Source organism: Hyalella azteca, unplaced genomic scaffold, assembly GCF_000764305.2.
Source record: "Hyalella azteca isolate HAZT.00-mixed unplaced genomic scaffold, Hazt_2.0.2 contig12151, whole genome shotgun sequence".
Taxonomy (NCBI): Eukaryota; Metazoa; Arthropoda; class Malacostraca; order Amphipoda; family Hyalellidae; genus Hyalella; species Hyalella azteca.
In genome coordinates this window covers 86,317-230,495 of record NW_025942115.1, presented here as the reverse complement: position 1 = coordinate 230,495, position 144,179 = coordinate 86,317, and the positions used below count along the sequence as shown (strand labels likewise).

General features: G+C 39.0%; 5 protein-coding genes across 5 annotated transcripts; 3 read left to right on the top strand and 2 right to left on the bottom strand.

The window, feature by feature from the left end:
• Positions 1 to 4,574: 4,574 nt before the first annotated feature.
• Positions 4,575 to 22,802, bottom strand: LOC108676637 (growth/differentiation factor 8-like). Its single transcript, XM_018164753.2, has 4 exons — positions 21,769 to 22,802; positions 9,797 to 9,987; positions 7,872 to 8,054; positions 4,575 to 7,521 (listed from the first exon to the last, which is right to left on the bottom strand). The coding sequence occupies exons 1-4, from the start codon at positions 22,427 to 22,429 to the stop codon at positions 7,132 to 7,134; spliced, it is 1,425 nt and encodes a 474-aa protein (XP_018020242.1). The 5' UTR covers positions 22,430 to 22,802; the 3' UTR covers positions 4,575 to 7,131.
• Positions 22,803 to 40,767: 17,965 nt separating this feature from the next.
• LOC108676635 (transmembrane channel-like protein 7) lies at positions 40,768 to 45,807 on the top strand. The gene is made up of 6 exons (XM_018164751.2): positions 40,768 to 41,260; positions 41,523 to 41,638; positions 42,493 to 42,588; positions 42,792 to 42,962; positions 43,328 to 44,601; positions 45,039 to 45,807. The coding sequence occupies exons 1-6, from the start codon at positions 41,014 to 41,016 to the stop codon at positions 45,196 to 45,198; spliced, it is 2,064 nt and encodes a 687-aa protein (XP_018020240.1). The 5' UTR covers positions 40,768 to 41,013; the 3' UTR covers positions 45,199 to 45,807.
• Positions 45,798 to 121,449, bottom strand: LOC108676629 (E3 ubiquitin-protein ligase MYCBP2). The gene is made up of 77 exons (XM_047883149.1): positions 121,103 to 121,449; positions 120,006 to 120,078; positions 117,783 to 117,913; positions 117,471 to 117,606; positions 116,806 to 116,959; positions 116,151 to 116,365; positions 115,301 to 115,436; positions 114,876 to 115,057; positions 114,361 to 114,525; positions 113,920 to 114,012; positions 113,416 to 113,526; positions 112,844 to 113,067; positions 112,300 to 112,448; positions 111,411 to 111,578; positions 110,917 to 111,084; positions 107,520 to 107,669; positions 106,768 to 107,059; positions 106,343 to 106,494; positions 105,639 to 105,815; positions 105,035 to 105,208; positions 104,477 to 104,679; positions 103,795 to 104,032; positions 102,702 to 103,455; positions 102,062 to 102,299; positions 101,149 to 101,293; positions 100,422 to 100,549; positions 99,116 to 99,250; positions 98,474 to 98,565; positions 97,941 to 98,124; positions 95,625 to 95,693; positions 95,008 to 95,146; positions 93,992 to 94,141; positions 93,416 to 93,567; positions 92,773 to 93,000; positions 92,393 to 92,587; positions 91,963 to 92,095; positions 91,531 to 91,650; positions 90,665 to 90,780; positions 89,795 to 89,973; positions 89,003 to 89,240; positions 87,937 to 88,130; positions 87,304 to 87,388; positions 86,464 to 86,767; positions 84,832 to 85,074; positions 84,138 to 84,285; positions 67,475 to 67,697; positions 66,967 to 67,146; positions 66,314 to 66,490; positions 65,527 to 65,733; positions 65,042 to 65,230; positions 63,962 to 64,232; positions 63,671 to 63,799; positions 63,036 to 63,155; positions 62,636 to 62,734; positions 62,412 to 62,461; positions 61,802 to 61,956; positions 61,057 to 61,430; positions 60,576 to 60,674; positions 60,129 to 60,185; positions 59,615 to 59,748; positions 57,724 to 59,175; positions 57,254 to 57,467; positions 56,586 to 56,753; positions 56,033 to 56,173; positions 55,287 to 55,591; positions 54,875 to 55,054; positions 54,270 to 54,433; positions 53,762 to 53,912; positions 53,398 to 53,622; positions 53,161 to 53,272; positions 52,570 to 52,844; positions 52,130 to 52,345; positions 51,543 to 51,887; positions 50,940 to 51,094; positions 49,195 to 50,578; positions 48,542 to 48,815; positions 45,798 to 48,038 (listed from the first exon to the last, which is right to left on the bottom strand). The coding sequence occupies exons 1-77, from the start codon at positions 121,360 to 121,362 to the stop codon at positions 47,923 to 47,925; spliced, it is 16,461 nt and encodes a 5,486-aa protein (XP_047739105.1). The 5' UTR covers positions 121,363 to 121,449; the 3' UTR covers positions 45,798 to 47,922.
• LOC108676634 lies at positions 70,477 to 76,333 on the top strand. The gene is made up of 6 exons (XM_018164750.2): positions 70,477 to 71,254; positions 71,827 to 71,945; positions 72,899 to 73,095; positions 73,401 to 73,556; positions 73,993 to 74,068; positions 74,771 to 76,333. The coding sequence occupies exons 1-6, from the start codon at positions 70,615 to 70,617 to the stop codon at positions 75,710 to 75,712; spliced, it is 2,130 nt and encodes a 709-aa protein (XP_018020239.1). The 5' UTR covers positions 70,477 to 70,614; the 3' UTR covers positions 75,713 to 76,333.
• LOC108676636 lies at positions 76,805 to 81,716 on the top strand. Its single transcript, XM_018164752.2, has 7 exons — positions 76,805 to 77,201; positions 77,707 to 78,274; positions 78,460 to 78,705; positions 79,052 to 79,239; positions 79,462 to 79,548; positions 79,990 to 80,167; positions 81,272 to 81,716. The coding sequence occupies exons 1-7, from the start codon at positions 77,007 to 77,009 to the stop codon at positions 81,688 to 81,690; spliced, it is 1,881 nt and encodes a 626-aa protein (XP_018020241.1). The 5' UTR covers positions 76,805 to 77,006; the 3' UTR covers positions 81,691 to 81,716.
• Positions 121,450 to 144,179: the final 22,730 nt, after the last annotated feature.

Sequence of the window (144,179 nt, the reverse complement as noted above, 5' to 3'; positions counted from 1 at the left end):
ACATTTACCGGCTTAAGTATGAGCTTCTTTCGCTTCTGCTCGTTTCGTTTCAAATTGAATAGTCTTCAAACTTTGATATACCGCGGCTGTGTGTGTTCTACTTTCCATGATATGCATTTGGAATTCGATTTCATTCTTAATATATTTCAGCTTAATGGTTTTCCATCGTGCCTTGTGTATAGTAAAATGAAACGCTTTTCTGAAACTGTGACTGAATGCGACAGAAGAAAATTATTTATTGCAAATTGCCCTATTTTGGTAGTGCGTCTGAAACTATGCCCAGAGAACTAAAGATGTTGTGTTTGAAATATTTCCCGAATATAAATTTGCAGGTTTTGCTGGTAAATAATTAAAAAATTGGTACTTTCTTCAGGTATAAGTACGTTATTCCTGCTCGGATGCGATCAAACCTGGTCTATGAGTTCAGTTGTGCACGCTGTGCATCTGCGTACGTCGGAATGACGTCGCGTAACTTCTACATCCGAGTTTCTGAACACCGTGGCAGGAGCTGTCGTTCTAACTTGCCTCTCGCCAAGCCTCCTCATTCTTCCGTGCGCCACCATGCTGAACAATGTGACGTGGTTGTATCTGAGAGTGATTTCAGGATACTCGGTTCCACAATTCTGGCTGCTCGGATTTAAGAATTTTGGAGTCTCTACATATCTTCAAACGAAAACCGTGTCTCAATAATGCGTTTAGTTAATATAATCTGGAAATAGTGAATCGCTAGGCTTTTATATTCTTGTCGTACCCCTAGGACTAAGTTGTTCCAATCTAGTCCGTTTTATTTCGATATAATGTTAGGTCATGTTTAGGTTTTATGTCTGTCTATTGAATTTTGACTTATAAAATGATTTTATTCATTTTTAGTTTAGTCGAACTGATGATGGAGTTGGACTCCCAAACGTTTTCAATATCGATATGGGGAATTTCCTTGGCATTTTCTTCGCTTTTAAATTCTTTGTGAACTTGCGATATAAGCAGACTGAATATAAGTAGGTATATATTGAGCTATAGGCCCTTTTCGGCCTTTTTTGTCCGGTGACATGGCCATTTTTTAAGCCATCTGACAAACCCGTACCTGCAGTTACAAATTTCGCACCTCTGTTGTTGAATCATGTGCTCAGAAAGCTATGTAGGCTTTACAAATCGGCCTTCTACTAACATTGACTTTTCCTTTATTTTTTCCTTTCATCGCTCCATGTAAATCATCAGTCTGACAACAAAACTGCATGTAAATTGACCAACGTCCCACATCCATTAAAAACATTCATCGCGTATATACCTAACTAGGACTCAGAGTACAAAATAATAGCGTCCATAATTCGAATCATGTGAGATGAACATTCGGCTGGATGCATAAACACACAAGTTAGCCATTGAAAACACATCCGTAATTAAGATGCCAGCTTTTAGTGAACTAAAGCTCTCTCGATAAAATTTCATAGCCTAGTACGTAGAAAAAAATGAAACGCTTATCTTTAGATGAATTCGTGACAATCATAATGATCAATTGGATCGTTAAGATCTAACAATTTAACAAGCTTGTATTAAAATCAAACAACGGTCAAGTAACACTAACTCACGTAAATCTTCTGCTAGGTGATTCTTATACTAAATGTCTCTTTGTGAAAAGTCAAAAAAGGAAGATTTTAATTTCACGCTCTTGAGGTTTGTGACAAGATGAATTCGGTCCCCAAGATCTGTAGACTTTTTGAACGGTTCTGCAAAACTATTCGAAAACGATCGATTCATTGCAACATTTTCACTGTAGCAAGTGAGTTTAGGTACACTGGGAAAGCAAACAAGTTTATTATCAGTATTTCTATTAAGTGATGGAAGTTAGTTATACTCTTCAAATTTATCTAATAACACCCATCTCTTACCTTTCTAAGAAGCCTCTTCGCTTCAGTGCTTACTTTCTTTCAACCCCTACCGTCACATTGACAGTTATGGGTACAATAAAAAATAATTAAAAAAAAACTTTTTAAAAAACTACGTTTTTCTTGTGGACTAAAAAGTAGAAAATAAATTATGGCTCGCCCCAAAAAACGTGTGTCGGGCAGATTTATGATTAAAGCGAAAAGCACACAACACACGAATTTTGGAAATTTGATGGTGAACCTACAGCCCGACCCACGTTTTTTGGGGCGAGCCATAATTTATTTTCTACTTTTCAGTCCACAAGAAAAACATGGCTTTTTAGAAAGTTTTTTTTTTAAGTATTTTATTTTCTCCTTTTTAGTCCGTTGCTACACATGAAAAACGTTGTTGCGAGCCAATTTACTTGACTTGACCTACATAATATTCATTTTATTTTAGTTGGCCAAGCAAATGCACGAAAGAAAATTCTTTTCGAAGTTCTGTAGAAAATTGTATTCGATGGGATACATTGTTGTTCCCGTATTTATCTAGGTGAGTGGCTGTAATAAAGACATTTCATTGAATAAATTCGCCTGGAAACGTGCAACAAATTATTGATTATTGTACATTGTCATCGGGAGCTGAACTTCCTTAAAAGTTTCAGAGCGCTAGCTAGCGGGAAAGTTGGTGAAATATCGATTGCAAGATTTGATCATCACAGACAGACAGACGGGCACGAAAGCGAGCTAAGAAAAACGTGGTATTATTTACAAAGGAATCTGCAACTACCACATTAATTTATACTTTCTCGTACAATATATATCCCATACTACTGAAAACTACTCTAAAACTCATTGTTTCAGAAAATGATCGTATGGAAAACTGAACTATACTCACCTCATGGCGTTCTGCCATGACAGTCGTCAGAATCAATAATAAAAGGAACAGACACATAATAGATCATTTTATGTACTGAAGCATTGATTCTAGCGAATTACTGGAGATATTGACACCTGACTTGTAGTTGTACCTGAACTCTTGTACGAGTATCGCCGTTTCTGTAGCATTTACCCTATCCCTCAATTGACACTTTGTCTCTTTGAGTTGCTAACGTTGACATTTCTTACCAGCTTCGCTATAGCCTGGCACTTGAAACCTCCCGTCCATTGTGGCTGATTAATTTATTTTTTGAGAAATTTTCAATAATTTAGATCTTCCGCTTCGCTGGTGCTGTTCTTGTATGGCGAATTTCATGAATATCCGTTCAGTTTTGAAGGACTTATGAGTTGTTCGTTTGAGCGAAAAGTTAGGTTTTTATATTGAGTCTGCAGGCGAGTTCGCAAGCGAGTTCGGATAAGTGCCGTTTCGGTAATGTTACCAAACTCTGACACAATCGGGAGGAATTTTTAGAGCTCTTTTTCCTGGCATAACTTTTTCAAATCAGAACTGGTCTTGACAGAACTAACAACGGAGTTATTTCACAATGTGCTTATACGGACGTTGTAGAATTTTTCAGCTTTGCTTTTAATTAGTGAGCAAGAAGCCAACTTTTAGCATATGTAGCTAATTGAAAACGAACTGGACGAATAATTAATCTAACAACGCTCGCTTGGACATTTTGCGACTAAAAAGTTTTTTATTTTCAATTAGGTCATAACTGTTTAGGTTACGATCATTCATCTAAACGAAAATCGGCTAAACGACTGAAAAAAAGCTGTAACGACTGAAAAAAAATTTAGAACAGGTTTCAATGTTTAGACAATATTTTAAAACACGTACTCAGAATGTCGAAAAACAAGACGAAGTAGATTTCTTTCCGAAATTCTTGACGAATTTTCTCTTGAAACGATTTGCATGTGAACGATGAATGGACTACAAAACTCGATTCTCGATTTTCATAGACTTTCAGTATTTTCAGTATAAACAAATGCCGAAGAAAGTTAGTTGCGAATCTAAGAAAACTAATTAAGTTAGAATTGTAATAAGCGATAGATATTTTATCGAAGTCTAGGCTGGCTAAGTAAGATGGCACCAAAAATAATCACTGCAGACAGTTGAATGAAATACTGCGACTGATTGAGTTTAGTATTAGAGACGTCGTCGATACTTCAAGTGTTAGGAAGAAAAAATGCATAGTGCGGGATTCATTCCTCGTTAACAACTTTCAATTTACTCACAGTGATGTTTTATGGCTAAATTTCTATAATGTATTATATTTATTAACTTACACGCCTAGTGCTATAGTGTGTAACAAGAAGAGACGGGACCACAGCACGAGCTAGATTTATTTGTCTTGTAGGAAATATGCTTCACATCGATTGCATCGAAATAAGTAATTTACTCAGAGTGATTTTAAATCCATTAAAACTGATTAATTTAACGTGGGACTTCATGAATTTCATTTTTGCTGCACGTACGTAGTTTCTGACCCAACATATTGACCAATGGCTTTTATTAAGCTGCGTCACCGAGAGGAAAGATTTAATATCTACATACAATGAGCCGTCCTATAATTCTAGTTGCAATTAGAATTCAACAAGGAGTTGGAATTCACTATATATCAAGGGCCTTTCAAAGTCATTATTTTCAGATACGATAAATAAAAAAGCGTTGACTCATAGGATACATAACTAAGCGGAATAAAGCGAATTACTTCAGTGTGCCGACATACATGTGCTGATTCTGTTATTCCTAAGCAATTTAATTTTTTGGGTGACTTATTAAAGGTAATTAAAGTATTCAATCTATTGGAATTCTCCCTACCTCTAAAGTGGTGAATTGATACATATGATATCACCTGATTAGACTTTAATTATATAGAATCATACAAAAATCTAGAGTTACATTATTTACATTGAAGTCAATGAAGTTATTACATTTTTCGAAGGAATTCATCATTAGTCATGACTTTAAATGCAAAGTTACGATTATATATTGCCATTTATTCAAATTAAATCGACACGATGATCTAAAGATTTGGTCACGTATAAATAAATTGCCGGAGAAAACTATGAAATTCGACTTTTTATGTTATAAATTTAATGTACAAGTTTTTATGTAGTTAATTTTTTTCAAAAGTCATCAATACCGACTGAACTCTTATTCTAATCGCAAAAGTCTTTATAATTACTCTGATATAATCACTAAGTTGTTAAAGTATGGACTTGAATCTGTGCAAAGATATTCGATAAGTTGAAACCTATTGTACACATGCATAAATGGCTACGTACTTTCATTTCTCCACGCAGGTAAATAGGTGCGAAATGGTAGTGACGACATTATAACGGTGCTCGTGACATCACCAGCATTATAATTCAGCTTTTATAAGCGATCCTTGGTGAATGTCAAACTTTAGGCGCTCTAAATTTCATCACGAAGCGATAAGATCAGTAGTGAGAAGAACGTGCATAGAATAAATTTAATGTTAAAAAATATCACTCGAATGGCAGTTTGGCTTTGATTCATCACAGAGACTTAGCCGATGAACTAATATCCCTCGTTAACTATGATGGATATTAAGCTAGTATTATGGTAATTAACTGCCAACGATTATTTCCTACACCTATATACGATAACAGTAAGTTACACTTCATATTCATGGAAACGAGTTAGGAAGAGAAGGTGGAATAAATTATGTTGATTGAAGTTCTAAGGTTCGTGGTTATAGTCATATATGATAATCCAATTTTGTTATTATGTGCGTATTTTAATAGAACTTTGTTAATTTTACTGTATTACACAGCCTTACAATATGAGACGTACCTTTCTCATTCATGTCATATTAAAAATGTCCAAAGTCTAAAATGTCGGGTTTAGAAAAAAACTAAGTCACACATTTTACCTCATTTCCTTTGCTAACCCTCAAAACTTTGAGTTGCATCAAAACTTCAATCAGTTTCGTTGTCACTTGTCCCGAAAGCTCGTACTCTAACATTGCAAACTCAATGTGTACAAAAGCCGTGGAATATATGTCATAAAATTCATTTAAATATGGTTCCATAGCACAAAGGTGTTTAATGTTCATGAAAAGTACTTATTACGAATTAGAAAATGTAGGAAACAGGTTAATTAGTTTTTTCCAGAGAGGTGACGACCTGAACTGTTCGAGTTTAAATACTACGGATTTTTTATATAGATCTTCTATAACGTGTACAGAAAGTATACTTAAATAACAATCTTGATCAATAAAGTTTTTTTTACGAATTATACAATATTTATTCCCTAAAAAGGACGAATAAATTACAGCTTATCTTTTACCAAACTTACAAAATTTACGTTCTTTGAATCTATCACCAGCCTACAACTGATCTCCTGTACAGTGTCATCTCGATAGAAATCAGCTATTTGTCTTGTCAGACTAAATGTCCCTCTTAGTAAAGAACTCAGCAATGAACAAATTACCAGTCATTCTTGTTCGAACTTCTCACGGATCTACACTAAAATTTAGGTAATATTTGCAATTTATACGTAAAAGATAATATTCAACCGCATCAGTTAACAGGGACAAAGAATGTGCAATACATGACGCATGCTTCATATGTACAATATATTGGTATATTTTGCAATTCATTACTTTTTAACGGCAATGATATATAATAACTGCAAGACCATTCAGTAAATGCTTACGTTTAATTAGTAGTGCATATTTTGTGTGTTTCAACGTCTGCTCTAAGGGTTAATGCATCTCGTTGGAGTGCTTAAATTTCAATTTTGAGCCATCATACTTAGGTTCAAATATAAAACTCGGAACCTTTCACAGTGGGCTGGGTCTCAACGATAGTCGATTCTAATACTCTATTTACTCCTCTTCTAAAAGCTAAATTAACACCAGATTCTAATGGGCAGGTCTCCGTAATCAGCCCAATCACAGTTTTCTTGCACACTTCCAGCCATTATTAGCACATCTCTAGTTCAAAATAGCTCCCAAATCCAATCGATCACAGAATCGTGCATTACTACATTCACTCTTAAAACCTCATCCTGGAGGAGCTTTGCCGATCGTTAAGTGTTCGAACCCTGATGCAGCTTCCACTTCTCGGTGTTGGTACAACAGATTTATACTTTATAATTGCATCTCAATTAACCGCAACAACAGCAGTCAAACCCACAATCCCTTCTTATAATAACAGCAGTCAAACCCACATTCTCTTCTTATAATTACCCCATAATAATAAAGCACGACTCGACAATTACCCCAGATCACAGTATCACACCCTAATTCAACAAAGAGTAACCTCTTTCTTGAAGAGCATATCTCCTCAGTAAATCCTAATCACAACTGCATTTCTCAATGATCATGTCATTGATGGTATCGAAGCGTATTTTTCTGTCATGGTCGTAGTAGAGCATGTTGAGAGGCATGAGTTCCTTTGCACCACAGCACGGACCGTGTGTCGCAGTCCCACTGTGTATTTTCTGCACCATAGCCATGTGTATGTGCTGCTGTGCGTACAGGTAATCACAAGTTCCATTGCAGAAATTAGCCATGTACACCTTGGGAGCAACAATGAAGTCAAAGTTGTGCTCCGTGAAGTTGACAGGAAGGGGGAAGCGACAGCATCTGGTCTCAGTCAGGGAGCATTTGCCGCCGTCTGGGGAGCGGGCGAGTCGGTTCGCTTTGTCGCTCTCGTGGATGAACTGCACTTCCAGCAACGGCGCCTGCAAGCAGCACGTGCTATTAGAAAATATGACAATACTTGAAATGAATAAATTATTCATTTTAGTACTTTCCCATTGAAGCTATGGCGGAGCATGCATCTGTTTAAACTATAAGAAGCATTATCCTATATATAGCAAAAAAATATTCAGATGCAAATAAACTTTTCTTCCTATTATTTTTAATAAATACCAACGGGAATAATTTTGTTTTCATCAATGATACTATAATTATTCGGCATCAAAGCAAAATTAAATAAAAGACAGCGAGTTTTATTATTCTGCTTAACCGAAAACACCTTGATCTCAGTTTTTGCCAATAGTATTAATCCAAAGCATGAGAACTATCTCACTTTCTCAGGTTCCTCCTTGGAGTTAGTGACGGCAATTTGGTTGTCGTCCGGACCCTTCATGATGACGATCATGCCCAGGTTGTTGTCGGGGTTCGTGGCCCAGTCCGCCACCATCGCGAACACTGGGTACCGAATCCACGAGCCTTTGTTGTGCTCCAAGTTCACCGTGTCGACGGACAGCATCTGGAATTATTTCATTTTGTTAGAGATCGTATGAGCATCACTCATTAATAAATGTATCACTTATCTTGAATAGATAGGAATTTTTAAATTTTGGTGTAAAATTAAGTGCTTGAGAGATTATGATGAATGAGTCCTCGTTGGCATTGAAAGAAGGTTTATTATATTGCTTTATATTATTTCGATTTTTGTGTATGTGTTTGAAGCTTAGCTTGTCACATATATCGGCTGTTCGGGCGTTTATCAAGAATACTTATTGTGTCCAAATGTTACCTGGATATATGATATAGGATTGGACTGTGATAGGAAGGAAAAGGAGGAACAGGATGGAGGAAAGAGGTAAGTACCTATGGGATCAAAAGTTGAAATTTGAAATTGAATTGAAAAATAGAAATTTAATTTAAAAGAAAAATATTGTTTCCATTTTCGGAAACATGAGTAAAAATAAGATTCTTATCTTTTATGTGAAACGTATCTTTGAAAGCATCTTATAAAATTAAAATAAATAAGCTATTAAAATAAATAAATTGAATTTACCCGGATTAAAGATTACCGGAATGACTTATTTTGGACAGCGGGATTCCTAATTAAATTGCAGCAATTTTTAAGCCCAGACAAACGCAGGGAATTTTAGTTGGAAATATTTATATCGGTGCCTGCTAGCTGCTTTGCGCACGAAATTCTAATTCCTGGACCAGAGTAGTCGAATATGAAATCCGCTATACCTATCGAGTCGCGTTTTCACTTGGACCCTATATAACTTTATTCTTAATCAAAACAATAGACAAAACGTAAGGTAGAATGGAAAAAACTTTTTTCGAAGCATGTTGAAAATAAAATTAATTCCAAACCATCAAAATAATTTTCTCAGCCTTACAAGTGTAAGTCGAAAAGTAGTTTTGTGTTAGATGGGGTTTTAATTGATTTTTTTCAACTGCGGTGACTTTGATTGAAGATTTATTAACGAGATATGGGAACGGAATTATGTATTACAAACAATGGGTTATCCTGATAGTAACAAGGAAATTTTAAAATGCACCAAAATTTAGTGGTAAAATGCGTCAATTTTTAAAATAAGCTTCTTTTTGCGATTATGCGAATTTGAAAGTATTATATCACATCCGGGTATAACCTGTCTCAGGGGGTATTGCAAATACTAATTCTTATAGACTCAACAGTGTCATACTTCAAACAAAAGAATAAACACTCAAACACGCACATATATCTGTTACGGAATAGTCGGTTTACCAGTCCTTGTTCCATCATCCAGTCGCTTATCGTGCTGCTAGAATACTTTTTTAACAAATAATAATTAAAAACCGTGTTCAGCCCCAGAAATTAACTTAAAGCCCATTTCAACTGAAAATAAATTTTTATGTCATTATCCCTATAGCATTATAGCATTATCCCTATATGAAGAATATCGTGGATACGCACCCCTTAGCAGCCCAATATATTTAATGAGCCAAGCTCCCAAACAACGCCTACAAACTTTGACAAATATCAGAAAAATATGCGACAAATAAAATACGTATAAATTATAATGAAAAAATATTGACAGCGATTTGTATAATTGTTTATCCTCAAACATCATGCGATATGGCAGCAGAAATTACAGTAATCATCGCATTACATTCGATTTGATTTAAAATTATGCAATCTAAGCGTTGAAAAAATTAAGTCAGTTATTATTTTATATCAACGATAGGGCAAAAAATAATTATAAAATGTCAATTGCTGCTCACGTTCATTCTGATGTAGTTGTTCTTGTCGACGGGCGCGCTGACTTTGTAAATTTCTATGACGTGCTTGGAGCCTGGAGCTGATCTCACAGGCTTGATCCACAAGTGGATGAAGGCTTGGCTAATCTCACCGTGACTCATCTTGAAATACATTATGTCACTCGTGTTCGAGTGCTGGAAGTCGAACGGATAACCTGCAAGCAAAAAGATATTTAAATAGAAGGACGTCTTCCTCTGCATGAATATTTATGGTTAATGTGGCAGCCTGTCAATTTGAGAATGCATCTTATGTATTTCAATAATCTTTAGAGCTTTGTGTAATCTGAAAGACTGTTTTCTACTATATTTCGATTGGAAAATCCCAATTGCTCACCAAATTCTCATGTTGGAATTAATGAAAATTGATGTGACAATTACGTGGATTTATGCGTGACCTCGGTCTTTGCAATGACATTAACTGCGGAGATTCTCAACATTTGTGAAATAAATTAATTAACATTTTTTATCGAGGTGATGCGACATCCACTTTATTACCAGTTTTATTCTAGTATACTATAGTATGGAACGGGTGCCTGCAGCGTAGAAGCACGTAAAACAAGATGACATGTTCAATTATTTACAGGGAAGAAAGGTTTCAAAAAATTTCAGCTGTATTTGACTACGCACTCTTCATCTGTTTCAGAAACGTTAGTTGTAGGTGATGGAATATAATGGAATTTACTACGCACTCCTCACCTCTGTCATGAATGTAAGCTATAATTGACGAATTATAACTGCGCACTCACCGCTTTTGTCATGAATGTCAGTTATAGGTGTCGGACTATACTGTGCACTCTTCGTCGCTGACAATTAATGTTTCAGATATTTATGGAGATAATAAGAAGCAGATAACGACGCACTTACGTTACTAACGCATCTAACGCCAACAATGTTCATAGTTAAAAATAATTCAACGAAAACCACGCAACACCAACGTTTACAACACTTCATGGCCAACCGCTTTTCAACGCGTATCAAAGTAACAACTTCAAAAGCGCCATAACGCCTAACTAAAGCATAGTAATTAACGCTCTACGCTTATAGAACGCTCCAGCTTTACCAGCGCTTTAATTCATGCCACCAGTGCTTCTATGTAACAATTTAATGAAAAATATGCGAGTAGAAGAACTATGACCGTGGTTTTAGAATTAAGATTGGAATACGATGCTGCTGCTGTAGTAGCAGTAGCAAAAGCAGCATACGCACAAACATAATAATTGTTTTTGAGTCTAACATTGCTGGATTACATCGTGCGTGTGAATATTACGATTACAAATATTCATATAATGCAGCCAGGCGAATGTCACGCATAAATGAATACTCATTGCATGCAGAAATCTAAATATCCAGCAAACCGAAATATTCACAGTTTTTACGCATACACAATTACACATGTCATACAATTCAAATACAGAGTACGCATGCATGCAAATATCACGTATCTAAAAATATTTATAGCATTTCAACATGAAAAAATAAAGCATGCACAAATATTCGCAGTGTACAGCCACGAAAATATCACACATGTACGAATAATATTCTCGGCATGCATTAATGCAAATATCGCGCATCGAAAAATATGCAAGGTATGTTATTATAAAAATATCACAAATGCACATTCATAATATTCGCAGCATGCAGCCATGCCAATGTCAAAAATATCATCCGTGTCAAGTGGATGGGATGGATATGGACATATCTACTCAATCGGCATGCGATGTAGGCTAGTCTTAATTACAGGCATTGCAACAACAAACTTAGCAGCTCATAAGTATCACTTATTAATCCGTTCTATTAAGGTTTCCGGAAACCGCCAAGGCCGATCACACGAGCTTTGTTGTGGAAGGAAGGCTGCCCTTCTCGTGCATGGGAGCAAGCTTGCTCTGTTTTCAGGGTCATTGTGATGTTTCTGACTAAATTGGAAATTTTTCCAGTGGGAGATAAAAATTCTTTGTCGAAAAGAAGAGGAAGAACGCGAATTTAGAAGATACATTTTTTTACCAGCATATCGTAAACTTGCCATTCGAAGTCTTTAATAGAAGAAATACCATTTAATGCCTTGAAATATCGGTCATTCGTTGGTTGATACAAATTTATTTATACATATAAAGTTCTTCTGGTGGACATCTATTTTGTATAAATTTATTCACTTTAATTATCTTTCTACTTGACTGCGCATCTTAGTGTTCTGTCATTTATTTCTCAAGTGGGATCTAAAATATAGAACATCCTATTTACCGTAGGATCCTCCAACTTCTGTAATTTTTCCTTTTCGCTATTCTCTGAAAATAACGGAAATCAAAGTCGGCAAAGAAATGGTCATTAAGTAACTAACTGACGGCCATGGATTCATGACTTAACGATACATGCAAGCAAAGCAATTTTCATTACGAGATTTCATTCAATCAAGGTGGCAAAAAACTTGACCTCATCATCATTGTCGATCATACAAAGCTACTCAATCGCTGGCAATAGACATTGATTCTGGAAAAATGCTAGCTATACTGAGTCAGCGTTTTCCGACGTGTCTGCATGGCAACAGGCTGACCGAGTAATCGCGGTTTCTTACTCATATTCTTGAATAAATGAGTTTAGTCACAGAAAACTCCACGAAAATTTTTAACTAGTCTTTATTCGCTGAAAAACTCAAATCAGAAGAGCCCAATTTCGCTCCACCTGCTCTATAGAATATTGCCTAAAACTAATATTCTGATCTTACGTATGGTTCTGATCTTAAATAGGTTCTTATATGTCCGATTTCATTGTTTATTTATTAACGATAATTTAACGACAATTTACGACAAATAAACGTCGTAACGCAACGCAAGGTATATTTTCAAAAAGTAGTTTGTAAAATAACATTCAAAAGCAACTAATAACTGTTTATTTTCAAGGCAGAAGATTTTTTGGATCATGCACATATATAATTACCATAATTAGGACCGTGCTCTAATGTGATCAAATTTAGCATCATTGTTTTAATAGGTCCCAGCTCTATTAAACAATTTCTAAAAAATTCGAACACGCGCTCTGGATAAATAAAATGTATTAAAAATGTGCGCGTTAGAAAAATTTTAAACACTCCCCGGTTGTTTACACAACATCGACGAGCAGTGTCAGGTAATTAAGAATATTCCAGAAGTCTCATAGACGCAGTATTCTAGGTATAAATAGTTATCATACGCATGATTGCATATATTTTAACTCGTTTACGTAAAGAATTGATTATCACTATCAGCAGAACAAATATTGCAAGCCTAATATGCTGACTCATCACTTAATTAATTACCCGAAGAAGAATTGCGTCCCAAACCAATCAAAATTTAAAGTCTCAGCAGAATTTCTGTCAAATTTATAAATTATTTTCTTAATTTGTCAGAAATAGATGATAGTATACACGATCAGCCTGAGGAATAGGCACGCTCGAGACATTATCAATAATGTCCAACCCTTGTCTTTTGGGTTCAACAAACTTAACCTGTCTTTATGACTCCACATAGCAGAACCATGCAGCATTCAGTGCTTCATCAGAACGAACCGTCAAAATGTCCCACCACGACTGCTGTAACTTAGTAAGTTGACGCTACGGATAACGTATCATTTTACTCATGTATATTTCCTCGTTACATGTTCATGGATAGTGAAGAAAAATAAATTCAGGGAATATTGAAGTCTTCTTTGCAGGTAATAATATTAACATTAATAAAGGTTATATTTTATCAGGTTGCTCCTATGCTCATATATATTTTACTAAAGTTTTTTTGTTTCGGACTATCTTCAGTCCCTCACTAAACCATGCCCATCTATAGCAACACTTGCGGTGCCTTAACAAAATTACATGTAGAAGTAAGCTAACCTCAATTTATACTCAACACAACGACCAGCAATACCCGTTATGGTCATGAAATGGCATGCCACCAATCCCTGTTGATGGATAACGGTCCGGTAACAAGAGAAGCGTCTGTTGCCAAGCACGCTGAAGTTGACTTCCGCCATTGTTTATCTCCATTGAAGGCTCCTTTTTAAGTCCTAATTATCGTGAGTACCAGAATGATAAGCCCTAACTCTAGGACATCGCAATTAAAATACCTCCGTCTTATCGTTCCGTGTCCTTTACGATTACACCAGAGGTAAATTATCCAGCTTAATTGAGGTCGTAATGACAAGCGGGCATATCGCCATACGCCGAGCGGGACGCACGCTCTGCACGCACGCGCGACCAGCAACGTTTCCACGAGACTTCGCCAAAATTCACCGTTGAAATTCCTTGAGAATTTACGCGCACTTGACTGTTTAAAGGTTATTTTGTGATTTATCACATTTCTAACAAAAAATTAATCCTTAAATTTTATTCTCAAATCCCAGACGTTCGCAGTATTGATGATCTTAAAAACTGCTCACGAACGCCTTTGTTTTACTTAACGAAATATTTGCTGGGCAGGAAAGTTTGCTTGGTATAATGTACGCGGACAAAAAGGAATTCCATGCACAACTTGAAGGCTCGTATATTCAGAAGTATTCAGTAGAATATTTCGTCGGTAAAATAGCGGTGTTGCAATATTATGGTAATTGTGGCGCATATATAGTATATTTTAAAACTCGAATGAAATTTTAAATTGAAAAATTCAGTCACTTATATGATAATAAAGAAAATAAAAAGTTTTCGTGACTAATTTTAAAGTTCCTACTAAAATCCATTACAAAATGTAATGTAATTCAAATTATTCTAATGTAATAATCAATTAAATATATTCCATTACATAAGCAGCGTGCACTAGTCAGATTACCTTCAAGGCAATTGAGGTTAGTTGAGATTGATGGTTAATAATTCAGATTTTTTAATCCAAAACATGAATAAGTTTTTATGTCAATGACGGCATTAGATTTCGACGGCTTCGAATTGGTGATTAATTTGCCTTTTATTTTGATTTAAAATAACTGAACTCGCAATCATAATAGCTCTCAATTAACAGGATTTTATTGGGACATTTCAAACTACTACATAATTCGAAATTCATTGAAACCTGGTTCAAGCGTTTCTTTCTATGAATGAAATTTTTCTATCGCTATGGTTCCTCCACATGGAACATAATGCCAAGATGAAAGAAGTGTTGCTTAAAATTTGTCCATGAAATTCATGGGTTAGTTGTCGCAGTCATGGTTGAATTAATACAGTATTAATTCAACCATGGTTGCAGTAGTTATGCGGATAAACCGTTATTATATAACGCTCACTTCTGGCATTCGCAAAATAAACATCAATCTGCTCCTCGTATTGATGTTGGGCATCAAAATTTTTCCAAGAACATGAAAATTTAGCCTTGGTAAATAACCTTTATTCCCACTGTTTCAGTATTACCATTCAAAAGCACGCATTCAATAAACAATAAAATGAAAACTAACTGTCCAATCAAAAGAGCAGTAATCAAAATTCACTTCGATCATGCCACGATTATTTAGTCCCAGGTATGAGCTCACCAGCTCCCGAGTATGTGTTTCAGTGCTCGGTTTGTTGTCTCGACAAGAGAATTTGATGTGAACGGCTGCTGATAACATCCCACACTAGCTCCTTCATGATATTAATTTCCAATTTATTTCACTCTTTACATGTATAAGCGTGTGCTGGAAGTCTCTTTAAAATCGTTAAACTTAAGTAGCATGAAAACGTTTCTGTCACTTTACTCTGCTGAACTATTTTACCAGCGCTCACCACTAAACGTACCAGTCTCCCGGTCCTCACCAGTAAAAGTACCAGTCTCCCGGTCCTCACCACTAAAAGTACCAGTCTCCCGGTCCTCACCACTAAAAGTACCAGTCTCCCGGCCCTCACCATTAAAAGTACCAGTCTCTCGTGGCGTTCAGCAGGATTGGTTCAAGGCAGCAACAACGGACAACTTCTCAACTCACTTGACCCTGCAACGAGAGAGCGCACAGCTACAGCAGTAACACGTCGCACGACCGCAAGCATGTCAAGCGAGTCGTGGCCGTTTTGCGGTGACAGTAATGGACTATCGTGGTAGTAATGGGCCATCGTTGTAGCAATGGACTATCGTGGTAGTAATGGGCCATCGTTGTAGCAATGGACTATCGTGGTAGTAATGGGCCATCGTTGCAGCAATGGACTGTCGTGGTAGTAATGAGCTATCGTGGCAGTAATGGGCTTTAAGGTTGTAAGTGAGCTTGGTGGTTGTAATGGTCTATAGTAATCACATCGGTAGTTATAATGGTCGCTAGTGAGAGACTGTGCCTAGCTACAGGGCAATCAGCTGCTAGCTCAGTCGTCGGTAAGGCTTGCGGTAAAGTAATAAAGTTTGGTGGGTCAGTGTCACGGAAGGACGCGTGCGAGGAGTTCTTTATAAGATCAATAGTCTACAGGACTCTCCGGCGCCATGCCAGCACCTGCACGGTAGTTGTGAAATGTTATGAGAGTTGTGGTCGCGTCGGCCGCGTTCGGCGAAAATCATGCAAGCACGGAGCACTGCACATATTTCACCTATACCAAGCCATGTCTTGCTTGCCAGACTGGGTGGAGGGAGTGGGTGAAAGATCTTGGTAATATGGAAATCAACCTTATTAAAATGAGGCAAAACTTTTTCTAGCGACGTCCTCTTAACTGTACGCTAGTAATAGGTAGTACGCTACTGAAGTACTGGTACAAAACCTTACAATGAATTTCAGTGCTTTTGACATCAAGCTGACGCATAATACAGAATCAGAAGAATGAAACTATTAAAAAATATATACATAAGACCTGGATTACATTTATGATCAAGAAGTTAAGATTACGTAGAGATCATTTAAATTGTTCAGCGGTGAAACAAGAACACTAGGTAATTTCAATGCGAAAAATTCCACAGTGAAAAGTCCCTATCACGATAATTAGATCCGTTGAGTTTGTACATTTTCAGGTACGCTTGCATAGCTATTTGTGTTCAGGTAATTTAGTACACATTTTTGAAACAGTTAAAAAAATTTTATTGGAATGAAAATGTAGCGACTTATTAAATCGCATGTTCTGATTAAAAAAGTAAAAAAATAAAAAAATTAATAGCGTAAATGAATTGATCATTAATTAAATTATCTGCTAATCGCTGGCAAGTAATGGCAAGAACAGGCACAGGACAATGCTAACAATTCAAGTGGCACAAACACTGCATAAATATATTAATTTAACCTCGATGTAAGATAAAGGAAGACAACCACGGCATTAAATAATAGGCCTCGAGCGCAGCTGAAGAGGACAAGAAGAGAGGCCACTATTTTGTAGGCACTTCAAAGTAAAAGATCTTGAAGGTACTGGCTGAAAATTTTATCCGTTTATCCATTGCCTTAAAACGATCAAAACATGGCCTAACCCTTTCATGATTTCCATCAAGCTGCGCAATGCAGGAGTATATCCCTCGTGAAGTTTGTGCACAATATAGATGGAGGTCAGGCGAATAGGCTTCTACTTCTTTTATACATGGCAGCACATAGCCTACATGTCTCTGACGACCACTAACTCGACAACTCCTGCTCCTCCATATGGCGCCTTCACTACCCCGGTTAAACCCCTCCACACACAACACACCTCCCCTCGCTGTGTGATTTGGCACCACGTGTGTCGTCGTGCTGCTCCACTGAGTGATGGTGGGCTAAACTTGTAGGGTTTCTTCCCTTACACGGTGCCAGAGGATTTTTAATATCTAATCATAATGTTGAAATAGTTGTATAAAAACATATACCATGGTCGGCTTATTTCCAATGCAACCTGGCAAAACTTAGAAAGCAGTATGAACGTAACAAAGAATTAATAGGTAATAGAAACCTAAACAATGCAGAAATTCGTTCTAACTCAGAGTTTGATATGTGTGTGTATTTCAAAACTTACTTCCTCATGCTTTTAGTGTTTTTTAAAGCAATGATAAAAAATAACGCTGCTGCTTAAAATCGTATTTTTACGATTTTTATATACCAAAGCGTTATAGCAAAGCTTTTATACCTCATGCATTGCCAAACCATGCGATAATTTTTTGGAAGACTGTTTTTAACCATCTTTTTGGTTTATCATTCGTTTTGGTTAAAACGAATGACACAATCGCTAAGAATTCCTATCAACTTTTTGCCAAAAATCGTACATTAACTAATATGACCATCCCATCTGCTCTCCAGTCCGCATTATGACTTAGCTCTCCAGTACATATGTCAATAGCTCAAACCATGTGCAGTTTCGTATCTTCCTGCAGCACTTATTGTACGCTTGCAACCCTAATTAAGAAGCCCATCGATCTTGCTGATCATTCTGCCCGCAACTGCAACCCTATAGAGTAGTCGCTAAGTACAGTCACAGCCAATGCGCGTTAGGTAGTATACGAATAATCATTAAATGGTACTTATGAACAATTCTAGTAATCATCTATTGGTGATTGCTCGTAGTCCGATCAATAATGCAAAGGGTAATTGGTGAAGTGTTTGAAATCACCCAAGGTCATTTGGCATACTCCGAGCAATCAAATCTATATTGTTTAGTCTGAAAAAAATGGTAAAGCACTCGCATTGAACAATTCAAACAAACATTCAACAGTTCAAACAATCATTGAACAGTTCAAACATTCATTGAACAGTTCAAACAATCATTGCACAGTTCAAACATTCATTGAACAGTTCAAACAATCATTGAACAGTCATCGCTGCGCTAACGCACTATAGAACTGCGAAGATGTGGCTGTACAGTGTACTGTACCCGTACAATGTACACAGTTCCAGGACATAGCACTCATATCTCGATGCTGCATTAAAAGTTGCTGTAGAAAATAAGAAAAAATTTTCGTCCTGAAACTGGAAATCCAATGACTGAACTGCAGCGCAATGTGATTAAAACAATTGCAGCCAGCAAATAAAATTGCGTAGAATTTATAATGCAAATCGCTCAGCCATGCTTGGATACATAAGAAACCATGATTATATATGTGATGATGGAATGCCCAGTGTAAACACTGAAGTAGAATAGGCTGATTCTAGAGCCCTCAATCATATGATGTTTAGAGCAGCATAATTCACTTCGCCAACTAAGTTGAAGGTAGTTCACCCTGCATATGCAATGGTAGGCCGTATGTATGTAGACGCATTCATCTGACCTTCATCACTAGCAGCTCTATATAGTAACGGGAAGTGTGTGGCCCATATATTGGCTCAGCTTCATGCCTTCATTTTTGCTCGACTTTATTATGATATGCAGTTTTCATAATATTCATCTACCTCCTATACTTGGTCCACAAAATTCAACGAAAATTCAAATCAAAGATCAACTGGCATTAACTTGGGCGCATAACAAAATTAAAACGTTAATTGTTCGCAGATGCATTCATAAAGATGAAGGCTCAAATATTGTACCATGAATAATAATAGTAAGTAAACAATCCGATGTAAAAGTTAGACGGCTGAAGAATATTACTTTTACATTGTCCTCGTTTTTCAATTTTGCATTAAAATTGCTTGATCTGACCTGAAAACATTAATATCTTGATGTAGAACTATGGAATATGCGGAAGATTTTCTAATGTGTCATTATATACGGGCTCGAATTTTTACGAGCGAATTCTACAAACGTGGATTTTAAATTATTTTAAGTAATGATAGCGACATTGCATTCATCTGGAGAATATATGAAGAGCCTGTCAATCGGCGCAGTTTAAATCGAATGTACAAGACTCTGCGAATGCTTATATGTACGGTAGAAAAAAGGTGTTCATCTACGTTAATGAATATAATTATGTCACGGTCATGGGGTATGTTAACACTAACAAGCAAATAATTATCGTGCATTACGGGTGCATAAAAATAATAGATGCTGGTGTGAAGAAAACGTGCTCACAAATAAGCGAGTTGCAAGCCAAGACCTGAATTCGGCAATTCTTTTCTTAGGTTTGGCTGGGAGCAGAGCAAAGCACATGTGCATCCCTCATACACAGTCATATATGCACGATTATTATGCAGGTCACCTGGCAACAATGCACGGTGTTGCCAGTAGGCTCAACGAAGCGAGTGAGCAGTTTGCTTCTGTATCAATTCTGCGCGGTATTCTGCGCGGTATCAATGTTTTTTGTACGAATGCGCAACTATTCGATGTTACGTTGCGCTATTTTTTGATGCAGAGAAATTAAAAAAAATTGCAAAGCTTAGTCAAGAAGAAAATGAAACATTTCATTAAATTTGTAGGAATTTTCAGTAGTTGGGTATAATTCCAAGTTTAACTAAGTAATCCACTTTAGCGAACGATATAGGAAAAATGTCCCCTAAGGATTATTGCAACCTTTACACTCATTTGATAATCGACGAATTTGATTAAAATCGTCATTTCTGCTTTATTGATTCGCAGTTGAAAATATGCCAAGAATAACAAATCCAATCACGCACACGAGCCGTGATTTTCTTCAATCTCTGCTCGAACATTTTGCTACGCAAGTTAGTGAGACAAATTATTCGAATGATGCAATTATTATTAATTTTAATATTTTTATTATTATTGTTATCAATAATATTAACATTATTATTAATTGATATCATTTTTGTTACTATTATTACTTTGGGCTGCCGCAGCAACGTGATGCAACACACAAAGATTGATGAATTTGTCAAAAATTAGCCTAAATATGGAAACAAAGCATTCGAGCACCGACATGGGGATTCAATTGTACCTATGGTTGGTACCGTGGATGGAATGCCACATAAAACTCAATTTAGCGCGCATGGTGAGCTACTTCGCTGCGTAACTCCAAGATTTAAAATCTGTTTTTCCTACGAATTTCTCTACTTATCGTAGAGAAAACAATGAATACCTATATAAAGGTAAGTAGCATCGTCAAATTAGTAACACAAGCTGTATTTAAATAATCATAGAAATTATTGATGAAAGAATGAATATGTTAGTATAATTGTATTTGCCAACTTCCTTCTCTGAATAAATCATACGAATTTTACATAAATAATAAAGTAAAATTTCTAACTTATCCAATTTTATATGCTCCAATTAAGGCAGGACCCATAAATTCACTTACAAGATTTAAATGAAGTTATTAGTATTATAGTATATGACAGTGGTTAACCAATTAAGAGTTAATTTTCTTTCGCAGTTTTTCACAGTTAAATTCGCATGACCAATCCATGGCTTTTTTCTAATTTTTAATTCGATGTTGCTTTGCATAGTCCCACGATATTAACGGAATGAAGTATTACTTCTATGCCAGCAATGTCGTACTTAATAATGATTTTTTTTTACCCTCGCATTGATAGCCGAAATATTCCTACATGGACTATAGTATCCAAAATAAAATTGCGAGACTTTCTGAGAAATATAGGAAATTTTTCTAAAACATGGAAATTAACAAATGGATATGAAATATTTGTTATGGAACTCTTTTGAAGATTTCCTTGACAAAATTTGTCGATATTGGTGAAGACAATTGACTGATTGCATGGAAAAAGTAAATTTGTTTCCGGAAGCATTTCAAGTCTTGGAAAAGGTGAAATGATAATTAGGATAAAAGAAAGCTTAGAAGTGGCTTTGGATTTTTCGAGAAAATTTGCATGTTATTAAGCAGACTTTGTTGACGATTGAAATGTAAAAATGTTATGGTACGTTAGGGTAACTGTGCGTACCACTTGAAAGTGAACGTTTCAAAATGAATGAAATTGTATGCTTAATATTTCATTTAAAATTAGTTCAATTGCACGAGCTTTAATTGATCATGATCAGGTTTAATAAGTGAAAGCATTCAATGCACAAGAGGGAAGTTTAATATAACTACTATACGTAAGGCGATCACAAAATTAGATAAATTTTAGAAAACAGACTGAATTATTCAAGGAATTAGAACTAGAAGACATCTGTAAGAAACAAGGAAATCAAATAAAATATGAATGAGTAGAAAATCCCTAAGCGAATATTTTTGACTTACGATCTTCGACGGGAATGAAGATCTTCTTATCGCTGAACTCTCTCGGCATGTCTCGTTGATAGCTGGTGTCCCGAGTCATATTTTCGTTGCTCTCATCGATGCTTTCTTTTAGTCTCTTGATTTCAGGGTTTGAGCTCTCAATAATGCCAGTGACGTTGGGCGCCGAATCCAGATGTAGCTGCTGCAAAATATGGATCTGAATTTGCTTGATTCGAAACAGTTTCCTTTCTTCAAATTCTTGATCGTATATCGGAATATCAGGCGAGGCAGCCGCGGAAACCGTCTCGGTTTTGGGTGCGTTCGGAGGAACTGCTGGTTGGGTGTTCTGCAGGTTCTGTTTTCCAGCTCCTCCATGGTTCCGATGCGGTCTTGGATTTCTACTCTGATCTGCGCTTGGATGCTGCTGCAGGCGACTTTCGTGATCGTGTCGGTGTTTATTGTGGGGAGTTTGGTTTTGCCCAAAACTGTGACCACTGTCCAAAATTGGTCGGTCATAACTGTACCGACTGGATACCCCATCTCCTGGAAGAACGTATTCATTGTTTAAGGGATTGACTCTACTATTTAATTGTATCACGGTTTTCGCGTTGGACAACGTTACTAAGTCTACAACAGCTAGCGAGACGCCCATGAGAGTGAGAACTCGAAGGCACAGACTCATGACGACTAGAACTATTCTGAGTCTTATCACTGACGAACTTATGATAAAACTGACTTGAACACGTCGCCGTTCAGGGTTTTATGCCAACCGAGTCGCGCACGCTAGAGGGCGCTTATCACGCGCGTTAACAATCTCTTGTTACGCCGAGACCACCAGCTCAACTCAGCAAAGGTTCACCAGTTAACCCGGTGAAGTAGAACCTAGGGGCGTGGAGAACTTGCTCGTGGGCGTGGTCACCTCAACATCACCATCCAATGGTTTAAGTGTAACGCTCCTCATTGAAGACTTGTACACAATGAAAACGGTTTGTAAATCACTAAGTTGCGAATTGACAGGCATCGCTTGATTGAAAATCCCTCGCAGATTATGAAGATTTGAACCTAGATTTTATAGATTTTAGAAAATTATACTGTAGAAGGATCGATTAACAATTATTCATAATGATTATTGTAATTATTCAAAATAAATATAGTTTCATAATGAAAAATTTCGCGGTGTCATCAAGTCTAAACTTTAGTTCTCAATCTCTTAAATTCTGCGATCAAATTTTGATTGAGAAATCAAATTAACAAGCTGTGCGTATGATAGCTTAGTGTTTGATGTCGCTATTATGTACTCCGTACATGTGAGAACATATAATGTGAACAATTGTCTAAACAAAGTTTGCAGCAGTAGTTTTATAGCGATATCTGTGTAGCTTTGCTCCATTGTATAATGTGCGGAGCTTCTTAACATAGAACACCACTTCAAATAAAACCAATATGAATTATAGTGAAAATTTATCGATTGGAGACTATTAATAGCAACTTGTAAAATCATAACTCAACACGACACAAAAAAATTCAGTCCAAAATATTTATCACTCACTGATCTGTTGAAATAAATCATATTTTATAAAAAATATGAAAATAGTATACAAATATAGTTTTTAGAGAATACGAATTAAAATTTGTTCGTTAGTTATGGAAGAAACTCTCAGTGAATATCCCAGATTTTAGTTCGTTCCAGCCCATAGATAATTTCCACCCATAGATAATTTTACCGGTGAACTGACACTTATCATTGTTAGTAAATCCGTTGAGATGAGTGGAGGAACAAAATAATTGAGGAAAAATGTTACACACTTCCATCATGCAACTTACAACAAAATCAAGTAAAGTTGAATGAATATTTTTGACCCTGTAATAATGACGCATAGAATGAATTAGAAACTTTTTTATACATACAATTTTTATATATATACACGTAGATATATATATATATTGTATTTTTAGATATTTAAAGTTGCTGAATTTTATGAGCGCATTGCTCACTATACTTGTCTTGTGATCATGAAATTAAATTTTTGAGCAAAGTTCCACACAACTTCCGTTAATTTAAGAGTTTACTTGGCATTGAGCTATTCAATGAAATTTCTGATTAATAAAATCGCTTAAGCAGCTTTAAAAATATATTTCCTGAAGAAAATTTACCTCATATCTGACGTATAATTGTACGTCAATGTAAGAAATTGGGTCTATTGATTGCCATTACTGACCGACTACAGTTTACACAGGAGAGTTTACACAGGAGAACATTTTCCCTCCGCAGCGTCGCGTCGCAGCTTCGCACAGCGGCGAATCCTTCTTTACGTCACGTGCCTGCCGCGTTGGGGTGATTGCTTGCTTGCTGTCGAAGTGGCCTTACTTTACACGAGGGTAAGTGATAACTATTAAATACAAATCGGCGATCATTGATGTGACTTAATAACAAATTCAAGATAATCAAACTGCATACAGTGCATCATAAAGTAACTTGATTAAATATTTTTGTGTCAAGTTTGTCTGTCTCAATCGTGACCTTAACGTACGCTAGCTGATATTTTGCGTCTGTAATTTTCCCCATGAAAATATATTCAAATAGCTGCATTATTTGACTTCGAGATTGTAGAATAAGAGACACTAAGATGATACCATGTCATCATCAATAATAAATTCATGTCAAATAATACAGTTACCGTGCATCGGTAATATAATGAGTTTTACATTGAGTGGTCTGTGTTTCGGAGGCCATGTTTCACTGTTCACAATGCCGTGCGCAATCGTAAATTAGAGTGACAAGCAAGACGTTCCACTGGTCAGAATTGCTCTTTTTTTGTGACCCTTTTAATTTATTTGACTTTTTTTTATGAACTTATCAGTAAAATAATATAATATGTGTAACTATCCGCTCACGGTATCGTAATTCGTAAGTTGGCGAGAAACTAATCATAAGATCGGCATGAGGGGCTCTAGATTTCATTTATAACCAATTTTCCGATATCACCTCGAGCGCGTTGCGTAAATGGTTTGACACGCCCATGGAATCACACTTTACATACATAAATTCATATATATAACTCAAACAATCAGTGATATAAGTTTTAAAAAGTCGAGCATTTTCCACTTATACAGTAAATTTCTTTTGAATCTAAAACCAACGCATTAGCTAGCATGAACGTATAAAAATTATTCGAGAAAGGTAATTATAAAAACGCCTCATCTATTTCACACAAACATTCTCATTCATCGGCAGCTCTAACGATGACTCAGCTATTCACAATGCCGCAAGAAGTTATGCAAAAAAATAATGAATACGTTCAATGCTCGCTATATACAAAGCAAAACTGATTGTAATTTATTTATTTAATGGAATAGCATTGAGAAGTTGATGGCAGCGTGGGAGAGATGCGACATAAACTACTGACGCTGCTAAACTGTTCCTGAGCTCCAATGAGCCATCGCTGAGTCAGATCAAATGTAAAGATCGATTGTTACAGGTGGCAGAATAGATCGGCGAAAAGAATGCTTGCTTATGCTAGTTCTCCAGAGTTTCTTAATTTAAGAAGAATGTCAAAAATATTTTGGGGCTAATTGATTTCCACAGTAATTTTTAGGGGATGGTTTCGTGCATGCTGCAAGAAAATTTTTTCGAGTAATTTCAGCACAGTTCAGCAAATTGATGACAGGCTATGGCTCATTTGTTACTGACATTTATTAGTCAAAGCCTGCCTGCACCAGATGCTGCCCTTTGTCTCAAACAAAATAAAATACTTATGACGGAGCTCGTGTTAGCATTCCAATGCAATCGATGGTAGTTTCGAGATTGTTATTAATCCAAATAATGATTGCACACGCCGTACGAATATAACTATTTTATATAAGTATGCCAATTCGATCCTGCTTTAGCTGATTTCGCCACGAATACTGCAATGTAATTAAGGTAGGGTTGGAGCTTTCGAGTAACTTCAGCGTTCACCTTCAAAAAGCTATAATAAAATTATGTCATTTAAGCGTTATTCAAAGCTTAGAGAGTTTTACATCACTTCAACTCAACTTAATTTTAACTGTAATTTCAGTGATTTAATTAAAGGGTTTAATTCATGTTTTATTAGTAGTTTATCTATAATATATGGCAAGCAATTTTCTTTTAATTTTTCGATTTTAACGACTTCTCGTGAAACAAATATGAAGAGGTTTGGTTTTCAATCAAACGCCAGCACAAATGAATTAATTGCTAGATGTTGCGATCTATTATAAGGAACGTTTATTACGTCATCAAGATTCTCTTGGCAAGTAATTACGCTGAAAAATGTATAGTCAACAGCATTAAAACTTGATGACGCTTACAAATTCCAAAGATCCATGTTAATGAAAAGAGCCAATCAATTGAAAGTCTTTCGCGATAATGGGATTTCTGATGCCGCATTCACTTATCTTCCGGTGCGGTCTTAACAACACCTGAGATACGCACTTCACCCTGCCTCCTGTATATACGATCGAAAATTAGAAAGCGAGTTTTTATACGTTGAATTTATTATTGAATTGAGAGAATCTTCTTATTGTGCTACTTGAAATTATTTTTGATAAAAGGCCTTAAAATGGAAATGTTTTAATCACCTAAAATCTGTTTTATTTTGCATCTGTTTTTCTGGCCTGCTTCATTCATTTTCATCCTCAATCATTCGTGTCTGTTTTGTGATTGTATAACAATTAGTGCGAAGAAATAAGTAAAATGTACGAATGAAGAATTAATAATAATATCCAATCTCAGTATAAATGAGATGGCTATGTTATTTTTCGTCGCCCTACATTTTTATACGAATTTTCATTTATTGATTATAAATATTCATTAGTGAAATATATTTATAGGAGTACAATAATTATTTGTACGTGTTGACGAGTCTTTGTCTTGCAAACATTTTTGTAAGCAGCATTACGTACGATGTTGCACTGAAACCTACCGAGACAAGAAATTTGAAATGTTCTTTCGTGCTGGTCATCACTTACGTTGCGTTGACTGCAAACGAAAAAATGCGCCATGTGATTGAGGGGGATTTAAACTTACAGAAGGAAATTTTTCGAAAAATACTCTCAAAAATTAGTTCACATGCTGGTCTCAGTTTCTTGAAGAAACTAGAAACACTTATAGAGAAATGTTATATTTTGTGACAAGACGATATTCAGTGAAATTTGTTGAAATTAGAACTCTATTAGAAACTCTAATAGAAAATTGGAAATTTATTTCAAGACAATTTCAAGTTAAATTTGTTGAATATCTCATTTCATGTATTTTGATGCTTGAATTAGATACCAAGTAATTGATGGAAGTAGGATGTGAACGATTAACTTGAAAAGTTAAATCATCTATGTTGTTCAACGCCTCTATGTAATTTTTTACTAGTTCTCAACGGTCATTAAACTCACGACTGTTATGGAAATATTTCAGTAATAGAGAATCATGAGAGAAAAAGCTGCATTAATTTAAACTACAATGAAACAGGAATTGCAACTGTACAAAAGAGTGCACCCGCATGCATATGCAAGCTGTCGTTAATAGCTCATGTGTACAGCACCCAGACTAAATCGGCTCTAAATTTTGTTAGGGAACTGTCGCTCAGTTTAACTATACAATTAATGGAATTAGCGATGAAACTCAAATCGTTATTCACAAGTCTATGTATATTCAGCTGCAGGATAAAACAAGAAAGCAGTTATTAAAAGTTAATATATAATCGTTTATACCACATTTGAAACTCGGATGACCATGACGACTTTCATTTATTTATGAATATTTTAAATTAAATTAAATATGATTGATATAGTCCTGTTTTGAAAAATTTTGGAATAGATATTATTCACTTTCACGATTTTGCGACATCGGATGCACTGTAGCTAGAAAGAATTATTACTATATAGAATTACACATATTACAGAGATTAGATTTTTATTTTGAATTTTTCGCTTTTGAATTTGATGCCTCTCTTTATCTAATACTGTTCACCAACTCCAAAGGTTACTTAACAAAAGTTCAAAGAAAGGATTCTAATATATTTAAAAATTATATATCCTAATATATATAGACACTTCATTATCTTTAAAATAGAAATGCAAATTTGAGATCAATATTTACAAAGTTCGAAACGAAATCTACAATTTTCTGCATACATTAAATGCATGAATTACCAAGAATAAGTGGATCAACTTTAAAACTTCAAATTTTCTTAACAAAATTCGAATTATTTCTTGACGGCTCCCATTCTAAATTATATACATTTAAAAAAGTAAATTTAACGGAAAAGATTACAATTTATACGTAAATTTCAGGTCAGGTTGAACGTACAATGTCTGATTAAGCAGCTCACTCTGGTCAATAAAACTCTAAAAAACTGTAAAATTATAAAGGGATCTTGGGAATGACAAAATGAGAATTGAGCAACGAGCCCGGTTATCATGAAATGACCCCTTGGCAACAGCAGCTCTACTTAATCTCACCCTCATCCAACGGCAGAAACACACAAAAAACGGTACACCCTCATCGGCTCAATGTCCCAATAAGGAATAAACGCGCTTGTGTTGCCCGGCCAGTTGAGTGACGCGTTTCTGGGCGTGTGACAGCTAGAGACCGTATGTTTCACTCGGCAGCTGACTCTGAAATAACGTTGATTAAACGTTGTTACAGTGAAATCGACTCGTAATCAGCGTAGTTTCACCGAAATCGACTCGTAATCCTCTTTGTTTTGATAATACCGACTTGTAATTAAAGTTGTTTTAGCGAAATCAACACGTATTCAACGCTTTTTTTAACGAAATTAACTCGTAATCCACATTGTTTCAGCAAAATCAACTCGTAGTCAACGACATTTGTTTCAAAGTAATTTGCCTGGCTGCTTGATCTACAGCAGAAATTGGCAAGCAATATTAAACTGTCAGTCATTATCCATTCATTTACCGAAGCAAAACTGTTGAAGACGAAGAGTTAAAACAAAATATTTTCCATGTTTCAGAATCATGACATTTTTTATTAACATCCCAATGAAAATTACCCAAATGTTAGGGTATGTTGTTATTAATAAAAATAACTAATTTATTTCTTACTAAAAAAACATGTTAAATTTTGCAATATGATTTTCCTGCACTGCAGATGAAAAACACGAGCACCTAGTTGAGAAAATTTAACCTTTTCGATAACTTGGACTTTTCGATAACATTTTTTGGAATAAATCGTACCCCAAAAATCAAACAGGCTTTTAGAATTAGTGTGTAATAAATAGTAGGCTTACTCATTGACTAAACCAGGTGTTGCATGTAACCTGGTATAGCAGGGTTAACAAGCTTGACAGGTAACCTGGTGTAGCAGGGTTAACAAGCGTGACAGGTAACCTGGTGTAGCAGGGTTAACAAGCGTGACAGGTAACCTGGTGTAGCAGGGTTAACAAGCTTGACAGGTAACCTGGTGTAGTAGGGTAAACGCGTTTTCTACAGACACACCTTAATACGTGAGCTCCAAATGTATTGGTTGAAATGTGCTCGTAGAAGAAACAGACGTAGAAGAAACTTTGATCCTGGTTTGAAACGGAGAAAGCTATAATTGTCAAAAATTATGAGATAAACGCCAGTACTTCAATGACTCACTTATATAGTAAAACGTTGCGGGGCCAACGATGATCTCGATGTTAGATTCCACTTGTCCCAGAGTAATTCGAATAACATCGCACAGTGGCCACAACATATAAAAATATCACTCAATTGCAAAAAAATTTTGAAGCGATGGTACAGTTCTATTATAGTGACATCACGGTTTCACAATATAACTACAATAAAAAAATAATCTGATGAATTATTTTGGATCTCAAAAATATACAAAAATAATCCCTTCAACACCGCTACAAGACGATAATGCTTAAGCCACTTTCTGCATGCACAAGTTATTGATATTTTTGTTAACATTAAGAGCCTAAATAACCCACTCAAGCTCCAAGCACAGAAAATTGGTAATCTATCACTAGTTAAAGCTCCACAGCATTCCTATATTATCAACACTGAGGCCAATAATGGCCCACTAGAGCCCCTATTCGCCCCACCACAGCACATGGGTACACTATTGTGTAGGCTGGTGAAGGCGGCCGAGAAAGTGCAGCGGTAGCGGCGCTGGTGGCACCAAGGCCGTGATGCTACCCAGATAAAAGTAGGGCTACCTTGGCTAGCAACAGCGTATAGTTGCCGCTCTACTCAACACTACTCTCTCTCATTTTCTTTACTTTTATTTTTTCTCCATCTACTTCTCTCTACCTCACTTGCTTTCCCTCCATCCGATATATTTTTTAAGTTTTATTTTAAAATAGCATTTATCTCATTTATCGCACTTATTTTAAATCTTTCAATTCTTTCGACAACAACTTTTTTTTGCTCTCACTGTATTACATTTCTCTCTCAACTATAACGTCGCTTTGCTGCTCTTAGTCTTCGTGTTTTTGCCGTTTCATCGCCATCCTTAATTTTTATTTGCCACCTTTCTTCACATTCATTTAATTCTCTCCTCTTCTCAAGAACGCTCTATTGACATTCTAATTCATATCCTTTCAAACTGTTTCGATTAATTGTGTGCTATTGTTTCACTCAATTTTCAAGACTTTTTAGTTCTGCTGAATCTGTTACTATTTCGATGCGCCCTGCTGCTTTCACTTATATTTATGCCTTTGATTTTCAAAATAATGAAACTTGATTCTGCGCATCAGCTTCCCTAATCATAGCGAAATATTTCGTGTATCATAACATATGGCAATAATCAGCGAGGATTTTTCTCAATCAGCCATTTGCAATAAATTATTGTTAAATTTTTCAAGGATGTGCTCTTGATAGAATAGTTTCTCTTTTCAGACTACGTTACGTGAAGAGGCGTGATAATCGAAATTATTTTGGGTATTAATAAGCTTAGTATGTAATCTCATTACTGTGATACAGAAATGTTTTACTACGCGTTTTACCATCATTTATTGATTAGTTTTAAGAAGATAAGTGCATGTGTAAAGGTCATGAATAATTATCACCAGTCATTGTTGAAATTTAGTTTTGTCTGAAACTATAATATTCGAATCAAAAACAATATTCTGCGCGAGTAGGCATGTATAACATGTGAGCTGATAGTATTTGTTTCTACACTGAAAAGATGTCATGAGATCAATTTGAAATGGTTTGATGACTTATAGGCATACCAGGTTAATAAAACTTGCAACAGGTTAAAGAAATATGTTCTATCTGTCGTATTTAAATAAGTGGTACGCAAATAGCAATATAATATTGAGTGCTTGTCACTGCATTGCAAGCATAGCTTAACTCCATGGTCAATCCTGTGAGTTTTTATAGAAATGACGCGAGTTATTATTTCAATTCATCTATTGATAAGCTATGACAAAACATTCCAGGACATGGATATTTCACTCAAAATGTCGATTAATTTAAAAAACAGATCTAGAGACTTTAATTATCACAGTAGATTTCTCCACGAGTTTCATGTGCGATTTGCTTACGAATGTTTCTTCTCCTTCATGGCTCCTCTTACGGTATCGTCCATGCCAGATTTTGTTCGGGCTCGAGGACGTGAGAGTCATCGGCTTGTGACCGACCGGTTTTGTGATATCAATTTTTTATGTCGATTTATGTGGACTACGGAGAGTCAGCTGGTCGTATCGCCGCTGATATCTAGCGAGCGCCCTCGATCTTTGCGCAACTTCAAAAGTCTTGGAAATTAGTAACTTTTATGCCTAGTCGGGAAAACAGTTCTTAATACCGAAAAATGAAAGAATTGGAGTAAAAATTGTACACTGTACAGTGTTCACGGCAAGCTTCGTGATCCTGCATGCGTCTTTGTTCCGAATCCATGGCATTCACTAAATTCAGAGACATCAGAAAATATATTATGAAGGTTTACGGCGCAACTCAAGCCCGCAGGACTGAAGCAAAAGCCACTTACATCTATACTTCTTTGATTTTAGTTTGACCTTTGTGTCTCAATTACGGTTTGATGAACATTGCACGACTGCTTTCAGGTTTAGGGCTTCTTTTTGATTGACGTTGCAAAAACAAATTCAACAGTAATACCTAATAATCTGCCAGCCATGTTCAAGTTGAACAAGGTTGTGGCAGCAGTTTAGAGTCATGAAGAGTAAAGAGTCTTTAATATAATGAGACAGATCGTCCTTGTTTAGTGCATCATGGCAGCAAAGAAAGCATCAGCGCGTGAAGAACTGACAAATATTAAACTAAATGTGCTGCGATGTAAATATTCTCTTGGCTATTAGGATAATTTTCCTCCACTTATTAGGTAATAATATCTCCACTGTCGGATTTCTTTATAAATTTAAAATTTGTTAGGGAAACAAAACAACTGTAAATATAAAAAGTATCAACAGTCCTGCTGACAAGTGAACTGTCTTTTGAAACGCGAGTCGCATGGCGTCGTGACGATGAAAGTACGATTCCGACTAAAACCAATACAATCATCACCCCGACAATTTTGTTCATTGTAAATAGGCATGGCAAGCACATGTTCGGTTGAGATGAGCCAAGTTCAAGCTGGGCTGGTCTTCCCAATGCATGACTTGCGAAGGCATAATAGCGGTGCGAAGTACGTCGGTCGATTTTTTAGGTATTGTATAGCTTCTGAGACTTTGTTAGCATTGTGCCCATCGTTCAAGGTTTTTCGGCAATGAATTGCGGAATAGTTTTACGAACTTTGCAGTAGCTTTGGCTTCACGGCTTACTTGACAAAGGGCAAACCAAACATGATAAAATTAAATGCACTTGCAGCTGACTTCTTGCAAAATGTTCCTTATCAGCAAGAACAATACTACCGATGAAAGATAAAAGATTACAGTGCAGAAGTAATCATATTAGATTATTCAATGAGTGTAAGCATCGCACAAGCACAAAAACAAGACCCGAGATCAGTCGCAATTGCGCTTGGCATGCATATGGAGTAAGCCGATCTCGAGAGCTCACGATCAAGCATAGGTCTAAAGACAGACCACTCCCACATGCGAGATCGCATAGGCACCGTGTGTATAGAGCTACTTATTAACAGTAAACAAGATGTGTTCACATTAGAGAGGCTGTGCTAAGGCTATTTCCTTATTTGAGATGGTCCATCAAGTGATGACTATTCTGGTTGTCTAAACACGACGTTCATTCGTAATTGCAGCACAGGGGGTCTAGTGAAGGTCGGGAGAGGGTGGTTGCGGCTCCAATGACGAGGGAGACATATGGGTGTGGAAAAAAACTCATCCCATTAAAATTAAGTTGGAATCCTGCTAGGATACTACTGAATTGAATAGCGAGCTAATAATTTTAGATACTTGAATGTAGTCACCTCTAACTGCGTTTAAATCGCGTGGAAGGCCTGAGATTGTTTAAAAATAATCTACAACTAGTTTGCCGTCATGAGCAATGCGAATCTATAAATTAAAAAATAAGGCCAAGTGTTTATTCGATTCGTCTAATCAGTTTAATGCCGACTGCACGATAATGTTCGATTGTATATATTTGCACTCCGAACTAAGAGCATGTATAATTTTATACTCACTCAATTCTAGTTATCACTTAGAAGATAAGAAAATTGTTCAGCTGGAAAAAATTTGCCATTCGACCACATAGATTTAAACCTTGACACTCAAGGATCGGAGCTTCACATATTCTTTCAATGCCTGACTGTCGGATAATAATGCGCACATATCATTATGTTTTTACCATCGACTTAGTCTAAAAATAACCTTACAGCAACCCACACATCCCTCAACACCCCTACTGTCTTGCTTCAATTCCTCCCAAAACAAAACCACCCCCACCTCCCCCTCCTTATAGCCTGATGGTGAACATCGAGTAGTGAACGGCCTGAACAACTTGCTTCTGACTGCAGAACATGTGTCTTTGGATCCCTTGAGGCCTAGGACTTCAAGGGCTTTTTGTTCATAGGCTTCGGTAATTATCTTTACTGCACAGCCTCACGGGCAAATGAGGAGGCTTCAACCATGCATGATCTATGGAAATATTGTGTGTAAACTAGGCCGCTCGCGCCTCATACTCAAGATCATCCTACTTGTCCACTGATTGCTATTCTCCGTACAAATCAGTAGTATAAATGACGAGTCCATACCCAGGCTGTGTTGTTTCTTTCTTAAGTAAATGATAATTGATACATTGGTGTAAATTCTTTATCATGAAACAATGAAAATATCGATCCGAACTGAAACCAAATAAACAACTATAGCGTTTCATTGTCCTTACATTACTTGAAAACAGAGAGATGACAATCAGTCATTTTTGTAGAGAAACAATTTAAAGGTGTAAATATTGCTTATTTTGTTCGGGTAAGATATTCAAATATTTTTGTGGTGACAATTGTAGCAATTCTTCTATATTTACCTGAACTTTGAAGGATACATGTTTACCTAGAAAATTTAACAATTTTTGGGCCAAAGATATTGTTCGAAGATCGATGAAATGGAGCTTTGAAATTATTGGAGCAATTTCAAATCCGCTTAATTAATTATAAGCCAATGTATGGAAGCCCGCGCTAAACTTTACACGCATCTTTCACTGAGATATTCCTTGTTTGTTATTCACTAATTGCTAGTAAGCCTTGCAATTTGCCTTCGAGGTTATTATTGTCATAAAAAAACTTCAATTTCACTATTTATTATTGGTTTGACTAACTCCATTCATCAAGCTGTCAAGTAGCGTGCATGTGAATTGATGAAGAAAATCGAAGACAGTTAAGAAGAAACAATATAACCAGGGGAGTGTACGTATTTTTTACTTCAATCTTATAGTGCAAGTTTAAAAGCTGCTCAGATCAGGTTTTGCGTCAGGATTGCAAGGTGATCGGGAGGTCGTTACCCTTCTTCTTCGTTCAAAATCACTGTTGAATTAAAGGTGGCCGCCGATGATACACCAGTCAGGATCCGGGACTGTAGAGACGTGAAACACAGTCGACTAATTGTAAATGCATCAGTCTTACCATAGCTATAAGCCTATACCCCCTGAGAAGTTTCATTAAGCGATAACCATCATCGAGATTTCGTTTCTAAATTTTGGATGGATATTAAGTCCTAAATAACGTATAAAAATTAAAGGAAAAATACACAAAGTTTGTGCAAATTATTCTGCATTAAATAAATATTAACGAATATTTTATTGTGACAAGCATGACTGAAGCTCATAGGAACTGCTATTATACTAGAATAAATCTAAAATGACAGTAGCCAATCATTTGGACAAATGTATGTTGTTTCTTAAAATTGGGACTACTGTCACTATTTACTTGATAACAATCAGACATATTCTAAAATTATTTTTAATCAATTCTGGAAGCATAACCAGTTTTAACAACATTTTATGCCCGATTTAACTAAGATTCTAAGGCAGGTATTTATTTTACTTTACCAACAGATGCTCGTTATCAATTATATACCATAATATGAGTGAAATCAATGCGCAGCATTGGCACAAAAGAAACAAATGCTTGAGTTGCAAGCAGGCAAGAGCTGAACACCTCGGCCCCCCGCGAGGCTGGCCTTGCCCTGGGCGCCGCCAAGCCCACATGTGCCTGAGTCACAGAACCTGTGGCTCAGTTCCACGATATGCTCGCCAGAGAGTATGATTTTACCCCAGAGAGTTTGATCTTACCTCAGGGAGTATGATTTTTACCCCAGGGATTATGATTTTACCCCAGGAAGAATGATTTTACCCCATGGAGTATGATTTTACCCCAGGGAGAATGATTTTACCCCAGGGAGTATGACCTTACCCTAACCATATATTTAAGCAAATTATTATCAGAAAATTCCTACATTTTCAAAATTTGTAATTACATTTTTGGCTTTTCTGTTTCTTATTTTCTATGATCAGTAATTGCTTGTTCAGTAAAAATGTGTTAAGATCTGAAACCCGGAACTTGCCTGATTCATGCTCTCAATTAAATTGGTGCGGAGGGGACGAAAAAATAAACCCCATTTTTTCAAAGACTTGAGTTCGTTTTCTCGTTTTAAAGAGGAAGATAACATCGTGGACCGGTTGCATGAGAGGTAATTGCTCGGGAGGTATAGTTTCGATGCGGAGAAGCGGTTGGTCAATTGAGTTTTTTTTTAGTTACGTGCAAATTATCAGTTGTGGTATTTTCTAACAGGATCAAGATGTAAATGATTAATCAGTTATTCGGAATATAGCTGTTTGAGTGAGAGATTCTGGTAGAATTGGTAATCAAAACCCCTTCTTTTGTATTTCTTTTGTAGGTTTTTTCTTTTTTACTTTTTTTTGACGTTTACTGTTTTTAAATCCATTCGGTTCGAGAATTTAAAACTTGTGTACCACCATGAGGATGCATTTTTCAAATGTTGAGATTTGATAATATTATGTATTGCTACAGAATGTCAACAGATGCTCGATTCAAATAACTTCCAGTGAAGGGAATTCAGAAGAGTATGCTATAATCAGGAACTTAAGATTAATTTTCAGAATAATGAAGATCTAAATTGTTTAACATTTAAGATGTTTAGGTTGTTTAGTATTAGTGGGGAAATTGTAACGCGGAGTGATCTGCATATTTCTATGTCCTATCGACATGGCAATTCTTGTCAGGAAGAACTGTCACAAATGTAAATGAAATTTTATTAAATTATGTGTTTCCGCTTAAGAAAACCACAAATAATTTGTAATTAAATTCAAATAGCAAAGGAAGATAAAAATTTAGACCTAGAATCCTTTGTCCAGGGACAAAGCTCAAAGTCCGAGCACCGCAGTTGAATAGAGCCAGCCGTTTAGATTGCTATAACGACCGAAAAAATGATCGATTGAGTTGAGGACGAGATCTAAAGATTGCACGCAATAGGGTGCCCACTTAACAAATTATCGAGCTACTGTTTAGGAACTCGCTCGGCCGGTCAGGCTACTTGGACATAAAACGCACGCCCATAATAGACGGGTTATTTTGATAAGAATCATGACGCTTAACATAGGGCACCTTGAAGATTAATTTTAAAAGCTAAGCAGCATTTAAATAAAGTATTAGAGTTGAATGTGATCAGTAAGAGTGCTAAATAACGTGTAGATTATAATTTCTGCTTAAAAAATCGGAAAATTTAAAATTAGTCCGAGTGTCTCCAAAAATTAATACAAAATTACTGTTGTCTTCAGGAATGGAAATATTCGTTTGAACACTTTTTATATCCTTAACACTTACAATTCAAATACTCATCAAAAATAAAAAAATGCAACGTTAAATCTTATATATATCCGTTAAAGTTTGTGTGCCTGAAGTCTGGTAGTGTAAAAATATAGGGACTGTTGAGGCGAATATCATCGATACTAATGATGCCGGGATATCACTTGGACCTGAAACTTTTAATTAATAAAATCAATTCTTTTTTTTTTGTTGGAATGGTGAGTGTGGGAGGCCTTTAAAAAAATTGCTTCATAGTGGGATAATAGTAAAGTAATCAAAATCTAGTTGAATAAAAAAATAGGGATTGACCTCTGCAATGGCATGAGTTTAATTTGATTAAATAGATTGATTAAACTTGATAAAATAAATTGATGGTGATGTATTTCTCATTTCAGAAGATGGAAAGTAAAAATGGATGTTTAATCAAGTTTTGAACATGTCTTTCCTCAATAACCAGTATTTGACTATTTGAGTTCAAAATTTAGAATGAAAAGAAAGGTTGCCGGGATTTTAAAATCTTGTTCAATATAGTAGTTGTGAATGGTAAGTAATTCCACCGAAAATTTACAAATTGAAATTTTTTTCTCGTGCCACAGCAGGGGATAACGCAAAGTTTGTCGTCTTTCAAGTTTAATCGGGGGGGGGGGTGACCACAATGAACATATTTCAGTGTTAATCTTATTAAGGCGGTTTTGGGTGATGGGATACATGTTGACTGGAGTTGAAATAATGAAATTATGGCGATCAGTATTTATAATATTAATAAAGATAATTATAATAATCAGAAAGATAATATCACTAATAATAATAATGAAAATAATATTAATAATAATAATTTTTACAATTTAGCAAATTGTGCCCTCGCGATTTTAAAATGTTCTGTTGTCTGATGAACTTACATACTAACTATTGTATTGTTGTGCACCACAGATGCACTTAGTACTATGTAATAGCTACCATAATTCTTTTTGACACGAGAAAAAATGCTAACTGCTTAATTTTCGCATAATAGTGAATGCTAGAAGTGAGACAAGAAGAAATAAACCCGGCTGGAGGCAAACTGAGAATTTTTCAGTGTAGCATTATAGGAAAAATTGTGATAACTGATGAAAATAAATTAATCTAGTACATAGCGAGCCACAATGTTTATATTTTTTTATTCTGTTCAGAAATAAAAATTTATACTTCGACTTATCAAAAGAGAAATTTCTGTATTCGGTATGACTTTTGCTAATCAAAGGTAAGAATTGAAAGTGCATAGTATAGGTTGTGACGTGGACTGCTCTCCGAATATCATCCCTTCCTTGCTCTTTACTTCCTTGCTCTTTACTTCTTTGCTCTTTACTTCCTTGCTCTTTACTTCCTTGCTCTTTACTTCCTTGCTCTTTACTTCCCTGCTCTTTACTTCCTTGCTCTTTACTTCCTTGCTCTTTACTTCCTTGCTCTTTACTTACTTGATTTTTACTTCTTTGCTCATTACTTCCTTATATCACTTCTTTAATTGCTGCTCTCCGAATATCCTTGCTCTTTACTCCACGTTTGCAATCGCTATTCAAGTCGTAAATCCTAATAACAATTTCTAATGCTAATTCCCTCTGCTTCTGTTATAGCACACGCATAAGAAAAAAGTTTTATAGAGAAAAACATAAACTTTACACAAGTGTGTCAGTGGACCAGCAATTGTCTGTAAAAACAAAGCCATTAAGGCAATTATTCCGTCACTGATGAAAGGTAAGAATGGCCCTACGTGGCTACGAAAATAAACTTATTCTGCCGCAGTCTACTTTCATAGTCAACATTCATATTTACGCCGAGCTTCCTTTGTGTTGCTTGCTTGGCAACAGCGCGGATGATCGAAGCAACTGCATGCCGGCAGCAGACCTCATTTACTTGAAGTTTATATTTCGTGGACATATATTATGTATCACAAATTATTCATGAGGGGTTTTCTATTCTGAAATTTATTCGCCCAAGGTGTTGATCAGTATTGATCAATATCGACAAGACATTCAACAAAATGAACAAAGGTTGTTTTCACTATTTTTCTTACATACGAAACATGACGAATTATGATATTTTTAATCGAGGCAAAAAAATTTGACAAAAACTACAGTAAACCTAATTTTCTATGATACATTCTGTGACGCTTAGTGCTAGGTTGAGGGTCATATATGTGCTAAATTGGCCTGGGTAATAAGCGATGGGTAGGTATATGCGTGGGTAATATGTGACGCTCTGCTCTCACATAATAAGATTTGTGAAAATTTCTTAGTAAGAGATATTCCACTCAAATTATCAATTTATAACAATCCATAAATTTTACTATTTTTATCTGTTTAAATTATCTCACACGGCCGTTTTACTGAAAAAATTTGTTTACTGTAGGAGTCCAATTATCCTGAATATAACATCCGATTCCTGATACTCTAAAAATTTAAAGGCAAAGAAAGGTCACGTAAATTCACGACATCTTCATGAAAACGTTTTGCGGACCAGCTCCATCATCAGTTGATAAACAATTTAGAGAATAAATGTATAATAAGCAGTGAAAACCCAAATATACACAAAAAATCAATACCAAAGTGACAAAAAACGACAGAGGTGAATTTACTTGGCGTTTTCTTAGCTTTTAAATTCTTGGTGAACTCGGGATTTGGACCAACTAATGACGTAAGACTTAGTACTGTTACATATATAGTCCGGCTGGAATTTTGGGAATTGTTCGGGAAAAGCCTCAACTCCTAAAAGTTGGAAGGTCCCACAAATAAGGCGTGACTAACGGAAGAAATTCCTGCACTTTCATGTAACCAAACAAGATTTTCCAATTGACTATAGGGAAAGTTTATGCTGCATAGAGACGACGACAGCAATTAAGGGGTCAGGTGAACAGTTGAACACAGCTCTGGTAGCGGCGAAATGATCAGTGTGCCGGTTGCATGCACGGAGAAAAATGCTCGTGTTTGCACCGTAATTATGGTGATCGGGTTAGTTTGGGGCATTTGAGAAGTTAATAAACTTACTGATATAAAGATTATTGATGTCTCACATAAACGAATTCGAAGGAAGATAAGTCTGTTGCAAGTAAGCCGTCATGCTACTTAATCGTATGATCGGGCTGTCGCAACCAATTCGCTGTTCGTTGCCAAGTGTAGTAAATAATAAAATTTGTCACTATGTAGTTTACAACGTTATTTAGCAGTTCGATGTAATTGTTTATTATTAGCTAATTTTGTGTTTCCTGCTTACCGCATTCAACATGCAGTTTCCACCCTTGTTGCCCGCTTAAAATTCGTCTACATTATTAGTATTTGAGTGAAGGACGAACATGAAAAACAATACACCATATATAACCGTGTATTATAAGAGAGCTGAGAATGATTTAAAGCCAGTCATAATTAATATCATTGGCACAGTATTTTTTGGGCATTCAAAAACAGTGCTTATGGTCTGCTCAGGCTAAGCTCAATATCACGGACGATACTGTGAAAAAACTTTTTATAAATGTTGTATGCTCTGAAATGTTTATTTAGTGTTTTAAATTTTCAAGAAGTGATCTAAATTGCTTGCTCAACCATTGCGTAAATTTATACAGTTATATATAGCTTCTGTGATTGCAATCACTGGCAATGGGCGATTAAGGCCGGTGCCTCTGCAACACAAGAAGCGACGTTATCATTATATGACTTGAGGGTCTTACGCTATAATCTTATCTTGTAGATGATAGGAAATTCTGACAAGTTAATTTCAAGCTGATAAGAACTTTTATAGATCCTCACGGTAGCTAATAAAACAGTTTTCATATTCACACTAAGTTTAGTGTGCCTGGTGTTCAGTCTGGGTCTTTCTTCTCCAGTAAACTGTGTCGTTCAAGACAACGCTCCTGCGTTGTATATATAAACTATCATCAGTACCCATTAACTTATACAGTTTAATCCCAAATATCTGACGATTTATTAGTTTCTAAATAACGAATAAATTAAATGGAGGAATGAAATAACATGATACGAGCTAGTATATAGGCATGTGTAGAATAATATTCAAAAGGCATTGCTAACACTGACGTGAAACTAATGAATTCACACACCAACATCGATCGGGCTGAGAGCCTTCCATTCGGTTCCTCTAGAGTCTATGAGAACGTAAATAATCAAAATGTTCCTTTACTGCATGGGAACAATGGCTATCCTCACGAAAGCCGAACTGTTATCGAGACGCCATTTACTGAAACCGGATATTCGTCTCAACCTAACGATGCCACCCTCACGGAAATGTATCCTTCCCGGACGTCAAGTGATGGTTCCGTTGTGACATTACACGGTATGTAATTTGATTCTCTCAAAAATTCAATTAGAATGTTTACCCTCTTGGACATTCAGTGCCGTAATTTTCCGATTCAGACGCAATTGCATTTTTTGTACTTAACGATATGGAATACTTTAGCCATACAAAACGTTTCTTTCGATTTTAATATTTAGGACCCAAGTGTTGATGCTATGTCTTCCAAGATAGACAATGCAGACTTCAAAACATGAATGAATTGCTGGCTAATATCTAATTAAATATGTGTTTTGCTGCGCAGATAACAAAGTGGAAGATGCGAAGGTTAAACTGTCGAAGCTCAAGCTCAAGAAACAGCCAATAGATCTCAAGAGAGTTGAGCGGCAGCGCCTCCTTCGTAATTCCGATGCCATCAAAGTAATTCCGAGAGAAGTTAGATTAGTGCTTCTTAGGAGTTGATTAAGATCTGTAAGGATACTTTAATAATTATGCATTTTTGGTGTTGTTGAAAAATTTCGTTTCAAACCATCTGCATTTCAACATAATATTATCATTTTAATCCGTATACGAGTAAAAACTCGAATGAAGGATTCATCCTTTTGGCCTTGTATAGAGAATTATATTTTTATATTAACTAGTAGATAATCTTGAATATGTACTTAAAACTCCATTACAAATTTGTGATATAAATTCATTTGAATTTGACTATTGTTAGTTTGTGTGATAATGTGCGCCTATAACATGGACCGAGCTTTTTGTGCGAAAAGTTAATTTCTTTTAAAACGGTAGTTGATATGTTATTCCTAATCGCTCGCTGATTGCAGTTAATTAATAACCTTCTCAGGCCAAGTTACCTACGTAACGCAGTTAGCGTTATGAATAAGAAAACTAACTTTCTCGCATGGACCGGACAAGATTAACGCTGAATCTACTGATATAATATTATTCATGTAATGATAATAATGTTTGATATTATCAATGTTTGATTAATATCAACTGATGTTTGATTGATATCAAACATTGATAATATCAACTGATATTATCAATGTTTGCTCGTGATAATTTGTGACTGGGAGCTATGAACCACACCGGTTGACATACGATGCAGGAATCGTGAGCACAGTACTCAACTGTTACAATAACCACCAAACATTCATAAGTGAGGCATTCACCAGCAGTTTATGAGAACTCTTTCCGAATTTGCTTTAGAGGGTAAAAGGCGAGGGTGAAGAGAACAGCATTAACGTCCAACTTTTGTGGAACTTGTGCAGGGTGACTCGGTGGACGCTGGACCTCAGATGAACTCTTGTGGGAAGATCACCTGGCGATTTAAAGGGTCTATCAAGCATGCATTTTCCCGTATCAACGTAAGACTCGATGCTAGTATGACTTATGTGTTACATGTAATCAATGTCGAGTATCGACTTTTGTTGGGATTATGAATTTGCAAAGCATTTGATTTTTTACTTCAAGTGTCTCCCAGATAATCTTTGCAAATTTATATTGTCTAATAACATTGGCTCAGGGAGGATTTTTCATTGTGATTTAATTTATTTTTCTCGTATATCAGGTTGTACGCGTTCTCAACAAGATGGTACAAGCCCAGGCAGGAGGAGGAGTCACCGCCATTTTTTATCTCATTGAAAAGCTTCTGCTCCTAAATTTTCTGCTGGGTCTTCTCTTGTTGGCTGTATTGTACATGGATCTTAGCGCTGACGATTCGTCAAGCAACAATGCTGAGGCTAGTGCAATGCATGAAGAAATTATTATGTAAAACTACTGCATTTTTCAAGCCTTTTCGTTTTGAAAAGAATCACAGACTTAACATAACATAACATAGTAATGTCGGCGCTGAAGTGTAGGCCTGATGTGGCCTGTCGCCGATTCTTTTCCTTTTCGTGCCTTGTTTATAGATCTAAACTCGTGTCATTTGACCGGATCTTTTCATGACTGGCGATAGTTTGAAGGCACGACTTATTTTTTAAGGCACGACTTTTTGAGATGGAATAAGCAAATTACAATAATTTTTTATATTTTAACCTTATTTTTGTTAAAATAGATCCAGTTTAGAAGTGAATTTGTTCAACTTCCTCTTGTCTTTCACAGGCCTGCATCACAAACTGCACACCGACCATGAACTGCTCTAATGAATCGGTGAATTTATTTCATACCATTTTCGAGGGTAAAGGAATAATCGAAAGTAGCAAATTGTTTGCTGGGACTTACTCTAGCGATGCAGAGTTAGCTTACTTTATCTGCGTTATTGCATCAGGTTCCGTTTCAATTGTCATCGTCGGGGAAGCCTTGGTAAACTGGATACTCATGCAGCAACGTCTAAAATCAACCAATTGTTTCACCATATTCACTCCTCTCGTATTCAAAGGCTGGAACTTCAGCACAGCAAAAAGACTCAACAAGAAGGCTGACGAGCAGCATCTGGCACGAGAACTACAACTCATGATGGAGGCAGAACAATTGCCAGAAATCGATGGTTTTGCAACCGCCAGGAAACGAATCATTGTTCATTTGGCATCGGTGTTTACAACTTTGATTGGCTTGATCATCGTATATTTGTGTGTTCGTTGCACACAAATTCTAGATTATTTTGGCTCTTCTCATCGCGAAGTAGTGTGTCAGCGGTTCTTGGGCAGTTTTGGGACCAGTGTAATAATTGCGATCACGGTCAAGGTAGCAGATATTGTGTTCAAAAAACTGGGACTGATGGAGAAGCGATCCCACCACGACCAGCTATTTTGGCTTATATTAAGAGGCCTTACATTCCACTTGATGACTATCGGAATGATGGCATATTCGGAACTGTACTCTGTAGTAGAAGATGAAACTTGCAGTTGCTGGGAAACTAGCTACGCACAACAGATTTACTCAATGGTGCTCTTGATCGGTGTGGTGCAAGTTATGAAACTCACGATCCTGCCGATGTTGCGGGTTTGCATCGTTAAAGCACCCGCATCATTGGTCAAGTGCATCACACGGCATCGCTTCGACAAAAAAGTAAACAAATTTGTGTCGAAAAGTGCCCCCGAGTTCAAACTGGCATCGAATGTCTACACACTCATCCGTTTACAAACCCTTTGTTGGCTGGCCATTCCTGTGTCGCCCATGATGCCCCTGCTGGTTTGCTTGGTGCTCTTCATTTGCCTTCTCACAAATATGTTCAATGTTTTTGTATTAAAGCTCCGACCAAAACTGTGGTTTGGGCAAGCCCGAGCATCTTCATTTTTTTCAACAGCTCTTTGTTTAAGTTTAGCTGTGAGCTTCTTGCCTATCACGAATGTGATGTTCATGAAGAAGCCCTCAAGCGACTGTACGCCCTACAGAGGCAATGAGAAGCAGTATGATGCAGTCTGGAGCAGCGAAAGGTAATCAGCCTAACTCTGTCATTAAATTAGGCTACAGAAGCTGACGGGCAATTGAAAATAGTAATCGAGTTTGCTTAAAATGATCCACGATTTTTGTGCATATTTTTTACGTTTAATTAAAATTGTAGGAGTATACTATACATGAAACTATGCTATACAACTTCTGTGTAATGGCGTATCCTTCAACGCCAACAAGATACCGACATAATTGAATATGGTACCTAAAATTTTTAGCGCATTTTCTCATTTATGAAAAAAATGCACTATTATGCTCGCCATGTCCGTCTGTCTGTCCGTCCGTGACTTCACGTTTTCGTCGACGAGAAAATGCGCTCTCTGTCACTCACTGCAGTGAGTTCTGAGTTATATATATTTTTTGCAGTAACTTTTTTGATACTGAATGTTTTGAAAAGATTGTGCTAAAATTCTCATTACAGCGGTCCCGACAACGTGATGTTGCTCGTGCTGATGGCTATCATCGTCGAGATCCTGCTCGTCATTCTGCTCACTGCTGTGTTCTGTCCTCGAGTGCTCGTCGTCGAGTCAGTCCATAAACGTCGGCAGCGTAAGCAACAAAGTATGATAGTAACTGGGTAATAGTAATACGATTTCAAAGATAATTAGTAGACTTCCGATTAACTCCGATGATTTCTATGCGCTATAGAAGAAGTTTGATTTCCTTGAGTAAAAAATCGAAAAACATAAGTACCATATAAAAGTTATTTTACTGATTCTTTAATTAGAAATTGAACCACATTGATTAGAAGTTGTTCAGCCATATTTGTTAGGAATAGAATTCATTACTGTTAAATTTAGAAGCAATTAGGAGGAAGACCCGATCCGTTAGTTAGGGTCGATTAATTTTAATAGGTACATGCTTTAATTTTATGGTATTATATTCCCCATGCTTTAATTTTTGTCAGTAGTTATTCGCCTAGAATAGCGGTTAAATTTTTCGGGATATTTGTAAAACGGAGAACGATGCAATATGTAGCAGAAGGCAATGGGCGAGAAAATGGGTTGCGAGTTTCTAGCGATACTCGTTCAGGAAATACATTGCATGAATTTTCAGACGTGAAGCATTTATAAACCAAATTCTTCTCTCATGAACTTCTTGTTTGATAGTTCGATAACTATAAGCATTTAGGAGTATTCTCTGAAATAGTATCTTCTAGTCGAGGATAAAAATACATTGATTTGGTACAACGATGTTTTCATCCTTTACTAAAGATGACAGAGGCACTTGGCATGCTGTCTCTGTTCGTTGAGTTATCAAATCTACAACAGCAAATCGACATTCCTCTCGTGACAATGAACTCCAGCGTTGCGATTGCCATGTACTGCATCCTAGTGGCGGTGACATTGTCGTTATTTCACACGGTATCGTCAGGAGAGCCTGGTCGCACAAGCACCGGATAATTTTGACTAAGTCGGGAAAATCTTAAATACTAAATATGCGGAATCCAAATAAGTATTAGCATTTCGAAAAATTGACATAAACACTAAGAAATATACTGAAAATATCCTTAACTGTGACTTTTTAACCATATAAATGGATGAGGTATCCCATAGTTAAAAAGTCAGGTAATCTTTATGCCATACAATAAAGGTCATACAAATCATGTTTGAAACTATTCACAGGAAATGATAAACAACAGATGACACGTAAAGGATGGAAGATAGCCGATGTCTACATCAAACTCGAAGAATGTTATTGAGTTTATTTTTGAAAATTAGGCTTCAGCTCACTGGAGGCACACATTTGAATTTGCAGATGAATTTGCCACAAGGATCACAAGTTTTATGGTTCCATGTAAAAGACAACGGCTTGGTTGGAAACGTAAATATTTTTCAGCAGAAAACGCTTGCACGTAATGAATTGTCATCATATAATCTAATTTCTAAATAATTTCCTGGCATAACCTTAAATTATAAACACTCGAGTTTGCGACGTTCACCAGAATAATTCCAGTAGGAAAATTGCAAAAGCTGAACTAGAATATCACAAGATATCAAAGTAAAAACTTGTCACCACGACCATGCTAAGAGTGAGATATGTTCTACGGTCTGACGAGGGGACGCTATCGATCGAACAATACATCATCGCACCAATGAATCAATGGCCAAGAAGAAGCTCAAAATATACAACTGAGCCATCTATTGCATTATCTCAACACATCAATTGTTTGGATACTCAACTAACTCCTGAAGAATCTCCACCACGACGATGATGGAGATTCTTCGAAAATAACTCATAAGTAGAAAAGCAGAGCTAAGGTGACTAGAAAGAGACCTCACTCGTCCAGTAAACAAACAAGCGGCCTAGTTGTTGTACAATAATGTAAATAAATAAGCATCTAGAGATGAAAGACTGCAAAAAATATTTTAATGATACATATCATCTACCAATATACACATAATCCTTTTACTAGAACAAGGAGTTTCTCCTACTAAGGGAATGGAACGAAGACACTAAAGGGAGATTCACAGCTCACATCATACTTAATATTAATTAAGTAATCATGAAAAATCGAAATTGTGACCTACAAACGATACGACTTAGATTGAGCAGAGCAAGCGCCCACGTACAAATACAGAAATACATCGAATTAAACTAGTCTCGTGAAGATTCACCATTATACATCAACTCTTTAACTCATCCATCAGTTGTATCATTGCTTCTGGAACCTGTGCACAATAGAAGAACCAAATCAGCTGTAGAAGAATAAAATTCACCTGCGCTTTAAATTAAATCTATAACCGGTGTAAAATTGAATTAAAATAATATAAAATATAAGTCAGGGCAGCGACAGAGCAGTAGTGGTCCAGTCATCCTCACACACTCTGCTTGCACCACTTGTCTCATTGAATAGTCATACTTAAGTAATCACCCTCACGGTCGCCTACACCAAAGTTAATATGACTAGAACTAACACGTCCCAAGTCAGACTCTTTTCAGTTAGATTAGTTAGCGAAATTTTAGTGATCATGCCTACTTATTGACAAAACAACTTATGGTAGGCCAAGGCATTGATAGTCATTATCACGATACGTGGTAAATCATTCTAGCGTCCATTTTGTTCTCATCACGCAGAAAGCAAATACCAGAGGTTACAATGTTGCGTAACCAAAGAAGAAAACGAGGTTAATTTTTCCCAACAAGAAGCATAACCTTACTTTTTCGAGTGCAAAGTTAGGACAGTAGGATAACAATAGAGCGCTAGAGAATAAATCAGGAGCCTAATAAGATACTCATTGAAGTCACTTGTGATAGGCATGTTTTGACACGGTGAATTGGAAGGCTAAAGTAAAAGAAAATTATTAAAAGGTGTGGGCATTGCGACAAACTCCACAGCCCAGCGCAAACTCTTCGCCTGTCGCGGGATGCTGAATGTGGAGAGGACACTCAGGTCCAGCAAGTTGAACACCACGAGGCCCTGCAATAATAAAACAACAACTTAGAGGGAACAAAATGATAACTTGCTACGTATTAAAATTTTTGAAGGTTTAATGTTTCAATTAAGCTAGGTTTATAAACCGTTCAAGGTACGTGTATTAGTTGTACTACGAGCAACATTGCTTCCTTCAGTCAATGCATGGTCAGTGAACACAATAGGATGCATTTTTTTAGCAAACAGCTGGACTACCAAGCTCCTTCAGTGAACACCTCCAAGGGACTGGGCCCACAACCTACACTACGATATGAAGCTCTATAACGTTTCATTAACGTAAACTGCGCGATGAGGTTTACAAATTTGAACTTTCATTTCCATTACTATTACTATATATAACTTTCATTACAAAACCAGTGAACACGCAGTACAATATGATAAACAAAAATCATAAATTTTGAAATATCATTTGTGAACGCTATAAAACTTCTCCAAATAATTTGACCAAACACTGATAACATAAAGCCATTCAATGGTTTATAACTCACCGGCGGGGCAGTGGGGAAGATTGCTCTTGCCGATGTTAGTGACTCTCTGGAAATCGTCGTGGCAAGCGTTGCAGAAATGCGTAGTCCCGAAGCAGAAAAATACGGCCACAGAACAGCAGTAGCGGCATTTGTACTCGAGGAAATCAGTTCCGTGCTTGGGACACATCTGCGCTCTGGACACATCCGAGCAGCCACCGCACACCAGCTCTGTCGGGTCGTAGTCGTCTCCTTGAGCAGCCTCGGCGTCACAACGAGCCTCACCTCCATAATAAGCCTGGTAACACAAAGAGTTTGCTGTTAAAATTACAAAATAAACTATCTAAAAATAATTTGTGATTAACGTAACGTTACATCTTACAACCACGAGGCTTAGAGTCGTTTTTGAATCACTCAACGAATTTCCGGTAGTAAGTGCATTATTGTGCAGTGCTGAACTCATACACTGTGGAAACCATGTTATTCGAAGATGAATTATTGACAAAACGAACTCATTTGAAAACAGTCAAGTGTACGTTAAACCTATCTTCATTCTAAATTATTTGTAAAACAATCATGAAGCAATATGATTTCAAGCCTTTGGCAAAAAATTGTGGAATAAATACAGTAAGTTAAAAATTTAAGGGAACGCAAACCAGGATATACTCAAGGCAAACCTTTTTGCACTTGAAGCAGACGTAGTAGGCGTATCTCTCCATGGCATAAGTGGCTAATTCTTGGGCATTGCTAGCAGCAGCCGAAATCTCAGGCTTGCAAACACCTTCATATTCCATCCGCATGAGAGCCTTGCGCTTCACATCCTCATAGAGAACTCTGATGGGCGCCAAGTCGTCTTCGAGTGCCCAGTGTTTGATGTTAACCTTACAAATAGGACAAAGTGAAAAAGTGAAGGTAATGCGCGGTCCCGGCCAACGCTTGTCAAGAACTGTTCGACAGCAATGAGCATGGAACACATGACCACACTCAAGCTGCAGCGCAGGGGCAGCGGAGAGCGCTTCTGAGAAACAAATCATACACATGTCGTCTGCGTCCTGCCGAAGCATTGGAGCAGACGAACACCCATGTAGGCACGGAAGACACGTCGTTTCTCCTCGGATACCTCCGCAGACGTGTCCGCATTCGTGCATTACAGTGCATGCATCTTTGCTATACTCTTGGCACTCAGAAGCTGAACAAACAGGAGTAGGAGAGAGCAAGCTAGTCTGCGCAGGCGATCCACAGAACCTACACTCCGAATTGTTCTCTTTGTCGTATCGTAAAGCCCCACTATTGCCGTCCGAACGCAGCTCAAGCAGAGCCTTCAGCGTTGTCGAGTCCGCCAAGGCAAGCAGCCAGAAGAGTTTCGTGCGGCCGCATCCCTCATGGAGATCAACTTTGATGGCTTGCTGTTGGTGTCGAAGGATTGTCCTGTGATGCATCCGTCGTCGTCTGTGCAAGTGAAGTACTTTATCACATTCCCCGCACAACTGACCACATTCATCACACTGCACTAAGGCGATAGTTTCTCCATCGTCATGATTCTCGCAGGTGGGGCGCGATACTTCCGAGGATGCAGTAGACACAGTGCCGTCCGCGTTTACATTCTTAGTAGTCTTGGTGACAGGCGCGGAGGTACTTGAGAGCGCATCCACATGGTCGGGATGCACAACGCATAATGAGGCAAGTGCAAGCCATAGGGTAGGTGTACTTAGACAGGCATGAAGAGACGAACGATACTGATCACCGAGTCTTGTCAGATTGATTATGTTCTCAGCTATGGCACTTTTGGTGACTCGGGCCCAGGTCTCAGAAATTTTACCGTGCGTCATATCCCTGATGAGGTTTATGATGAGGTCTGCCAGCTTAGGATTGGCGGTGCCCTGCAGCCACCAGCGTGATGAGTTACGGACAGGAGCTGGCAGGATGGAGGCAAGGGTGGCGCTCGTCATGCACGCCTTCCCAGCTGGGCTGTCATGTGCATGCTTGATCGAGCCTTTTTGTTTCAGCTGCACAGTCAAGGCTTTGGCTATCACCGCCAAGAAGACGTCCAGAATCCCTTGCCTGGAAAAATTTCAAGTTAGAGTTCTTTCTGAGCTGTTAAAGATAATGATGAGATGGTACTAAGTGCAAAAATTTGAAAGAACGAAAAAAAAGCTTACGGGATATTAAATTTAATCTTGTTCTGTTGTTCTTGCGTATTGTATAAGAATAAACAGGGTAATAAACTTGCACACCTAAAATGAAATCACACTTAGAACGAATGTATTTTTAGCTATGCATAAAAAAAATATATGTCATATAAGATCTATAAAATAACGCACAGATATTTATAAGCATCAGGTAAAATAGACAAATCAATTTGGTTATGTTAATCTTGGCAGCGTGAAGCCCTCTGTCAATAAATCTGAATACAAGGACTTACTTGTGCATATCATACTCGGCGTCGGCGTGTGGAGGAGAGGGAGTGGGCGGGTGTAGGACAGGGAAGTTGTGCTCAGGGAGAGTCTCCACGCCGAGCAGTGCAGCGAGTGAGCGCGGCGAAATGTCCGCAAGCATGCGGCGAAATAGAGATACCACCTGCAGATGCAAGTTCTTGCGTATGATAAATATTTGCAATCAATGATAACAAATTTATAAACTTCAGTCAAAGCTAGCCAGTAAATTTTAGTAACAACACCAAGAATCATTTGCAATGTCATCCATTCCTTTATAGTTTATACCAAATGAGACAGTCTTCTAGAGAAGTCCAGATTTACCTACGGTCATATGACTCGATTATGAAGCGATTGCTACTCAACTCGACTTCAAATGACGCACGTATTGTATATGGAGCAGCGAGTAATACAGGTTCGGCGCTAAATTCATCTTAACATGTTATTCGTGATAATTGTAGTAACCTGTAGCACAGCATAAACTTACATATAATGAAACAATATTTATGACAATATTTACCCAGTGTCAGATAATCCACATCTAGCCAATTGCAGCAACCATTCATAAATTGACGAACAAAGTTACGACGCACCTGCCGCTGCACTCTGGCAGATCCCGTGTGCAGGAGAGAGAGCAGGTGGCGCAGGAGGCTGTCCTGGTGCGCCAGGTGGGCTCTGCCTACAGGGGAGCCGCTCAGAGCCAGCACCATGGAGAGCATCTCGAAGCAGTAGGTGTCAGGCAGAGTGTGCTTAACATGAGGTGATGCCAGTCCTGATGCAACGTGCAACGAGGCATTTTCTTCGGAAGGGCTTTTGTTTGTATTGGAATGATTGCTGTTGTTCCAGGACTGTTGTGAGGCGGCCAGCAGCGCTGCTTCCCACTCCTCACGAGCCTTCACGCCTTCCCGCTTGATGGCTTGTACGATGTGCGCACAAACCTGCATTTACAGGGTTCGTTTTTATCACTAGTAGGAGCGTCTTTAATTTTGCTTACGTTCCCTTGATAAAAGGCGTTCTACGTCGTTCGATTCTGATTTCCTCAAGCTGCATTCGTACAGATTCATATAATTTATCATTAATAAATATTTCTTCATATAAGTTATTACCATTATATAATCCAATAGCACCTAAATTACAAAACTACCATCCATAAAGAAATACATTCCAGAGCTTCACATACCTGTTTTTGAAGATGCGTGAGCTTAGATCTAGAAAACAGGATACCAACGACGTGTTCTCGAAGGTCGTTGTTTCTCTCAGAATCTTCAGGGGGATCACTCTGACCGACTCCAGCCGAGGCAGGAGTGGATGATTCAGGTTTAGATGCGCCTTCTGAGACTGGTTTATCTTGAACTCGATCAACACCGTCGCTGCTTCGAATCAGCTTACCAAATACCTAAACAGAATACAAGGAAATAAAAATGTCAGCTAATTTCTGATTATTTTCAGTGTTCAAGAAATAATGAATCTTTTAAACCGAGATGATGCTTGTAGCTGAAGACGAGTTGCACAGCAAATTAGTTTAATGATGATCGGCATTATTTACATATGTGTGGTATTGAAAATGATTTTGTTCAAGACACATAGCGTAGAAGAAATAACTGAAATCAAAATTTATACCTGTCCCGTTATAAGTCTGAAGACTTTGAGCGTTTCCTGTTCACACTCGCGGTGTTGGAGCACCAGCGCTGATTGCTGCTTGATGAGCTTGCCTCTGATGATGCCCGTCGCACTGCTTGTGTCTCCGCCGTCGAGGGCATCAGGTGCCCCCGCAGACGAAGGACCTTCACCGTCATCTGCTACCGTCACTTCGCCACCCAACACACGGACCTGACGAACTCGCACACACGCGTCAGGGCCCTTCATTTCGATGAGCAAACACGAGTTTTCTGAACCTGTAGGTGGAATCAAACGACAACTTGATAGGTTTCTAAACATAAAAAAGGGGTGTGGTTCCTATGTATAAAAGATAACAATTTTGTTATATTTTCAAACTATGTATTGAATGTGGTGTTAATCGGCTATGAAAAAACGTAGAAAAACATTCATTTTATCGATAATAGATAAATCGAATATAATCATTGGGATTAATACAAGTATACCCCATTGTAGAACGCATTCAAATTATCTGAAAGAGTTATACATCTCGCGATTGGAACCCACTAAAGTTAGGAAAATATCACACGGATGAACATAAGAAGCAAAGCCAACCTTCTAGCACCATGTGGAGCCAGCCTGTGAAGCGGGAGTCGAGTTCGACTTGCCGCACCACCGAAGCCTCCTCGCCTTTACATGCGCGGAATAGCACGTTGGTGATCCGTGTCTGTGGGTGTTCAATAATAAATAGAATCGTATAGAATAGCCGAAACGAATACAAAAAATAAGCTTCCTTTCTCGCACATCAAAGAACGGATCTTCATCAAGACCGAAAGTGCTCGGAAAACTCACGCCAAGATCTCTGACGTTGTCGATGTGCACGTAGATGACAGCAGGACGGACTTGCGGCCGCCACGACACGGTTATGGTTTTGGTCTTATTGCGGTCTTCATCTCCAGACTCCCAGAAGGTCTCCGTGGAGTAATCCCTCAGAGATCCAATCATAGCAGGACGAGATGACGTGCGCAGCTCGCATTCACACGTCAAGTCCACAAGACGATCAACGACGCTCGTCACCTGCTGGGTAAATTCAGCATGTTACTGCGAACATATCGTGTCAGTGAGGATTCAGTTCTAACTCGAAATATACAGGAGCAGTATACTCGATTAAATATAAAAATGAAAATAAAATGAAAGTAAATTATAATTATCTTACAGGCACGTGTGCAGTATCGTAGATGGAGGTAGCTTCATCAGTAGCCCCAAGCACTTCTTCCGATAGCGAAAGAATTTTCGAGATGTTTGAGAAAACGTGGCTTTGGTGGAGGAAGTCATGGTCGGCGGGGGTGAAGCGCAGCCCGAAACATCTAGAAGGATTTATCAACTATTGAACTAATTCATGAGAGTAACCTGTTGTAAAACCTACAATTGCATGCAGCAGCTGATCGCGGAAAACTAGGTTACACACGAGAAATAATTCAAACGATTTCATTTTAGCCGATTGGAGAGTATCCATGACCAACCAAAACAAGATAAATTCAGTTATCCAACAAATAATCAGGAACTCTAAAGTTATGTAAAAATATGATATACGGTGGAAGTCGCATTATTTTGACACCATTTTATTTTTAAGATACACTGAATAGCCAGAAAAATTCACTAATTTATCAAAACAACAAATTTATCGACAGGTTCGAGTCTGCAGTAAGATTGAGAATTACTACCTGACAGCCATCATCTGGAGCGGCTGGCCAGGAGGCAGGAGCATCATGAGGTCGGCGATGGTCTGCAGGAGCAGGTGGAAGGTGCTGGGGAGCGGGTGCACAGCATCACCAGCAAGGGTGACGTCACTCAATGGGTGTTCTAGCACAACCATATCTTTCTCGCCCTGCAACAACGTATATATGCTAACGAGTCTCCACTGTATTGGTCTTCGAGCTGATTTTGAAATAGTGTGCAGAAAATAGGAACATTTAATAATTTGTTTGGCTCTAAAACACCAAAAGAAAATGTGTATTTACAAAGATCAATCAGAGTTTGAAGATAATCTAAGGATATTTCCCTGGGAAAAATCAGTAAATATTTGGTCTTAAAAGGCAACATAAATAGTCAATGCAGCCAAAGACAAAACTGCAGATGTCGAAAATGGATTTTAAAGTTTCATGATTCCAAAATAGTGGAAAATTGCAATTAGTCACGGCGATTTATTATTTCTATAGACAGTTTCATAATATATCGAGGAGCAATTGGTCAAAAATAGACACGATTCAACTTGGAGGGCTGTTCCAGGTTTCCAAGTTGTTGCCATGACAGCACGTCAAGGGCTCACCATGTCGATGATGTTGGCGTGCCTGTTGTTCTGATGGTCAGGCTCGTGGGCATCCTCGGGGTTGATCAGTTGCTGTTGGGTTGCGGGTGTGTGACGAGGGGTCAGGGCAGAGGCGAAGCTCCAGAGCAAGTCATGCAGGCACGTCGGCTGAGTCACGCTTCGTAGCAGCCAGTTTAAAGCCTAGAAGAAGTAAGGTCAAATATTTTGTCAAATCTGAATAAGGGATAAATATTATATTTTCCTCGATAGTTTTTTTAGTTACCGCGGATGAGTTTTCAACGATCCGCATAATCATGGACATTAAGAAAGTGCAGTGGAGGTAATAGCTATAAGACATCACTTTGACATGTAAATGGTCTAAATAGTTACTAATGATACTTGCGGGGGAAAAAAACATAGAAAGAGATAAGACCTGCATGCCGTAGACTCTGGCTGCCGACTTGCGCGTGGCATGTCGCATGGCGAAAGCGAGCGTCTCGAGGTCGTGTTGCTGGAAGATGAACGCCATGACAGGTCTTGAGGACACATTACTGCAGCGGCTCGAACTCGACGAGTTGGTGCTTTCACTCAAGTTAGTGTTGGTAACCGCGGTACCGGAGTTACAGCGTTCAATTCCAGCAGCGAGACGTTCTAGCCAAGTTGAGGGATGTGCCAGCAGAGAACTACTTCCCGCAGAGCCGCTACTGCCGACACCACCGATACTGCCGCTGCTACTTACTGCCAGCAGTAAAGCATTTGAGTAAATACCGGAAAACACTTTAATCATTATCACCCTGGCGAGGGAAATGAGACACGTCGAAAACAAGTAAGCAATATTGATCATGTAAAAATGGTATAAAATAAACCAACAACCGAGAAAATGCATATTTGGAAAGGACAGTCAGGATGCTTGCAAATTCCAGTCACGTCCCTTTCAATGATATGAGTAAACTAGTCATAGAAGATGGCTGTTCTAATGTAACTACCGATACCCGATGACTGATAGTCTGGTAATTTAACACTTATAATAAATGAATCAAACATAGAGCTTTATGCTACAATTTTTTAGCAACCCAAACACACGCCTCAGTACATGAAGCATCCTTAGAATATAAATTGAAATGGAGTATAAATTGACTCGGAGGGAAGGTACTAAGGCAGAAAATAAAGCGAACTGACATGTCTGCTTCTCGCCGCTGCTGTTATTCCTCTTCCTGAGGACAACTGTGAAGGGGGAGGAAGGCGCAAGGGAGGGATGTGGGGACGCGCTACTGAGGCTACTGCCTCCACCAGTCCCCACCGACGGGGTCACGTCCATTACTGCAGCAACAAACTTTATTTGAGAGCAAGAACAATCGTCACTCTGAGTTAATTTGTCCAATTCAACATCAAGAACAGATAAGACATCAAGAAGAGATAAGTGCAGAATAAAAAATTATTGAAAAGCAGTTCAAATAAAATTACTGACGCAATACAAGTTTTCATAAGTTATGTAAATTCATTATGAAAGCAAAAGGCCAAGTATAATAGTTTACACAACCCAGCTGTTTACCTAACATGAAAATTCAAACCAAAGTGGAAACCATGCCTCTAACTAGTGGTATATTTTCATACTTATTATAAACTAATGGGATAATATTTTAACCTAAGTACCATAATTATTATTATTCTACGAAGCATTCAGAATGAAAAGCATAAACAATTCACAAGGCCCGAGCAATCTCTATCTCACCCTCCGGGGGTTGAACCGCAGCAGCAGCTGCCGCAGTGGCCACTGAGCCCCAGTCCTGACCAGACGCTGTGCCTACGGTCACTGAAATTGATCTGTTCAACGGACGCGCGTTGGCCGGACGAGGGATGTCCGAGTCGCTGCCGGACGAGTCTTGATGCACACTTGCGTCTGCAAAATTACACATGGTTTTCAGATCTACAAACTTATTAATCGAAAAAGTTTGCATCAAATTTTTCACCAGTTTTCGTCATTGTTTCGCTGGGGCTCAATTTCGACCTCAGCATTTTCATTGAGGCTGCTCAAAAATATCACAAAAAATTAGAGAGATGACATCAATGATGAAGAAATAGAAATAAATGATAAGAAAAACAGCATATTCATCATGTTGTTTTGAGAACGAACTGCATACCAAAACGAATCAAAGAAAAAGGCTCTTCAATTTTAATATTAATCAGCGAGCACAACAGAATGGATAGAAATATTACAATAGTTACTTTTTATCATTCTCAACGCATCAAGTACGAAGCCTAAAATTGTAGGAAGTTTGACGCAAACGAATAAAATCAAATTAATGGATGTTTAACTACAAAATTTAAAATATAATACTTCAGACAAGAAATCAGACAAATGCATGCTTTATTCGCGCATGAGCAATGAATGGAACTCACTAGATGGTGAGTACGAGGAGAGGTCCCTCGGCGCTCCCGCGTCAGACTGCAGGTCGCACATGCTGAGCAAGGCGTTGGCGTTGTGGCGGGAGGGCAAGACATGTCCCGTGCTCCCGCTGCTTTCCTGCAGCGTCTGGTGCAGTAGGAGGTCTTCCCGAAGTTGATTCAGGTGCTGCTGCTGGCAGTTCAGAGTGTGCAGGCACTGAAAAGCCACCTGCACATTGGGAATGAATTTAAATGGCTATCCTAAACAGCACGAGTTACAGAACAATGCAGTGTAAGATACGATCGTTTCGTTGATAATAAAGAAAATATACCGACTATATTAGTCTTAATATCAATATTATCTACAAGCTGGACCTACTTGACATTAAACAATGTAATTAAATTCAGTGGATAATTTTAATCATTCATCAGTACCCTTAGCTGGCTCTATCTTCATTATAAATATAATCCAATCTTGAACTGACCTGAGGAAAGGGAGAATTATCCGGACTGAGTTCGACAGCACCAGCAACAGGGCACGGGGAGCGCTTGTGCAGACGTTGAGGCAGAACAGGGGCTGACGCAGAGCTGGCCAGGTCCAGGAGGAACATTGCGTTGTTGCGCATTATGAGGTGCGTCTCAGCCTGACCGCCAGGAGACATGAGCTTGCTTGGCTTAGCAGCAGCAGCAGCGCTTCGTTTTATTTTGCGACATACCGCGGCGTCTTTATATTCTTTACTGGTAATCTTGATGCCATTCTCAGTCTTGTACTTGTGACGACACGTCCAACAGAGGAGGTAGCAGCCCCTGACGATCATGCCGCAAGGCTGGTCAAAGTGGCCCTTATAAGGGAAAAATTTCCAGCGGCCACCGACGTATCCGCAGCCGTGTGACGGAGCAGCACATCCAGGGTGCTCCATGTACAAGTGGTTATTGCTGCTCTGTGGAGACATGATTCTGTTACAGAGATCGCAGGTCACGGGGGTACACTGCGGTAAGCCTCGGTTCTCCTCTTCGGTGCCATCGTCGTTTATGACCTGAAGAGAAACGGATTTTTTCTTGTGCTTGTGTTTCTTTTCTTTTTGTGAGCGGTCGCGGAAGCGGTCCGTCTTTTTAGCCTTGGAAGGAAGAGTTGGTGAAGGTAACACCATTTGCTGCGCGATAGCACGCAAGCACGTGCTAGCGAGTTCCTCCCACAACAAAACCACGTGCCGCAACACCAGCGGCAACTCGGGAAAGTCAATGCCTCCACAACCTTCCATGACAGTTGCTAACTTCTGTGAAGTTTGGTAGCCAATCCAATTCGACATAACCTCATCTGGTCGTTTTTCGGTTGCACAGTCGCCTTTTTCTGCAGCTCGAGGCACTTCATTCATATTGATACCACTAATTCCTGGGATCAAGAAATCTTCGGTATTCTGAGGCGTAACGTTCAAATAATTACAAGCACTTACTTCTACGGAATGTCTTTGTCGAGCTTTCTGCTCTTTAGTGAGCTTAACTTCAGGCTTCGATCGTTCTCTGGTATCAGGCCTCCACTGAAACGCCGCAAGCTTTGTTAAACTTGGATTGAATTTTAAGAATGAAGCGCATGCCATAGCATCGTGAACAATGCCTTCATGCCACAAGAAAGCTGCGAAAATTGCGCGCATACACTCTGCTACAGAAGGGCTCATGGCTTCCTTTACTTTATCTTTCATGTTTTTTTCCGAAAGAGTTATTGGAACTGAAGAGGGCGACATGATGCGGTCTCTCTTAGACCGTGACTGTTGTTTGACACTTCGCTCTTTGCGTACAGATTTCGGTGACGGACGCACCCCATCGTTGCCCAAGGCTCCGTTGCTGCCAGTGGAACCGACGCTGAACTTGAGGCCATTTTCGGGGCTCGTTTGTGTCGCCATTTGCGTTACTTGGCGAGACAGTGACAGACTCGGCTCCTGAGTGATAACAACGGCAAATTATTATGCGTTTCTTCCCTCGCATGCAGCTGTAACGCAGATAGGAATTTTCACACACTGTATGGAAACATAATACTTATCATTCAAGATAGGAAGGAGATTCCTTTTTAGACAGAGCATTGTTTTCATATTATATACCATTATTTAAAAATCAAAGAAAATTTCATTATTTACTGTGCAAAATGGCATAGATTAAGAATGAATCACTCGTGTCATTTCATAAGAGCAAGTATTCGGCTCAGTACGATGATTTTAAAACCAGAATAGTTCACATTATGCAGTTGATATCTATGCATGAACGAAATAACCTCCACAGTTACCACTTAAAAAACTTTAGTAATTCTTTTACTTGCAAATTTAACATGAACTGAGAGAGAAGAATTAAAATGTATAAATATTGAATGGATTAGTCCGAGACCTTTTTGGGGGTGCTGTCCGCTGACGGGGCAAGCGAGGACAGGGCGCTGCTGGCTGCTGACTGCGACATGTCCTGCGTCAGGCTGGACACGAGGGCGCTCGTGTCGCTAGGGACGTCGCCACTCGCCTCGCCCACTTTGAGAAACACACAAAATATTAACAATTACATTTCTTCAATGAATATTCAATTAATAATTAGTATCAAAAATATAAATTTGAAACATAAGTGATGTTAGGTATTAACAGAATGAGATGAAAAAAGAAACAAATATGGTCAGCATATGCACGAATCATGAATATCATTCCCGTTACAATTTTTTGTTGAAATATTATAAAACTTTTATTATCGAAGAAAATTCGTCTTTCTACCCTGACAATAGAAAGTAATATTTTCGATCAAACCGAGTAACAATGAAAGCATAAGGTCGTTAATCGTTAGATAAATTAAAATACTTAACGAGATGACTGTCATCTTATCAGAAATGGTTTGAATGTTCCCATTTATAGTGAGTTACCGGCAGCCAGAGAGTCAGCAACGGCAACAGAAGAAGGAACACCAATGGAAGGCGTCACTGTAGAATTAAATACAGATAAAATAAAAATCGTAATTACATAGGGAAATCACAAATAATAAATGCAAAGCAAGCATGGATGAAACTGCCGTGGCATGCTTGTAACCCACCACTAGAATGTGAGAAACAGCAGCTTCCTAATAGAGTTGAAAACATTTTTTTCAAATTAATGCATCAAGTTGTTAATAAATCAATAAAGCACTTACTAGCAAATGTTTCATGTAGACTAATCAGTGGAATGTTGAGGCGATTGTTGTAGGAATGTTATTAGAAAAAAAAACTTGGTTCGGCTGCCACGTTGGTATCAGTAATTTGAAAACAATTCACGAACATGTTTATTAACTAAACAAAGGAAATCTGCAGTCTCCCAGAATATTCTGTCCAACTCACCAGCCGCTGAGCAGAGAGGCAAGGCGCTGGTGTCGCCGTTAGTGGCCGCTGAGGGAACAGAAGCGCTGCTGGTGACACTCCTGCTGTCACCGCACCGGCCTGCAATAAAAATGCATTCTTCATTCGGTAAACATAAAGCAAAAATTATTCTATGTAAATATCATGGGTTGCCATGAAGAAGCAACGCGCAACAAAGGGTAACAATACACAAAAAGCAGTATAAACAAACCGCAAACGGTGGTTGACCGTTCGCGCTGTAGCCATCGTTTTCATAACAAAATAACAAGCCCGCAAAACTAATATCTAGCAACTTGATAGTAATATATTTGAAGCTTTTAAGTAGAATAATGAAGGTCATCTGCCCGATTCGGGTGCATAAGCAGATCAATTCTATTCAATATCGTAGTCAATTAGGTATACACAATAAATAGATTAACGAGTCGCTGATAAATCAAAGATAGCATCATTTAAAAATACGAACCTGGAACAGGGCTCGACGATCCAGATTTCCTCCTTAAATTTTCCAATGCTTCAGGTAGGAGAGAGTCGCTCGCAGGGAGTGCAAAAGTGGCGGCCAGGCTACCATTACTTTTGACCGCTGGTAGTGCAGTGGTGGCAGTCAAGTGGTTGCCACTGGCACTGAGCACTGCAGTGCCACCTACTCCGACACTGGCTGCCGTAGCCAATGAAGTGCGCGGGCTGGCTGAGCGCGAGCGCGGAACTTTTCGTGGTGTGGGTGGCGGCGTCCGCGGTGGAGTCGCTCCGTTTCCGTTGGCCCTGGACTCGCCGATTGCCTTCACTAGCTCTCGGACAGACACGCCCTGCAGCTCTTGGGGCAGGTCTCCACGAACACCGCTGATCATGTACAGAGGAAGCGTAACAGTGATTACTCTTACCATGTGTACAATGGACGAATCTGAATTATGCATTACATTGTTACCTGAACAAATTTCGTAGTGCACATTTGAGAGAATACTAATCCTCAGGGGAACAATAAGTAATCAGATGTATATATGGTATATATGTAGATCTCGAGAATTACAAGCTAATAAGTGCAATACAAAAGAAATAAGGCATCGTTGATTGAAACGCTTTGCAATAAGTTGTCTATGAACAATAGACTGATTTTTATAAATAGAAATTACAATTAACAAAATGAACGATCCAAGAATTAGGCTGGTCAGGCAAGAACATAAGCGCCCTGAGCAGATAATCTGATGGTCTACCTCGAAGTGACAGCAAGAGGTGCCATGCTGGACACCTCAGTAGGAGTGACAGTCCCGCCTGCTTTAGGATCCGTGGCAGCAGCTGAGGCAGGCTTCTGTGCCTCTTCTCTAAGCCAGCGGTTGAGGGCAGAAAATTTGCAACTTCCCATTCCATCCTAGAAAAACGAGCAGTTTAGTCTGGATATAAGCGAAGAGTTCCATGCAGATATTTGCACCAAAATTGTAATATACTAGACGAGTCGGACCAGAAATAAATATATCCTCACTTTACTCGGCAGGAAGTATCCGTACGAGGGCTATTTGTTGGGAAAACTGACTGAAAAAATTCCTGCATAATTAATTTCCAAATTGAGAAGTCAAGTTACATGTCATCAATGCCTTCATTATATAAACCGAGTATTAAAAGAGATTTGCAACTATCAACAATCTCATGGAATGATAAACGTGATATATTTCGTATCACGATCATGAGACCACACAAGGGTCCTGAAATTCACACAGTATTTAGCGGAAGTTTCAGGTAAAAAGATAAATTCATTTTCATGCATTATTTTCTATGCACAAAGCTCAGGAAATTCTATCTGAGAAAAGTTTTTCCTGTTGGACAAACCTTGACATCTGACATAATCGGCTTGCAGTCCACAGTAGCATCATCAATGCCTGCAAAGAGAAAAAATATTACAGCCTTAATATTGTTTTCAACAGATATTCCCATAACACAAATACAACTTTGATTGCATACAAAGGTTTATTCAAATGCAAACATACGATTGGTAAGAGAGGGATAAACATTTCACATATCAGTGGAAAAAAAGAACATGGGTCACATCTTACCAGATTTGACATCGAGAGTCTCAGCAGAGTCGCTGGTAGCGGCAGGTTCCGTGTTCTCAGCTGCACTGCCATCGCCGCGACCACGCAGCATAGATGGACCTGTGAACCAACTTGGTCATTAACACAGTTAATAAATATTGAAACCCAAGCTAACGAGAGGTTTTGACGTAAAATTAAAAGAATTTAAAATACAAGCTGTAAATAAATCTTGCCAATTATGTCATAGACTAGCTTTATTTTAGCTTAACAAGATCATCATTTAAAGTCATTCAACCCGAAAAAAAACTTGCTGAAAAAATCAACTGTCATCGAAGCTTCGGCATGCAAAAGTTTCAGTATTAAGAGCTTAAAACAAATGAGAGGAGGGCGCAAAGAAATGAAATTGAAAGGAGCTACGAACCAAGAGCCCCAAAAACGAACGGCTGCGACGGAGGCGACAGGGCGGAGTGGGAGAGAAACGCAGGCAGCGGCGTGCACTTGTTCTCTGCCGAGCCGAAGTTGAACCCTAACCCACTGATGTCTGTTGGTATTAAGATTATATCATAACCTTTTCTCTTACACTTCCTGTGTGCTTGTTAGCGCATCATGCTTTAATAAGCATCATGGAACGTCTGTTGATAAAACTTTTTAAGAAAATGTCATATGCGGTACCCTACACTTCAAGAAAAAACATTATTGATATAAAATTAGTTCAATATTTCGACAGAAATGGCAGACGTCAGGTTCTCTTTTTTCTGGAGGAAGTCGCAATCTTAACATGCATTTAAAAATTTCCGCAGAAGCAAAGACATTTTTGAATCGTAGGCAGTTGAATTGCCAATCAGCCAACCATAACAAAATTTTTATCTTGGCAGATAGATTAAGCTTACTAAGGTACTGAGCAACTAATTAAAAAGCGAGTTAAATCAGTGCGGGAGATAGTGACGCGACGATAATCAGCCGAAACAAAGCAAAATTATCTGTACTGATAGATTAAACCTGCTGAGCGACTATTTATAATGCAAGTTAATTAAGTGGGGAGTCTGAGAGTCTCACTGGATTGGGGACGCGAGCCTTGCCACTGCAGGAAGAGCGTGTGGCCTCGCGACTCGGCGAGCGACCAAGCTTCGCCGTCAGTAAAACAATATTTGCGGGTGCTCTCCGCGTCTAGTCGAACCCAACTCCCTATGGTATAAAAAAATAGTTGAATTGAATATATTGTCAACGCAAAAATTTCTGTAATGAAACATTTCATTCGTTTGATAAATATTTTCATTTGTATTAATAATTTATGCCCTTCAAAATGATGTGTATCCATTTAGTGTATTGATGAAATGATCGACTAACCCTCGCTGTTGTTGATCATGCAGTCGGTGGTGATGGAGTCGCTCTGCACGAGCATACCTACAGGCGGCGCCCGTAAGCTGGCCTGACTCCGGATATTGTGGCCCGACAGGCCGCACTTGACGACCGTGTACACGTCCACACGCCCGTCCAGCTCTGCCAGCTGGGACGGGTTGTCTGGGAGCCAGGAGTTCACCCCTTGACACGCGTCCTCTGCATTTGCTGGACCGCCCAGTACTTCCCGTCGTCTCATTATCGAGTCCTCGGACATGTCCTGAGCAGAGGTGAGAAGTTAGTTGTGTGGAATTAAACAATATGTTAAACACATTCCTGGAAAATACATAACTTTGTTTAAAATTCGCTTTGCCACCTGAAATACAAGTGAGAGGAATTTTTAAATATTAAAGTCTTCATGTTGAAGTATCAAAACTGCAGAAAAAAAACTCGGTAAATGTGGGCTAGCTTTTTTCAAAAGTTTAATTAGAATGCAATTCGATTCATAGAATATCTTGCGTTTGCAACCTAAGCTCGATACTAGAGTATTTTTTGTTCCTGAAGCAAAACTAATTATTCGAGAAGCTGTAATTTATGGAATCGTGATAAATTTGCAAACATTATAATAGAAAAGATACCACAGCTGCGTCATGAGGTTAGCGACGCACAATCTGCCATATCTTGACGGTCAGGATCCTGGCTATTCTTTAATATTTGAGCCTAGAAATATTCTTAGCTGAAAAACTTAGCCTCCTAGTTTGTTTGTGAGTTTGCACTTTTCACATTGATTTGTCATTTTACTAGTCAATTTAGGTTTTAATCTTATCTATGTAAATCTAGTCCTTCTATTGATTGTACTTGTTTTCTTGTATTTTTTGAACTGATAACGCACCAGATCTATTAAAATTGTGGATGAAGGTTATGATGAATTTACCTGGCATTTTCTTTGCATTCAAATTCGTGCCTAATTTGCAAATAAAGCAAGAAAAAATATAAATACTTGAATTTAAATGATATAATTTCTCGAAAACAAAGGTAATTCATCCATAGTTATAACAAAATCATGTACAACGTAGGAGCCAAGCCTACCTGCTTGGAATTGGCAAGGGGATCTTCGTGGGCAACGAGCAGAGTCTTGCCGAGGTGCTGGTTGTACTGCAGCACCCAAGCCTCAGCTGGTCGCTGCTTGTTGCTGCCGCCGGACAGCGCGCTGCTGCTGCACAACTGCTGCATGCACTCCGGCGTCAGCCGCAGCCAAATACCGTCCGTGTTGTGGATCTGCAATTCAAAGCAGGATAAGCCACACGAGTTTAAAACACATTTTGTTTGACTAGAGTCTAATGACCCTTTAGGGAGATTAATAAACAATTAATCAATCTACGAAACAATAGAGCAGCTCGGCGATAAACCAAATATTATGGTCAATCAATATATTAATAATTGTCAATCATTCAGCCTTACGTTTGAGTAACAACTAAGGACATACGAAATTTTACAGTGTTCACCGGTACAATTTTTGAGATAAACAATTTTACTACAAGTGAGTTAATTTAGTAGGGGATGTTGCAAAGAACCTCGTCTGAGAACGACACGGTGGCATTGTAGGAGATAAGGCCAATCTGTTCGCTCTGCAGAGACGGGTGCGTCCTGATCCTGAGCCCTGCGCTCTGTGGCATCACGAACTTGCGTGCCTTGCACGGCGCCTGGGACGCCTTCTTCAGGGCGCTCTGTAGGGGCGGCACCACGCCCTGTGGAGGCTCCTTCACCTCCATCTTATAAGGCTGTCATGTGGAAATGTATCAATGATGTATTATATGGTATCTCAAGCCATATACCATATACCAAATGGTATATGGTATAGAGGATGGTATAGTTACCATATGGTATCTCAAGCTTGAACAGATAAGCACCATGCGCTTAGTCAAAAATACTATCGGCTTGCTTTAATGAAAAAGTACAATTAAGATGCAATATAACAAATTTCTTTCATAGCTGCAATATTTTGAATCTATGCAGCATGTCTCAAAATGCAGGCATTATTACAGGCATCATGGATATGTAGAATAGAAGTTGACGATATTTTTGCACCGCCAATGATAGCCTCCCATAAACTAACTCATCAAGGTAGCGCTCTATGAATGAGTTCAAAGTTATTAATACAGTACAAGAAGCAGCTGAAGTTCTTTATCGAACAGTGCTGCTGCAATGCATTAGAAGCTGCTGCAACAAAAGATACCTACATAAAGAAACAGTTTTAAATAAATTAATTTTAATTAAAAATTAAAGTAGCGCACAACGAATAGACTAAAAGGGGTGTAATTGTCATGGATGTATTTTTTTTCCAGTAAGCATGTGACGTACTTTATCGAGGACGTAGCCATCAATGGTGATGTGGAGGCTGTAGCAGCCAGGGGCGGCAGGGGTCCAGTTGCAGGTATAGCTGCCGTCGCCGTTCGAGCGAACCATCATGTGTTCGGTCGGCCGCTGCAGGGTGGGTGACACGTACCGAAGCTCCTCGAACGAGTATTTCTCATAGGCCTGCAACAATTTATTCTCTGAAGAATTATTGAGGCTAAAAATGATTGAAGACTCATTCCATGAAAGTCAATATTCGTTTAGTGATATTAAATGGTTTTAGCTTCTTATCATTCCAATTTTGAGGACAATTTACAAGTGCATACAAGGAATTAGAGATAGTGGGCCACAGTGGTCAGCGCCAATCCTCCGAGTTAATTACAAAAATAACTTTTATTACTAGTATTGTTCAACAGTATCCAAGATTTCTTCAATAAACATTAAACATCATGCATGTTGAAGTACTACTACATTTGAAAAAAACGTAGCGCAAATAAAATACCCGCTTAAGCATAAATGATGCAAGAGAAAATAATGTTTAAGGATTCGAAAAGATAAAACTCAATCATTCCTTATCCATTTGAAAGTAAATTACAGCGACTACCTATAATAAATTCATACATATTCACAAAAAATTATATGAAAATGGTTATATGAACCTTCATCATAGTTATGGCACAATAGCACATCTTCTCGCGGATGGTGATGGAGTAAGGCGTGTCGAGACAGGGCTGAGGCTGCCCTCCGAAAGTCATGCTGTCGGGGATGTTCTGACTTAGACGACGCGGCAGCTTGTCCTTCTGGCCGCCCTCCAGCACCGGTACGGACATCACCTCGATCTGGACCACACAACAGTCAGGCAACAGTCACTCAGTGACAACAATCAAATAAGTGATAGTCAATCATAAAATAACTCAGTGACAACAATCAGGTAACAGGGCTAGAGAAAAATCTGAAGTGGAAGTAACAAAAGGCCGATTACAGTGACAAAGTATACCCAAGCATGATGAACAATGAAAGGATGGGAAAAAACATCAGCATACATCTTCTATTGGTCTCTAGTTTACACAGCAGAAAAAATACAAATTTGGTCACATAAATACAGATCTATGTAAAGCCAAATATGCCGTGAGCCATTTCAGTTGAAGTGTCAATGATTAAAGCCACCTTGAGAGAAGGTGCGAAGACGACTTCAGAATACTGATCCTTGGTTATGATGGTGACGATGGCAGGCCACCCTGCCCTCAGATCGTCCCTGGAGTAGATAACTTCTGCCTGCCTCACGTCCACGTACGAGTCAGGCTGCAGCCAACGAGCAAGTCTGCCCCCACTCGTGCCTACGCTGCACGAGACAAGGTCTCGCAAGAACAGACGCTCGTTCGAGTGGCAACTGAAGAGAAAAATAAAGGCAACGTCACATCGATTGTAGAACATCCGAATGCAGAATTTCTAACTGCGCAAGATCCGATATAGATTTAAAAGGCCTGAAAATCGACTAATTATATATTTGTCGTACGTAGAAGTACGGAATGAGGCAAAAAAATTGAAGCAGCATATCCTGGGCACAAAGCCAGAGATAAAATGTCGTCGAAGGAGAGCATGGAGTTCCCGAGCCGACCATCACCATTGAGGCTTCCGGTGGCCAAAAAAACCGAGCATGCTGCTGACAACTGAATATGAGGGGCTTAAAGATTTAGAACGAAGCTTCGCCTAAACTGCAAATGCATTTTACGACTAGTAGTAACGAATCGAAAATTAGTAGACAACGATTGATCAACTATAAATAGTAGAATTACAAGCAAGAAAGAAATCCACCACAATGCACAAATCGGACAAATGACAAGTTATTGATAGGAAAGACCAATCCCAGTGAAAATTTAAAAATCAATTCGCAAGACACATATAATTATTTTTCTTGCAATAATTTAAGGGTACAAAAAATTGAACTACAATTTCAAGTTTCACAGTGCAGAAAAATATGAAGGATGAATATGTTTGATGAAACGATCAATATTAAGCATAAAGTACCATACAATATGAGAATTAATGAAGCTAAAAATCCTAAAAATCCTTCACACCCTAAAATCCTTTGTGTGAAGCAGCCAACTGGCTTTCAAGGAACGCGTACCTCGCTTAGCATCCGGCTATAAAATCGGAAGCGTGTGGGGATGGATAGGATAAAACGCGTGACGTGACGTCACAAAATTAGCCTATCACGTCACCGACGATGTGAATCTCGTCATAAGAGCTCAAGGACTCAGTGACATTTAATGTATTTACTTTAACAGCCTTTCTTATTATTTTTTTTTTCAAGCGAATATTAACCATTGATTTTTCCTTGAATAATCTGATCGAACACCACAACAAAATTTAATAGGTATGAATTTTTATTCAACGGGAAACAGTGCGACATGACATTGACGACAGAGTCTACATTGACAATGTTGAATCCCAATTTCCATAGATCATTCGAATATGATATCGGATTCCACTGTCAGCACTTGAGTAGAGTTCTAAGATCTTATGAAAATTTCACAAATATTATTTTTTTGAACAGTCAAAAGAATAAGGATGGAAATCCAGAGATGAAATGTTGACCTATGTTGCGATGGCTAGGTATAGGGTACACCAAGTAACAATAAATTAATAAGTTCTGGTCGCTGCACCGAAGGAAATAGCTAAAACAATGAGCGTCTCGCTAACTAAGATCAAACTAACATTTCACAACTGCACCGCCGCAGGATGTTGCTCAACCTAAGTATTTTTTCCTTCGCTCAACCTTTGTATTTCTCCGTATTTGAAGACTAAGAGACCAAGAGTGAGGCCTCAGTTGTGCAGTAACGTGAAAGAGACAACCAAAACAACTTTCGAAGTGTATTTCAAAGCATTCTATAAGATATTTTCGATATTCCTTCTGCTTCAATACAGTTTCTAGAGTTGGATGTTCTCCGAAGTTCTAGGAATTTCAGTACGAAAACATCTTTATTTTGCAATCACACAAAAGGAGAACGCAACCAGCAAATTTGCACTCAAAAATTGGGCCAAATAACCATCAACGAACAAAATAATTTCTAATTATCCGTATATTCTAATTATTGCCTCGGTAAAAAAAATCGAGTAAGGAAGATAAATCTTACTTCTAATCTCTCTGCCATAAATAGATAGCGTACATTGATAAATCGTTCGCAAGACGTACATGTACTTGGAAATGATGTTTCAGTCAGCTAACTATAAAGAGCTAGATCATTATTACAAAAATAAAGGTAGAGATTTCAGCGCTCAGTGTTTTGGGACTGGTCCCAGTATCCGAGGTGCTGCAGGACAAAAAATGTAGCACGATATGAAATGAAACGCAACACCAAGAATAAAACTTAAAATTCTAAAAAAATATAACTCAGTACTCACTGCAGTGAGTGACAGAGAGCGCACTTTCCCGTCGACGAAAACTTGAGGTCACGGACAGACGGACGGACGGACGGACATGGCGAGCACAATAGTGCATTTTTTCCATAAATGAGAAAATGCGCTAAAAACGTCAGTGAACGTCAAAATAACGGGTCAGTAACGAGAGATTAGTCATAAACAACGCACATCCTGAAGCAGTGACTAGCCAAGGATAAGAAAGCAGCACACCCGTAGGATGGTAGAAAGTGCATGCCCAGGATGTCTTGGGTCAGAATAAGGGGCGCTGTAAAACCCACAAACACCACGACCTCAACAGTAGATGATTGCCGAAAATAAAACTGTGAATTTGGTAAGGAGAAATGTATCCCATACGGCTCATAAATAGAAATCGCGCAAATTAACTGATTAAATATATATCGTTGCATTTCGTACACTTCTCTGAGTGCTCGTTGCCATTAGGATGCTAGAGTCCGCGAAAATTCCTTAAAGTGTTGATTCAATTTCAAGATTCGAGGATGCGAAATGCTAATAAATAGGTTCTTTTTAAATATTTGCACCGGAAGCACTAAACTCTTGGAACATGTGCGAGCCTCACATCTGCTGACTCGAAATATAGAAGGCAGAAGATGGAGGTTTATGCTGAAGGAGTGCTGGCTAGTATCATCACGAAGTAGTGTCGCAAGATTTGCATGACATCATATCCTGGAGAGCAGATAACTGGCGCTTCGCATAGGCTTGAGCGGCTAGTCTTTAGTGGACAGATGGCAAGTGTGTACGCTAAACATACTTGGGGAATCAACGCTTTCTTCAAAACTTGGCGGGTCAAAGAAAACTTGCTGTGCAACACTTATAAAACACACAAGTGAAATATTTATCAAGGTTTCCAATAACTCCTTGCGAAAATGGAGTCTGCAATTACAATAATCGTGTTATTGATGATCTTGGTACTCAATGCTCAAGAATCGGGTACTGAAAATCTAGTGTCCGGAATAAGGACAGCACAAGTTTCTCCCATAAACCACGAAAGGGGACTAGGACATCCTAAGCCCCCAATTCGTATGCCACCACCGAGTCGAGAGTCTAGTCTTCCTACCGCTATACGGCCTCACTTCAACGGTATTTACAATTCGGAGAGCTGGAGAAATGCCAACAGAAATACAGCGACCCACGAACGGCCGAGGGTTGTCATAGATCAACCACCAGCTCCTGTTCATCCAGGTCTCTCTACGCCCAACCCTAATCGGATTGCAGATCTGCCTGAAGGTAATCCAGTTGTTGAGAAAGCCCTTCCTGAAATCAATGGTAGCTCAAATAACACGGATGCCAAAGTGGATGACGGCTCATCATCTCCAGACCGTGGTTTTGGAATTGAGGCTATCAGTGGGACATCGGCAAATACTGATAACGACGGTCACGATCATGACCATGATCACGATCACATGGACAAAGTGTCACCTGACTTAGGTACAAACATTGTACCTTTGCAACCACGTGATATGCACAAACACGACGCACCAGATTCACATGCTTGGGCCACGGCAGGTGAGTCAACTCGAATTATTTTCCATCGTAAAAGAACACTCATAAAATAAAATAATATCATAATTAATAATAATAATAATTATCTACACAGAATATTAAAAGAGCATTTAAGGGACATTATTATATTAGTATTATCAATATCCTAATAACATTGTCGTTATAATTCAAGTCGTAGGTTTCATCGGTATCGAAGTAAATCAATCACAGGATGATTTGGCAGTCGAGATGAAGAGTGATACTGGTTTTAAACTGTTATTTCGCGGTGCTTGTCGAGGCGTACTGAAAATTACGTTAAAACGTCTTATTCTGTGTATCAGTTTTGTCAAATCAGTTTTAGATAAGTTAAAATTTCAAACTTGAAAGAACACATTGGAAAACGAAGGTTTCATGCACCAGAATGCTCGAATTCTATGTTGTAATAAAGAACACGTTGAATAAGAAGGAATAGTTTGACAACCGGACTGCAATTTCATAATTTCAACCTGATGACTTATAGGTTGATAATTATAATTTAATACTTGTTAGCAGATGCCCCTCGAGGAGAATGATTCAAGTATTTGAATGATGTGCAGATAACGACATGAGCAATAACCGGACAGACAAAAGCATCAACGACCACGACTTGTGTGAATACTGCCTATGCAACAAAAATAGGGCCCACGTCTCCTGTAAACGAGGAAACACTTTTCGGGTGAGTTCGGTTCCTGATAATTGATGCTGGTTTCATGTAAAAAAATTCTACTCCACCACCGATGAATAGCTTAGTTAGTGCTAACAAATTTCAACTGTGGATTTAAGCGTGCGAAAGAACTCAAGCCAATGCTTTGCTTCAAACCTTGGGAGCATTGTCACACGGAAAAGGCCAGCGCACGATTAATCATCTCCAGTCCTTCATATGTGGATTTGGTTCACACGCCTCGCTGTTGGCGGGGGTGGTTTAGGACTTTAGGCTACCTTGCAGCATACCCTCTTGCCCCTCTTATTTATTTGTGTTACTGTGTATGTTTCTCTTTTGAAGTGTACAACTATTTTATTAATTTTACAGTAATCATTCTCATTCTTTTTCAGGTCAGGGCTAGATCATTAACCGATTATCTAAATTTGTGTCGAAACCTATTCTAAAGTGTGGAGCTGAATTAATTGCTGTTCCACGCTCCCTAACCTCTTGAGTGAGTTGCTTGAAAGCTCCCTATAACCTCATATCTAACTCAATATTGGAAGCATTTTAGTAATGTGCACTTTACTCATTGGTCCGTGTGCATTTTTACTGGGTGTCATCTTTAGTTCAGCTTCAGGTAATCATTTTTACACATTTTCCTTTATTCTGTCATTTTCCTGTCACTTTTACTGTATGAGATCTCAATAGTTATTAGAACCAGTATTTGCGTTTCATTTTCCTTTTCAACTTTTAGTCATCGTATTAGTTCAACTCATTCTTTCTTACCATGGTTAGATAAAGTAGGCGACGAGCTCGTCTCACCAGCGTTGAGATACCGGTAACAACGCGGCATGTTCACCATGCAATAGACTAGTTCATTAGACAGAACCAAGCCATCATAGGTGTATAGGTGTAACATTCACACAAGACTGCATATCCCTGAGCACGTAGCACTGCTGTGATTTTAACCATTTCCGTTTTTGCAGACGATAACGAACTTGAACCTCACTAGACATCTCATTCCTCCAAGTGCTGTCACCATCGAAGTGAAGGACTTCGACACGGTCATAATCATGCCGGAAACATTTTCGAACCAAGATTCGGTTCTGCAACACATCATCTTTGAGAACATAGCGAGAGTTGAACTGTACGAGAAGTCCCTGCATTTCAGTCCCCATTCACGGTTAGTTCGAAAATTTGTCCTTTAAATCCAACTCTTGTGATTATCGATTCCATATTCAAGATCTAAAAAAGGTCTTAGGAAATCCTTACTTTGTACGATGCATTTTAATTGAATCCATAATGCAGATACACGTGTAAGCCTGCATTAATGGAGGTAATATTAAATGCTTTAATCCGCAAGTGTCCGAATTCAAATCAAATGAGGAAGCCAAACTTTAATGTTAGTAGGAAAAGTGAAATCAAGTATGCATGCTGCAATCAGGAAATGTAATCATATCGGCATTATCAGAAACATTTACTTTTCAGAGAGAACATGAGAGTTCTCATCAGTCTGGTCAACTGCAACATCCCAGTGGTGCCGTCATCTACTCTCACGCAACTCGAAGTTGATTCAGATCACTCACGAGAGGAACATAATTTGGCGCTAGAAAAAACGCGCTTCATCACACTCCGCATGCTTGGGTTCGTTCCTTACTTAGTTCTTCAGCTCAATTTGATACAGCGTCCTGTAACCCCTAGAACAATCCATATCATGGACACATTCCCAGAGATTTATTCTTCGAACCAGAATAAATGTAAATAAACCAGACTTATTCCCAGAGAATGAAATGAGTGACATATATGGTTCAAGGAGTTACATGAGAATATATCTCTGGGAATAATAATTTCGTCCCTGGGAATAAATCTGGTTTACATAGATTTATCCTTCGAACCAGAATAAATCTAAATAAAACAAATTTTATTCCCAGAGACCAACCATTTTGCAGCAGAGATTGCTATAATTTAAGATATGAGGTAATTCTTCTTATGATTCAAACATATTTTAAAGATGCAAATCTTTGTAATATTCAACATTTGTTAATAAAATTGCTTAATGAACTAAAATTGTCCTGAGCAGGGGATCTATCGGAGAAATGGAGAGTCGTGCGTTTAACCGAGCGCGGTTACTGTTCTTTAACTTCACCGACGTTTCGGTAAGATAACAACTTACCACTAACATTTCGATTGAAAATAAAATTTCAAATCACGAGCACACGAGACTTGCTCAAACTTCTATGCAGTCTATGTAACACTAAAATGATTTCAGTCAAGGGTTTCTTTCTTAGTTATTTCGCTGGACAGGGTTTATTTCATTGAATATAGAGTAATATTGCATTGTTAGAAAAACGACCGGTATAACGGTATTACCGGCGTTTCAGTGGCCGGTCGGCACGTGAAAAGAAAAACCGTGTCGCCGTTTGTATTCTAATTTAAGGGTACGCACACAGTGGAAGGAGGTTTGCCCGCGCGGGCAACCTGCTCCAACCTGCCACAAGAATGAACGTAGGATAATAATTTAAGTGTTCACAGTGAAAACCTGTACGAATAGGCTTCTGTATTCTATGGTTTCAGGCGCCAGCCTGAGCAGGTAACCAGCACGCTGGCAACCTGCTTTCACTGTGTGCGTACCCTAACACTAGAAATCCGTATACAACTGATAAAAACGGCGAAACAGTTTATTTTCACGTGGCGACCGGCCACTAGAACGCCAGTGGGACAGTTCTTTCACCGTTTTCTCTAACAGTGTGGAAATACTTATCGTTTACTCACAAATTCTATAAATTGAAACTAAACTTGTGTAAAACTAGCAGCTCACGATATAAATTTGACGCTTGCTAATGTTCTGATCTCCACAGATAAATTCCATGTCCCCGAAAAGTATCGACGTGGACGTGTACGAAGACTTGATCATACAACATTGTAATCTCCCGCACCTGCCTGCCAACGCTGTTTGTCTCCATGCCTCAAAGAGTGTCGTGTTCTCCAGAAATGTGATCCAAGAGCTGGACTCGTATGCATGGGCAATTGAAGCTGGAGGACAAGTTCTTTTCGAGTACAACACGGTCAAAAAAATTCGTGGTAGTGCTTTCCTCAAGATCAAGCCAATGAAAGATTCACGCTCGTCAAACATTGTATTTCTCAATAATACCGTACATTCGGGTGACGCTAACGCCCTCGTGATCAGCGATCTGTACCCGCAGCACGAGAGGAAAGTGCTTAACAACAGATTCCACATCATTTGTGAATGTAATATCTCCATCCACTTCGAACGCATGCTGGATATAAACCCTAACGATTCGTATAGTCGGGTCTTAAACGAAGCCGTTCTTGCAGATTCGTTGTGCTTACCTTTCGAAGGAAGCCATTGGTATGTCAAGATCGGCAGCTTTTTGAAAAACGAATGCTCCCCAATGCCAGTGCTACTGATTATCGCCTCAACCGTGGTGATTGCGATCATTTTGACCAGCGTTACGGTTGCCGTAATATGCGCCAAGAAAGCGAAGAAGGCACAAGAAGAAATCAGCTACCTCGGGGAAACTTCATCGCGTAGCTTTTCAACAATAAACACCCATGCAGCACCGACGCCCTTAGATAGCAAGTACGTGTATTATGATTCACAGGGCAAGCCATCATGGATAATGGCAGTGCCTGAATTGAAAACGTACCAGGAAACAGAAGTGCACGTCACCTACGAAGAGTCACAACCCATAGCATCATCGACACGCAATTCGTGTCAAGAGTACATGCTGGAAATGCAGCGGCGCAATCTTACGCGCCAGTCGTGCCCGTTCAACTAGACACTAGAGAATATTCTAAAAATTGGTGCACCAAAAGCAAACAAGTCTAATGGAACGAGGCTGTAGAGTTTCCGACAGCCTCGAAATATTTCGTTTCTCTTAAATAGACCGAGAAATATTGTTACAATAGAAGCGAAAAGACTGCATGGAGGAATGACTCTTAGCTGTGATTCCAGTAATATAAGCGATTGAAATGACTGTCTGGTGTTAATGAATCAATAATCAAATAGCGAGCCTGTAGAAGCTATTTTACAGCAGGCATCGCTCAACAGTGGGCAATATTCTGTAAATATATCTTACTAGACTAGTAAAAATGTATCATAATGTAAATAGCTGGCAGTCGCATTAAAAGGAAGGCTCCTCTAGCGGAAATTTCTTTATATTTCTGACGCATTCGTCAATATTATGAATGAAAAATTGTACAATGCACACAACTTGAACAGTGTGTTAGCATTAGTATCATACGTTCGATAGGCATCTATTCCCGAACATAGAATAAGTATTCAAATAAAGTAGCTGATAATACAGAATTATACTGGTATTATTAATTTACATTATAATAAGGGTAGATATTGATCATGCGTACACTGGGGAGTAAAATGTCAAAAATATAAATCATCATTATTATCTTTAACATCCCACAATAGCTTAAAGACCAATTTTAAGGAGGGTTTATACAGATAAAATACAATGGCAGTTATATGATTGATTAAACGTTAGGAAACTGCAGTGTTGAAGAAACAAATGAGCTTCAACTTCATAAAAGTTTGTGACAACTTCATAACAGAGACAAACCGTATCATTTTTCAAACCCACAACAAAAGTAATAGAAACTTTGACTCTTCTTTGAAGAAATCGTAGCAAATTTTATGAACAATCCAATGAATACAAGCTATAAAGAAATAAGTGTCAATGTTCAAGAAAAATTCTGACGGATGACTTCAAGGTTAGATGAGCTCGTATATCACCAGTAATGAAATTCGACGCAAGAGTAACGCCTTGAAGGGTTTCCCGATTACTTACTCACTATCTCCCTGACATCCTGCAGCCAGACAGTGGAACGCCGCTCGAGTGTCGCGCGTAGTGCTGCTAGGAATTGAGTACGAGACGTGGCTCTTAAACACGCAATAAACATTTGGTAAAAGCGAGTGGATCGGTTGAATTTAACGCTGAAATTCCAGAGAAGCATACTTTCTGAGTAAAAAAATTTAATGTGAAATATTTAATCTAGAGTTATGAATAAATATATGCTGCATGACTTGCTATCCGCAATTATCAGCACAAAGTAAATTAAATGAGGACTACACGATTTGTGTGTTCAAAAATGGCAGTCGTGGGAATCCTGTCGATAGTTTTGTTGATGTTGCTAGGGCACCAGACAGTGCTGTGCCAAATCAACTTCCCTCTAGCAGCTGGCGGTGGCTGTAATGAAGTGCCACCACAGTGCCGCTGCATAGCAGATGTCTTCGACTGCGACTGTCTAGACCAGGTATGATTATAAGAAGAGAATTGATTGTAGATATCCGAAGTGGGTGATGCTGAACAGTAGCACTAATTATTTAAAGTTTACTCGGTGTGAAATCATAGGTTTATCGTAAAAATATAATCCCCCCCATATACTTTTCGCGTTATTTTGGCGACACGACGTCGGTGCCAGTACGTATGTGCCACTATGTATATCTTATTTTAAAACGTCGGGAGTGCCTGTTTAATGGTTTACTCCGTTATGAAAAAATTATGCCATTTATTTGCTTAAATGACACTGATGATTATTTTTTCCGGCTTCAACTGGTAAATTTGGCCTTAGAGATTAGGTTAACACATATCCATAGAAGACCCTAAATTTTTACGTTGGCAGAAACTGATCAGCCGAAATAGAAGAACTAATAGCTAACAGTTATAACAGATTACATGACCAAATTCAGAAGCCATTATATGTCAAACAAAAGAAATATAGAGATAGCATATTTACCTGCAAAAATTGCATGCCACAGGACGTACAGAGGCTGGTACTAGAGCTGAAGAACATAGAGAGCGGAGGGCTGCAAAAACGCGCGGCCATAAGAAACTGCCGCAACGTGACCATAAGGAGCGGTACTTTCCGGAACTCTAGCATCCACGCCCTTCGACTGGCTAACATAACAGAGCTGACTTTAGAGCCCAGTGCACTCCAGCTTGACCAGGATCATCAGAAGCGTTTCACGCTCATCATGACGGACGTGACCACACGTACTCTGCCACAGCAGATGTTCAGCAGCGACAACTCATCTAGCGACATCACAGGTGCCCCGAGGGCCAATACGCCTAAAGTTAACTTCCAGATGAATAACTCGCATGTCGGCATCGCCTCTAGTGAAGTCTTTGGCAACATCAGAATTCACGACTTAATGATGGAGGGTAATACTATAGGCCAGCTGCAAACTGGATTCCTCAACAACACCGTTGAAGGAGTCATCAGCATTCAACGGAATATCTTCAATGCGGTTCAACGCGATGCCTTCATAGTCAACAATGCATTCAGTCTGCCTAGAAACTTGCTTCTAAGGTACAACAATTTTACTGGTGAGTAAAGCATTGACATAAAAATGAGCACTCTCTTGCGGAAATTGAGATGATGATAGGTCAAAACTACATACAGATTTCAGTTGGCTTTGGATACAAAATTTAGATTTCTCATCTGACATTAAAATGAAACAGGGCATATGAACTATTATTGAAAGAGGAATGCACGTTAATTCGCTGAGCAGAGTCGTTGGCACAGTTCGTGACGGCGGAAGTGGACTCGAACATCAAGGTGAGCAACAACAGCTTCCCAGTGATGCTGGAGGCACCATGGCGCCTGACAGCTCGGGAGGACATCGTGGTAGATGGCAACCACTTCACCAACCTGCCCAGCGGTGCCCTCGCTCTCTCCGCTGGCGCTAGGATCAGCTTCTCCTACAATATCGTCGACTTCGCAAAGCGGCAAGCTTTCATGGCCATCAATACCCAATGTACGTAAAAATTAATCGCAACAAATTTAGGAAAGTTACTCATATTTGGTTTGTTACCTTGTATCAATCCGATGGCTACAATTCTATGATGTAACCGAATTTCTGTATAGAGTATATAAATAGTACACCATTTTCAAACCCTCCAGGAGCTAAGGTATACCTAGCTAAACGGACACAAAATAAACGATTAATTTAAATGTTATGCAAGCTGCTTTGCACCGTCCCTATTTTCGGCAAGAAAATCTATCATTCTAGAATGACTGCAACGATCATTCACTACTACTCCGCTGAATATTTTGCGTCGACGTAGCCTTGCGTTCAGTAAGGGGAAAATAATGTTTTCCAGCGCAGTCAACGCTACTGCAGATCGTTCAGAACCGCTTCAACATAACAGAAGAAGGTTCTCTGCAGCTGCCAGACGACCTCACTTCTGACATCGTCGTCGTCAGGAGCAACGTCTTCGAGGAGTCCTGCAACTGCAACATCTCCAACAGCATCTTGCGCGCCATCGTGGCAGCGGCCAATGTCGATCAGGTACGGTGAAAAATTCGATGTTAAATATTACAATGAGTCGGTAAGAAATTACTCTCAACAGGTAACTTCATGAAACAGGACTAACGCTCTTGTGAAATTAATAAAATATAATATGTACTTGTCTTATTTCCTAATGAGATTTTGAAGACCCCTTCTACAGAGTGAATATTGAACATTTAAACTAGACTGGCCAATCCTAATTGACTACATTATCGTTTTCAGTCAGACAGGAAAGATCACCTACTGAAGCCGTGGGTGCAGAAGAGCTTGTGCAGACAGCAGGGCAACCCAGAGCAACAATATATTCCGGTACTATGACTTGTTAATACCTCCATTTCCTGGAGCGCCAGCTCGTTTCTATCAATATTTTGATGTTTCATATCAACTAAACTCAGAGTTTTCCGAATTGATTTGAATGGCTCATTTCAAACTGTCGGGGGCTCATTTTACTTTCTCCACCCAACAATGCTTCACCTTTCAAGCTTCGGTTCGAGTAAGACAGTTCCTGAATCTTAATAGTAGTAATTACATCATTTAAAATCTAAGCCACGACTAGTTCTACAGTTGAAGCTCGAGGAAATGTGCATCTCATCTCCCATCAGGCATTTGACTTTAAACTATCGTTGCTATAACATAGTTTTAACGAATCAAGCTCGCGATAAACGTTGTTTCAACGTCATTTCCCTGGAAGATGTCAGTGAGAGTAAGTTTTAACTTATCACTTATGAGTAACTCATATCTTGGGGTTAGGTATGGCAGTACTACAGCAGGAACTGCGTGGTAGCGGACACCACGACGACGGTGTTCCTAGCAACCTTCGGAGCTATAATGATCGTGCTCGCCTGCTACGTCATCGTCACGTGGAGGAGGCTCAAGAAGAAGCATCTCGCTGCCACGCACTCTTCTACTATTCAACCGCAGTTTCCGGGTAATTTGAACCTTCATCCTAATAATTAATGATAATTTTTAACCATTATATAAGCGTGAAACCTGGCTTGGCAAGTTGGCAGGCTATAGACGTGAAATTCAACTCGTAATAATATGCGCTTAAAAATTACTTTTTAAAGACAACACTTCTTAAGAATCCAGTATTTCCGATGTTACACATATTCAATGAATTTCTAATTTTATTATCAAATATTACAAAAATTAATTTTGTAATTTTATTTATTTATTCTGTCAATTGATTCATGCATTGCCTTCGACTTTACGCAAGTGTGGAAAATTTTAGATCAATTTGTCAGGTAAAAGTGTGTTGAATATCGATTATAAGATTTGTGGAAGACAAAATTACTTTTTCAATTTTTTAATTAACAAAAATTTTTAATTTTTAAAATTATATATTCTGTAAATTGATTCATGCATTGTCTCCAACTTAACGCAAGTGTACAAAATTTCTAATCGATGGGAAGGTAGAAGTGGGTTAAATATCGATTATAAGATTTGTAGCAGACAAACAAACAAACAAGAAGTGAAGTTAAAGAGAAGTGTAAAAATACGAAGACGTCGAAGAAGAAAGACGTCGAAGTTCACTGACTCCTTAACTGCAAAGGAAGCGGGTGGCTATCATAGACGGTTCAATAAGTTTTATTATTAGAGTTACAATTATAATAATTATTAATCACATTATATTATAATAATATAATTATATTAATATTATATATATTATACTATTATAATAATATAATAGAATAATAATAATTCGTATACATTTCCAAGAGGTTGTCAGTACGCGTACTTTAAGAGGCAAGAATTCGCTAATTTTTGGTATTCGTGAAGGGAATGATTAAGATGCCACATTTCTACATTCTAGTGTCAAGCGGAGGAAGAGCGAGCGCTTAGCGCCCTATCCTATCACTTCACTATCGCAGTGAAGTATAGACAGTCTCTTTATATCGTAATAAATGATCCGTTGAAGGTCGTAAATAAAATTCAAAATCTTTGCTCTTAATTTCAACATGACGTAACTCCTGTTGTTAAATTTGATTCGAAATATGTGTCGAAAAATCAATTTAATGTTTCATTTTTCCAGAAGGGGAGCTGACATGGTCGCGCGTAATACCCAACCAGCAAGCGTACAGAGAGGCAGAGATCCAAGTGTTGTTCGAGAAGGCACGTACGCTGGAGCGCGTCGACAGCGAAGAGCTGCCTTATATGAGGTGTTACAGAAACGAGGCTATCGTGGAGCACGACACTGATCTAATAGGCCAAGGAACTTTAAAACTTTATCAAAAGCACGCAAATTCAGTCTACCAACAAGCGATCAAGAACCAAAAGACGGCCCATACGCAAGTGGGACTTGCTCGACAAGATAAATTAGATGGAACTGCAAACAAATCAATGATGGCCGGCATACCAAACGTTATGAATGTAGCGAACGCCAAACTAGCACCCGTCTTAGAAGAGGCTCCAGTATTGGAAGACAGAGTAATTTTTAAAATAAAAAAGTAGGGAGTACGTATGGCAGAATTATGAAAAATATTCTGAAAAAAATGTTCTGAAGCGAAACAAATTTAATGAAAATGGACGTGCAAGGAAAAGGAATTGCTAAAAAGGCTGATGAGTGAACTGCCTCAAAGATAGCGATGGTTTAAATTTATTGCAGCAAGACAACCTATAGCGAAGCAAGTAGATAACATTCAACCATTACATTACAGGAATTACAAGCCGTTAGAGATTGTAATCATAGACGAATTATCCAGATAAATAATGAGCGGCATCATATAAAATAAGAAAAATGCATTTTTTTGTATCTTGCAAGTGAGGTTGCAGAAAAGGCTTCTCCACTTATTGTGCGCCAAACACTTCTGTATTGGTAATTCTAAATTTCTATGTCCATTTTCCCTCCTTCAAAATAAAATATTGTACGTGTTAATATTTTAATATAATAATATTAGTATATTATAATAATATTAATAATAATAATAATATTAATATAATATTCTTTTCTTTATCATTTCAATTGAAATTCATTTTTACTACATAGCAGTATTACGAAAAAAATATAACTCAGTACTCACTGCAGTGAGTGACAGAGAGCGCATTTTCTCGTCGACGAAAACGTGGAATCACGGACGGACAGACAGACGGACGAACTGACAGACGGACAGACGGACGGACAGACGGGCATGGTGAGCACAATAGTGCATTTCTTCAAGAAATGAGAAAATGCGCTAAAAAGGTGACAATATCGTGCTGCATTGAGGTAGAATTATCATTTAGAACTATCCTTTGCGTTCGCCACTTCTATTAGGATAACTTACAGTGCAGTTAACTTCTGTTAATAAGGCAATGCTAAAGTATGAATGTATAGGTGTGTGTGTGTATGACGGTAGCAGATTTCTGTTGGGTGTGGGGGCGGGGGCACTGGGTGGGAATGGCGGTAAATACTGGGGGGAATTGGGAGATGAAGGGCAAATTTTCTATGTATTTGTGATGAGGGTGTCAAGAAAATTATGTGTCAAGCGCCTGATGTGGGGTGCAATGTGAGGTTCATAATAAAGAAAAACGAGTTATGATTAATGTCTAAATGAGGGGGTGAGCGTTAAAGAACGGGGGGGGGGGATTTGAGAGAGAACATGGGAGGAGTAGACTGCAAAGATCGCAGGTTGGAGTGAGGGAGTTGAAACTCCCTCAAATAAAGTGTCGAGGCTGAGAGAGACGAGGTGACTAGTGGATTAAAGGAAAAATTAAAGTAAATACAGAAAGTAAAATAAGAGTAAATTGAGAAAGTTCTTGTTTCATAATTCAATTTCTTGTGACTTTACCTCTTGGGATGTTATGGATGATAGTGTTATGCGGATTTAGTGTAAGGAAGTTTTGGGAAATACAAACTAAAAATTTAAAATATTTTTGCTGTCTGGGAGGTGTGCGTGCAGTAATTTTTGAATGTATGGTTATAGGCTGCATGACTAACCATTGACCAATACTAAAGTCTGCCCTCAAGTCTAAACGCCCCACGATTTCAACCAATGTAGCGAATTTGAGACATTCTGACTTCATCAGATTTTTTGCTAACTTGCAGTGGGTGACAGTTTTAGTGCAAACGAGCAGGACTTCCAACGGATAACTTCTTCGAAATTTCTTCAATGCTAACTTTGTATTCTTTAGAATGCAGCGCTTGTAGCAACAAGCTTCCAAAATATGAGCACTCGCTAAACAATTACAATATTTACCGTTCATTCGTTTTGCATGTTGCTCCATCTATCACCTTCACCTATTACCATCATTAATATATAATAATCTGATCTTTAATAATTAAAAAATTTAATATAACCTTTATCATCATGGAGAAAATAAGAATTACAAAAAAAGCAGTGAAACCACCAAATGAGAGAAAAATTACGCGGGATGAAGAGGCACTGCGAGAGCAAATGTTCAATTTTCAAATAATTTTTGAAACGATAACCCATAAATATTTGGAATAGAGTAAAGACACGGTTAATATTGTCTTAATTTCGCCGGTATTGGATTTAAAACGGGTTGATTTCTTCATCTGAACGGGTTCTCTATCTTTTTACAAATGGGTTCTTTATGGGTCTATATAATACTAGTAGGGTATATTCTATTCAACAATATAACGTGCATTCCACTATAAAAGGAACAGTAACCACTGTACCCCAGGGGTTACTGTTCAGAGCACCAAGTTAGGAGCAGAGTTCCGGGTTCGATTCCAGCTTCCTGCGACTATTCTGATCAAAATCGGCGAGGAGGCCGGGCGGTTAAGCAAAACAATATTGTAGCAGTCAGTTGCATGTTCGAGACTCGCAGAAAGCTTTGAAAATTCTGTGATATCCAGAATAGGCGACATGAATAATAGCCTAATCTCTATCACTAGGATCGCTTTTGTTCTTCTTAGTAGCAAGCTCGTGTGACAAATGTTATTAGAAATAACCCACCTGAAAGGAATGACACCATCCAGGGTGTGGTGTATGGTGGGTGGGTGTGAGAGAGCAAAGCCCTTAGAGAGGAGGGCTGGGTGGGCACGCAGGACACTCTGACCCACTTCCTCAGCTCCTTCCATGTCGTCTTCAAATTCTTCCCCTCCTGCAAATGAAACACTTGAATGGCTAAACTCTATTGATTAAAATTAATTATAAAGATTCTTCTTAAATAAAAAACAGATTTTTCTTAATGAAACAGATCAATTAAAATAAATTGCAATTAATTAATTTTAATTAATTAATTAAAACAGATTTTAATTAAACAAATAAACATGGAGAACCTAATCATAATTAAAACAGATTTTTGCGATACATGGAGAACTCGGGGCAGTACGTACGACTGGTGAGTGAAGAAATTTTGCAAAATAAATTCTACTTCGTTTATTATGCGGTCTGGTAATTCTGCAAGCTATAATCATTAGACATGTATTACATACTGAAATAATACTATATAAATCAGTGGTGATGCAGGGTGTGAAAGTTCCCTACATCATATTCATCTATGAACATGTATACGAATGACCTAAGACTTAGCCGTCATCAATAAGAAGAAGCTAAGAAAAGCTAAAATAATATTCGCACGGAAATTAAACATGAAAGTTAGAGAATGAAAGACTACGAGAGGAAAGTAATATTCTGGGCCACGGACCAACAGGTGGCAACTTGAGATCTTTTTTGATGAGCGAGGCGGCGCAGAGGCCTCCGAGGTAGCTGAGCTCTTTTTCGAGGTGCCTGATGGCCTCAGATGGAGTAGGAGGCCAGACAGGAGGCCACTCGTAGCCTACGATGCGAGCGCTAAAGCCCCAGCGGTTTGCCGCCCCACAGGCACCAGCTCCTCCGCCCTCCTTCAGGTAGTCCGATGCAGTCTCCATCGAGAGCACCAACTCGTTGCCTGCACGCAATACCATCAAGTCTTTATATGAACAGAACAGGCACTTATGATACAAATTAGGGTCTTGTGATTAAATTAATACGTAAATACCGTAATCTTGTATCAGTACTGATAGGGATATGACTAAAAAATTTAATTTGAAACGCACTTCAACAATTTACGAAACACATTACTCACGTGAAGAGCGGGGGTGTACAATGAGATTCCAAAAATGGTCACCCTATCGATACCTAAATAATTTAATGCCTGTAAAATTATTAATTCAAAAATCAAATAAATTAAAAATGTAAACTTATAACTATGTTCATCTTCATTGAAATTAATAGCAAATGGGGGGCGAGTTGGAGAGGATTTAATACATTATCTTAATGAATTCCGCGTAATTTTCGCAGGGTACGAACCTGCCTTCAAATAGCGCAACGAATTTACATCCACGAAGAATTTGAAAATATATTGAGAGATCAGCTCGTATTACCATGAAAGAATAGATGCATATCTCCTAGTTGATATGATATAATAACTGTGAAACATCCTACAGTGTATACAATATCACAAATAATTCTGTAATCACTATGACATAACTGTGACAAAGAAGTGATACGTCACACGACATTCATATACAGAGTGGGGCAGAGAACCGATTAAGCAGTTTTGAGGCGAAATAAATGGAGGTACATAAAAAAGAAAGTTTATTTTCCTCGAGGTTAACATAACATACCATTTAGAATACTTTTGTTTTGAAAACAATATCAGGAAGATGGTGGCCGTTAGCTGCAACACACTGTTGGAGTCATTCTCGGAAGTTTCCTACATCAGGTTCACTTATATGGCAAGGTATGTCCATAACCTCTGCAATAATCCGTTCCCTCAGCTGTGGTAGGGTGTGAGGGCGACTTCTGGAATACCCTATCTTTTAGATGTCCCCAAAGAAAGAAATCGCAAATGCTCAAATCAGGTGACCTCGCAGGCCACTGTAGATCTCTCCTCTGAGTCTGGGAACATGCGTTTCAAAACATTGAGTGACATTCGAGCTGTGTGAGCTGTAGCCTCATCCTGCTGGAACCACACGTCTCTCAATGCTTCATTTTCAACAATGTTTTCCATCCTAGGCTGCAAGAAATTTTGCAACATTGCAGCATAGCGATCGGAATTCAATGTCACGGTTACTCCCTCCTCCGAGAACGACTCCAACAGTGTGTTGCAGCTAACGGCCACCATCTTCCAGATATTATTTTCAAAACAAAAGTATTCTAAATGGTATGATATGTTAACCTCGAGGAAAATAAACTTTCTTCTTTATGTACCTCCATTAATCTTTTATTTCGCCTCAAAACTGCTCAATCGGTGCCGCCCCACCCTGTACTTTACATGTGCAGGAATAATACGCACCAGGAATTATGACGGTGCGTTCAGGGAACTTCTCGACAGAACTGATGCGCGGCAAGACGGGCCAGAACGGCGCGTCTTCAGCGTCCTCGGTGCTGGACGGGTTAGATGAACAAGCAGCTGCAGCTCCACCCACAGCACCACTCAAAACAGGCGCCTTTTTAGCGATACTGCCCGCGGAAACTATTTTAGGTGCCGCAGCGGCCCCGTCTTTGCCAGGCTTCTTAGCGCTAGTGGCTGAGCCTTCACTGCCTGTAGCAGGTGAAGCTGTAGCTGCGCTACCACTGGACAAGCTCGGTATCAGAACCTGCACGGTCAAAAATAAATTAATTCTAATGATTATTTTCATAAGAAGGAATCCAACCTGCTACTCGTTTACCACTCGGACAGTTGCTATGTACGACATATGAGGCAGCCGTGTGGCATATGTGAGATAAACCAACGAACATCTCATCGAAATTTGCTCATAACTCAAACATTTTGAAATAATTCTTAAAAGTGTCGTGTAAAGAACATCACAAAACAGATAGTACGATAACGTAAATAATAATGCAAGTCTTGTGTCTCCGGCCCTCAACATTATATATGATGATAATTTAGTATGAGGATACCAAATCCACAGGAAGCTAACCGAGTAACATTAACAATTATTGGTGCGAAATCGCATGAGAAGAATCAAGGAAAGAGTTTTAGGGCAGACTAGATTTATCCTCAATACAAGAGATCATCATTATTCATATGAATATGAGTGAAGCGAAGAGTTATACGTACTATCAACGGGTGATTAAAATAACAGCATAAGTTGGTGTAAGAAGTTTGCAGGTGGACAAGATAAATACTCACAACTAGAGAATCTTCTGGCTGAGCTAGGCTGCTCTGAGGGTCGAAGTCGATGGTCATCCACTGCACATTCGCTGGGAAGCTCACTCTGCCGAACATACTTGGCAATACTTTTCTGTACTTCAGTACTAACATGCGAATAGATAACATTTATTTTTTGAATGTCTGATTGTTTTAAAACGTGTCACCTATAATAATTGGTATTCCTAATTGTAAGTCTGCATGCTCTTTATCAGGTGATCCCTAGTTTACTTATTGACAAATGCCCTGTCTCGTTGAAAAAGCTCAAAGTGAAATAGACAGAGAATTTTCGGGCGGCAGCAAACCAGAGCCGCATAAAAAATATGTTAAGATATATAACCTCTTCTCATGCTCGCTCGATTACAGATGCTGTATATTCCCTGCAACTAAGATCATAAAATATTAATAACTGACTAAATATGACTAGTTGCCGGACAGAACGGAGATCTGTTACAAAGAAAAGTGTACATATAACAGAGAACATTGTACCTGTAGCAGAGAACAGTGTACCTGTAGCAGAGAAGAGTGTACCTGTAGCAGAGAAGAGTGTACCTGTAGCAGAGAACAGTGTACCTGTAGCAGAGACCAGTGTACCTGTAGCAGAGAACAGTGTACCTGTAGCAGACAACTGTAGCAGGTTTGTAAGGGTGTTCGCTCTCAACAGTAGCGTAGTGGAGGCTGGTGGTGCTGTGACAGCCCTGCGACGTCTCCTGTAGCTCCGAGGCTTGCTGCGTGGCCAGGCTCAGGTTGTTGAGGGCCGCCACGTGAGGCACCAGCTCCTGGCACAGTCCCAGCACCGACACTGCGCTCTGAAAATTAGGACATAACTATCATTATAACTGTCATTGTAACTATCATTAGAACTATCATTATGACTATCATCATAACTATCATTATATCTATCATTATGACTTTCATTATAACTATCATTATGACTTTCATTATGACTTTCATGATGACTATCATGATGAATATCATGATAACAATCATTATGACTTTCATGATAACTATCATTATAACACTATCATTATAACTATCATCATTACAACTATCATTATAATTTTCATTATAACTATCATTACAACTATCATTATAATTTTCATTATAACTATCATTACAACTATCATTATAACTTTCCTTATAACTTATATTGAATTGCACACTGAAAGCGCTACCAGCGAACAACGAAGTAGAGCAAATCTAGAACTAATGAAATTCCAAGCAACGAAGGTTATGAGTTGATAGTTTCTATTTGACAATGACGGGAGTAAAGTGTTGAGAGTTAATGAAACTTGTTGATATTAATGTAACATGATAGTACATATAACTTCTTTCCTTTTTTTCCACAACAGTAAGAGGCAACAATGTAGGTAGACAAGAAATCATACAAGAGCGGAACTTTTCTCATTTATAGAGCAGACAAGCATGACGTAAGACTAACGATAATGAACCTCCATCCATTTAACAAAATCTAAACAAAAATTATACCTTCTGCAATAAATTAAATTCTCCCATCTTTTAATGAATAAGTACAAATAAATTTCTTGAATTTCGTACACACCATGCTTCGAAAAATGCACTTAACCAACAGCGCATCTAATTATTATTATTATAATTAAACATTAAACGTTAAAATAAATGCTAAGACATAAATACGAGAATCGCTGCATGTGACACTGACTCTGGGGTCGGAGAGAGCCACGGGGGCGACATGGGAGAGCAGGAGGGGGAGCAGGATGGTGATGATGGGGGAAGAGGCGAGTACTCTGATGGCGATGTCATCCCCCACACCGAGCCCCATGATACAAAGCTCAGCAGCGGCCCGCACGACGCTCCCCACCACAGACAGCACTGCCGCCCTCGCCTGCTGCGCCCCCACTGCACGCGTCACCTCCGTCGTGTTGCACTCGGGGCTCGTGCTGGTATGTGCTTATTAATGTTATTACTTTAAAACAACACCCAGTGATTATAATAATATTGTGAGGTAAATATCTTTAGAGCTATTTTCTAAGTGAATGGTAAATATCTGATGAGTTAATTTTGCAGTATTTCACAGCACCTCCATAGTGTTGCACTTGTGTTCGTGTTGTTAAGTGGTTATTCAAGTCATTACTTTACAACAACAATGAACGATTGTAAAAATACTGTTAGGTAATTAACTTTAGAGTTATCAAGCATTCATCAACATATTGCAATCCGGAGAAGATTCTATAACGACTGACTGCTCCCCACCCGATACTGGTAGTATAATCTCATTTCCATCTACATTTTTCTTCTTATAAAATCTAGAATATGCCAAGGTATCCCCTTCAACTAGTTACGAAGGTCTCTAAATCTAACAATAATATTGCAATGAAAAATCCCAGGAATAAAAGAAATTATTAAAAAACTCAAAAAAAATCACCGCTATGACATGCTTTAAAATTCTTATTCTCCTGACCTATAATAAATAAAAAGGTTTTTTTCTCCTGACCTATAATAAAGTATCTGCGGCATCTGGCCGCGTATGTGGCTGGTGCCGTTCACGGAGAGGCTGCAGGCAGAGAAGTTGAAGACCGTCCCGTCGGGCCCCTTAAGATTTATGTGACCGCCGTCGCCGTTCGTGGTGCGGGCGCCTCGGTTCACCAAGCGTAGAGCGTACTTCACGTTCTCCTGTAATATGAATCACGCTCTTTGTCATTTGAATCTCGCACCAACAAGTGTGCTTGCGACTTCGTTAATAACGCTAATACAAATTTTTCGTCAATACTAATATTCGTTTATAGGACAAAAAAAATAAATTAATTAATGAACATCTTAATCACATGATCATATCAAACGAATACGATTTTCTTGGAAGGAATATTCCTAGTAAAGTGGTGATAGTATATTAACGATCCCAGCACAGTTTAAAGATACCAGGCAACCCATAAAGTATTTCTATAATTTGGCAGTGACAAAAAAATCAAGGCTGGTTCATCCATAACAACAAATAATAAAATGCGAATACCAAGTTTGGCAGCAACCTTGCACGAGAAGCAGTATTATATAATCAGCCAGCAAGAAGAAATAACACAAAATTATTTTTCCCCAAACAAATAGCTGATCCCAAAGGAGGCAAACAAGGACAGAGCAACTGGCGAAAAACGAAGAACCAGTGCATGAAAAACGGCAGCAACGCGTACAACAGCCAATTGCAATGTTTGTCAGCAACAAAAAGAAAAGCTATCAGAGCGTCTTAGATCTGGAGAATTTAATGTAAAATCAAGAAATGACTGCATATTTAGCAGTTTTTCTACTATAATCAGAGAAAAGAGTAACATCTAAATAAAACGAACTAGTAATATGAGGTTCATTTTGCTACCTTGATGAGCACAGGCTTGTCGAATTTGATGGGGATGAGATCGTTGACGATGTCGTCAGAGCCGTAGCTCCCACGCACAGCCTCGAGCGTGCCCCAGCGCTCGCAGTTCCCGCCTCCTGCACCACAGAATAATTATCAACAAAAACTCACGTAATTAATATACAACCAATTCATTTTGTATAGACCAAAACTTTGTCTCAAATAGATATCAGCTTACCGAAACGCTTGCAGTAATCGCCTCTTAGAGGAAGTTAGTAACTGCCAAACATTTCTTGTACAAACTATACGGCACTAGAATAGACTAAAAACTGGACATAAGTAACTGAATCCTATTAGCATTATACGAAATCAAATAATTAAGTCAGTCTTTGCGAATTATTTTACGATATATGATCACGATTTACGGCGTATAAGAAAACCAATCATGAATAATAAAAATTTTTATTTTGCCTTTGATCATATCGTTGGTTTGCGTCAATACTTATTAAGATGCTGAAAATCTGAATATAATTTAGAGTCTTCAGCTATCCAGCGTATCCACCTTAGATAACTTCGTTCACCATGACAAGCCACCAAAAACACCTACAACTAATCCCCTCAAGAAGACAAACTATTCTTAGCCACAACATTAGAGATCTCTAGTCAGATAAAATGGAGTTGGAACAATAGCATCAACATAGATTGCTTGAATGTAGGTAACGAATATCTCATTCAGTGTATCCTGAAAAGATACAAAGATTTTAAACAAGTCGCATTTGACCGTCGACGTTTAGTTTATCCTTTGAGGTTACAAAATTTTCTCTGACCGTCGATGGTGTTTAGTTTATCATGATTGGATACAAAGATTGTTAACAATTATCTCTGACCGTCGATGGCAGCGAGGGCGCCACACTCAGGGTCCGAGGAGCCGGTCTCGTCCATGAGCTCGAGCTCGTAGTCGTAGGTGCCAGCGCCCGCGAACAAACTCACGCCGGCTATCAGGATGCCTGCACACAGCAACAGGACGGTGAGAAGTAATGCAGCACTACAAAACCAACTCATTTCATCGATATAATTTTGTAAATGTCTTCTACAAAATAAATTTCAAATGTAGGTATGAGCTAAATAATGAGTACAAACTTGTGTCGCTCCTAAGAACTAGTAAGAAAGGTCATCAAAGAATAGTAAGAAAGGCAGTATGAAAGAAATTCAAATTTTAACTTGTCCAAAAGACCAAATAATATATTATATATACTTGCCAGTCACTCATGCCCCCCTAAAAGGCAATTATCGTAGTGATGTCCCTGTCGTTTGCTCACCAGGTCGGTCAACGGAGAAGCAGAAGGCATCGGGAGAGCCGTTGCCGGTACTCCAGCTGCGGCAGTGCGTGATGCGACTGAAGCGCGTGGGCGTCGCGTGTAGCACACGTCCCGCACTGCAGCACCCATCCACCTACGACGCAGGAGTCTTATTACATGCAATGACTCATGAGTAGAACAAACAAGACTAAGGAGCGGGACTTCATTGTAAATAATATTATCAAATGATTTAATTTTCTAAAATCATTTTTAACCAGTAATAATATTTACAAAATTTTTAGTAAAATTCCTAAGCAGCAATGCTAGGTTTTTAAGCAAAATTTTCAAAGTTAGCAATAAGAGCATTTATTACATGATCCTGATTCTACAAATAACACCACATCAGAATTTCCAAAGAATAAATATTAGCAAAACTGAATACGGTAATTGCCTCTGTGTGGGCAGTCTCTTCGGCAAGCTCGGCTACAGCCGCAGCTATGAGGAGGCAGGTGTTGTGTACGAGGGACGGCAGAGGAGGGGAGCGATCACCCCTCAGAGCGCCTCTCACTCCCCCACACACCACCCCCAGCAGCCGCTCTAACACCTCCCTGAACGTCCACACGCACCCGAACCCTCCACCTGACATCTGTGAGAAGATCATACATTAATATTACTGAGAAGCGTTTAACATTTCAAACACAGGATATACACAAAAAAATAATACCGTACCTTATCAAATAACATTTTTTTACCCGAAAGGTCAGTATATTACAATTAAGAAATCTAATACCGGAGCTGAAATTATGTGAGGTCCCCAGGCATATAGCTCACCTGCGTTTTGAAGGTCATGTGCTCGACCAGAAGAGGATACTTGAGGTCCCCAGGCTGGAGGGAAGAGAGTGAGGCGTTATCAGCAGGGGAGGGGCGGGTGTAGCTGCTATCAGGCTCCTGTTCACCGAGTATGGGGAGCGTGGCGCGTAGCTTGACCGTGGGCGACGCGAGCGCGGCCAGCACAGCGCTCAGTAGTCGGTCGTTCTCAGCGCTGTCGTCGCTCGACTGCTTCAAAAAATTACATATGAATATGAGAACTTTGAGATTAGAATTAAACTTAAACGTGAAGGTTGTAATTTATTTCGAGCCTATAACTTGACTACCATCTCAGTGCCTAATAAAAAAAGAAAACAATACTTAAAGTTAAATAATTATTTCAATTAACGTTCTTGATAGAGAACCAGCTAGAGCCTAAATTAAATTTAATAAGATCCATCACATATTGGATCTGTATGCATTACGTTGTGCCTTAAGGCATTTTACTTCATACGATCAGCATTTCTTGCTTAAAATCTCTAAGCCAAGGAATCTCTAGAAAAGAAGGGGTTGCAGATTCATTGCTTTCCGCAGAGCGAATAATAACCAAGGAGTTTCTGGACACGAGGTTACAGAGGCATCGTCGTCAGCAGAGTAAGTGACTTACCAAGGAGTCTCTGGACACGAGGAGATCGCAGAGACAGGCCCACTTGAGGTGTCCAGTAGGATAGAAGGCGTGGAAACAGAGCACGAAGGTTCGGTGACACTCGTCCAGCACAGACACCGTCAAGCGCGTCAGAGGGTTGCGCTCGCTTGTAACTACACAACAATACAGAGGCCAGTGAGAATTGTTACTTTCTGCTGTTACAGCTAACTTGTGTAATACGAGGAAAGACTTCCAGAAAATCTACTCTGTCATCATCAATTCTATCCATGCAATAAAGTAAACGCTATTTCAGAGCACTCATGTGACCTAAATAGCCCTAAATCAGTTCAGTTACGACTGATTAAATCTGACGTAAAATACGACAGAAAATTACTTTAATAAATCAATAAACAGAAAAAATTTTGTTTTATTTCCTGAGCAATTTTTATACACTTCGAAAAGAAACAGACCACGAGATCTAAGTTAGGCATGGCAGTGGGGCTGATAGGAAAGGGGGCAGATCTGAGATAGTTTCATTTCTATGGCAACAGAAGTAGTTTTATTTCCAGAGCAAAGAATATCAGCCATGAAACAGACCCCGAGATCTGTGTTTGGTGCGGCGGTGAGGCTGGAAGGTGGGAGGGAGAGGATCAGACAGCATCTGACGAAGGAGTCCCCTGACGTCACTAACGCTCTCCACCAGCGAACTCTTCTCCTCCCCCGCACTGCCGCGCCGACCACAACGAGCTGCACACAAGATAACCATCTCGGTCTCACATCAAGATAACCATCTACATCAAATAACCAAAACATACCAGATAAAAAGTGCATCAGATATCATGCAGCTGCAGGATAAACGAAATGCATACATGTAAGGTAATCTGATGTAGAACGATTCATTATAAAATTGGACAAACCATTTTCCAACATGATTAAAAACATAACTCACCCCCATTAAAATAACGAGCACATGCAATAACGAATAAACTCCATCTGATTTGGAAGGATTTATAATCAAAATTATGCTTCATATAACTCAATACCGGTATTTATCTCATACCATATGCCAGGAATAAATTCGAAATCAACGATACCTGGTATCGTAACATCAGTATTAGGTTATAAGAGGCAACATGCATAAACAACTTTACTTTGAGACTTACGTAGTTAAAAAAAACATGCTAAGAGAACAAGACAGAGTAGTAATGGTTTCAAATCATTTTATGAATAATTATAATTTGAAGGTGCGTAATAATATAATACTCTTAGAGGTACATCCTTATATTTTCAGAGTAATAACAGTAACCAGTTGGAATATCAGGTGAGATTTCCATGCTTTTGATTACGTATACATCTATAGGGTTAGCCGACACGTAGAAACATTCTAGCAACCTGCACTGCTAAGAACATAAATCAGTTGGAGAACCGAGAACACACCCGTGCTGGGGCAATAACACACCCGTGCTGGGGCAATAACACACCCGTGTTGGGGTAAAAACACACCCGTGTTGGGGCAATAACACACCCGTGTTGGGGCAATAACACACCAGTGTTGGGGCAATAACACACCCGTGTTGGGGTAATAACCCACCCGTGTTGGAGTAATAACACACCCGTGTTGGGGTAGAGCTGCGTGACGTAGAGCTGCAGTAGACGTAGACAAGCTCTACAGATGTAGACGAGGCGATGCAAGTCCAGCATTGCCACTCCCGTCCCGGTGTCGCCGTCGTCACCGCCTTCACCAGAACCAACCTTGGCATACACATAATAAAGTTCAGTAAATAAAGCCCTTGATCCTTCTAGTAAATCCTCATTATTATAACTAGTTACGACAAATTTTAAATATTATCATGGATTTAGGCTGCAAGTATGCAAGTAGGATTACCTATTAGGATTAAATCAAGACACTTTCATAGGATTTTTAACTGACTGATTTTCGCATTATTATCATCTACAAAAAGTTACTTTGTGAAAATAATTTCGAGGTTAAATTAAAAGTGATACGAACTGAATATAACTTACGAAGTCATGAGCTTCATGATACGAAGGTTCCGGTCTATACAAAATACATGAATATGATGTATCAGCATACAAAAAAGTTAGACACACATTAACGTGTCGAGCTACAATTTATTACATCTAAGATATCATTGACATCACAATGACATCCATGTGAACAAGTTTTACAAACAATAATTTGATATTTATTAATAGAAAGCATTGTACTAACTTCACTAACACAGGTTCGTAACGTGCTCCACGCCCAGCCCAGCAAATCCAGCAGAGATTGGAACACATCCTGCAGGGGTGCAAGCAAATATTGCGAGTTAGTTACAAACAAGCTGTATGAAATTAAACTTTACATGAATAAAATCATTCGTACATTAGTGACATAGTGCTCCTCAGGAGGGGTCTTCTGACTAGTGTCTGATCTCGTAGGAAATGCTTTGAGATCTCGTGTTCTTAGTGGCATTGTTCCTGAGCGCCCCACCGCTGAGCCCGCACTATCTGACTGCGAGTCTCAGTTGTTGGGTTAAGTTATTATGTATGTAGGACTCCGTGAATTTCTTTTCTCGGTCTCTTTCGTGCGAGCGGCCGATGTCCCGTTCGAGTGTCTTCATTTCTTTTGCTGTTCACCTGTCCTCCCTTCTTGTTCGTTTCTATGAGAAGCTAACGCCGCATTTTCTTGAGCTCTACAGCAGCCTGGCCACCATTTTTCCCATGTGAGTGATGAACGATTTTTGATTGAAAAAACGGGCGATAACTGAGACCTCTCAGTTGTTGGTGATGCTCATCTCGACTTTCGGTGCGTGAATGCTAAATAGCTGAAGCGCTAGTAAACATGTGATCACTTAACTAACTGGGTGACATAGTGAACCAGAAACAATGGATTCACAAAGAGCTTCTAAAAATAAGTTAAAAATAACGAAACTGATCATTTTAATCACTCATAGGACAATTTTTCTAGCACCTCAATACCTTTTCAATTGACCGGCGATCAAAGCTAAGGGTACGTACACAGTGAAAGCAGGTTTGCCCGCGCGGACAACCTGCTCCAACCTGCCACAAGAATGAACATAGGATAATAATGTAAGTGTTCACAGTGAAAACCTGTACGAATAGGCTTCTGTATGCTATGGTTTCAACCTGCCACAAGAATGAACATAGGATAATAATGTAAGTGTTCACAGTGAAAACCTGTACGAATAGGCTTCTGCCGACAACCTGCTTATACCTATTTACCGGAATGTACTGCACATTCTTATCTGCTCAACCTGCTTGGCATATGGTCATTTCTGAATTAGTTGTACCTTTAAACCTTCCATTTTCTTTGTTTCTGGAGCATAGAGAGGCATGATGGGAGCATCCCATCGTAATGACATAAGCATCGAGAGGCATCGGGCGTTGCTGATGACTTATTTAATGGAAGAAAAAAAATTGGGCACGGAGATATCGAATTCATTCAGTCAAATTACGTTGTCAGGGGAACCATATTAGTATAATTTGCACGAGATCGACTTGTATTAAACAGATATACATCATAATTATTGTCTTGAAGAAGAATCCAAAAAAACGAGTTTATGTACAAGGCCTAATTTATTTTAGGTATCGTATCTCGCATATGATACCTATACTCCATTTAGATGAATGAGTTCCAGTTTACGAAAAAAACAGTTAATTATAAATAACACAGGACCTAAATATGAAAGATATGTAATTTATAATTCTTACAAAAATGGGACTTATCTGCGAGTTGCGCGCCTTTACAAAATACGGCCAAACGTCAAAATTTTACCAAAAAGATAATAGCGTTGAGAATTTGTTACCAAATTATTGCCCTATTTCTAGAGCATTCGGATAAAAAAGTACATAATTTCAATTTAGTGAGTAGTTAATTAAAGCTGAAATTTCAAAGCAGGAGAATGTGAGATATCATTGATGTTTTATAATTTAATGAACTAGAATTGCAATAGAGCTTGCAGGATTCATCTTTCTTAATCTTCTGGAACATCGAACGAAGTTATTTATGAACGTTTGAGGGTTATCGAGTCTCGATTTGTTTGTTTCTGAGGGTCGCAGCTGGTTTCCTGCTTCCTCTGTGAACACCCTCTCGCGCTTGTTTCAGGCGCCAGCCTCAGCAGGTAACCAGCACGCTGGAAACCTGCTTTCACTGTGTACGCACCCTAAGGAGGGACAAAGTCCGGAATACATGAAGTTACGGGACACACGCCCTCACATTAGACATGCCCTCACATCAGACAAGCCCTCACATCAGACACACGCCCTCACATCAGACACACGCCCTCACATTAGACACACGCCCTCACATTAGACACACGCCCTCACATCAGACACACGCCCTCACATCAGACACACGCCCTCACATCAGACACACGCCCTCACATCAGACACGCCCTCACATCAGGCACACGCCCTCACATCAGACACACGCCCTCACATTCGACACGCCCTCACATTAGACACGCCCTCACATTAGACACACGCCCTCACATTAGACACGCCCTCACATTAGACACGCCCTCACATTAGACACGCCCGTGAAGAAGGCCCTGGAGAGCAGAGGCACGGGAGGTTCGCTGCAGGCAGACGAGGCGGTCTGGGCGCCGCCGTCGGCAGAGATGATCCTGTAGAGCAGCTGAGGGATCTGGCCAGCGTTGACGTCCGTGCCGTTGTTGGACTTTTTCGAGGACTTGAAGTAGAATACCACCCTGTGGGAGACATGGGATAGAAACACCCACTAGATAACTAGATGTATTAGACTTAGGGACTAAATACCAAACTCTGGAAGGGTAGTATTTTACCGAAATAAAACCAGTTTATTCAGCTTCTTCTCTTCCTTTATCAATTCACGACAATAGGTACCTCGCACATTGCAGCTAACTGATACCTCGAGCCGATCACATCACCTTACACAAGCCACTAAACAGTCTCACAGCTCCTCGTCTCATAACCTCACATAAGCCACTAACCAGTCCCTCAACTCGTCACATCTCCTCTCATCAAGCCACTAACCAGCACCTTAACTCATCACATCACCAGAAAGCCAGCACCACTCACTGGTCGTCGGTGGTTATGAGGGACTGGCCGGAGGAGCCACAGTCGCTGCTGGGGCCCGTCACGCGCGCCCACGCCACGTACCACCGACGGGCCTGTCCAATAATTAAATAAATACCATATTGTATTACCACCCACCCTTCCCAAGAGTGTCCTAGTATCATCTCACATGATTGCATGGCCACGTACCGCCCACCGGCCTGCCAATTATCTTATATCATTGCATGGCCTTTTATCGCGTCCGATCATCAAATGATGGATTGAGTCGAATAGAACCTTTGTGGAATTTCATTTAGACTTTAGATCATAATTATAATTTGTACTCATTGGTTTATTAACAAGCATTTTTTCTCAGCTACTAACGTCATAATATAAAAAATCTCAATTGTGTCCCTGTCTTCAAACTGCAAATGCAAATGATTACAGTCAAAGACTGATAGTCTTCGAAGCGCATCTTCACTGCAGTATTCCTATTAATTAACTATCTTGCGACAATATATTTATAATATTTTTGAACGACTATAAATTTTCTGAACGAGTTGATTTAGCATAGTTGGTAGTTTATTATTATAGAGTGCATGAAAGAAAACTACATATATACAATATAGATACGTGCGGATACAGACCTAAGGGAGAAACGCTTACTTGTATTGGTATAGGCTCCTCGAACATGAGAGGGAACTTCTGCCTCGAGGGACACTCGTAGGGAATCTCGTCAGTTTCTGCGAGCAGCTCCCCTTCCTGCTCCTGCTCTCCACCCTCGTAGCCGATGTCGTACAACTGCCGTCAACACGCATGTTAGTAAGTGAACACATGTTAGCTCATGAACACATGTTAGTAAGTGAACACATGTTAGCTCATGAACACATGTTAGCTCATGAACACATGTTAGTAAGTGAACACATGTTAGCTCATGAACACATGTTAGCTCTTGAACACATGTTAGCTCATGAACACATGTTAACACATGCACCACGGCTGAACCAGCTACCGTCAATAACACAAGAGTCGCCACTCAGCAGATAACGCACTCAACTCGCCGCTCAGAAAAAAAATAAACAGAATAATATTGTCAGAAGTATGATTTGTATGCTTCGATTACCATAAAATAACAATGAGCTGTTGTATTCTCGCTGGAACTTTGTGATTCCGTTGCGTTTATGCTATAGTTCAATCCTCTTGAAGGCTTGCGACCCAAGTGCTACGGTAATATTAGTGTTGTTGTGACGACTGTACTGTGACGATCCAAGTGGTAACGTCTTCTGCATGATTGGTATTGTGGATAAGCATGTCAAGAACATGCATTTCAAATAAAGCCAGAAAATAGCTTCAGGATCATTCTGACCTGTAACGAGCGATTCACAATCGTCGTCTCTTCAAAAACAGCCTCCATACGTTTGACCGTTTGAAAAAATGGTTTATTTAGATTGAAAGTAAATTATAACGTGAGAAAAACTTGAATACTTAGAATTACTTTCAATATAAGTTTTCTTAGACTAATGATGGCAGGCAACAATGTCTCTTAGATTAGATAACAGTAAGAAACGCTTACCTAATGCAAGTAATAACTTACAACAATTAGTAAACAAAGTTAAGTTATGCAAGAAAATTAACAAGCAAACAAATTATTAGTCCATTAACGAAAGCCATCATAATATGAAGCTTTGTGCTAGCCGGGTGATGAAAAGTTTATCATCATCCGATTTAAAAAATTTTAATGTATGTTTCACTCTGAGATTGAAGTTTCAATTTAAACCGAATTTAAAAAGGCAGAAAGAGTTTTTTCTTTTAGTTTTTTCGCAGTTTTATCGCTCCCAATCAAGCTGTGTGGCATATTAATCCGACATATTAATATCAACATATCAATCTAACAGCGAGCGTCATGATTACCATACGATAATTATACAGTATATATTCACTTAATATATATAATTATAAGGTATATATTCACTTTAATTTTGCCGACATATTCTCCCCTGCCGCCGAACATGCCGTATCCCCCGAGCAGGACGTCGGTATCACACATGAAGCGCACCGCCTCCACAGAATGTCCTGAGTAGCCCCAGCCTCCTCCTGGGCCTGTACATGGTGCTTTCATTAGGTCATGCGTCTTAATTACACTAATTACTAGCTTGAATAGGAATAGCTTGAAAAAATTACTATTAAATTCCATAAAAATATTAGCTTTTTTACAAACCCCTTGATAACCAGGGAAAAATGTAGTTGCGGTAACAGAGCCATTTTTTCACAGTGCACAAAAAAGTTGGTGGGGAAATCATGTTGATAAATCTCCTCATACTTCATGAAGACTTAACAAAACATGTATCAGATAAAAATAACTATAAATCTATCCGCTAAGTAAATGCGTGTGAAAAAGAAGCGGTCCTCCTAAATCAAACGACTCCTCTCGACTCGTGTAAATGGGGTTCAAAAATATGAAGGGGGAGAATGGGACAGTAAACTAAGACATTGGAAACCGAGACAGTGAACTCCTTAGTATTCCTTAGTCTCAGTCAATGAGCGAGACAGTGAACCAAGACAGTAAACAAGACAGTGAAGAGAGACAATGAAGTGAGACAGTAAACAAGACTGAACCGAGACAGTAAACCAAGACAGTGAACCAAGACAGTGAAGCGAGACAGTGAACCGAAAGAGTGAAAATCACTACAAACGCTCACTCTCGAAACGCGTGACTGGCGTGAAGTCGTCCTTGGTGTAGACGCCGGTGCTGGCGGTGGTCGTGTGGTCTTCCTCACACACGCTGAGGCCCTGCTGGTACCCCCACGTCAGCGTGTCCAGGCACGACAGAAGGTGCAGGGCAATCTCAAGAAACAAATAAAACAATGTAACGCCGATCTCAAATCCCCACAGAATATGTAAATGAAATACTGTAACCGGGTTACTTATTGATTTTTTATCGCAAAATAAATCCGCTCATTCATAATTTATTCATAATAACTTTGTATCAATATTTTTGTAACTCTAGGGCTATCTTGGATCATTTTAGGTTAAAGGAAATCGACTTCTAAGATCCGTGTAAACATTCGGTCTTGTCCTGTACGGCGTCACTGGCTTAAGTAAGTTGTAGGACCGATTGTTCATGATTAGATTTGGCTAGTCGGATTATGAATTATTGTTTATTTATCAGTTAGCTATATTCAATTCATTATCTTGCTTAATTAAAGTCTTGTTTATGATGTGCCAATGCCCATTTGTTGCGTTTATAGTTCAGTTATTTTACTTTAATATTTATACTATTTTTTATTTTTTTACAGTAATTTCTGCCCATGCTCCTTTATTCCCCGGTTCTATTAAATTTGTAATCTGATCACCAACATACATCTATCCTTCATTGTTATTTATTCATGGCCTCTGCGCTAATAGTTTACTTAAGTTAGTTGCCTGAGAAACATAAGGTCACATAGGGTTGACATCACCCGCAGATACGCCGGCAACAATACAATTAAGAGTTGATAAATATTGTTACTCACGAGTGTTGGAAATAATTTTAAATTTATAAAAAAGTTTCGTTTCAAGAAATTTTCGAGGAGAATTGAAAACTTCTTGTCAATAATATCAGTGTTGGCGCACCTGTGCTCTGGAGACTTGCACTTCAGGCAGGACGGGGAGTGAGAGCTCTGGAGACAATACATCCCTCAGTCCACCGTCGTCTCCAGCCGAGGAAGGACGTGAAGTTACGGTGGGAGGTTGGGGGAGCTTATAATAGCCAGTCCCCCGCGTGGGGGGCGGACAAACACTTGTGTCCATACGCACAGCCTCGGAGGCGATTAAATTATAGCAGTTCACTTGCTGCCGCTCTGGATTGTAACTGTGGGAGAAGAAGATTTCAGGTACATACTTAATGATAAGGTGCAAAAATAAGGCTATCGAAAGAACAAAAAATATAACTCAGTACTCACTGCAGTGAGTGACAGAGAGCGCATTTTCTCGTCGACGAAAACTTGAGGTCACGGACAAACGGACGGACAGACAGACGGACGGACGGACATGGCGAGCACAATAGTGCATTTTTTCCATAAATGAGAAAATGCGCTAAGAAACACTTAAATTTTGTCAAGTATATAGATTGGCGCAACATTCAAAGATAACAATAATGAGAAAAATAGAGTTCAGCACCATTTAGATCCAAACAAACATGAGCATCTTCCACTCCGTATTAAACAAGGGGAAACTTCAGTATTCACAGGCAAGCATCAACGTCAACCCTCACCTCCATAAAACATTGTAGATGGGGTCCAGACAGACAGCATGACCGCGACACAGTATCTGGTCAGGACTGTTGAAGCTTCGACATTGTCCGTCAGATCTGTTGATGACCAACACCCTCCAGCCCTCGTCCTCGGTGGTGATCTTAGATGCTCCACCGCCACTTCCACCCCCGCTTTCACTTCCAACGTCAGTCGTAACACCTATTGCACAACCACCGCCACCACCACTACCAATACTGCTGTTGCTATCACAACCGCTACCAGCAACCGCAACGACGCTGCTGTTACTACTGCTGGTGCCTCCTTCAGCGGCGCGGCACAAGCTACCGCTGCTCCCGATACCGACTATACTCCCGCCAAAGCCTAGGTTTCCTACAGCGGTATTTACGCACTTTCCTAAACTTGCGATACTCGCGCCAACTGCGATATTGCCTCCACTACCAAAAGTGTTCACGACACCGGCGTTTCCGCATAGCCTTTGAGACATGGGCACGACGTCTGTAGATGAGGACTTTTGAGGAGGAACGCTGAGGTCCGAGAAGGCATGTCTCGAGGATCCCAATGAACCACTGAAGCTGCTACTGCGTTCCTCCACTGCACCTGATTCGGTGGTTCGGTACCGCGCAGCTGTGAAGCTCGAGCATCGATGACGAGTTGACGTCACTGAGTGCGACGGAGATGACGATGATGAAGAGGAGTAACCGCCAACCACACCCGTACTTTCAGACTTGCTCCGTTCACCGACCGGTAATAAAACTGACCAATTAAAGAAGCGCGAGTTAGTGACAGTATAAAATATATACCATAGTGAACATGAAGATCAATAGATAAGGTTTGGCATCAATGAAAAGCAAGGAAAATTTTTGTTTTGTTCACAGTGTCGTGTTGAACTAATAGGTAAAAAAAATCATCTCGCTCTTCAAACATCAATTCAATAGGACAAGGGCAAATTTCAATAAATATAGATTTGTTCGAAAAAGTTGTATGAATGCCGCGAAGCCGCTGGTTTTTCGATTAGGAATAAAATATAATTTCATTGTAGGAATAGAACCGAATTTCTTTCTAGGAATAAAACCGAATTCGCCTTCTGCTGACCCAAATATGAGGAATTGGCGACGACTGCGGTGCCGGGGAGGTTATGAGCATTGATGAGCGACTGGTCCAGTTTGATGAAGGTAGTGTCGGCCGAGGCCCCGACCCAGGTCGCCTTACGGCCCAGTCTGGGCCCAACTCCAGGCACGAGGCCCGGCAAACACCACCACGGGGCCCGGGTCCCGTTGCGGCTGCCTTCTCCGGACTCCATGGAGAGCGGCGTACGCCCCAGCTGCCCTTTCTGATGACAATTTAGAAGCACATAGAAAATGAAATGCGCGTAATGCCTATCAATAAACAGACACAAATTAAAGAAACTCGAACTGTTGCCCAAATGCACGGAATAAAAAACATGCAATGAAAATATACAAGATAATCAACTTATATTCACTCACAAAATATGGGATGATTTTAAATAAGTGCAGCTAAATTTACAGTCCAATTGTCGATCGAGCAATAGTTACAATCTTAAACAAATAATGGTACAAGCGGTTAGTTATGGTTTTTATGGTTGAAGTTCCTAGTAAATGGTTGAAGTTCCTAGTAAATGTAAAATTAATTCATAGAGCTCGAACCGTAACCAGCATGCGTAACTGCGTCAACCGCCACGTGCCTGAGGCACCTGTCGCTTGCCTGATGACTGCCGCACGTGTAGATCTGCCCTGTGGTGGTGAGCAGGACTTGCCTGATGACTGCCGCACGTGTAGATCTGCCCTGTGGTGGTGAGCAGGACGGTGTGGTTGCTGCCTGCAGCCACTCTGCTCACCCTCACCGAGGGCGGCAGACGCACCAGCTGCGGGCAGGGCTGCGGGATGAGGTCGCCGGTGCCCAGCTGGCCGTGGCTGTTGCTGCCCCAGCTGTACACCTCGCCGTTACTGCACAGCGCCACTGTACACCATACACAGGGTGAGTGTTTACCAAGTAAATTACAATGATAAAATTAATGCCTCAATTGTATGGTTAGTTAAGTGAATAACTGAGGGCAATTGATAATGAATCGAATTTAGCAGATGATTCAAATTTTATATAAAAAATATGAGTTAAATCAGTTTTCAAATAGAATGGACGATATATTACTGCACTATACATCTTACAGAAATTATTTCATTTCTAAATCTACTGAAATCAGAACGTAAAAATGTCAACGCACGGTATTGGTCAAATAAAATTGAAGCGCATACATAGAAATGTATAAAAAATATAAATAGAATAGAACCATAAAATTGAATGTGTTGCAACGTACCTGTGTGGTGCTGGCCACAGGCGACCTGCACCACAGGCGACGCGGTGGGCATGAGCAGCTGAGCGGGCGGTAACGAGCACATCTTCCCGCCGCCATCCCGCTCACCGCCCCCGCCACCCGCTGCTGGGGGGGAGGACCCCGTGCCCGCAAGGGCGCGGTCCTCCTCTGCAGCAGCTGTTAAGGAGGCAACAATTCTAGAGTTTGGGCTCATTAGTTAAGCTCATTGACCCGTTAAAGCTCTACGTTGTTAAAGTAGCGTAGGTTACTACATAATTACTACTACTACTAACGATGTAATAAAAAAATGCGATTGAAAAATCCCTAATCTATTTTAAATTTCTCTTGCCGTTTGAGACTTCAAGTAAGCAGAAGAATTAAATGCAAATTCTATTGAAATTGAATCACAAATTCTCCATTATTTTTCTCGCTCTCATATTCACTCAATTTTTAAACGGTCATTATTGTACAACGTAAACCATCAAAACCATTTTTTGCAGACAGGAACAACCTTTCACTTCTTAAACCAAAATCTTAAACCTACAAACCGAATCCAATATTTTCTTCGGGAAAACAAGAAGCATTTCTTCACCATCCCCAGACTCACGTTTCTTAGCCTGCACAGGCAGCGGTGGCATGAGAGGCTGTCGGAGTTGTCTGTGTTCGTGGTCTCGTTTGTTGTGATGCCTGATGACTTCCAAACGTCGCATCAACTCCTTCTGCAGCCTGCCTCTCTCAAGACCGCCACGTCCTCCTAACACCCCGCCGCCTTCGTCATCCTCGTCTGTTACAAGATGCTCAGTCTCAGACACAGGAGGTTTTGGAGTACATAATAATCATGGGTCTCAGGCACAAATTGTTGCGGAAAGCCTGACAATCCTGGGTCTCAGGGGACTCAGGCACACTCGGAGTTGCGGAACACTCAATAATAATCGGACAGGATTAGGCAACTGCAACCTCTGAACGTCCTTCCGTTCATGTGTTTCTATCAAAAGTTATACAAATTTGGTCGAAATTTGGATTCATCTGCTCGAACTTGCACATGCAATTTGATGGAAGCAATTTAAACAAACAGCAAACAACCTTCTTGTCTCAATTTTTAATTTTAACATTAACCTATGACTAATAACATTAACCTAGTGTAGCTATAAACCTACAACTGAAATAACCGAACGAAAATCTTTAGCCTAGCCACACAAACGTCAGTGGATCTCAGTACCATGTTACTCGTCGCTTTATTTGCTAAGTAATTAAATTGTCTTGTGTACTGAGCCATGAATTTCGCGTTGCTTGATGTCTTGCACAAGTCACCTCTGTCATGCTCGCCGTTATTCATCTTAAAGACGCCGATATTCATGACGCCAGGCACTCCCAGCTCGCGCTCGTCCAGCGAGTCCTCGGCACAAGTGCGGCAACATCCGCACTCCGAGCATCCAGAGTCTCCTGAACCGCAGCCGCAGGCTCTGCAATTCACCACAAAAAACTGGTAAAGATATATTAATATATTTTTCCCAGTTAAATTCCATTATATCTTTAATAAATGATCAGGAAAAGAAAGAAAAGAATCAGGAAAAAAGAAATTATCAGCGATGATTGAATCATGGACTTAATTGCAGTCCAAAGCATCACTTCAACCAATCGAATTAAAATGTATATCGGCTCATTACTCTAATACAAAATGATAATTTTCAAAAACTGGATGAATATAGCCCCAGAATGTTAGATGTAGAACGTACTGTCCAGGCACTCTGTTGGGGCGGTTGCTGGAGACACAGGAGGCGCCATATCCCGTGCAGTCATGGCAGAAGTAGCAGATCATGCAATGGTCGCGGTAAAACCGATGCCGGCCTCGGAAACAAAGCCCAAAACCACCGATACCGCCAACCCCGCCATTAGGCGGCATAGCGGCGCCAGCACCACCACCAGCTACCGCAGCAGCAGCGGCGGGATCCCCGCCATCGTCGCTGTCGCCGCCACATTCTTCGTCGTCCCCGTCTTCGTCTCCAGCAGCCGCTACAGCAGACGCCCCTAGGACCAAGAAATGTTTGTATTGTTTATCTTCAAAATAATATTCGATGATCAGAGCCTCGCATGTTCAATTGCATGTAAAAAAATGCGCTTGCAAATACAAGGAATACGGATGTATAACGTAAGGTAAGCTCTAGCATTAACGCTCCCGTAACTACTACAACTTCCAGAATCATAAACTTCTTAAGAATAAACGAGTAATTAATGTAAGAGGTTAAGAATATTCGTGAAATGAACAACTGAAAGTCTATATATTTATTAACATAAAATGGAATGCTACATTTTCTAACTAAATTAATAGAAAAATCCTGAATCCTAACCAACCTCGCGGGTCACGCTGATCGTCTCTTTTACAAGACGGGACTTTGCAGTGAAATTAAACAAATAAAAATGATTCTTTTGGAGGTCCCCAAATGAACTGAACTCTTTTGAGGTTCTTTTTATACCTAGACAGACTCACCGTGCCGGTCAGGCAGATGGGAACGCTGGTAGATTTTGATTCTAGCTTTTGTCTTTATTCTTAGCTTGGGAGGAAGAGAGGGGCTGTTCTCAGAGCAATTCTTCTTGTCGTCCTTGTCATCGTCAGTGGATACTTCGTTGCTCAGATACACTGCCAAGCCACCGGGTTTAGGGATGAGTGTGAATCAGAAATTGACTTAAATTTCCTGGAAGTCCGTCTAACGATGAATGAATTAATGTGGAATGTAAACAAAGGGTGAGGAGACACTGAGATGCACAGCTAATGTTCGGAAGGTGATCAACAACAATGGACAAGTACCTTGGTAATGTAAATAAAATACACATAAACAGAAAATATCAATTTTAAAGAAGGAATATATAAGAAAAAATAATTAAAAAATTGCAAAACTAGGGCAGTGCAACCGAAGTGCAAATGCTTAAGTTTGAATATCTATGGAATTTTGCTTTTAGGAAGAATCGAGGATCTTTATATTAATGCGTACAAACTAAACAAAAATTCTACCAACACTAGGTAATGATTGCAATCCGCAATTTGTGACATGGTAAAGCTATCAATACACCATCTATAATATACAAAAACAACTGAAATAAAGTCAACTTTACTAGTACTTAAATCAAATAAGCAATGTAAATTCAGAGGTTGGGGATAACTAATAAATTTAAATCTATAATAGTACCGCTAAAAAATAACTTTTAATCAGAATTGCAACCCTCAGATACATTGATGCGTTTAGTATTGATAGACACGTACACAAACACCTAAGGGAAGAATCAACATTCTCATATCTCTGAGTGAAACACATTTAGTTTTTGGTCTAATAACACACAGAATCTGCAGTTGTTGAAAGGAATCCTACTTAAGGCTGAATTACAAGACCTCCAATTTCCAGCTCTATTCTTGGCAAAAACAAATCGGGTGTCGAATAGGTGGAAAAGGAGAAATTATAAGTGACGAAATTAGCTTCAAATACGGAGTACTTTTTACAAGACTTCTCTTTAACTTCACTTCTTGTTTGTTTGTCTGTCTGTCTGTCTGCTACAAATCTTATAATCGATATTTAACACACTTCTACCAGTCCAATCGATCTGAAATTTTGCACACTTGCGTAAAGTTGAAGACAATGCATGAATCAATTTACAGAATAAATAATTTTTTAAATGAAACAATTTTTTTTTCATTATTAAAAAAATTAAAAAATAATTTCGTCTGCTACAAATCTTATAATCCATATATGACACAATTTGACCTGTCCAATTGATCTGAAATTTTGCACAATTGCATAAAGTGAGAGACAATGCATGAATCAATTGACAGAATAAATTAGAAATTCATTGTACATGTGTAACATCCATGTCACTGGATTGTTCAGAAGTGTTGTCTTTAAAAAGTAACTTTTAAGTGTATATTATTACAACATTGTTTGTTTGTGTGTTTGACTGCTACAAATCTTATAATTGATATCTAACACATTTCTTCCTCTCCAATAAATCCAAAGTTTTGCACACTTGCGTAAATTTGGAGACAATGCATGAATCAATTGACAGAATAAATAATTTTGAAACTTTAATTTTTTTCATAGATTAAAAAATTTAAACTTTTTTATATTTGAAAATAAAATTAGAAATTTTTCGTACATGTGTAGCATAGGAGACACTGGATTCTTTAGATGCGTTGTCTTTAAAAATAAATTTTTAATTTCATATTATTAATTAGATTGAAGTGATCGGGACTGTTGCAGGTCAGAAATTACAGTATGCTACTATGGTACTGTAGAATAAAATCTGTGATATTCAAACAGAATAATTGAATTGTTGGTTATACAGCAAGGAGAGTGGACTGTAAGTGGAAGAGGCAACAACATCACAAAATAAAAGTTAAAAAATAAAGTGTAAAAAATGTTGCAGGAAAATAGTACAGAGAGATAATTATGATCATGAGATGAATTAAACATCAGCACTTTTTTACATCCCCTCAAATTTGAGCGAGTTAAAAAAATCCCAATTCTGTTGTTTTTCATTGACAAGCAAAAGGCTGCGTTGCAATTCAGAGAAGACGCTTCTATTTTCATGTGATCAATTCTCTTCAAACTATATTATGAGCAAAATGCAAGATAATAATTATAATTACCAGGATAATTACGAATAAATTTCAAGTGCTGTGAAAAACATGAGAAATAGAATAAGTTTCATAGGTTGGGAAGATAATATAACCAACCTATAAGATAACCAGAAGATAATAAACTAAAGCAAGTAAACCGATTGATAGATCCTTCGGGTCAAAATTCAGAGGAATATATAAGAATATAAAGAAAAAGAAGATCAGTAAAGATCAAAACAAAACGAACGATAACGAGCGGTAACAGAAGGTTGAACAGGCAGCTGGAATCGTATGAGGACTTTAACGTCTACAGAAACAGGGATAAAAAATTCGTGAGTAACACAAGGATAAAAATTCGTGAGTAACATAAATATAAAAAATTCGTGAGTAACATAAGGATCAAAAGATCGTGTGTGAGGCAAGCAGGCAAGCAATTCCAATGGATGATACGAGACAAATGATAACCGTCTTATAAACACCAGACTCGTCAGAAGTTCGTGGATTACGGACGCGAGATGATTATCTTGAATTTGTTACGTGCATCTATAACGGTTGTAGAGTCTGGTGTCGTGTTATATACAGTGGGGGGAAATAAATATTCGTACACTTGAAAAATCGTATTTTAATGTATGTAAGTACACAAACTTAACAGGAAAAGTGATTTAAATTATGTATAGAGACGCATAGTATTCAAAAATACTATCAAAAGAAATTTTTTTGTTGCATTGAGATTTAATTTCTTTTGATAGTATTTTTGAATACTATGCGTCTCTATACATAATTTAAATCACTTTTCCTGTTAAGTTTGTGTACTTACATACATTAAAATACGATTTTTTCAAGTGTACGAATATTTATTTCCCCCCACTGTACATCAGAGGTCTTGACTGGAAGAGCTTACCGTTTGCTGTGGGCGTCAAAGAACTTTATATATTCGCTGAGAGTTAGAAAGTCGGACACCACACCACGAGCGCTGCAGGTAAATAAGCCAAAAAGCTTCACAAGGTCCCAAGCTGCTTATTGTAACATTTGGACCCTGAGTATTGATTGAAACTCACCAGAACAGGAGGTTTCCGAGAGCTTGAATGGAAGCATTAATACGATAGAGCTTAATAGTCCCACAAAGCACACCCAGCTCGCGATTAAGTGACAAGCACCATAGTGGACCATACAGGCCATAATTAATACGTCGCGACTTACAAAAAGTGTTGTGAGTTTTAACAAGTATAGAGAAGAACACTAGGTAATTTAATGCTCAATTAAATACAGCAGCTCTCACCAGGTGCGAGATCTTTTCCATTAAGTGCGGAATTGAAGTCGCGGCCACACTGGCCCTTGTTGTTGATACCGAAGGTGTAGACGAGGCCCTTGTTGGTCACGGCCACGGCATGTGCCTTGCCCAGACTCACACTCTCGATGTGCGCCTCCTTCAGGTCACTCACTAAACCTGCACGAACAGGCACACAGTTTAACACCAGATTCATTATTAGGATAAAAAGAATAAACCACAGAACTGAAATAAACCTAATTAACTTGTTCTAATACCACAACTATAGTATTCAACCACAGTCCACAAATTAACCTAAACTCATCAAAAATGTGAAAACTCGCAATTTTTTTGACCACCAAAGCATCCTCGCCATTGTAATACAGGCCTTAGCATGTCGCATGAATATACCAAGTTGATTACTTATCTTGGTGATGATTAATAAGAGCGATAAAATACTCACACGATCAAAAAGGAAGGCAGATAATCTAGATAAGAGCACGCACCAGTAGCAGGGTCAGCGTGCGCGGTATCCTTGCCAAACAAGAAGAGCTGGCCGCGCTTGGTGACGAGGGCGCTGGTGGCGTGGTTGCAGGCCGCCGCCACCACGTGCTGGTCCTCCATCTTGCTCATGCGCTTTGGCTTCACAGCTTTAGGCTGGCGTCGGAACTTCCCTGCGCAGTCCAACACAACACCAGTTCAGAAACAAATTGCTAGATAATTTTATACTATTTATTTATTATATTCATTTGTTCACTGCAACTAATGATACAGCAACACTCGCACATCATTCTTCACCATTGTAAACCATTGCACAATAAATACACGACCATACATAAGCTTTTTTTTAAACGTTAAAGCAGAAAAAGAAATATATCTTTCAAACTTCAAATAATAATATAAAATTTAACCATAAATTCAATAATTTGTTTCTCTATTTGAAATATTAACTTAGTCATGGTAAATTTTTAGCTCCGAAATGTTCTTCTCTTGTATGATGATGGCTTTGGAATCATTTAAAATTCCGGACATTTAAAACAGGGTTGGCGATTTTTTTGATTTAAAAAAAAAAAAATCAAAAAAATCAAAAATCAATGATTTTTTTTTGATTTTTTCATGATTTTTTTTTATTTATTTGATTTTTTTTTATTTTTTCAGCTTTTTTGTCTTTTTTGAGGTGTTATTTTTTATGTTGCAATTAGCCTACTAACAATAACAGTATATGGATCATAATGGATGGCTAAAAAGGGCACTGGGTCATGCCCTGACAGTAATGGGTCATGCCCTGACAGTAGCGGGTCATGCGCTGACAGTAACAGGTCATGCCCTGACAGTAACGGGTCATGCCCTGACAGTAATGGGTCATGCCCTGACAGTAACGAGTCATGCCCTAACCAGGGTCGGCGTCCTCGCCGCGCCTGGCGGTGCCCACGAAGTATGCCCCGCCGTCGTCGGACAGCAGCAAGGCGTGGTGGCCCTCGTGCCCCACGCATACCGTCACGATCGTCGGCCGCTTGCACACCACCAGCTCCGGCCACCGACACCTGCAATAAATTATCTTACATCCTTGCCATGTTTGTGTTTGGTTGTGTGAACCGGTGAATTCAATTGGAACATTCACTAAAATCCATGCCATATTGAGAGTAAGCGAGTGTATTGAAGTGACACATTCTCCATGCCATATCAAAAGCCGGTGTATCAAAGTAAACTAGACTGCTGGCGATAATAAATTGAGCCATACACCTGGCATAGGCTGATGAATTCTTAATTGAGGATTATCTGAGACACGTAATGATTTTGGATGAAGCTCTTGAAACAATTTACGTGATTCATTTCGGGATCAATTCCTGCATTAAGTGAACAATATTTTTTCAAACCAATCAAAATCTAAAAAGCAAAATCATATATAGAGGTCGAAAATTTCAACATAATTGCTCACGTTTTTGACGAGGCGGTATTTGCAGTTGCAGCTTGAGCAGAATTATTTTGCAGAGCTTCCTTATCATTGGGAGCTGCTGAGGCAGCTGCAGCATTGGCAGACAAGAGCGTAGGAACAACGTTGTTGACGACAGCCGCAGCAGCAGCGGCAACACCGCCGTTGTTGGTCATCACGTTGCTGGTATTCTTCAGGCCCACAGCTGACGCCTTGCCGCTGTAATGCAGCTGCAAAACGGGGAATTACCAGCTATGGAATGGAGAATACGCCGCTGTAAAACAGGTAGTGTTAGGCATTTAACTTCACCCCGTCCAAAAACATGGCCTGATCAGTCCGTCATCCTGCACATTCCAGCCCATCGCTATGACAAACACCAAACTTTGAACAACACCTCGTCATGTTCAGACTCTAATCCTGCCCAGCCCCTCAACCTGCCCACTCCTTCGCCCTTCTCCACCCCTTCCCTCACCTTGTCCAGCTCCTGACCTCGCCCCTACCCCTCACTGCTCAGCCTTTTTCTCCGCCACGCCCCTCACCCATTCCCCGCCCCGCCCCTTCCTCGCCCTGCCCCTCACCCTGCCGGAGGAGGTGCACAGGATAGTGAAGTCCTTGCCAGCCGCCACGCACACGACCTCGTCGTCCACGCCCGATCCCAGCTCGCGGGGCGCTTCGTTGTTACCGAAAACCTGCACAAATGAAATGTCTTTAGATTCAATCAACAGCGTAAATGTTTTTGAGACAATGGCTGTATAAATTTCAGTTAAACTCTTCAACCTGAACAAATGAAATGTCTATTTAGATGCATGCAATTATTTTGAGAATATAGCTGCAATTATGTAGTTACCACTACTCAAATAACTAATGCGTCAGCAGTGCGTGTCACATAATTATGATGTATGCTTAACAGACAATGGGAGCAGAGGCAAATGAATGCGTCATATTGTACAAATAGTGGCACAAATATTTGACTTTACACGGGCATAAAGGACGTAAACAGAGACCAGAAAGACCCACGCGAAGGCATTATGTACATGACAATTTGGACCAAGTCTCTCTCATTTCTCTGAGTGACGTCTCACCTGAACACATCTCACGGCAAGGCCGAGGCTGAGTTCGTTCACCAGGGGGATGGGCTTCACCACGGGGTTGTAGGAGCGAACCACGAACCCGTCCTAAAGAATTATGTCCTCTTTAAACATGAATTTCTCGCACACATATAGATAATTACGGAATAATTCAGATAAGCTCTTGAGATCTTGACTAAAATAACGAAAACATGAGGCAAATTTAAATTTTCAGACGAGAATAGAGGCCAAAAGAAGAGGTCATTGAAAATTTAGCTTCCAGTAGCTCGTAAATTACATCATCAAAGACTTTCGTTCTAAGACCACACAGCTTTCATTACATTTTAGGCAGCAAGATTATCTTTTGAGGCCAGATTCATGTCCCGTGAATGTGTCCGCTAAGAACATATTACAGAGAAATCATTAAATGTATTCAATACAAGGAGAAGTTATCACCTCTCTGTCGGGGAGGATGTAGCCGATGTACTGGCCATCACTGAAGGGGGCGCCCCTGGACCACCCAAAGCCGCTGGTCTGGTGCACCTCTGAGATCTTCAGGGACTCGCGGTCCAGTGTCATGAGCTCGCGCCCGCTGCCTTCTGGCCGGTAGTACACGTCGCCCTGCGGGGGAACAGTGGGGTGAGGAGGTAGTAGGACTTCGGGCATGGGGGGGGGGGAGTGCAATTAGGTGATTGGGGCAAAGCAAAAAAGTGAGCAAAGCAAAAAATGCGATTATAAATGTGATTAAAAGCAAGCTTATTATGTTCATAAATTGGGACCCAACATTGAGTAAATTTATAATACCATATTATCGAACTGAAAATTGTAATAAATAAAGCTAATCCCTTGTGGCATTTTTCAACATCTAATCTAATTATAGTATGTTTGATCCAACAATATTACATGACGACACTTATATTCCAATTATAACCAAACGCTAATATCGCCAGTACTGCTACGCCACGACGCACGTTAGCGAAGCCAAGCCACCCGGTTTGTCTGGGGAAGCAGTCGGGCCTGTGCATGTAGACGTGGCCTTTCCTGGTCCCGCCGAACCCTGAGCCGATCTTGAACATGCCGTGCGCGCTGTGCACGTACAGGTAGTGGCCGTCACACGTCATCGCTGTCGAGCCGACATCGCTCATCCCGCCCTCTGTAAGGGTAGGAGGTGAGCATGTAACATGAGATTAAACCTTACATGTAAAGTACGCGATTCAGGTAAACAATAGTCTTCTCAAATCGTGCGTTAAACAAAAATTTAACCTCTGTATGTGTATAGTTACGAGAGAAAACATGTACTAAGCAAGTGAACCTTCCATGCATTATAATTATATTTAATTTACGCTCTTCCCTTGTGCAAAGAGAAGATTTTGAAGAGAAGCCATGTATTGTTTACCGGTCATCATCCTGACAGGGAAGGTGTCGATGCAGGCCTTGTGAGGGATGCCCACTGTGATCCAGTCAGGCCTCGTGAGCTTGCCCAGCAGCAGCGCGTGCACGCTACGTTGCAGGTACGTCAAAATCAGAGGCACCTGCAAGGAATCCTTCGTCAGTAGGGAGCAGCATTGTAGCATGGTTTCATGGGTCTTTTCCAGGAAACGTTTGTCTAAGAGTATATTTAAATTTAAAAAATCCATTTCGTGCAGCAAGAACCTCAATCCTCCTAAATAAAGCTTAAGATGAATCAAAAGTACCAATACCTAATCACATTTTCACTTCCCGTTCGAATTTCAAAAAGCCCTGATATTTAAGCAATATATTAGAAGGTTATTCCTCTCTCGTAACGTGGAATAGCACTACATCAATAGTCCTTCCTTGCTAATCTTATTACGCCTACTAAGCACCAGGACGGTCTGCACAGCACCGCATGCATAGCTTTTCAGCACCTGGATGGTCTGTAAAACATCATATGCTTTACAGACCATCCATTTAGATCACCCTTAACAGACCACTGAGCACCTTGGGTGGTCTGTACACCCTCAGCACCTGGATGGTCTGTACACCCTCAGCACCTGGATGGTCTGTACACCCTCAGCACCTGTATGGTCTGTACACCCTCAGCACCTGGATGGTCTGTACACCTTTAGCACCTGGATGGTCTGTACACCCTCAGCACCTGTATGGTCTGTGCACCTTTAGCACCTGGATGGTCTGTACACCCTCAGCACCTGTATGGTCTGTACACCCTCAGCACCTGTATGGTCTGTACACCCTCAGCACATGGATGGTCTGTACACCCTCAGCACCTGTATGGTCTGTACGGCCAGGTGTCTGGACGTGATGAGGATGTCTGTAACGGCCCGGAGGTACATGGCAGAGTCTCCCCTGGCGACCACGAGCGCCAGCAGGCAGGCACACGCGACCCCTGTGAGGGGGGAGGCTGAGGGCCAGCTCAGAAGGTCCCCGCCCCCGCCCCCTCCGCTTGAGGTGCACAACCGCAGCAGAAGTTGGAACAGCGCGTCTGTAGTTAATTAACGAACACGCATTAACTTACAAAACTAGCGAAAGGACCGTAAAAATTATAAAAACCGTGAAAGAAAAGTTAGATGTTAACTAAAAATTATATCAAGCATGAGTAATGACGATTTTCCGGCTAGCACGTGCGGTACAGAATATTAAACCCCACCATAAATTTATTGTACACATCTTATTTACGAAATACTCGAGGCAGTAACACGTATTGGTGTGCTTGTCTTGAAGAGGATTGCTAATTAATAATAACGAAGTCATCAGACCGAACATAAGCAATGCCCATCAGCAGGTACCGTAATTGAAAACGTATCATATTCAACGCTAAGGTATAAAATATATACAACATGTTATTTTAGTTACTCTAGTCGCCAATGATGTGCAAAGTAACGTTTATTCTGAAAATAAATACAAATTTGGTGTTCTAGTTACCAATGACATGCGCGGGCTCGTTCCTGAGAGCCTCAGGCTGCTGGCCCTGCAAGATGTCCAGCAGCGCCTCGAGCGCCCTGATGCACAGCGCTGGGTACGCTGACACCGAGCCTTGTATCAACTCGTAGACACTCACCAGGCCTACGCCGACCATCTGAACAATGAGGGCTTGTAATTACATTAGTCATATACGCCAACCATCTGAACAATGGGGAATTCAAATTACATTAGGCCTACGTAAACCATCTAAACAATAAGTGAAAAGCTTAGAAAGAACATGGTAATGAATTGTTTTAAATACTTCATGATTGTTCGACCAATGTATCAAATTTCTAGCACCTGATAATAAATTCTTTTCGTCTCTCACACCAGTTGAGAGCTCCATTTTTTACCATTTCCGGGAGCGTAAAATGCTATTCTATAATAAACCTTGGCAAGTATTATTCAGCCGCTGCATTATTGACAAGCAGCTGAACAAAAAAAATAATAATTAAGTTGTAATTAAGTTGATAAAATAGTGGGTGCGACACAAGAAGCATATGATCAAGCAAACCTGAGTAATTGAGTAAATACAGAAATATTGTCATGTGTGCTTTTAAGAAGAATAATCAATTGAATGAATAAAAAAGTTCTGTGAGCCTCAAGAATAATGAGCTGCAGTTGACCTTAGGCAGCGGCAGGACGTTGATCATGGACGCCTGGACGCTGTCGTCCTCGCTGTCAGAGTCAGAGGGCGGGGCCTGGCTGGTGGACTGGTAGATGACCTGAGCCTGACGTGCGGCGTCACGCAGCACTAACGACCTGTACAACAATAATACATTGCACTCACAACAATTAGTGAGGTATTTTCACTTGTGTGTGTGTCATCCTGACCTAGTATTGCTCAGCTAAAAGGCGTATCAGTGCAACACATGCTATCGACATTGTTAACAAGTAAGGTTTTTTTTACAGGTCGTTGGTATGCAGGAACCTCTAACCTGACGCTGGCGTAGGTGGCGAAGGAGGAAGGGTTGGCGTCGACCTCGACACGAGGCGTCGCAGGGACAGCTGAGGGCGGGCCTGTCGCACACCCCCCTGCCAGCGCCTCGTTCTTCACGTCGCCCTGCACCTGGAATTACAAAATTTAAAGAATTAAAATACGATATGTATCATCACTCTATCAAGTACACTGCTAAAAAAATGATAAACACACCGAAACCTATTGAAATACACTAGTTTCTTCACCTGGCAAACAAATTATGAATTGGAACAGCGGCATGGAAACGAGTAAGAGCAGCGAAATTTTTCCAGAGTAGACTGATAATCTTGGAAATTCAAGAAACTCATCATTCGTACAATTTAATAAGGTGAAGAATCTATAAGTGTAGCATGAACAAGATCCTGATCCGCGTGCATGAAAGACATACCGTCTCTGGAAGGTCTTCTATAATGATAGCAATTGCGTGGAGCGGTTCTTCCGACTGCTCCATCAAAGATATGCTCGCTGAACAGTTCCCCGCAAGGATGAAAGAGTAGCAGACATCAGAGAAGCAACACGGCAGTATTTTTGATGGCTTTATTACCTCAGCTGCAGTTGAAAATTTTTTAGACAGTTCTATTAACTGTTTTGGGTAGGTTGAGAATTGATTTGCGTCTAAGCAATGTCGCCCGATGACATCGTCGTCCAAGGCTAGGTTCTCATACTTAGGCGGTTCGAAGACGGGGGGACGCCTTATTCGGCCACTCTTGGCCGCATCTCTCGAGGCGATTTCATCCAGAGAAAGAGATCGGGACATCAGATGCTTTGACGGGAGACTTCCATCTTCAGAGGACGAAAATGAGACTGATCGTACCGGCATCGACGACTGAGACGTCTCAGGAATACTTTCTTTGGCTTCCTGGAGCCCAAGAGAATTCGTCTTCTCGCGGAACTGACTTCGTTCCTGCAGTAACTGAGCACGTGAAGCATGACTACTGAATAAAAGGATATCATCTGACGAACTAGCAATAGAGCTCGAACAAAATACAGACAAGGATTGCTTCGGCTCATCGCCAGTGTTATTGAAACAAGAGCGAGCCTCGACTGCGCTCGGTTGCAGGCCAAGAAGATCTCCACGAAAGTCGTCACGAATTAAACGGTGGCTTTTCTGCTTATTACTTAAGTGATCAATACCAGAAAGCACATGGGCTTCCATAGCACCAACACACGCATGTGAATGACGACGTACGAGTGTGGAGTTTCCAATCGTTCCATCTTCAGGTATGTCGCAGAAAACCGGCCATCTGCCTCGGTTCACTGTCAGTTCCTGGCGACGGTTGAACGGAACAGATATGAACGACGCGCGCCGCCGTCTTGTCAACACAGACGACGGCTTCAAATGAATCGTTTGTAGATGCTTAAGCGAGGCGTCTTGCACGGCTCTCAGAACATCCAGAGCTTCTTTGTAGGAGTCGTTTTGTACGTTGTCTATGCTTTCCTCCATGGCGTCATTCAAATTAACTGATGAGGCCATGTTCAAACTTATAAATCTAGACCAATAACTACAGCAAATACACTCCTAGTAATTAACGAATATTTTCGTACTAAAATCCCGAATTAAAGGGAAACAATAGGCGAACAAGTCGATTGCATTAGCAGAAGACACAAATTCTCACGCGTCACGGAGACTGACATAAGCGCAATGACGGATCGCCAGGACCGCAAGCTTCTTTAGTTCGAGAACATTGATATGGATCGAGTTCTCAAAGCAGCAGGATGCAAATACGCTTTGAGGAACATGAGTTTTGTGATAAGATCGGGCGCTCCAGCGCAGTACAATGCGTTATAGTTAGCCTAGTGCCTTAGGCTCTGACAATGGCGGAGTTTTTAAGGTTCTGCGGTGCGAATACCCGGTGAAATATTCATTGCACAACTGAACAACGAATCAAGATTTTTTTGTCTACAAGTGAGAAAATAATTTTTGTGCACAGTATTAGGTGAGTGAATTTGAATTCAACAATGGGCCGTTGAGCCCACGTGGGTGACGTGTATCAACAGGTGCAAATTATTTACAAATTTTATTGTGTTCGACAGTGAAACATTTGTGATGTAGAAATAATGAAAAATGACTCGTTGCCCAGAAAGTGTTGGCACGCTAGTGTTGCTAAGCGCGCTTAAATTTGGGAACCGCTACTTAAGCATAAAGCTCTAAAATAAAAAGTTTTGACAGAAAGATACTTGCCTTTTTTCTTCTGTCGCGCATGTGCTTCATCACTTCAAATTTACGAAGCAACTTTCTTCGATCCCGAACCCTCCTGCAACGAGTCAAAGAATTATACTCAAATATGGCCTTATCATCGTAGAACTTGCGATCGCCTTGAGAATTTTGTAGTATTCGGCCCTACAGTTTCCGCCCATTAAAAAGGTGTATACATATACCTGTATAATGCAACAGCAACGTAAATACATTTTCGATTTGATACGATTGAATGATTCGATATTTGATGAACTACTAAATTTTCAGATAAAAACACAAATGCCTATGATATCTTTTCTTGATTCAGTACAAAAGCTAATTCTTCTGTCCCGACCGTCGAGTTTGAAGGAGTAATAAAAAGTGAAAGACGTGCGCGAAAACGTCAAACATTCGGGCAAAGCTTTTGAGGTTTTAATTCCCACAGAAAAAGAAAACGTGACAGTAAGAAAGATTATCAGCCAATATGGTATTCTGAATGAAAAACAGATTAAAAACGTTTAATCCTGAGCCAGCACATCCCAAGACATTCCAGTATCCTGCAAGTTAGTAAGGAGATACTTCATTTGAAGTCAAATTTCAGTCTCTACATAATAGAGAACTTGCATCAACCATCCAAACTTGGACAGACATTAATAAAGTTTTTCAGCCGAGGATAAAATTAATGATTGATTAGACTTTATATTTAAAATTCATTACCCTCATTACCATAAATACTGCAATGTAATCCATAATGGAAAGATCTAAGTTTCAATTTGAAACTGAAACACATCACTACAGCATGATGCAATACAATTAATCAGGAAAGATATTGTGTTTTGAGAACAAATTTGTAATAATATGAATCAGTCAATATGAAAATTTTTAATCATATTACATAAATCAATAGTATTAAAAACTCGCCCATATTTACCCTGTTTTAGTGGTCGTTTAAAAACATTTTCCAAATCCTAGAACTTAAATTTCTAATAATGTTCTAATAAAATAATTACAGAAATTAGAAAAAACAATTGTGGAGATAATAAAACATTCTCTTAACAACAGCTCAACATATTTCACACACAATATGGAATTTCAAAACCCACTTTTTGCCATCAGCGATTCTATAGAGAGCCTGGAAATCACTCCTGAGTCTGGAACCATCACGGATGTAGAGCCCAACTTTGGAGCGGACATTTGGCACTCCTGTGAGTGCCAGCCACGAGATGGCATCGCTGGAGTAACTGTTGCGATAACTGAAGCTACTTCTTCGGTGCCTTGACGAGGAGGATGTGGTGGCGCTGCTACTGCTACGGCCACTTGAGCCACCTTCTGACGAGCCCTCAGACTTGTCTTCCACTGTCATGGTCTCTAGGGCATGAAATAAGCTATGCTTCTATATATAAACATCTAGTTTGATCATTGGCATTTTCACTGTTAGTGAAGCAGTACCTGGAAATGAAGCAGACATTACTGGTAAGTTTAATATCAGACGAGCAGTACTGGTACTATGACAATCACAATTATAGCAAAAATAGGAAGGACTATGGTAGTATATTTAAAATGAATTTATATACTGTTTTTGCTCAAAAAGGTGCAACTTTTCCCATCAGAAATGATCTAGGGTAGATGAAATCATACAACAAACAGGATCAAATTATTAATATAATATACCTTTGCTAAGGAGCAAAGATGGTTTTGTTGCAGCTGATTAGATATGAGAAATGACAGTCCCTATAACAAGTCCACTTCCCCACCATCACAATAACTTTTGAACTGTAGAAATACTCATAAACCCTTCAAGGATTAAGTGACAATACATGGTCACTTCAAATAGGTACATAACCGGTTTGTGTTTGAGGCTACATTATCATGCCACCAATATATCTGACCATTGTTCCATGCATAGCATCACCCCATACCATGCCAGGCATGCCCAAAAACTAAAATATGCTTTTAGATGTTTTGACTATGACAACAAAAATATATGGATGTTTTGACTCAGACAAACAAATTGACACTTTACAGCACATTTTCTCATTTCTGGAAAAAAAGTGCTACTACCGTATTGTGCTCGCCATGTCCGTCTGTCTGTCCATGACTCCACATTTTTGTTGATGAAAAAATGTGCTTCCTGTCACTCAATGCAGTGAGTACCAAGTTATATTTTTTTTCATTTTACTAGAAGACAGAATTAGCACTATCTCTTCATTGAATTAATGCAGCCTAATGATTTTGAATTAAATTGAATTTAAATAGTCACCATTTACATTGGAATGTATTAGTTTGAAGTCAACTTGATTATTTTTTCCATAATTAATGTAGGTATTTTCTAGATTATTCAACAACTAATTACTCCTTCGACATGCAAAATTGTGGAAAATGCATTCTGTCAAAGGGGGTAATAAGGGACGGTTTTGAGCATTTTTCCTCAATAACTTCTAACCATTAAACCTTTCATAGATGAGTTTAAGCTCATTTTGAAGGTACTGTAAAATGGGGTTACTTTGACCGGAAGGGTAACTTTGACCACTTTTCGTTTTTTTAACAAAAACCCCCAAAACTCAAAAACTATTTGATAGAAAAATTTTGTCAATGGCCATCAAAGGCCTAATACTGAGGCTACGTAACACAATAGAAAGATTTAAAAATTTTGCATATCTAATAGGTTAAAAAATTAATAATGTGACCCACAAAAAAGAGCTATTATTTAAAGCCTGTCGGAGTACCCCCTCCAATTTTTTTTTTTATTTTTTGTAAAATAACTCCAGGTTTGGATGCATTGTAGTAGAACTCTTCTAGTTACATATGCAAAAGACAAATTTTAGGAAAAGGTCATAGTTTGCAAATGGGGGAACTTTGACCACCTTATGGCAGCCGTGATGGGGTAACATTGACCGGCTTGGAAATTAAGTTCAAATTACCATAGGTACCTATATAACATATTTTATGTTTGATACACCTATTTTTTTCAGACTTTACAGAGTCTTATATATGGTAATTTTAACTTAATTTCCAAACTGGTCAATGTTACCCCATCACAGCTGCCATTAGGTGGTCACATTTTGCCCATTGGGGTGCAGCGCCCCCCATTTGCAGACTATGACGCTTTCCTAAAATTTGTCTTTTGCATATGTTACTAGAAGAGTTCTACTACAATGCACCACAACCTGGAGTTATTTTGGAGTTATTTTACCAAAAAATAAAATTGATTTTACCACCCAGTCAAAGAAACCCCAAAAGCTGGGGTAACAAAGACAATCACTTTTTTTAAATTACATCAAAACTATGAGAGGCAGGAGCCAGCAATTTATGGTGAGTAAAGCTAGAGTAGACCTGTATTTTGCATGTTTCAATTCAAGTTTAACTTATCTAGTAAAAAATGGCATCATTTTGAAAAAAGAAGTTGTCAAAGTTACCCCATTTTACGGTACTTGCAAGGGCTATTGTATGGCATCTTTGAAAAAATTTCTTATGATATTTGTAAGATGTCAGATGCAAAATAAAAACCTCCTGAACCAACCCTGGGAATGGGGTTATCCAGGACACTTAAAATAAAACTCAATTTTATTACTTTTGAAGCATGCAGAGTGTGCTCATCCATTACTAACAGTAATGTCTTCCTTCCTTCCAAAGGAAGTCTTCCTCTTCCTTTGTAGATGATATATATGTAGAATAAATGACCTCTTTTGGTATTTTTACTTGTTTTTCCTTCATTGACATATTACCTTATCCATAAATTACCTTATTAGGGTAAACGCACCATATTCCGACACTGTGGGTAATTCCAACATTCCTAAACTTTTTCCTTTATATTAAGCTTGGTCTTAGTCTTAGTTGAAATCTTAGTCTTAGTTCCACGGTTGAAATAGTGACGTCATACTATTGCGCACCAGATTTCTGCAAAACACTAGGTCTAGCGGGAAAATTTTAAGATCCGCAGAGCAAAAGTCCTAGTCAACTAGTGAGAACATCGAAACATGTAGGAAAGTTGATAAATGACCTTTACTAAATAGTGATAAACTGTTTGTATAGAAAGAATATTATGGTTTGAGACTTTTAAATAAGTCTGTGAATATATTAGGAATCCTTTAAGTATATGTGTATTTGCCAGGGTTGGTGATTTTTTTTTAAATCAAAAAATCAAAAATCAATTATTTTTTTTTATTTTTTGGTGATTTTTTTTATTTTTTGATTTTTTCAGCTTTTTGTATTTTTGAAGTGTTATTTTTTATGTTACTATTAGCCTACTAACAATAACAGTATGGATCATAATGGATGGCTAAAAAGGGCACTTATAGCCTGCAATAATGGCCAACAGGCCAAGGTGGTGTTTACCACTTAGGGATTTTTGGGTAAACAATTATTGATAAGTCTATTCATTAGCCTTGTAAAGTTTGTATGGAGCAAGGTAATGAGCTAAATATTGACCATTTAACTGGCTTCAATATACAAAAACTCTTCAGGAATGCAGATCTTCTAAACATTGAAGAGTCACATAACAGATAGGTAGCTGATAGCACAGTGCACAGCACTATCAATTGATCTACTAGTTTTATGTCCTATAAAGCTACCAGACTCTACCCTCTATACACACTGACTAGTATTGACTGAGTGACTGACTGCACTGTTCCCATGTAATTCAGACCAATAAACCAATACTAAACATAAACTGAATGATAACCAAACAAACCACATACGACTTGAAACGAGACTTAAGTTATGAGAAAAGCTAACACTTTGAAATAAACATGTGCACAATTAAAATATTTTATATCCATTCACTGCATTAAATTATTATATATATATAGTCTTATTATTGTAATCGTTTTGTTTCTAGTTTTAAATTCACATATTTAAAGATTGAAATTAAATATTTTTATTAGAATATTGTAAAATGGGGTAACTTTGACCACTTTTTTTCCAAAATGATGCCATTTTTTTACTAGATAAGTTAAACTTAAATTGAAACATGCAAAATACAGGTCTATACTCTAGCTTTACTCACCATAAATTGCTGGCTCCTACCTCTCATAGTTTTGNAATTTCAAAAAAAGTGATGGTCTTTGTTACCCCAGCTTTTGGGGTTTCTTTGACCTGGTGGTAAAATCAATTTTATTTTTTTGTAAAATAACTCCAAATAACTCCAGGTTGTGGTGCATTGTAGTAGAACTCTTCTAGTTACATATGTAAAAGACAAATTTTAGGAAAGTGTCATAGTTTACAAATGGGGGGCGCCGCCCCCAAATGGGCAAAATGTGACCATATAATGGCAGCCGTGATGGGGTAACATCGACCGGTTTGGGAATTATGTTAAAATTACCATATATAAGACTGTAGAGGCTGAAACATGAAGAAAAAAACATTAATAGGTGTATCAAACATAAAATATGTTATATACGTAGGTCCCTATGGTAGTTTTAACTTTTTTTTAAGCCGGTCAATGTTACCCCGTCACGGCTGCCATTAAGTGGTCAAAGTTACCCCATTGGGGGGTGGCGCCCCCCATTTGCAAACTATGACACTTTCCTAAAATTTGTCTGTCGCATATGTAACTAGAAGAGTTCTACTACAATGTATCAAAACCTGGAGTTATTTTACCATACAATAAAAAAATTGGAGGGGGTACTCCGACAGGCTTTAAATAATAGCTCTTTTTCGTGGGTCACAATTTAATTTTTTAACCTATTAGATATGCAAACTTTTTAAATCTTTCTATTGTGTTACGTAGCCTCAGTATTAGGCCTTTGATGGTCATTGACAAAAATTTTCTATGTCGAATTGTTTTTGAGTTTTGGGGGTTTTTGTTAAAAAACGAAAAGTGGTCAAAGTTACCCCGCCGGTCAAAGTAACCCCATTTTAAGGTACCTTCATTACTCTTTTATTTCGCCTCAAAACTGTTCAATCAGTTTTGCCCCACCCTGTAAAAGCTAGCTAACACATTTAAATTGTATATTGTAATCAATATATAACAAATAGTCAAATAGTTAAAGACTACTAGATCAACTGGGGCTACTCGGGACTGGCGGGGCTACTTGGGACAGTCCTCCGACAAGGCGTAAAACTGTTATAGTAGCAAAACTAATTGGAATATTGCAAAACTAAAAATAGTGGCGTAAACGTCAACATTTTTCCTATCTATGTAATATAAAGGAAGTTGAAAAATACTACATTTACTAGTTTTGAAAAATTCCTGAAAAAAATGGTAAAAAATGCTATTTTGAAAAGTTACTTCTGCTAAGGTTTGTAGCCAAAAAAATATTCGCCATATTAAAAATTTTTACTTACATGAAAGATGCACCCAGGTGTTGGCTTGAAAACATAATTGACGGAATTGTCCTCTCATTCCAAAAAAAATGGCGGCCATTTCCGCACGTCGGGGCTACTCGGGACACCCCAAAAAATGCATTTACAGTAGAACCTCAGTAAGCAAAGGGTCCAGTTAAGAAAAAAATGGATTAAAAACAAAGAATATTGATTACATTAACCTCGCATGGCAAAAAAAATTTCACTTATCAAAAAATTAGTGCATCATCAGTCGTCACAAAATTGTACATTGAATGCTATATATATAATTGTGCACCGGGCATCATAGAATGAAAAGTAATTCCATACCATTGTAACCTCCTTACCATTGTCCATACCATACCATTGTAATTCCATTGAAAAGTAATCATTTCTCCAAAATATATGATGGTTGTCACTAAAACATTCCTTTCTGTTTCAGGTATGTTTTTCACGATCTTTTTTTTTATAGTAAAAATTAATTCAATTAATTAATTCATCAATTCACTTAACCCAATTAAAATGGCGCATAAACGAGCGCATGGCACATAAACAAGCGCATGGCGCATAAACGAGCACTATTGTGCTTGCCATGTCCGTCTGTCTGTTTGTCTGTGACCTCAAGTTTTTGTCAATCAATGAGAAAATGCGCTCTCTGTCACTCACTGCAGTGAGTACTGGTACTGAGTTATATTTTTTTATAGTTTTATCCGATTGAAAATTTGTGGAGTTATTTGAAGATTCAAATTAAGAAAAGGTCCCCAACAAACATTGAGAATCTTAAGGTGGTGTGCCAAGAAGAATGGTATAAAATACCAGTCAGCATCTGCAAATCATTGTTCGAGACGTATAGAAATAGACTGGTATCTGTTGAGCTGAATAAAGGGTATTCAACCAAGTATTAAATTAAAATAATGCGGATTTATTGTTTTGTACGAATACTTTTTCACCCGAAAAGTGAACATGTTGCATTGTTTTTTGTTGCATTTGAGATTTAATTTCTATTGATGCTATTTTTGAATACAATGCGCCTCTATACATAATATAAATCACTTTTCCTGTTAAGTTTGTGTACGTACATACATTAAAATACGATTTTTCAAGTGTACGAATATTTATTTCCCCCACTGTATTTTTTGAGAGAAATTCATAGTTTAGGCTAATTATTTTTCATTCTATTTTGCCCAGTGAACAATTCTATCTATGACATTCTATGCACAGTTTGGTAATGACCAATGATCGGATGATACACTAATTTTTTGTCAAGTGAAATTTTTTTGCTGAGCAAGGTAAATTTAATCAAAATTCTTAGTTTTTAATTGGGTTTTCGTTAACTGGAGCTTTAGCTAACCAAGGCTCTGCTGTAAATGTGTTTTAGGGGTGTGCCTTATTACCTACCCTGTCGTGCAGAAATGGCTGCCATTTTTTCTGGAATGAAATATGCTAATTCTGCTAGATATGCTAATGAATGTCCATTTTTTAAGCCAACACCTGTGTGCAACTTTTATGTAAGTAAAATTTTCTAGGTGGTTAATATTTTTCTTGCTACAGACCTTTGCAGAGGTAGGCAGATAGTCAGATGGTGTAAGACAGGACCGAAATCACTAACAAACCTGTAGCATCTATACCATGAATAACTAAAAAACCCTGAACCTATCACAATGTGTAGTTATGCAATTGGCTTCTAAGTTACAACTCAGACGTTTTGCATCAAACATAGTTTTCTGTACAGATTAAAAAAAGTGAGCTGGGACCGAGCGCCGCACCGTGTAACACAACTTCCCCGGCAAAAGCTTATTTACTTCTGAAGAAAGGGGCAGTTTCACTGTCAGCTCAGCTGATAGCTGCACTGGGTGTGGGTGGGCCTTATTTGAATTTGATTGCATGCATTGATTTGAAATCCTATACGCATAGTATACAAGTCCAAAAGAGCCTAAATTTTTAATATGTATATAAAAATGTACATTTCTGCATGGATTAGAATGCTGTTAACATTAACAAACTTTGAATTATCTCTGATGCAAGAAATACTTGCTTAAACAATTTTATTTTCAATATAAGCGACGGGATGCAAACATCAGTTGGGGAGGCTGGGGTAAGAAAGGACCAACTGGTAATTCTTGTGTTACAAGACACATTATTTGAACACATTATTTGAATTACCTAGAAACACATTATTTGATTAAACATCCACTTTTTACTGTTTTGTGTTGTGGGAAGTCAACTCTAATATCAGTCACATTGGAGTTTTTGTCATCGGAAAACTTTGTTAAGGGGACCGGCTACCCTCAAGAAAATCTTCTACAGTTATTATCTGATCATCGTAAAACTTCACATACACACGTAAAATGTGAAAAAAATAACATTTTGCTCGTATGAATTTTTCGAAAAAATTGATAGAAAACGTGAAATAGACGGGTCCAAAAATGGGTAGGTACTATAGAAAACCTATCTCCTCCTACAGTTTTCAAGCTACAGCAATGAGACATATACCATTCGCTTCGTAATGAAAATGTCTATCGATACGCTGATCACTTTTTTCATTTTCCCCTTAGTTTTTTTATGCGCATTTTTCCCATTTTTCCACTTTTTTCCTGCCCCCCCCCTTCTCACCCATATATATACCTATATGACGAACCAGGCACAAAATCAAAAAAGTGATCAGCTTATCGATAGATCTTTTCATTACGAATCGAATGGTATATGTCTCATTGCTGTAGCTTGAAAACTGTAGGAGGAGATAGGTTTTCCGTGACAATAAGTTGAACTTTTCAGGACGGCGCAACTAAGTCCCGTGTGCCTCGAAATAGGCACTCAATGTAGCATGGATACCAAACTACAGGCTTCTGTAGCTTAATCCACTCAAGGATGCTAGCAGCAACTTGTAGCGCACCTCTACGTACAATGTTAGGAGGGTAACTGAGCTCAAATGCCAGATACACCAAGATATGTAGTCTTGCCGCTCTAATTTTCTTAGGTCTATTTAGTTAAGGAACTCCACCCCCCACCCCCATTAAAGCCCGGCCATCTGCGTCAATATTGCCGTACATGGATCGCAGTAGTATCGTTGGAAAGCTCAGAATGTCAGCTTTAAGATGAGACTAAGCATGTAACTGCAGCAGAACTCAAGTAGAAACTAAACTATATTCAAAGATTTCAGCAGCTAATTACTTTATATCTAATTACTTAAAGAACTCTCCCACCCACTTCCCTTTAAAGAGACGTCATGAACGTAAATATTGGCGTACAGCAATGGCAGTGGTACCATTGGAAAGAGCAGAATTCCAGCTTTCAGATGAGCACAAAAACCGAAAAACGCCAAAATTGAAAATTTTAGGGTAGCCGGTCCCCTTAAGCATAGTAATAGTGGGTTGGCTTTGGTTCATTGTAGAGCACTGCTAAATACTTCATGTATATTCCATTAATGTCATTGTCTGAGAAATTTATCAAATTGGTGATAAAACCAATGGATAATAACTTAAGTGTCAGACATCATGTGTTTTCTTGCTAACTGCATTTATGGTGAACTTCTTCTAATGTAGCCCATGCCCTCTCACAGAGTTGGGATAATAATCAACTATTTTTCATGTTTCACACAATGATTTTCCCCTCAGCCAATCTTGCACATTGTTCTGCAGCTCACTAATGGGAAGAGACAACCCTATTTTCTATATCCATTTGATGCAATTTAAAATAGTGCACTAAATTCCTCTAATTAAAAAGCTAACAAGTTATATTGAAGTTTGAGCCTTAGAAAAAATTTTTGACAAAATACTCCATGTACTGCACAATAATATATTCATTTAAAAACTATTTTTGATAAACTGTACCTAGGGTAATAGAGGACCATTTATGTGGGAAGACAGGACCATTTGTGGGGTAAGATAGGACTGCTTGTAGGGTAAAACAGGATCATTTAGTGGTCCCGTCTTACCCCATGTCCAGTCCTTTTTTACCCCATTTTAGAATACATGTCAGGCAGTGATGGTAGCAGGTAGGAATGCCTAGTACCGTATGTCTAAAAGTCTAAAAAGTTGCTTATTATTTGAGGTTACCTGCCTACATCCACAAAGCTGGCCAAAATTTTTTTGTCATTAGACAGAGCTTATTTCCCAAACAAGATTAACTATTTTGTGACCCTTCTTTACATAGGTTTTCTTTAAAAATTAGCCAGATCTTTGTTATTTGCAGAAGAGGGTTGAAACAAACACTGAAATAACAGGCAATGATTGCTCTAACATATTCTTTTGTCAAATTAAATTCAGTGCGATTAGAGTGCACGCCATGGGCTGGTCCTTTCATACCTCATGAAGGCTGCGATCCTGTCTTACCCCATTTGACTATATACTTTTTCAAAATCTCACTTTTCACACTTTTTCTCAAGGATTTTTAGGGGTAGTAAATATATGATTTCTTAACTTGCTTTATGCTACATAGATAGGAAAAATGTTGAACTTTATGCCACTATCTTTTGTTTTACAATATTTTAATTGGTTTAGTTGCTACAACATTTATACAAAAGGGTTGCCTGCCGAAGACCACCACTGCCCTGGATGTAATGGACCATCATGATTCCTGCTTTCTGGTACGTAGCCTTCAACACTTCAAGCCATCCGTTTCTAGGCTGTGGGTTGAACCAGCCCTCGGTTGAACAGGCACTTGTCGAAGGACGATAAATTTTGGAACAGAACTATGCTATCTGAAACCTAACCTCAGATGCAGTGAATGTAAAATTACGAAATATAACAATGCCCGGAAGTCAGATTCGATCTGCGGCCTGGTGGTGCATGGCAGGCATAGTGACAAACCAGAGATTTTTTAGAATCAGTTCATTTTTATTTTCCTCATTTACTCAAGACTTAAACCTATTTCTTCTGTATGATTATGCTAGTATCCATGTCTATTCCATGATACTTTGCTTGTCTACTTAATACTTATAGGACTCAAAAATGAACTTGAGGGAGAGTCTAAAAAACTCTCTGCTTTGCCACTATGCTTTACTTGTCTACTTATAGGACTCAAAAATGAACTTGAGGGAGAGTCTAAAAAACTCTCTACTTTGCCACTATGACGGCTCAGACGGCAGGTGGTAGTCATGGCCAGAAGAGGACAAAGCCAAGTGGTGACTGGTGCATGCACTATCACTATTCCACAACACATCAACCAAGAAGCCACTGAAACCCAACTAGTCAAAATACATCTCTCTAACAACAAGTTCGTCCACATAGCTAACATATACATCCCTCCCAGGGACACACGCCTACCACACCATCACAACCTAGACCAACACATCACTGACTGTTTCACATTCCTCCTCAACAAGCCCTACACCATTATTACAGGAGACATAAATGCCCACCACCCATCCTGGTACTCTCCTAACTCAGACCACAGAGGCATCCTCATCAACTTCTAGGCACTGCTACACTCTTCCACACTTCTCTCAATACTTCATACTTACTCGCTCTCACTTTTGCTGCACTTCCAAGTATACCCAACCATTGGTTCGCCTTACTTAAATTCGCGGCCTTTGTTCTCTGACATCCTTCATGGTCCACACACATCCCTAAGTACTTGTACTCAGATCCAAGACAGGTACACTTGTACCTGTCCAGAGAGATCCAAGCCTCCAAGGTGTTCAATTCAGGGCTTATTGCCACAGTTATTGCCTTATTGGTGCACAAAATTGGTGGTGCATGGCTCATGATGGCTGTGCTCCCCTAGAAAACATGGGACAACTGTCCAGATTCACCCTGCCCATCCCTTAAGCCTATTAGCCTACCTTGTTTGACATTGACATTGAGTCATTGACGATATGCCAAATTTCAGATCAATTTGAGTTTGACAGGTAGTCTGGTAGAAGTGTATTGAATATTGCTTATAAAGTTATAACTTGGTTAGGCAGCTTAGGCTAGGCCCTATAAGTATAACTATAAAATTTGTAACAGACAAGGAAACAAACAACTTAACAAGAAGTAAAGTTGAAGAGAAGTGTTGTAAAAAGTCTTGTTTCTTAATATGTACTTATGTAGCTGGTATCACTAGTATCAGTATGATAGTATCTGTATTCTGTATGAAGACTGAGACTGTATCATTGACAGTTGTCATTTCACTCATTTGACAATATTATTATCACAGTAAATTAATAACAAAAGTGCAACTGTGCAACTAGGTATTGAGCAATTTGAGCCACAATATTCGAGATAATATTTTCAATTACATCCACTAAAGGTTCCTTGGCTTTTAAAAATTAGGATTCACTATATGACTGAGCACTGATGAGTGACGACACATTCTAATTCTTACCCTCATTCCTCAATTCAAAACACTTTTGTCTGTCACCAGTCAGGGCAGTCACCACTCACCAGGCTGTCCTCGACTCCTCGCATCACAATTCACAACACAAACTTGAAAGTTAATCGATGAGGAAGATACGATCATTTACGATGCAACACAAATCGACGCAGGAACAAATAATTGATGATATGTTGGATAAATACATAGACAAGTGAAACCAATGCATCTTGTTAGCAGGCAATAAGTCCAGCAGCTATCTCAATCAATCGTCAGTTATGGAAAGATCGGGTTCCAAAGGCCGGATCCCTTGTGAATCAAGTCACGAAAAGTTCATGAATCGGCAACAGGCCATGGGCCTATTTCTTCAACGCCGACACTTCTATTCTATGTTCTGATTTATAACCAATCAACCACAACGCCTGAATTAGTTAAAGGCCGGATCCCTTGTGAATCAAGTCACGAAAAGTTCAAGAATCGGCAACAGGCCATGGGCCTATTTCTTCAACGCCGACACTTCTATTCTATGTTCTGATTTATAACCAATCAACCACAACGCCTGAATTAGTGAATAGGGATGGAAACTGACATCAAACCGAACTGTCAGTTTCAGGCAAACGAACTGCTGACCGCATAATACACTGCGACTGCATAGTATTTCATCTTCTCATGTTTTCAGAAGTCATCTTTTACTGCGCGAAAGAAAATGTATTATTTCTATTTTAGGGTGATCTAAAAAATTATCCATGTAACTGTTCTTGAAATTTGTTTTTTAGGTTTCGCTTACTTATGCTCCTATTTAGTTTGAATGCAAAATATATTTAAACAGGATGTGCTGTACAGACACGGATTCTGATTCTATGATCATTTCAACTTTTCTAAATGAATTAGAATGAATATTTTCGTTATGCTCCACGTCAACAATTTTATTGTAAATGTTTCATTATATCTTTAAAATTTCAACACATCCAAATTCATATCAGCAACTTTATGATTGAAAATGCGGAAAAATATTGGGAAACCGACAAAAAAACCTGCGTGATGCAACGAACGAGTAACACAAATAGAAAAACTACGCTTATTCTTTGGATTTTTCTACATTTGTTTTTTTTTTCGTCCCAATTTACATACTCTTTTTTCAAAATACGTAAATGCGGGTCATTTATCCAATTTGCAGACCTGCAAATTAGATACATTACATGTGATGGTTGTGTTAGAAAATTAATTTATGTAGGCACAACTTGCCTATGAATACCAAGATTAGAGCAGAGAGGTGCGGAATTGATCCAAGCTCTGTGCGCCAGTTTGGTCATAATCGGATAGGAGGCCGGGCGGTTAAGCAAAGCAAGAATCAGCGACAGGCCTTAGGCCAAATAAACGCTGACACCGCAACATTATTATATTATTATTATTATTATATTGAGTAGAAAATTCCGCGTTAAGATCCCAATAACTTCGGGATATCCCGAAAACTGCGAGGGATTGTGTGAGAGAGGGAGTGTGTGAGGGAGAGAGCGTGTGAGGGAGGGAGCGTGTGAGGGAGGGAGCGTGTGAGGGAGGGAGCGTGTGAGGGAGGAAATGCATGAGGGAGGGAGCGTGTGAGGGAGGGAACATGTGAGGCAGGCCGCCACTACAGCGAGGCGGTGATGCGCGTTCGGTCAGTTGCCGGGATATTGCATTGGCCGCGTGCCTGGCAGCCTGCCATCAAAGAGCCCGACATTAACTAATTAAACTTATCCGTAGTGATACTTAGTTCTGGCGCAATTGATTAGCACCCTGGAATGCTCGGAAACAAAGAAAGCTTCCCTTTTCTATGGATGCCAAGGAGCCCGATGACTTCAAATCGTGTGGTGGTACAGAAATGCGCCAAAAGATACTCGCAAATGATAGAAATTTTTGATAGACATTCGATGAGTTGGAAGAAAAGAACGCTTGATTTTGCTCGCTACGATTGCATTGGTAGTAAAAGAACGTATGCTGAGTATGCGCAGCCAAATGATTTTTTTAACTTTGGGTCAAAGAGCTCGTCTCATGGATTGAATTTAAAACATGCGGTTCAAACAGCAGCCATGGTGAGATTACTAACTACTCACATTGTGAGTAGTTAGTAATTGTGTGAGATTATTCACTCACAAAGAGCTAACTACTCACAAAAAAACTTATATCTACCAAATAAATTTAAGGAATATTTTAATTCAAAATTATTCCCAATAAAACAAAGGAGAAAAGTTATTATCAAATATAGTTTTAGGATTTTCCGAAACGTTTGTTGAATGATGGTAGAATAATGAAGTATTAGAGTTGCTCTCCCGTTCCTTTGCTTATACAAATATTTTAAATAACTGAAGATATGGATATTTTCATGAGTTTTCAGCTGAAAAAATAGTTAAATGTTTCCTGAGAATTTCATGATTCATCATTAATACATGTTTCTTCAGTATCTGCGATAATCTACAGTTCGTAAATAACGTCATTACACACATTGCCTTGCCGTGCGTCGGCAAGACACAACTCAGATACCACGAGTAGAATATCTGGGCATTGCTGCAATAAGGCGTAGTGACAATCCTGTTATATATCACACTCGTGATTGCGTCGTTGTGGAAATATATTTAATCTCATTTTATTTTGGCGATAAGGTCGATCTTAAAATCCATTATGCTGGACCGGTAATCAACTAGATCATTCACCTCATTTAACACAATAGCTGCTGGTCATATACCACCTCGTTGCATAGCGCGAGAACTCTTATTTAGCATCCTTTCAACGGGCAGCAATTTCAACCTTTTATTTTTAGGCTGATAATTAAGCACGTATATGTAAAATTTAAAAATAACTGCATGAACAACTTATAGTGTCTCAATTTTGTATCCCTAAACAAATTTTTTCATTTGCAAAGAAGCAAAAAAAAACATTGATATGATGGCCTAATGCTTTTATGAAAGTTTTTGATTAGGTTTCGAACAATAATTTCAGGAACCAAACTCATCAAACATGAAATTTACGAACAGCAACTACAGCTGCTGCACCATTAAATGCCATGATCACTCGCGATGTTGAAGGTCTCAGACGTGTAATGTTTAACATACAAATGGGAATGAGGAAGATCTTTCTGAATACATAAACCCATGAAATGGGAAATTATAATACAATGAATTAGAAGGCAAACAAAAACCGTCGAAAGAACAGAAAACCAATTTATTTCCTATTTTATAACATGTCTTATCAAATAAGAAGTAAAAAACTAGTATATGAGTTTCATTCTGCCTCTAATTAAAGACTGCACATTATGCGGTTTCACGTCATTGTTGACATATCTTGCGACATAATAAGTTGACATATTACGACCATAATATATTTTTAGACTGGCATGGCGACCACAACGTTTTTGAACTCCATTATAACTTGTCCTTCAGCTCTGCACATTCTTCTCAAACTTTTATTAACATTCTCGTGACTTGGAAAAATATTCTAACGACTTGCAGTATTAATATGGTCACTGCACGACACCGCAAATTATTGTATACTATTCTTTGTGTTCCTTGAAAGTGGTGAAAGTTCATTGAATTGGAAGCCGCAGCACGGAAAGTTGTTTGAAAGTTAAGCGTATGAAAAATATGTGCTAGAATATTATTTTGAAAGTGCCTCGATGGGGATGAACACTTTCGATACTGCATAAATTTTAATAATCACCGGCCTCTTAACTGTTAGAAACAAAATGAGAAACTATAACAAAAGCATATTGTATCGGCTGCATGGGAATAGCGAATCCATGAAGATTTAATGGAGATAATTTAGATGTTGAGTCACAGGCCATATTCAAAGCCCATATTGTTATTATCACTTACTACTTTGAAATCAATATTTTGTTATCAAACATTTTTTTAATCAAGTACTAGACATCAGTTCACGCAGTTTGAATGTCGCAGAAAAACACCCAACATGTTCGTTAGCCTCATCATCATCCGGCGCGATCACAATCAAGCTGTGCCGGACTAACTGAATGCTGCTAAAGCCAATATCAAGTTCTCGGAGCTCCAAAGAGGTAATTTCGAAAATACATCACTACCCAGCATGTCACCGGTTGCCCTCAACGATGTCTAAAATTGGCTAATGTTTGATAAGTTTGCTGGATTATCAAACTTGCTGGCGTCCGATCATCGATAATGTGATAAACTGAGACCCTGAACTTGACCGATTCAATTAATGCCATTGCTAGTTTGTTGTCTGATCGGCCAAGAGCAAAATATCTTTTGCGAATGAGTTACAAATAATTTCAATTGTAGGATAAAAAATTATGTTTGCGGTAAGTTTTGAATCAGGATCATTTCGTGAAGACTTAGCAGGATTTGCACTCAATTGTGGCCACATGCATAATATTTAGCCCACGAATGTCTGATGTACTCTACGATGATGTACTCTAAAAATGTACTCTACGTAGTAATTTTCCATTAAGTTTTACGACTATTTCTTTCCCATCACTCGACCTGGTGGCGGGATCTTGAATCAAAAACTTTCCTTCAATTTTGGGTTGCGCCACTCGCTGCAAGTTTTTTAATGCGAAAACTTGAAATGTCAGGCTTTTCTTTTTCCTTATAATATCAGTGATACATGCAAAAACATTGGTTGGGGCTGTGTGTGTAAATTACAGTTACATTTATTATCCCTGTCCATACGGCAGATGCCGTGTGTAAAATTTATATTTATATATGAGTGTTTGTAAACGAAACTGCAACTTAAAACAAATGCAGGTTAGGTTTGTTTACGATTCAAGTCTTAAATTCCAATACAAGGTAAAATTTGATGTCGCCTAGGAGAAGGCATCTCCAAACAAGTATCAAGTGTAGCTACTTTTTCATTAAAGTGTTGCTGTTCGCATAATTGTGATTTTTTATTTGTAAAATTCACCTTAAAATAATTTTTCTACAATGCTGAATTGGAATCTTTTCCAAGCGATAGTTACTTTTGACAGTTATTGTCAATAACAACAAACTTTTATTCGCTCTGGTAGAATCCACAAAAATTGTTATTGCTCGATCTTATTTAATAATTTACTGAACAATTACTTGAAAGATCGTTTGGAAAGAAGAATTAGAATAATTTAACTCAATAACCAAAAAATTGCTAGTCGATGAATGGGAAATCAAGTAGCTGAGTCTGTAAGTTGCAAAATAGAATGATCCTGAAGAACCATTTGTATATGAAACTTGGAATAAATTGAATGAATTTCCGCCGCGTACAGCCTTCGAAAATATATCTTCTCAACAGAATAACTATTCATTGAAAAAATTGCATTACAAAGTGAGACTTTTGTCTGAGGTAAATTATTTGAGATAAAGTTCATAAACTTCGGGGTAACATATTTTATTTTGAATTTTATTCCGGCAACATCTGCAAGGATATAGATTGCAAACGCGGGATCTCTCTTCCGGCATTAATAAACACTGCGGTCAGTGTAGCATGTCCAGTCGCTCCTAGATACATACATGTTCACTGATCCTGTTAAATCCTTTACTAGCCTATGCATTCTTTTGTCTTATGAACATACGCATGTACGAGTATCAGCCAACCATTTACTATAACCACGCGAGTGCTTTTGGCTTGTAATCAATTTTGTTTGCCTATTATTCACATTAGATCAATAATCGCAATAATGTTTCTTCAACACGATTAAATTTAATGAAGCTAACCTAGTATTGAATCCTGAAACCTCCTCATTCACTTAACACTCGGCATTTAAGGAGGTTGAAACTTATGCTGAATCGTTCTATATGCGTAGCGTCTTCTGAGGGAGCCGTTATACTCAATAGTAATAATATCCAAACACCAAGATGCATTTCATTAATAAAAGACCACCTAATTTATTTATTTTAGGAACAGGAGGCATTTGAAATAAATTCAAATATAATTTCCACAGAAGCAGCCACATGTCGCAACATCCCGAGTGGCGCGAGCACAGCTTTGTTGCAAGCGTCCTCCCTTAGACGAGGTTTGCCACTCAGTCGCCGCTCAAGGAGGCCTTTTTAGAACTCATTTAATTAAGCATTTTGTTTCTGGTAGGCGGTCTTGTCAGGACCCTTGGCGCGTCTCCAGCGTAAATGGGCGCTCCTTGCTCCGGAAGTCGTATGTAAGTCAAGCTGACCGACGCGCTCGGCCCCTGCCTGCCTAGTTACCTTGTTGAAAAAATCGAGGATATTGCGGCCTATAGCATCAGGAATTAATTGACAACTGTTGTATGGATGGCGGTTTAAATTTTAATTATGTTAGGAATAGAATTTGAATTTGACTAGAATTTGAATTCGATTAAAATTGGAATTCGATTAGAATTTGAATTCGATCAAAATCTGAACTCGACTAGAATTTGAATTCGATTAGATTTTGAATTAGATTAAAATTTGAATTTATAATGAAAATAAGACAATCAGTTAACTTTTTCTCCTGAAAAATGATTTTTTTGTTTGAAATATTTTAAATTTATGTCGCCGCCTTTTCAATCGTGGGTTCATAACATCATTGACAAATGACCATTTTCCAGGCAAACGATGGTAAAGTGAACTCCAGGATTCACATCAAACCGCTATTGAAAACAATTCTGTTCGTAATCTTCATGAAAAATATATAAATAATATAAATTTTGATACTCTGTTTCCACTTAATAATTAACGGTTGCTATTCGCTTCCCACAAATTTGGATTTCCGTTTGGAGCGTTAATATAACCTGCTGCTCAGCTAAGTAAATATTCTGGCTTTAAACAATGAATCAATCCGTAAATTTTATTCGATTTCATCATTTAGTGTTGTAATACAATTGTATTTAGTTTACGGAAAACTATAACATATTAGCAAAGCTTCGTACCGGCGGGCCAATCTAGCAGCAAAGCCCCGCATGCAGGAGCAGGGCTATCACCTGCAGCAGCGCTAGCCTGGGCCGCGGCCAGACGCAGGATCAGGTTCCTACAAATCCTGGGCCTAGGCAGGGATCTCAAAACAATTCAATAGTCCTCAAGCTTGTACTATGTTCCTTTGTATCCATCTTGCCCTAACGTTCAAGATAATGGGTTTTTAATTGCTCACTGTCATTGTGTTAGTGCAATACTGTAGAGTGCGGCACACAGCGTGCAATACTGTAGAGTGCAGCACAAAGCGTGCAATACTGTAGAGTGCAGCACAAAGCGTGCAATACTGTAGAGTGCAGCACACAGCGTGCAATACTGTAGAGTGCAGCACACAGCGTGCAATACTGTAGAGTGCGGCACACAGCGTGCAATAGTGTAGAGTGCGGCACACAGCGTGCAATACTGTGGAGTGCGGCACACAGATACTGTAGAGTGCAGCACACAGCGTGCAATACTGTAGAGTGCAGCACACAGCGTGCAATACTGTGGAGTGCGGCACACAGCGTGCAATACTGTGGAGTGTCATAGAGTACAATAATATGCGTTGTGATACTATCGAGTCTAGTCCCATAGAATGTGATACTATTGAGTGCAATATTATAGATTAAAATTTTAGCGAATGCAATACTATCAATTGTAATATTATCGATTGCCTGAAATACTGCACATTATAATGCAATCTCGAGAGCAATATTATCGATTGTAATATTATCGAGTAAAGTAAGCTGCTTCGGTATGTGCATGTGATGTAGGAATTTGAGTTATTTTTGCGTCATTGATTCTATCTACTCGTTTCTACAAATTTCTGCATTTATTTTCTGTTCACGCATCCAAGTTTAGGATTTCGGTATTTTATTCAAACACGTTCTGTTCTTGTGCAATTAGAAGTGCACTCAGAAAAACGGCTGGGTCATATTATTCAAATATTGACCCATGTGCTGCGTGCAGCAATGATATTACATTTGTTCTGGCCAATCTGGGTCAAGATATCTCAGTGCCTCGCTATTTGGACAAAGTCTCATGAATTTCTATGAGTGTGGTGATGTATGTCAATTTATAAAACAAAACAGAAAATTTGTATTTCTTATGGGTCTGTTAATGTTTTAAATTGGTTTGAAATTTAATGAAGAAAAATGCCTAATCTCGCCACCGTAAAATTATAATTTCGTACCAAGCAGTCGGACTACACTTTTTACGTCAATTGCGTTCAGTTATAGTAAATTTTCGTCTTAATCTTTACCTTATAGATTACCTGCTTTTCTTGCACAATTGGACATGCCTATGAGCGATATTGCTTTTTTAGGAGCAAAATTTGATGAGTATTATAAACCTGCTCAATAAAAAACAGGTATTAAAAGGCTTACATCTTAATTTAGCTTTATGAACATACCTTGTACATGTGCATATGACATTTTTCCATACCTCATGTTCGGTATATATTGGCATTGATCCTACCATATTTCGCTCCCTCCACCTATACTCTTCCTCCCCCCTCATCTCTCCCATCCTCTTCCTCTCCTCTCACCTTCCCCCCTCGGAAGGTGAATGTGCTCTAACGAACGATTATTCTTCCTAATTACGCACTCGCAAGTTAGGCAGAGGTCTGACTTTCCTCCCACAGCCCACTTCCTGTTCGTGATATTAACTTTATTAAACAGAGAGGGTGGATACCGAAAATTTTTTACTTTGCATCTTAATTCCTATGTGCATCGTAGGTTTCAGTTGCAAGGGGTCTTGAAAGTAACTTTGAGTTTAAATCTCGTATGATGATAGATAGGTTGATATAAGGTATCGCAGTTAGGTCTGATATTCCAGCGCGGAGGAGCGTAGACTTTTACATTGTTTGTAAATTCTAGAAAAGATTGTTTTCAATCAAAAAACACTTTGTCTGAAGTTCGAAAATGATATTTGAACATATTTTTTACTTCCTACCATCACAAGTGATATTATTCTCACAAGATACCCACAAAAATTCAGAAAACAATTCTCAGCATTAATGGGTTAAAAACCATACATTCTTTGTGACTCTTCTTCCAATTATTAAATTATTATGATTAAAACTATAATTAAATGAGACTATTTTTGATCAAGAGTTTGTTTAGTCTTAGTATTTTTTGCTCAAGGTACCGCATTTAAAATTGAAAAAGTAAAACAGCACAGCGCCGAAAATATCTAGGTTATGAGTAGGTATCAGCAACGGTTGAAACGCCCTAGTAGTATTCTTTCTTCATCGTGTAGTTTGAGTTTGAGTGAAGGAAGTGGCAACTCGAATTGCTTCTAGATGGGCATCGTCTGCTGCACATACCGTATATTATATAATATTTGCTGAAGGAGTGCACATGCAATATTTAAGTTGACTTGAACTTAATACATCTTTGACAAGATATATCAAATTACGCTCTATTGAAACTGTTTCGTTAGTGTGGCACAATACGTTAGACGTTGCGCCCCGAAAATGACCTCCTTACAGTCAGAGCGCCGCCAAACCCTCCTTAAATTCCTGGGGCACATCAAACCTTGACCTCGTCAGCGGTGCGTGGGAGCGACGAAGTTGACGGGAAGTCTCGTGGTCACCAGACGGTGAAATTGACGTGTCGAACGACGAGGAGGTGAAGGCTGAGTTTAGGTCTTTAGCAGTATAATAATGATCGCTTTCATGAGAATATTTGAAACGTCTTTGCATGGTGCGTCATTTTCAGGAGGATATATGAAATGTCTTTGCGTGGTGCGTTAAATGCTGTACCAAACAGCGTTTTTATGTCTTTCTAGCCTAGTGAAAGAAAGCTCAGTTAGCGCGAAAAACATCACTGCAATGCCTCTGTAATGGAAATTATAGAGGCATTTAATTCACTCTGTGCTGTGAATTAAATCTAATACAATATGCACGTAGGAAAAACCTTTCTAAGTGTGAAATTCAACAGAGCTAACCTGCCACGTCGGGTCTGCAGCTTCGGTGCTAATAATATATCAATAATAATTATAATATATAGTAGTGCTTATAAAAAAGTAAAGGCAGTGCATTATAACAATAATAATAATGTTAATAATAGTAATAAAACTATAATAATAATGATAATAATAAGACAGCCACAGAATTCAGGGACAGCTGGCAAACTTGGCACATACTGTATACTGGTAGTCAGAAGTAAGTCATTCATAAATCTTAGGATAAGCCGGGTGCAAATGACTTTTATTTTAACTTGGAACTGGTGCCTGTTGGCAAATTCTGTCATTAATTTTAGAAAAGTATTTTTTTATCTGCTTAATTAGATTAGCTTTGTTTACCTATTTCTCTCCAAATCCAGAAATAGAAATGGGCAGGCACGGTCGGCGACCTGAAAATAACGAAATTGTGAATTTCAAAATTTACGGCAATACGTCGCTAACTCAATCAGTTTCCCGGTCCTGATCCAAGGTAAAAGAGCGCGTCTTTTCTGGCCGTCGAAGTTATCAGAGATGAGCTGATCCGTGCAATACCTCGTCAATGACGTCAATGTCGTGGCCTGAAAAATTCAATTCACAATTCACAAACATACCTAAGATCTGAGAAGGAATGTCCGGCTTGATGTAATTTTTTCTCTTCACAAGGCTGGACATCAGAACAGGCTTCTCGTGGCGCTCATGGAGAGACAAAATGCGCTCGATAGACACTTTTGATTTGGCCCAATGATTTCAATAAAACTTGCAAATTCCGAGCCAAGGAAAAATTGCGTTTCGAGAGTCCCAGCTCTGGGCCTGTGAGTGGCTGATTTCAACCCAATGAGGGCGGCCTGAGGTCAGTGCGCGGGCGGCAGTCATCGGTGGTGGGTGTGCGTGGCGTTATCTCTGGAGGCGTCCTCTGGCATGTGCCGAGTCGGAACGAATCAGCATTCGACAAAAAATAATGACTAAATTTCTCAAATGAAACTTGGATCAAAACAGTTCAATTTTTTAGTTTAAAGTGCAAAACATTTTGATCTGTCAAGCAAAAAGTTAGCTTTTTTGTCATATTTCCGCCGCTGAGCGTGCCCGTCAGACGCGGTGAAGTCTCCGGCGTTCCCGGGACGTTAACATTCATTCAAACTGTCCGAACTGCCTTGTTAGTTATGAATTGGAGTAAAATTTTCAGAATCTTTGACATAAAATAATTCCTAAACTTTACTTGCATGCGATGGTTCATGAACGTGGATCGGATAACACCCTTTTGAAAAGTGCTGCTATAAGTGCGAGATTAAATAGCGATTCTCAAAGGCTTTAATCTATATATTTTTGGCATGGATACATGTGAGCCTAAGAGAAACGTGTATTTGTGACATTCTTTAAGTAGTTTTTGTTTTGCCTCCCCTTACGAAAGAGGAACTACCTATCAACTGTAACCAACTGCATGTAAACTCACCGCACCTGCCACCAATAAATTGTTTTTGGTCTTCAAAAAACGGTTTAACCTGCAGTTCCAAGCTTACAACGCCACAGTATCTCCTTTACTGACAGAACATCTTGTTTTTGGACCGCTATAGCCACGGCCATTCTACGCATTACATGCTCTACCTTGATGTTTTGTGCATGATTTGTAACACACCGTCAAAATTGCAACCGAACTTTCTCAATTCACAAGATCGTCGTAATTTGAAGCTAATCGACATGAGAATTCATATGCAAGTTATAACCACCTGTTTCTCACCTGAGGCAGAACGGTGTTCTATTAATTATGTAATCGTGACACGATGCG

What these genes read in the sequence shown, in the direction of transcription:
- LOC108676637 (XM_018164753.2), bottom strand. Translation starts at nt 22,429, where the DNA reads ATGAGTCTGTGCCTTCGAGTTCTCACTCTCATGGGCGTCTCGCTAGCT. An exon ending in CTTCATTCCCGTCGAAGATC is followed by an intron (nt 9,988 to 21,768) that starts GTAAGTCAAAAA and finishes TTTTGCTTGCAG; the next exon opens with GTTATCCGTTCGACTTCCAG. An exon ending in ACAACTACATCAGAATGAAC is followed by an intron (nt 8,055 to 9,796) that starts GTGAGCAGCAAT and finishes AAATAATTCCAG; the next exon opens with ATGCTGTCCGTCGACACGGT.
- LOC108676635 (XM_018164751.2), top strand. Translation starts at nt 41,014, where the DNA reads ATGAATTCACACACCAACATCGATCGGGCTGAGAGCCTTCCATTCGGT. An exon ending in GTAATTCCGATGCCATCAAA is followed by an intron (nt 41,639 to 42,492) that starts GTAATTCCGAGA and finishes GAACTTGTGCAG; the next exon opens with GGTGACTCGGTGGACGCTGG. An exon ending in ATGCATTTTCCCGTATCAAC is followed by an intron (nt 42,589 to 42,791) that starts GTAAGACTCGAT and finishes CTCGTATATCAG; the next exon opens with GTTGTACGCGTTCTCAACAA.
- LOC108676634 (XM_018164750.2), top strand. Translation starts at nt 70,615, where the DNA reads ATGGAGTCTGCAATTACAATAATCGTGTTATTGATGATCTTGGTACTC. An exon ending in ACATGCTTGGGCCACGGCAG is followed by an intron (nt 71,255 to 71,826) that starts GTGAGTCAACTC and finishes AATGATGTGCAG; the next exon opens with ATAACGACATGAGCAATAAC. An exon ending in ATCACACTCCGCATGCTTGG is followed by an intron (nt 73,557 to 73,992) that starts GTTCGTTCCTTA and finishes TGTCCTGAGCAG; the next exon opens with GGGATCTATCGGAGAAATGG.
- LOC108676636 (XM_018164752.2), top strand. Translation starts at nt 77,007, where the DNA reads ATGAGGACTACACGATTTGTGTGTTCAAAAATGGCAGTCGTGGGAATC. An exon ending in CATGGCCATCAATACCCAAT is followed by an intron (nt 78,706 to 79,051) that starts GTACGTAAAAAT and finishes AATGTTTTCCAG; the next exon opens with CGCAGTCAACGCTACTGCAG. An exon ending in CAGCGGCCAATGTCGATCAG is followed by an intron (nt 79,240 to 79,461) that starts GTACGGTGAAAA and finishes TATCGTTTTCAG; the next exon opens with TCAGACAGGAAAGATCACCT.
- LOC108676629 (XM_047883149.1), bottom strand. Translation starts at nt 121,362, where the DNA reads ATGACAGTGGAAGACAAGTCTGAGGGCTCGTCAGAAGGTGGCTCAAGT. An exon ending in CCGTGTCGTTCTCAGACGAG is followed by an intron (nt 65,231 to 65,526) that starts GTTCTTTGCAAC and finishes TTTGAATTGCAG; the next exon opens with ATCCACAACACGGACGGTAT. An exon ending in CGGACAGCACCCCCAAAAAG is followed by an intron (nt 59,176 to 59,614) that starts GTCTCGGACTAA and finishes GTTATCACTCAG; the next exon opens with GAGCCGAGTCTGTCACTGTC.